The sequence below is a fragment of the Callospermophilus lateralis genome, chromosome 12 (genome assembly GCF_048772815.1).
Source record: "Callospermophilus lateralis isolate mCalLat2 chromosome 12, mCalLat2.hap1, whole genome shotgun sequence".
NCBI lineage: Eukaryota > Metazoa > Chordata > Mammalia > Rodentia > Sciuridae > Callospermophilus > Callospermophilus lateralis.
In genome coordinates this window covers 86,303,971-86,448,149 of record NC_135316.1, presented here as the reverse complement: position 1 = coordinate 86,448,149, position 144,179 = coordinate 86,303,971, and the positions used below count along the sequence as shown (strand labels likewise).

At 39.0% G+C, this 144,179-nt stretch overlaps 1 protein-coding gene across 3 annotated transcripts; it reads right to left on the bottom strand.

Annotated features, from left to right (window-relative positions):
• Positions 1–54,898: 54,898 nt before the first annotated feature.
• Katnal1 (katanin catalytic subunit A1 like 1) lies at positions 54,899–137,279 on the bottom strand. Of its 3 annotated transcripts, XM_076872358.1 has the most exons (12): positions 136,866–137,015; positions 136,151–136,184; positions 121,237–121,412; positions 119,382–119,542; positions 101,099–101,264; positions 92,570–92,697; positions 91,848–91,953; positions 79,209–79,367; positions 78,140–78,266; positions 75,788–75,922; positions 60,987–61,113; positions 54,899–59,721 (listed from the first exon to the last, which is right to left on the bottom strand). In XM_076872358.1, exons 3-12 carry the CDS (start codon positions 121,396–121,398, stop codon positions 59,523–59,525), a joined length of 1,470 nt encoding a protein of 489 aa, XP_076728473.1. In that variant the 5' UTR covers positions 121,399–121,412; positions 136,151–136,184; positions 136,866–137,015; the 3' UTR covers positions 54,899–59,522. The 3 variants fall into 3 exon arrangements, with proteins under 3 accessions (XP_076728473.1, XP_076728471.1, XP_076728470.1); XM_076872356.1 differs by lacking the exons at positions 136,151–136,184; positions 136,866–137,015 and adding an exon at positions 137,234–137,279; XM_076872355.1 differs by lacking the exon at positions 136,151–136,184 and having other exon boundaries at positions 136,866–137,094.
• Positions 137,280–144,179: the final 6,900 nt, after the last annotated feature.

Sequence of the window (144,179 nt, the reverse complement as noted above, 5' to 3'; positions counted from 1 at the left end):
ACCATCTCACCTCCGAGTATTCCCGCATTAAAACACGAGCTTCCGAGGGAGACCTCGAATTCAAACCACGACTCCACCGCTAAAACAATCACAGGTAGCCCGCCATACCCACCACAGGGGCCTAACTGCCACCCACTTCTGTCTGCCATAGGGGATGCTCCAGTCTGTCCTGGAGACTCAGTGTCAACCCCACACACAGTACAGCAGTCCCTTCCCGTCTGAGGTCTCACTTCCTGCCATTTCAGTTACCCACAGTTAACAGCAGCCCCAGGACAGCAGAGTGGGACAGAGAGAGAGAGAGGAGGGGACCGCACTCACGTAACTGTTATTACAGTGTATTCATATATATTGTTCTGTTTTGTTGCTGTCGTCGTTAATCTCTTACTGAGCCTAATTTATAAATTACACTTTGACACAGGTATATAATACAGGAAAATATATATACATAGTCTACCTATGGCTCAGCACCATCCAGCTTCAGGCCCACTGGGGTCTCGGTGCCTATGGTCTGTGGGTCAGGAGGCCCCTGTACTATCTTTACAGAGGAAGGTGTCAGGAACTCAGGGTTTGTGGCTCTGCCATCTCCTCCATGCGTGGTGACCTTCTGTGTGTATGTTGCCCTTGCTGGGCCGGAAATCTTTCCTGTCTCCAACAAGAAAGTTAGATTAGAAAGGCCCCCTTTCAACCTCTTTTTTAAATAAAGTATTCTTTTAAGATGAAAGAAAAATTAACTCAAATACGAAACAACGAAACATGGTGTGGAGCCTCCATGTGGGAAATACCTGCTTGAAAGGCCACTGCAGAAGTAGGCTGGGCAGGGCGAGTCTGCCCACTTACTGGCCCCCAACCATCCTCACCCCTTAACTCCAAAAATTCCCAGGGCCCCAAGGAGCCCTGATGAAGTGCTTCTGAGGAGCATCCCACCTAGCTGAGGGGCTTCCCTGAGCAACTTTTTCCAGGCTCCAGGATTTCACTGACTCCCTGGAGGGAGACTGGGAAACCAGCAGGAGGCCTGGATTAGAGTGAGACTCTGTGCACGGTCCCCAGGGGTGTGGAGGAGCCACCTTCCCCTTCCATCTTCCATACGGGTCTATCAGGAGGCTGAGGATTTCAGTCCCATGTCGGGGCAAATGGCACTCAGCACCAACAGTTGTCTTCACGTTGACACTTGGGTCCCAATCAAATAGGGTGGTGCCTTGCCCCTGCAGGCGCCATGGACTCTCCACGGCTTAAGTTCAGGAACGGTCTGCCTTCACGCAGGGCCTGGTAGATGAGTGTTTCCTCTGGCAAGCCTTAAGCCAGGCAGATGTGACGCACAGAGTCTCCGCCTCCAGCCTGTCACAACACAACATTCACAAATAAGACCATCTCAGAGAGGGGAAGCAGTCTGTGCAGTCAGACAGAGATGCAGGTCAAAACCCCTAGCCCAATTTTTCATCTGTGAAGTGAGGAAAATCATACTATTGACACCCTAGGGTTATTGTCTGGTGGAAATGATCAGGTGCAGCTTTCGGCTCCCATGTGCCCTGTGCTGTGGAGACCACATTTAGCCCCAGCACGCAGGCCTGTTTCTAAGCAGCTGCTGTCCTAGGGACACATCACACGCACAGAGACGCAGAAAACTCTGCCACATCACCGGGGCCCTCTGTGGCCTGGATTTTATACCTACGGTCTGTCTGGTTTGAATACTAGCTATTCTGATGAAAAATGACAGAGATAATCTGAGGTTCCAGATGACCTTATCTGCCTGCCTCTGGGGGGTTTACTTTTGCTTTTGGCAGGCACTTAGGCCAAGGGGAGATTATCTTTTTTGAAGGGGAGGGTGCTGGCAAACTCAGGGCCTTAAGCATGCTAAGCAAGTGCTCTGTCACTAAGCTGTACCCCCAGCCCCGGAGATTAACTTAATCCAGGCTGGATGAGCTGATTCAAAACTGCTTTCAGTCTTTGCGAAGGCCAGGCCATACCTGGGTCACCTTTGTGCCTGAGGACAACTGCTGGGCTATACCTGAAGTCCTGGAGGGCTTACCTGGACGCTGCTCCTTGCAGGCCCTAAACAGAAATATGGGTTTTAACGGCCCCGGAGACTTCTGGAAACCCCACCCGGCATCTCAGCCTGTCCACGTGCACTTTGACATTGGCAAATTTCTCAGTGTGGAGAGTGAAAGTGTCAGGCTCACATCTCTAATTTCCTTCTCCTATTGATTTTGGCTCAAGTCCTGGCTGCCTTGGTAGCTCTCTGATACCTCAACGAAGTTTTTAAAATACTCTTGTCCAGTTTCTCTAGTTGTTCTCAAGGTGAGATTTAGTCTGAGAAACCCATCGTTGTCCACCGTCTTGGAAGTGTGAGTCTATTTGATTTTAATGCTTATTTAGGTATGATTTAAAATTTACTTTGTTTTTCTGGTTTTTTCTTTAAATTTTTATTATTAGTTGTTCAAAAAATTACGAAGCTCTCGACATATTATATTTCATACATTTGATTCAAGTGGGTTATGAACTCCCATTTTTACCCCATATACAGATTGCAGAATCACATCGGTTACACATCCACTTTTTTACATACTGCCATACTAGTGTCTGTTGTGTTCTGATATCTTAGTCTATTTGAGCCACTGTAGCAAATATAACATAAAGTAGGTAGCTTATAAACAATAAATACTTGTTTTCTTGCAGTTCTGGAGGATGAATAGTCCAGTATCAACACACCAGTAGATTCCGTGTCTGGAGAGGGCCTGTTCCTGTGTGTGCTCACATGGTGGAAGGGACTAGCTAGCTCTCCAGGGCCTCCCTTTTTAAACCAGGGCCTGTTTCAGGATTATTTGTACCAACAGCACCAGAGGACACCAGCCCCATGCAGGTGGCAGTCCAGGGGGTCAGTCTTGTCCACACATTGTCCACACACAGGCAGACAGAGGTCTTATTCTGAGGTCCCCTTGGGGACCTGGGCACCTTTGAGAGCCCGAGCTGGAGTCAGAACTAATGTTGGAGCTGGAGCCAAAGCTGCAGTCTGGGTCTTGGCTTGGCATTGACCTTGGCCTGGCCTTGGCCTCTGGACAGCAAGGTCTGAGATACTTGGCAATGAGGGCCCAAGCTTGTGTCCCAAGGTTGGAGTGGGCAAGGTCAGCAGGCTGATTGAGCTTGCAGCTGACATACTTTGGTGCCAGGGGCTTAACCTCCTAGGGCTTTAGGAGGCCTTAATAGTCCCAGCACTTGCCCTCACAGTCATGGCATTGGTGGTCGGCCTCTTCCACAGGCCCTTGTGCTTCTTGGTGAAATGCACGTTCCTCAGGAACCTGGGGTCTTTGTGACAAGAGTTTCTTGAAGCCATTTGCCACTTTTGAGTGTGTAGTGTGGTTCTTGGACTTGACCAAGTCTACATGGCAACCTGGGGCTCCCCCAGGGTCCCTTCTACAGGGATAGTAACCCCATTCACAGGCCTCTGCTGCAATGACCCATCACCTCCCAAGGGACCTTCAGCCAAATACCTTCTCCTTGAGTGTAGGGCATGACTTGCTGCCCGCCTCCCGGTCTTGGGGCCGCACATGTGGCTGGGATGGCGCCTGGCGATCAGCCAGGAGGCAGTGCTGTGGGTGGTGACGGAGGAGGCGGACCACTTCCAGGATAGGTCCAGGACTCTTCCGCCCCCGTGGACAGCTCGTGCCTTCCCTTACAGACCGTGGGATGGGTGTACACGTGAACTCGCTCCACCCCCTGACCTTTATCCTGAGTGGCTCCTGTGCATGATATTAGCTGTGTGTACTTCCTCAATAAACGAGACCTGCTTTGACTCGTCTCCCTGGTGCGTCTGATTGTCCTCCAGCGAGGGAGGGCTGGGTGCGGGCGGCCAGTCGACCTTCACCTTTCTTGGCTTGTCCTGGTCAGGGCCAGGAGGAGACGGGGGCTAAAAACCCCACACTTGAGGGTTAGGATTTCAACATCTGCGGGAGCAGGCACAAACATTCAGGCCTCAGGATTGTGCCCCATTAACTGAAAGAAGGTTTCACTGGTTGGTTGGGGAGAGTGAACGTCCAGGGGGCCCGTGCTAGTCTAGGGACACATTCTCAGGACAGAGAATGTAAGGAGGGTCTCCTGCACAGATGGAGGTGGCACATGGTCAAAAACCTAGGGGCAAGGTCAAAGAGGGCACTTTGTCCACAGGTTTCCTTAATGCAGAAGATAGTTTTTGGCAGGAAGTCCATACGCTAATTAGATAAGTCACTTTCCCTCCAAATAATTCAGTTGGGACGTGAGGTAAGAGAGCCATCTCCTGGTAGGAAATGTGGCAGTGTGCTGGAGGCTCTCATGATGGGTGTAGTCCTGTAGCTTGGCGGGGAGTTTGGGATTTACGAAGGTGAAGACTCCTGGCCCTGTCTTCACCCACCTCAGTGGCTGTTCCTCCCAACTGGTGGGTAAGTTCCTCCCAACTTACCCACCAGGTCTCTGAGGTTTTCTACCATTGTGGAATCTGAGAAGTTGTCCCATCATCAAATATGTCAAAAAGCGCTCAAACTTCAGTTCCACTGATACATTTTTATAGATTTAAAAACGGTGAGGTCCCTGGAGACAGGCAGACTCTCCTAAGCTCATAGAAATGGTTCATGGTGAAAGGAGAAGTGCTTCGGACCCCAGGCAACGCTCTGTCCACCAGTTCACACGGTAGCTCTAGAGGCTCTTTATTTTGGAAGCATGCCTCTTCTAAAGAGCACTTTTAAAGTGCTTTTAGTGGACCTGGGAGCGTTTCTCACAAATTCCTCCCCCAAAGGGTGGGAAGGGGGCATGGCCACTGTCGTTTTCCCACAGGAAGCCAAAGGCAGCCGCGCCACAGACTCGAGGGTGGTTCTGGTCCCCCACTCACTGCGGCGTTGACTAGTCACACCCCCTTGCTGGTCTCATTCTCCTTCTCTGTAAAACGAGAAAACCAGACAGCTGAAGAGCTTCACGTCTTGCGCGAGGTCCTTGGGGGAAAAACTCCCTGACGTGGCCCGAGTCACCCTGACAGCGTCTCATGATTCTTCTTTCTTTTGGGAAACCAGCAATGTCAGTAAACCAACATCACCGGTCCTTTCCGAGAGATGAGCTACATCTCTGCATCGAAGGAGGAGAAATGTGACATTGATGAATTTCCCACTTAAAGGCCTCTTACCCCCACTTTAGGAATTATTCGTGTTGCTTCTCTTGACAGCGTCTATCAGCAACTTGGAGAGAAACTCATTCCTTTGACTAAGATAAAGTCATGATGAGGTGACTTTACTAGGGACCTACAATTTCTTCCCTGGGTAAAAGGTCTCAGCACAGATGCATGTCCCTCCTCTCTCTCTCTCTCTCTCTCTCTCTCTCTCTCTCTCTGAAACAGGTCTGACTTTCTTGCAAAGATGGGGCTGAGACATTCCAGCAAATCTGACATGTCCGCCCTTATCACTAAGGAGTCAGCCCCAGCAGGCCCGGGACTGCTCAGATCATCAATGGGCTCCACTATGCCAACATGATCCGGATGATATTTGGCATCACGTTTAGTAGGGGAGAAAACGGAAGATGAAACCCATTAGCTGATCTCTCTTTGTATCCTCTCATTCCTGTCTCCTTGAAATAATGAACCAATGTACCATCCAGTCCAGGAAGATGAATTCGTGCATGCCTGTCAGACTCTAAAACACACCGGGCTGGGTTGACTGACTGGGATGGATGATGGATGTGGCACCAAACCAGGAAAGAACAGAAGCAACCGCTCCCAGAATAGAGGTGTGTGTGAAGAACTGCGAAGAACGCCCTCTGCCTAGGCAAGAGGTTGTCGGCGTGGGACTGATAAACCAGGGCCTTGCAGTTGTGGGTGACCAGCCCTCTGCTGCCTCTCTCTGCATCAAAGGTCACAATTTCCCTGAGTGCAAAGGCTGAGGAGACAGCGGGTGTTTGGAGCCAGGCCCTGCTTCAGATCCTGACTCTCTCACTAACACTGCCGTGTCTCTGACCTCAGCTCTCTGACCTGTAAAAGAGGAAGCACAATGCCTTCTTATCAATGTAAACAGAAAATGAAATCACCGGTGAGCATCAAAGACTCAGTGCAGGTAGCCTGAGGCCATTGTCCACTCTAGGACAGCACCTCTCACGGGGCACATCCCTGAACCCACCGTGGGGCTCTGGGCACCAAAGGCACTCACCTGCTGTCTTTTGCTATGGTTGTCCCCCTCTTATCTAGTTTCAGTTTCTATGATCTCCGTGGCCTGTGATCAACTGTGGTCCTAAAATACTGATACTTGTCTTGACTCTTTCAAGAGCAATTATTTTCCTGTAACTTTACTACAGAGTATCATTATAATCATTCTATTTTGGTATTAGTTATTGTTAATCGTCACTATGCCTGACTTATAAATTAAACTTTGTCATAGATAGGTACATAAAAGAAAAAAGAAAGCATATACAGATGGTCCCGACTTCCAATGGTTCAACTTAACCGTTCCTCAACTCTGTGATGGTACAATTCACTTTTCATACAGTGTTCACGGAGTTACATGATATACTCATACATCATTATGAAATACACTTTGTACTCGATGATGTGTTGTTAGCTTTTTTGCCACCGTGACTGAAAGACCGGACAAGAACAATTTTAGAGGAGGAAAAGTTCATTTGGGGCTCAAGGTTTCAGAGGTCTCAGTCCAAAGATGGCTGGTTCCATTGCTCTGGGCCCAAGGTGAAGCAGAGAACATCATGGTAGAAGAGGAAAGTGGCTCAGAACCTGGTAAACAGGAAGCAGAGAGAGAGAGAGAGAGAGAGAGAGAGAGAGAGAGAGAGAGCGCTCCCCTCACCTCAGATAAAATATAAACCACCAGGGCATTCCCACAGTGAGCCACCTCTCCAGCCACACCCTACCTGCCTACAGTTGCCACCCCGTGGATCCCTATCAGTGGATCAATGCACTGATTCGGTTGAGGCTCTCACAACTCCATCATTTCACCCCAAGCTTTCTTGTATTATCTCACACATGAACTTCCGGGGGACACCTCATATCTAAACCATAACAGATGATCTTTTGTCCAGCTGTCGGCTGATGTCAAGGGTTCTGAGCAAGCTTATGGCAAGCCAATCTAAGTTAAGATGTTTGGTAGGTCAGGTGGACCACCTGCATTTTCCACTTACAGTATTTTCATTTTTGATGGGTTTATCAGGACCTAACCCCCTCTAAGTCAAGGAACATGTCTACGGAGTCTGTTACTTCACAGTTTCAGACACAGCACTCACTGGGAGTTTAGAACATATCCCCAACAGACAAAGGGGAAATATAGTAGTTGAAATTTTTATTGAGTTTTTAATACTGAATAGGACTCAAAAGAGTGGAGACACAATTTTTCCTTGACTTAGAAAGACCAGAGGGCAGGATTCGCACCGGAGGTCGGAAGGCCTGAGGTCCTGTCCAGTCACAAAGTGTGCAATTTTATGTAGTCATAGTAAGAGCCCCTTAACACAGAGAAGCCCCCACCAGTCACTTTACCCAAGAAACTGACGTCTGTGGGCAAAAAAAACTAAAGAAGGAGTCGCGAAGAACCAAACCACCCACCCCATCCAGGCATCAGTGAGCAAGGGCACTGAGGTCAAAACCACAAGCACGCACAGCTTGCAATCCCTCCTTAAGCCGGGCAAGAGAGCCACAGGAGAGATTGAAACAGCGCTTGCTGCCAGGTGTGGTGGCGTGAGCCTGTAATCCCAGGGATGCGGAGGCTGAGGCAGAAGACTGCAAGTTGGAGGACAGCCGGGACAATATAGTGAGACTCCATCTTAAAGTAAAAAATAAAAAGGACTTGGGTTGTAGCTCAGTGGTAGAGGGCCCCTGCAGACAAGACAAAGTACTAGGGAAAGGAGAAAAAAAAAAACAGAGCTTACTAGCTTACTATTATTCCTCCATTCTGATTCTAACACTCTGTGCGCTGGTGGTTTTTACATCATAGTCCAAGGTAAGGGCGGCTAAGAGGATAATACCCCATAATTTGTCTCCCACTGCTGTCAGGACTTAAGCTTGACAAACCCCCTGGGTGCCTGCTCCTGAGCCACAGAGACAGCTGCTGGTATGACTTGATCTGAGAAAAACCCATAGGCTGGCCTTCCCTTCCCCCAAGTATCTCCTTTCATGGTTGTGTCAAGCACAGTCCTGGCGTTAGTCAGCTTTCCATCACTGTAACAAAACACCAGAAATAATCAAAATAAAGAAAAAAGGTTTATTTACATTTATAATTTTGGAGATTACAGCTCATGATCAAGTTACTTTGGGCCTGTGGTGAGGCAGCTCATTATGGTGGGAGCCCATGGGAAAGCAAAACTGCTCACCTAATGACCTGGAAGCAAGAGAAAAGGCTGAGATCCCACAATCCCCTTTGAGGACACACCCCCACAAGACCCCACCTCTCAAAGATTCCACTGCCTCTCCATAGCCCCACCCTGGGGACCAAGACTTAAATACATGGACAAACTATAACAGTCCCTAAGAGACCAATATCAAAATGTATCTAGATCTCCAGAGAAGAATGTCAGTCCACACTCACATATTACCACCTTTGTGCTACCAGCCCCCTAAATTAGAAAAAAGCTCTAACAGGGAAATAGGTCAAAGACACTATTTGATGGAGGTAGGAGAGTCAAGTAAAGATGCTAGAACATGGGCCATTTCCTGGAATCACCAGGTCTGGGTGAGCTGCTAGGTAAAGCCCTGGTCCCCTGAGTCAGGCCGTCCTGGCTTCTCTGCATGCCTCCCAGAGAAAGTTACTTCTGTAAGCAGAGACATGGAAAATGCAGATATTTCCTATCTTTCAGTGTCAGAATGATCTAAGGAGATCCTTAGGGAAAGTACTAGAACAGTGCCTAGCAAATAATACATACTCAATAAGTCTTGCCTTCTTTTCTCTGAAAGCAGAACAATGGAGGCTCCTTTTTCTTGTAGTCTGGTGAGGGCCTTTTGTTGTCATGATTGGTGGAAGGCACCATATGGTGAGAGAGAGCAAGAGATCAAATCTGCAGCCTCAAGTCCTACAGTCAGCATCAATCTGCTCTCATGGGTTGGGCCTCACGACCTAACCACCTCCCATTAGGCCCCACCTCCCAACACTACTGCACTGGGGGTAAGTTTTCAACACAGGCTTTCGGGGGGACAGAGTCAAACCATAGCGGTGAGGACAGAATTACACGGAAGAAGAATGGAAAGTGTGTCACAGAGGGAACTGCGGGGTGGCATGTGGTCAGTGCAGGCAGAGGTCCTGACTGGCACATGCCCTCGAGGACTTAGACCTGGAGGGATCCAGTTGCTGAGGCAAACTATGAATCAACTCAGGATGAGCGGGATGTGGAGGGAGTCTGCTAAAAGACAGAGAATGGCTCTGAGGCTGGAAGGGGCCAGGAGACCTCCCTGGGATCTGATTGAAGGTCTGCATGTCTGAGGAACGAACACATCAATGCAATGTGCACGGTGTCCAGGGGAGGCCGGGAAAAGGCAGAATCAGCAAGACAGTGGTGCTGACTACAAAGGCCGTGGTCCCCACGGAAGGGTGCCTGCTACTCAGTGGACACTGGGATGATCCAGGGGGTTAGGGGACAAAATGGAACTTCTATTTCTATCTTGCTTATCCTTCAAAATTCTATAAATAGGGATGTTTTACAATGTGCAACACCTATGAGTCCACTAGAATACAGTTCATAGTAAGCAAGCAGACTGACTGGGTGTTTATGCTCAACACGTTTGATAAAATTGATCTGGAGATTGTGAGCTGAATTGTGTCCTCTGAAAATTAATACATTAGAGGCCTAAACCAGGGCTGGGGATGTGGCTCACGCGGCAGCGCGCTCGCCTGGCATGCGTGCGGCCCGGGTTCTATCCTCAGCACCACATACAAACAAAAGATGTGGTGTCCGCCGAGAACTAAAATATAAATATGAAAAAATTCTCTCTCTCTCTCTCTCCCCCTCTCTCTCTCTCTCTCTCTCCCACTCTCTCTAAAAAAAAAAAAATTTAAATAAATAAATAAATAAATAAAGGCCTAAACCCCCAGTTCCTCAGAATGGGATTGTGTTTGAAGATAAAGCTTTCTTCTTGTTTTTTTAATTTCATTTTGAGAAAAGGTCTCACGAAGTTGACCAGGCTGGCTGCGAATTTTCTATCTTCCTGCCTCAGCCTCCCCAGTAGCCTGGCTCTGAGACAGGGTCTTTAAAGTGATTGTTAACATTAAATGAGGTCATCGGATGGGCCTTAATCCAATATGACTAGTACCCTTACAAGAAGAGGAGATTGGTCACATACACACATTGAGGGACATTCCCAAGAGGACACTGGAGAAGACAGTCACCTACAGGCAAAGAGGTCTCAGAAGGAACCCGCCCTGCTGGCACCTTGGTATCAGGCTGTCAGCCCTCCAGATCCATGAGAAAATTAACTTCTGTAGCTTGACCCCGCCCCCCAGACTGTGGCACTTTGTTTTAGCAGCCTGATCCAACCAATGTAGGGACTCCCGCTTCAACCCTGAGGGAGGAGAATAGGTCTGAATCAAATCTTCTCTCCTTACAGAGCCCAAGGGGATCTCAGGCTCCTAGGCTCACCCGTCCACCGGCCTCATGGTGGAGTTCTTCATAAACCACAGGAACTGTGTCAGGCAGTGACCACCCCGCATGGTCCCAACTGCCCCCTGCACAGCCTTCTTGCCCTCTCCTACCTCCCTCTCTTCACACTCGCCTGTAGAGCTACCTGCTCTAGACCCTACAAGGAGTGAACCAAATGTGGGTCAATGACTTGCTCCAAGAAAGTCGGCGATTGTGTTAGTCAGCCTTCTGTTACTATAACAAATACCTGAGATAATCCGTAAGAGAAAAGGTTTCTTTGGGCTCACAGTTTAAGAGGCTTCAGTCCGTGATCAGTTGCTTTGTGTCTCTGACAGCGGCACAACATGGCGGGAAAGCATATGGGAGCAGAAATGCTCCCCTCGTGGCTAGGAAGCAATAGTGAGAGAGGAAGAAAGAACTGAGACTCCCTATCGCCTTCAGGAACACGGCCCCAAAGGCCCGAGGCCCCCCACTTAGCTACCAGCTCTTGAAGGCTCTGCTACCTCCCCAAAGCACTCCCCTGAGGACAAAGCCTTTAACATCTGGGCCTCTGGGGAACACTCCAGATTCTAATGTAGCAGTGACTCAGTTAAGAGCGGTGTCAAAATCCATCCTAACTATTCAGTCTAGAACCTTAGTGAGCATGAGCTCCCGGTGTCTGCAAAATGAACTGAGTGATATTTGTTACCGGCTCCTCCCCTTCTGGACAGTGTCTGCTGGAGTTGAGATTTAAGGGCAATTGCTTTCACCTGAAAGGAAGCTGGAGTTAATACAGCGTGCCCCCATAGCCCAAATTTTATAATTACCTGCTTGTTGCACAATCAAGAACTCTCAAGGGGTACAAAATATGTGCTCTAAATCAGAGCCAAGTTTTGAAAAATAAGCCATCTATAAAGGGAGTTCTAAGCCTTGCCATCCTATGCAAACCTGTCTCTCTGAGTGTAACTGGTCACGTGCATCCACACAGTATTTCTTTAGTAGCTGACACACACGGAATTAAAAATTGGGGGGCAAAAAAGAAAAAAAAAATTGATTCCAATTGGGACTGATGTAAAAAAAATGCACGAACCCAGAAAATAAGAGGTGATATTGATCTGGGGGTAGAGGCAACAGACACTACTGTGAAGAGCATTTATGGGTTGGGCTTAGGTAGAGCCTTCATCAAAACATTGAAGTTCTGGGGCCTCAGTTTCCCCATCAATAAAATGGAATTAAAACCGCTTCCTCACCTGGTCCCTGTGAAGACGTAGGGGGAAATATCTTCAAGTGTTGTGATTGGTCTGTAGGTAAAGCTCAGGAGTAGTGGAGACTTCCAAGGTTGCTTGCCATGGACGCATGTGCATTTCATCTATTTCATCAACGTCGGCGACACAGTGAGCTTCGGTCTTATAATGAAAGGAGACGGTAGCAGCTGGTTTTTCAGATACGGGAACGGTGGTTTCTTTTCCCATCACAACACTATGGCTTGGTGGGAAGAATGAATGGAGAAGATCTCAGCAAATAATGACCCAAATGTCCGAATAAAATCTGTGAAAACAATTGATTTTCTTCCTGAGCACTGGAAGCGGTGCGGCCAGTTGGGCAATACAGGGAGGAACAGCAAGTTTTCTGCTCCATTTCTAGAACAACAACAGAAACACAGTGTTGGGAAAACAACTGCCAAGTGGAAACCTTCCACAGATCGCAGCAAGAAGACGCTTCAGAGCAAAGTGCCGTGGGATGGCCCATAGTATGTGGCAACCGACTGAAAAGGTGCTTCCCGTGTGGCCAGCAGCGACCAGTCACTGGGAAGAGGGGAGGAACAAAGGGCTCTCACTGAGTCCAGAGTGCTGACCGGTGCAGCTTCCTCAGCAAACTGGCAAAGCCCCTGGACAGGGAGGATGGGGAGGAGCAGGGAATCCAGGGGACGAGAGCCCTCCCTTGGGGACTGCGCCCACTGTCACCCTAAGAGTGCCAAGTGATGAATGGCCGTTTATCCTGGGCCAGGAGGACTTGATGAGTCTGCCCACTCCTCCCACCTTGGTTCAGCCAACATGCAGCAAAATCTCATTTGTCTAACATCCTTGGGCAAGACCTGGTCCGCGAGATTTTTCATTTCACCAAAAAGTAGGGCTGATCTATTTGAATCGCAAACATTGGTTTATTTTAAAGTCCAACTCTTTTTTTTTTTTTTTTTTTTTAAAGAGATCTTTTTAAAAAATCGATGTCAGAATTCTCTGCCCTGCAGGGAGCGCCCAGCCCGGAGCCTGCACACCGTGGGTGCTCAGCGGCGCCCTCTGCTGGTCTTTTCTGGGTCCTCTCCTGTCACTCACGTGCCCAGGCCTTCCTTGGCACACACAGCTCCCCTTTATCAGCTGCACCAAGGTACTGAACCCAGACTGCACCCTCCCAGACTCGGTGCCTGCCCTCAGTCCCCGGCCGCCTCCTCCCACTCCTCCCCTTCCTTCCAGTCCGTTCTGTGACCTTGGCCTTCAACATGTATACTGAATCTCATCACCTTCACCCCCTCTGTCACCACCACCTGGGGCCAAACCACCACCCGCTCATTCCTGGGTTAGGAAGGCTTCCTACCTTCCTACCTCCTGGTTCTGGCCTTGTCTCCCTATTCTCAACAGATACATCAGAGCAATCCTGTCATTCAAGTTACTCCTCAGCATAGAGGTCTTTTCAGTGACCTGTAAGGCCCAGGTGAACTGGGTCCCCATCACTTCTGATCTCCTCTTCTCATACTACTAAGCTTCCCTCCCTACCCTCACCCCTTGGTGTTCCTGCCGCAGTGCCTTTGCACTTGAAGTTTCCTCTGCCTGCAATGCTCTTCACCTGCATAGGCATTTAAGTGCTTCCTCAGCTTCAGGCCCTGACTCAGCATCACTCTCTAGGGAGGGCCTTACCTGGACACTTGACTTGAACATCACCCCAGCCACCAACCCTTCTGATACCCTCTTTCTCTCCTTGCTCTATTTTAGCTTTTCTAACTAAATACAGTGTGCTCATATATCTTTATTGTTTGTCGTTACCAACTACAGTGTAAATTCCCTGAGAACATGGATTTTTATCTATTTTATTCATTACAACTATCTCTCTAGCCCTTAGAACAGTGCCTGGCACACCAATGGTCATCAACCAGTATTTGTTGAGTGAAGGATTTTTTTTTTTTTTTTTTTTTTTTTTTTTTGCTGTAGTCACTAACCCTTCTTCTAGAAATATACACTAGTGATTTGGAACATGGATCTTAAAGTTAGTCTAATGAAAATTGAAAAAACTTTTTTTAGCCCCATTTTAGCTATGGGACATTGGGGGGAAATATTAAACTTCTCTAAATATAGTTTTTTTTGTTTTGTTTTGTTTTGTTTTGTTTTTTGGAGGGTGAATACTGGGGATTGAACTCAGGGGCACTCAACAACTAAGCCACATTCCCAGCTACATTTTGTATTTTATTTAGGGACAGGGTTTCACTGAGTTGCTTAGTGCCTTGCTCTTTGCTAAGGCTGACTTTGAACTCTTGATTCTCCTGACTCAGTCTCCAGAGCCACTGGGATTTCAGGCATGCACCACCGGACCCGGCTCTAAATGTAGTTTTATCATCTTTAAAATAGGTACCATAATATACAAGTTTTCATTGTCATATATAAAGCACTGAACCTGGCAATCTGCAGTCATTCAACACACACGAGTTGTTTTTAGGGTCAGCCCCATAGCCCCAGCTCACTGCTTAATGATCTGTTGCCTGTTGACCACAAAACTCCCAACCTATCTCCCTAATTCTAGTTTTCCCAAACCCCAGGGTCTTCTAGACAGTAGGGCCATAGTGATCCTCCAAACATAAATATGATGGATAACATATAATCCAAGTTGGTCAATAACTGCTGAGTCAATTAACACTTATAATCTGAAAATTCTTTCCTCAAAAAAAAAAAAAAAAGGCAACAAGAAAACACATCCAAAAAAAAATGTCAACATCAACTTTTTAAGAACTCTGGAAATTAATCAAAGGCTAATTGACTAATTAGGATGATTTTTTTTTTCAGTAAAAATGGCCAGGTCTTGGTATGAACAGAAGAGTGTCTTAACTTGTTCTTTTCCTGTGTCTCTGTCTCCAGCACTGGTTTCCTTGAGAACTAACCACCACAGTGAAAGATAGCAAACCAGCACCCATAAAAGGGAGAAAAATGGGGTTAGGGCTACTTGAAAGCTTGATTCTCAGAAAATTCCCACTGTTTGACCTCTCTTGTGCTTCCTTAATTGGCCTCATTTGCAAAGCTGCATTTGTTTGACTCACTTGCCCAGGGAAAAAGGTTTTTCTCCAGGAATGTTTCTTGAAAAGAAGGAAGGCAACTGTTTAACTCTCTGACTGGGTGTTTGGTGGCTGCCTGAAGCAGTGGATAATAGTTGAGGCAAACAATTCCCTAAGCAAAAAGCTTAAGTGGAAAATCTGAAGAATTAATGATCTGTTGCCTGTTGACCACAAAACTCTCAACCTATCTCCCTAATTCTAGTTTCCCAAACCCCAGGGTCTTCTAGACTGTAGGGCCATAGTGATCCTCCAAAACATCTCTGTAGGGTCTTTGACTTACTCCTGGGCATCTAGAAGGCAGTGCGCACACAGGGTCATGCACATGCTCAGAAAAGACTTAAGAAGGCCCTAAGCTCTCACCTCTGCTGACCTTAAAGCTCTGCACACACAAGCAGTGAAAAACTAAGGCAGGATATTCAAGTTGAAAAAATGTTCTGATATACACACAGAGTCCCTTGTCAAAGACTAGGAGAATTTTTGGTTGTGGGCATCAAGAAAACCTCTCTGTTTATTAACTGGCCACTAGGCTAACTGAGCAGAGTTTAATAGTTAAATGTGACCAAGACTATAGGCTTTACTTAATTAATTCAGAAAAATCACTAAATGAAACAATAACAGCAACAATAACAAACCTCAGAGACAGGGCAGAATCTGATTTCCAGAGTTTTCAATAAAATACTGTTTTCAATAAAAAATTAAGAGACATTCAAAGAAAAAAAAATTAAAGAAAGAATGGTTTGAACACCAGAATAAAGGGGAAAAAATGGTGAATAGAAACTTTGCCTGAAAAAGCCCAGACATTAGACTTATTAGGCAAAGTCTTTAAATCCTACAATTATTTCAAGTTTGGTAAAGATAGGAAGAAAATCATCTCTAAAAAACTAAAGAAAAGCAAGAGAATGATGTCTCACCAAATAGAGAATATCAATAAAGAGATAGATATTTCTGGGAGGGAGAACCAAACAGAAATTCTGGAGTTGAAAAATGTAATGACTGAAATGAAAATTACACTAGAGAGGCTCAACAGATTTGAACAGGCAGGAAAAAGAATGAATGAACTTGAAGACTGGCCAATTAGGATTACTCAGTCAGAGAAACCAAAAGAAGGAAAGAGAGAAAAGTGAACAAAGCCCCAGAGATCTGTGGGGCCCAATCATGTGTCTCAATATATATTTAATAAAAATCACAAAATGAAAGGAGATAGAAGCCAGATCCTCCTCACATTAGATGAAAAACATTAATCTCTACATTCAAGAATGTCAAGAGACTCCAGGTAGCATGAACTCAAAGAGATCCATGATGGGTACTCTTTCACCACTGTGACTAAAAGACCCAGCCAGAACAACTGTAGAGGAGGAAAAGTTTGAGGGCTCATGGTTTCAGAATTCTTAGTCCATAGAAGGCTAGCCTCATTCCTCAGGGCTCAAGGTAAGCCTGGACATCATGTGAAAGAGTGTGGCAGAGGGAAGCAGTTCACATGATGGTCAGGAAGCAGAGAGAGATCTCCATTTGCCAGATACAAATATATACCCCAAAGCCCCATCCCCAATGAGCCACCTCCTCCACCTACTCCCAACCTGCCTTCAGTTACCGCTCATTAATTCCATCAGGTGATGTAATTCATTGATTCGATTAAGGCTCTTGTGACCCAATGATTTTTTTCTCTAACCTTCTAGCGTTGTCTCACATGTGAACTTTTGGGAGACACCACATCCAAGGTATAACAGATACATCATGATTAAATCACCAAAAAACAAAAACAGAATCTTAAAATCTTTGAGAGAAAAGTGACTGAGGTGGTTGATTTTATACATCAATTTGACTAGGTCAAGGGATATCCAGATAGCCAGTAAAGTATTATTTCTGCATATGTCTGTGAGGTTGCTTCTAAGAAGATCACCATTTAAGTCAGTGGACTAAGTAAAGACGATCCACCGTCACCAATGTAGGTGAGCATTATCCAACCTACTGAAGGCCCAGTTAGAAAAAGGTAGAAAAGATGGGAATCCACTTCCTCTTCTGGAGCTGAGACACACATCCTCTCGTGCCCTTAGACATCAGAACTCCAGATTCTTGGACCATCAGACTCTGGAATTTGCACCAACGAAGCCCCAGTTTCTCGGGTTTTTGGTCTTAGACTAAGAGTTGTATTATCTGATCCCTGGGTTTATAGCATTTAGCCTCAAACTAAATTATGCCATTGGCCTTTCTGGTTCTCCAGATTGCATCGTCTTTTGTGGAATTTCTTTCTTTCTTTTTTTAATATCTTTTTTTTAATCATTATCTTTTAGTTGTAGTTTGTCACATTTTGTTTATTTTTATTTTATGTGGTGCTAGGATCAAACCCAGGGCTTCGCATGTGCTAGGCAAGCGCTGTACTGCTGAGTCACAACCCCAGCCCCCCTTTTGTGGAATTTCTCAGCTTCTACAATCATGTGAGCTAATTCCTATACATACATATATAAATTGTTGAATATATATAAATATCACATTCCCATTATATATATGTATTTTTATATATATATATAAATTATAAAACACTTTGAGACAAATGGAAATGAAAACACAACATCATAAAAACCTAAGAATGCAGCTAAAGCCGTACTTACAGGAAAATTAGTAGCTATAAAAACATATTATTTAAAAAGAAAGAATAATCAATAACCCAACATTCTACCTTAAGATACTAGAAAAAGAAGAGCAAAATAAACCCATCAAACAGAAGAAGGAACTAATACAGATTGGAGAAAATAAGATTGAGAATAGGAAAACAATAGAGAAAACACAATAAAACCAATAGATCAACAAAATTGCAAAGCATTTCATCAGACTGACCAAGGGTGTCGGGGGAAGACTCAAATTTCTAAAATCAGATCTGAAAAGCAGCATTAGTACTAATCTTTCAGAAGTAAAAAGTTATAAGAAAATCTTATAAACAATTATATACCAAATAAATTCAGATATACTAGGTGAAATGGAAAAAAAAAGTTGTAGAAACACATAAACTAGGGAAATGGACCCAATGCATATATAATCTGAGTAGGCCTGTAATAAATAGAGATGCTGAATTTAGTAATTAAAAAACCCTCAAAGTAAAATCCCCTGACTGCATAGCTTAACTGATGAATTGTACGAAACATTAATGAATATCCACCCCTCAAGGACTCTTATAAAAAATAAAAGAGGAAGGAACTCATTCCATCTCGGAGCTGCGTGACCAAATGCCCTTGGTTAGGGCACTAAGGCCTTTCCTAACCGGGTCCCTGCACACCCCACCCTCCTGCAGTCCTGAACGTATGGCGCACCCCGTCCTGGGAACTCACCACCCTCTTCTCACCTCCTGGCCTTCCTATCAGCCCTGCTGCCACGGCCCTTCACTTCCTTGTCTCTTGACGAACTCCTACTCATCTTTCCAGTTTTAACTTAGGCAGCCCATCCTCAGAAAAATTTCCCAGACCTCTCCTGCCTCAGGTGTCTTTCCCGAGGGCACCTGGAGCGTCACATGCCCATGTGCCTGTACCACTTCCAACTCTGAGAGGAAAACAAATGCTCATTTATTGTCTGTCTCTCTTTCCTGCCCTGGAAGCCAGGGACTGGGATTCCAGAAGCTTGGGTGAGGCCTGTTATTAGCAGGGACCCATCAACTTTGGCTGAGCAGGTGACTTCAGAATAAGGTGAGGCATTCCCCAACGACCTCTATTTGCTGAGCTAATTTTGACCACCCCAGTCCCAGTGAGGACTCTCCCTTCGTAGAGATGGTATTGCTAACAGAATTAATCTTTCCCAAGATGAGAAAATAAAAAGAGCCTTTCCATTTCAGATCTGCTCACAGAGTACAGTGGACGGAGCTGGCCCACTTCTGGTTGTGTAACCAACTGCGTGCCATGTGTCCCTTTGAGTCCTCTCGTCACCTCAGGGATGCATTTTGTCACTCACAGCCTTGTCTAAGGCCACATATCGATGCTGGAGATGCCAGGAGACAGTGGGCACAGCCCTGTCCCTATGCAAAGCCAACATCTAGTGAGAAGAGATAACGTATTGGGGGAATAGAGGGGTAAGGCCACCTCTACAAAACCTGGGATTAGGTGAAGGGGGCGAGGCCTGCAGGCGCTGTTGGGGGTGCAGCATGGTGTCAAGGTGGCCAAGGAGCTCACTGGAGGGACATAGGAAAAGGAGGGAGAGTTCTCCTTGCAGGAGGAGCTGGAGAAGTCTCGAGGTGAAGATGAACAGAGTGTGTTGGAGAATGGTGGGGAGGGAGTGGGCGAGGCATGAAGACCTTGGGGGTGGTTGAAAACCACACCAATGACTGTTTTCCTGTAGTCACTTGCAAGTGTTAGGTATTTTTGATCCAGGGAGAAAGTAATGTGCCTGTCAAGTGGTCTTGGATGAAAATTCACCAGGCAGGGGTACCCAGGGTGCGGAGAGCTGGAGAAAGGGGCCCAGTGGGTAGATACCAGGCATCTTAGCCCTCACAGGAGGATGCCGTTTGCCTTGGTCCATTTTCTGTTGCTAACACGGCAACACCACAGTCTGGGTAAGTTATTCCGACTCACCATCTGGGCCAAGGTCAAGGGGCCGTGTCTGCCAATGGCCTTCTTTCTGGCAGAGTCCAAAGGTGGTGCGGGGCAGCATTTAGGAAGCGTGCACGTGTATGTACAGTGGTCCTTCTGTCTCTTCTTACAAAGCCACCGGTACACAATCACGTGGGCCCCCAGTCTGTTGGCTCTGACTCACCCTAGTCACCTCTCAAAGGCCTCACCTTAAACACCATAGTTGGACTACTCTCTCAAAACCTTCGGTACCCATTAAATCTCAACACATGCACACTTGGGGGACACACTCAAAACATAGCCACACTGTACCCCCATGTTCCTACAGCCAGGAACCAGCAGGGAAGCTGAGACGGAAGCCCGGGGAGTCTGACCCCAGCAACCTCCCTCTTTACCATCACGTAAATCCGCATGAGGACCACCTGGACATGCCTCAAAACACTACCCATAAGGGTCACTGTGTACCATGTGCTGGGTCAGTCACTGAGTCACTTATGAACACGAAAAGGTGGGACTGGTCTCCTGCCCTTTTGGACACCCCACGGTTGCTTACAGTCTTTGGCCACATTGGATCTATGCACATGCTCATTGATTTGAAAAGTTCTTTGGCTCCTGGAAAAAAATCACTTGAGCAAGGTCGTGGAACCCACAGGCCCTCCGGTGCCTTTGGAGACAGCCTGATGACTGCATTACCTTTGTTCCTTTCTCACCAGTAGTGACTTCATGGGCTTGTCTAATGCCACAGTGGCAGGTGGGGCCCTAGTGACTATTTTACATTATTGTTCAATAACTCTTGCAAGCGCAAGTATATGTATAAATGTTTCCCTGTAATTATATAGGGATTTAAAAAAAAAGTTTCTAAAGATTTGTGCCTAGTAACTAAGAAGCAGTGTTAGAGGCCACGACACTGTGTAACCTTCAGGTGGCATTCTGACCGACTTTGAAATAAACAGACTCAAAACAGTGTTTCACAAGAGGAAACAATTCCATTAAATTCTAAGTTTTAAGAGCTTTTAACTTTGTCTTTTTTCCTCTCGTAACTAATAGTGTAGTTTGAGCATGAAAATAAACCCGGGGAGGAAAAAGAGCGTCTTTTGTTTGTTAATGTTTTTTCCTTTTATTCACTGTTGTGAAATGTAATTTTTTAATGAACGATATTTAATATTCTGTGCTGACCTCCCTAAAGGCTCTGTTGAGCATGACAAATTTGTGGATGGTTACTTCTTGGTTCTCATGGAGAAGATAAAACATGACTATATTAAATTTTGTATTTTGATCACATTTTTCTACATGAGGGCTTTCATTTTTTTCCAGGGTTGTCGTTGACAAATAGGACTCCCTCATCTTCCAGACAGATGCCACCTTTTCTCTTGAGGATGTCACGGAGGCTGGCCACAGTCTGGCTTCTCAGGGGGCACTCCAGTACTAGAGCTTGGACAAGCAGACCCATGAAGTGCTGGCTTCTGACTCAGGGGACCACAGGACAGTCAAAGTTGAGTGTCCTTCACAGTTCAGAGAGACAGGGGTCGCTGCTGGAGAGTCTTCATGCCTCTTAGAACAAACCTCTCAGGCTGCGGCCAGGGTTGCAGATTCACTTCCTGTCCCAGCAACACGCTGGCTCGCTGTGGAAAGTTTGGGCTGTGCACCAGCCTGCCCTTTCATCTTCAAAGCTTGAAAGCTCTTGGATCTAAGAAGGAAATAGCTTATTTGGGTTGAAAAAGACAATTAGGTTTTTGGATGGCTAAACACAGGGTTCCCAAAAAATTAAAACCAAACAACTTCTAGCCTCATAAGAAACCCACATGTTTGTAAGTCTGCTCTTAACTCATTAATGCCACCTAAAAACCAGGCTTCCTCTGTTGGAAACTGCAACGAGGTGTGAAATGGACCGTGTGAGAGAAAATACAAGCCTGACAAGTAGAATCTGGGCTCCTAGAGCCTTTTAAGCAGTTTGGGTCAAAAGTTTAGGAAAACAGTTTGGAATAGGATTGTGGACGATAAGATGGTGAAGAATTGCTGTGAAGCTGTCTTAGATGTCTACACACACACACACACACACACACACACACACACCACACCTCTCAGTGTTTACAGAGGTCACTTGCCCACTGAGCCAACAAGCATCTCACTAACCACTGTGGCCTCCCAGGCTGATAGATTACACTTGGCACAGTGACCCCAAACCTTTTCTTGGGGCTGGGGCTCTAGCTCAGTGGTAGAACACTTGCCTAGCATGCACAGGCCCTGGGTTGGATCCTCAGCTAAAAACAAACAAATGAAAAAAAAAAACTATTTTATTATGAAATGATTCAATGACTAGCTTCATGACACTGATAAAGGTTTCCAACCCTTGGGAGCCTGTTTCTTATTCTAGGAGGTAGGTTGGGTGCAGGGGTGTTGAGGAGTAGCAGCAGCACCTGGAGCACAGTCATAATGACTTTGGTTCCTTATGATCAGGGTTTGAAAATAAGGAATTTGAAAAAATGAAGGTCAGTGGTCCTTTAGAAAAGAATGTCCCAAGGATAAAATAGATTTTATTTAAAAATATTACTCCCATTATCCTTTTCTTTTAGATTTGCTTTAAGACTATGGCTATAATGTGTCTTTGTATCAAAAATCAACATAGATAGCTATTTTATTTAATTCTTAATAATGTGTTAAAACCAGGTGCAATGGTGTGTGCTGTGATCCCAGCTACTCAGGAGGCTGGCACAGGAGCATTGCTGGAGCCCAGGAGTCTTAGGCCAGCCTGGGCATCAGAGCGAAAGTAGTCTCAAAAAGAAAAAAAAAAATGTATTATAATTCCATGGTTTTTTAAAAAAAAAAATGATACTTTTGACAAGAGTTTGTAATAGAAGCCAGAGTATGGAATTTTTTCTAGAGGACCGTTAATGTGATAAAAGCCACCTACTTCCACAAAAGGACATAGAAAAAGAAAAAAAAAGTTTAAAAGATTTAATATACAGATTGTATACTATATATGTATGCAGTGTGTGTGTATATGTGTGTGTGTATGTGTGTGTGTGTATATATATGTATATATAATCCCCTTTCAGAAGTTTGAAACAATGCCAACTACAAAGTAACAAATTTGGAGAGAAAGTTGTGTCCAAAATCCTAAGCCAATACTAGGTTTTATGAGTGAACGCAAAATTTGGCTGAGTTAAGAGAAAATCAGAAACAGACAAGGTGAAAAGCTTTTATTTTATTTAATAAGGGGAGGTCCATCGTTTATGAATTTGAAAGAAAACAATCACGTATGAGTCTTCACGTAATAGAAATCTGATACCATCATTTCTTGCATGGATGCTTTTTCAAGGTCAAGGATTCGATGGATTTGTAGATCTCGGGTGGTGGGATTTTCGTGGACAGTTAACACAATGCCGCCTGGTGCAGGACTTTGTGAAGGTCAGAGGATGTGATGTGTCAGCTGTCACGGTCAAGGATCGCCCGGCTGAGCTCACTGGCTTTGGTTCGCGGGTCCCCCCTTGGTGTCTGGCTTTGTGACGTCCTCCACGCCTCTCCCTGTGAACTTCTGCTGCCATCCTTCTCGACAGGCTCCAGTGGAGCTTTCTGAAGGGTGTGCACACCAGCCTTCTCTCCTTTTTTGTTTGGTACTAATGTGGCCCAAATGGAAAGACGTTTCCATGGGTGTCCACATGTTTTCTGGGTTCTACATTCAGAAGTGGTGTTTAATTAGGGACAGAGCCTTCTCTCATAATCCTTTGAACGCATTCCCTTTTGTGATTAACAAACAGATCTCACTCCACTCGTGGGGGAATGCATGAGAGATGAATACCACCCATCTCCTGCTCCGTCAGTCAGAAGAAGCTATAGAGCTTCATACTCTGGGGTTTTTTTATTAACCATTATTTTATTAAGAAAATAATAGGTCATTTTTTTTAATTCTGCAAAAATAAATGGCTTTATAAATTGCATATTCTTCCTTAAGGCATGCCTCCTTCAGACTCTGATGTTGGGGAGGGGCACACACCCTCACCTCCAGGGACCACTTATGAGGGACGGAAGGTTGGCAGGCCCTGCGGTTCTTTCTGAAAAATCATTTTCCTCATTTCACATTTTTATTCATTCCACATGGGATGTAGAAAAGTAGGATGACAGGAGTTGGAAATGCCTGACCTACAGGTATTCAGGGCAACAGGTTAAAAGGAAGGTCCAAACTTTGCTGACTCTAACAGTAGGAGGCTAAAGTGTCCATTTCCTATGAGACTAGAGAATCAGTAATATACTCTTGGCTGGATGAAATATGATTTCATCTCCACTGATGGTGAATTAGAGAAGAAAATAAAGCAGGGTCAGACTTTTCTTAGAAATCGTTTCTTGGATTTATCCCAATGTGGAGGTGCATAGTTGGAACCCCAGGGTTCCACGCTATAGTGAAGAAAGTAGATCTCCACAAGTTTTAACATAATTTCTCTAGAATGCTGGATTTTGGATTTTTGGGGTTTTTGTTTGCTTCTTGGTTTGTTGAGATGGAGTGTCACTATGCTGCCCAGGTGGCCTGGAACTCCTATGCTCAAGGGATCCTCCTGCCTCTGGAGTAGCTGGGGCTACAGGCAGTGCCACCCGCAAGTGGCTTTCCAACACTGTGTTTTATATGGCCACATTCTGTGTCTGCCAAGCTGAGCTAGTCATCAAATACACCTCCAGAAAGTTAACCTATTGACTGGAATCAACCACAACCCACCTGGGTGCTGAAGAGAGTTGCCCAGACCAATAGTGTTTGGCAAAGTGGATACTGCATGCGGATACTGAGCTGCGCTTTCCCATCATAACTGGGTACCAGGCTTGGTTGTTACATAAGAATGTCACTGGCACAGGGAGAGGAAGACCATGTCATCAAAAGTCACTTCCTGCACTGGAAGGGATGCCTCTCTGAAGATGACATCACTTTCTATGATGGTATGAAATCAGATGTTTATAAAGATAGGACTATCACATCAGCCCGTGGGGTGCTGTGGAGTTGAAATTTCCCTCCTTTGGGAGCCCGTTTTTATCTTTTTGTGCAGGAAGGTGGCTCTTTTATAAACTCTCAAGAGGCACTTTACACGACCTATATAGGTTGTTTTGGAATGAGCTGCTATTAAGGGAATTGAAGGTCAGTGGTGGTTTAATAAGTGCAAAGATTGTAATATTGCAAAAGTTTCTTAAGTGAATCTGAGTGAAGCAGTAGTTCATTTTAGAAGACTTGTACCTAGAGCACCTGTTTTTCATGTAATATATCAAATCAGGAGGCTTGTGCCTGTGGCTTGTGGAGAGAGAGCTATCACTGTGGACAAGAGCATGGACTTTCCCCCAAAATCAGTTCTGGAGAAACTGCAAAAGTGCGAGGCAAGCCCATGTGCATCTGAAGACAGAATTCACACCAGTGAGAAAATACTAGAGAAACCGCGGTGGTTGCAGGTGTCGGGGACGAGGGGGTCTGAGGCATGATAGGGATGGTGCTGGGCACTGAGCCAGTGGAAGCTGTGGAGGCCTCCAGCTTGGCACTCACCGTCCCTCTCACTGCCCTGAGACTGTTGGGACCTGCCATCTGCCACAGAACTAGGTGGCAACCTCCAGGTCTTGGGAATGTCAATGCCTGCTGGACAGAGATGCTGATGACAGTGGGCCTGCCCCCCAGGACTGGAGTCATGCACCCTGGGCACCTCCCTCCTCCCAATGCTGCCTCCCACCTCAAGGAGTATAGCAGGGCCCTTAGTGATGGGGAGGCAGCAAAGAGGGTCACAGTGGCTCCTGGGACTCCATACTCCAGGGCTCACTCCTGTCCCTCTGCTGAAGTCCCCAGGAGGGACACACACTAGGGCCTCATATTAGGTTCCTGCTGATACACATTACCAAACGGGGGAACTGACATGTTCCCGGAAATGAGCTACTAAAACAAATACCCGCACCTCTGGGGAATACAACCATGGTAAAGGAAACATCAAACCAAACAGCCCACACCCTCCGCTCTGGTCTGTATATTTGTGTCTCCCCCAAATTCAGACATAGAATCTTTTTTTTTTAAACACTGGTTTTTTATTTTTTGTCTGGAATAATAGATATTGTTCTAGTCAATGCTTGTCTATCTGTCTCTATATTTATCTTCTTATCCTCGAATCTTTCTGATAATTTTATGGGGTATATTTTTCTTTTTTATGTTATCATTATTTTTTATTTGCAAAATAAAAAGTGTTAACAATCAGGTAAATATATTACTGTGTACATATGATAAATGAGAAAAGGAACAATTGCAGCAAAAGCATTCCAACACTCTTCTCTCTGAGCCTGACAGCAGGAGTATTCAACTTGTTTTCCAGAAATATTCCATCATCAAACCTATCATTTACCCAATTCTTCCCTGACCTTCATGTCAGGTGTTTATATATATATATATATAATATCAATAATCAATTTAAATATAAATGAATTAGATATTGTAATTAAAAGGTATAAATATTCAACAGACATGAAATCTTAACCCCCAAGGTGATGGAATTAGGAGTGGGAGCCTTTGTAGGTAATTAGGTCAGAAGGGTGGGGCCCTTGTGAATTGGATCAGTGCCCTAATAGTCCCAAGTGAACTCCCTTACCTCCTCTGCTAGGTGGAAACACAGCCAGAAGTTTCCATCTATGAACAGGAAGTGGGCCCTTACCAGATGTCAAATCTGCCTTCACCTTGGACTTCCCAGCCTTTAGAACTGTGAGCAACACGTTCTGTTGTTTATAAGCCCCTAAGTCTAAGTTATTTTGCTATAGCAGTCTGAACAGTCTAAGGAACCTCAGGAAAGAGAAAGGTAGGAATTGATGGGCCAAGAAGAATCAAATTGGCGTAATAAATAAGCTCAGAGATGAAAGAATAGAAGTAACACAGAACAGGAACCCAGTTATCTAAAAGGAAGCAAGTAGCAGCTCAGCCATCCAAGGGGGATGGAAAGAGGGTGATTCCCAAATTCCTATGGAATTCTCAGTACAGCAGTTGGAACTCCAGCCCCTTTTCCTACCTTCCCAGTGTGAGCAAAAGGAGGATGGAGGCCAAAATGGATTTCCCCTTCTTTGTTGCTTTAAGGACGTCCTTTGCAAGCCCCAGTGCTCTAACCTAGTTGCTTTTTTCCACGCGGGTTTTTAGGGATGGCCATGCACTGTGTGCAGCACGGAGAGCAAAGACAGGCCCCTGTACTGTGCACAGTTTATTTCTAAAACATGAATTTTGCCGACAAACCTCCATCATCTACGGGATGGAGTCCAGAATGAGAGATAAGGCTCTGCACATCCGGGGCCCAAGCTGCCTTCCCTCCCTCATCTCCTGCTAGTCTTCTCCAAACACCTCATAATCAAACCGCACAAAAATTCAAATTCCAGGCTGGCAAGAGCACTGAGCCCATAGATCTGTGGGAGCTGCCCAGACTCTTCGTAGAGAACTGGGAGGCGCTGCTGTCGCTGATTGGCTCATCCTCCTGGGCTCTGGAGATGGGAGATGGTTTGACGGGTTGTGAGTTAATGAGCCGCTACTAGATGTTCCCCAGATGCCGTATGAGTTTTCCTAACTTTATGCCTTTGAAAGCGCTGTTGCAACCGACTGGAAGATTGCTTCCCGCTCTGTCCACCAGCTTAATTCCTACCCAACTTTCAGGATTCAACATAATCAGATCTTTCCAGGAAGTATCTCTTATCCCTTTCCAACCCTGACCTTTGCCAGTCCCAAGGGTGGCCTCCTTTTTAAGACGTGATTCGAGGCACTTATCACATGGTGGTGGTGACACTTGTTTATGGGCCCATCTCTCCTACTGCAGGGTCCTGAAGGGCAGAGACCGGTTTTCCCCTTCTTTGCATCCCCTCTGGGACGATCAATGACAGGCATATAGATAGCATTTAATAAATGCTTAATTAATTAACTAAATATAAATGTCTGGCTACCTGATTAATTACAACAGTTAATTATACACTGCTGGAGGACCTGTCCCGAAGGTTCTTTGGGAGTCCCACCTTGAGGGAGGGTAAGATTAGTTCAGTCTGGCCCATCCTAGGGGCAGGTCCCTGCGACCTAATTGCAGTCCCTGGTCATGCCTCTCTCCAGAGTACCCGTCTGTTCTCCAGCCCATGGCTGCTCCTGAAGGATCCTCCAGGGTCCTCTGCACACAGGGTGTCTGCCTAGCAATGCTAGTTCATCTCCTTCTGGGCCCAAAAGATGAGGAAATAGCCAGGGAGTCTTCTTGCTCTTTGGCAGGCAAAATTGTTCTCTGACCCGACAGAGTCAGACTTGAGTACAGAGCGGTGTGTACTTTAGGTTTGGAACATCCTCAAGAGTTAGCCCCGGGGTCCCTGGGGACTCCCTGCCCACTCAGCTGTCATTGCACCATTTCCTCTGCATGTGGCCCCCAGTGCTTCTGCATCTCAGCTCCAGGTGTTTCCCCCACCTGCATTCCTACACATGTGCACGTGCACACGCACACACACACACACACACACAGAGTCAACTGGCAGACACCTGCCTAATTTTAAAATTCCACCCAGGCATCACCTTTCTGAGGAAGCCTCCTTTGATGCCCCATCCCCTGCCACTCCCAGGCCCCAGGAAGCACAGCTGCCAGTTCTAGCACCCACCATCGTGATGATCCCAGGACAGAGAATCAGGTCCTTCTGCCAGTCCCGGCCAAAGCCTGAGCCTGCAGTACAGAAGGCTGTGGCACCATGGGGTGAGGAAGAGGGCTGTGCGGTCCTGCTAAGCCAGGATGGTCAAAGGCCACTGTGGCAGGGAGCCCAGGAGGGCAGCCAGGTACGGCAACCATGGGTGGCAGGGTCCTCCAGGTAACGTGGCCACCTGCTCTGGCTTTCAGGCCTCCCCAGCAGTTCACCTGTTCTCAGTGGTGACACGAGATGACCTCTTGCTTCCCTCTTCTGCTAGAGAAAGAAAACTAACTAGAAGCACAAGAACGTCGCTAAATGAATTAAAACGGCCTTCACCGCAAGGAACACAGACATCTTGCCAGAGAGCAGAGGCCACCTGCGGCTAAGAAAACGCTATGATCACTCAACCCTGAGCCGAGGAACCCATTGCTGTGATAAGGGGCGGCCTGCAGAAGACAGACTGCCGTTCAGAAGAGCTTCAGAGCTAAGATCCCCAACTTGGTTGACAAAGGAGATTGAGAATTCGAGGAAATGGCATCCACTTTTTGAAGGCATTTCTTCCATTAAAAGTGACTCTTCAGGAGTCATCTGCTTTAGGACCTAATACTCAGCTCAATCTCAGGGAGATAGATTGCTTCTCAAAAATTACAGAAATGTATCCAAAATTCCCTCTGCTTCCATCGAAGCTGATTTTATTTTAGACTTCCTGTTTGGCTGGATGGCCATGGCATACCAAGCATGACAAGGCATGGCAGCAGTCCTAAAGTTACAGACATGGGCTTTTAAAAGCCGGCTTACCTCTTAATGATTAACTTGGCAAAATAGTAGACACACAGCTCTTGCCGTGTGCTGGGCTCTGTTCTAAGTGCTCGATACAGATTGACTCACCTAATCTTCTCCACAACCCTGTAAGGGAGCTACGATGATGATCTGGATTTCATAAAACAGGAAACTGAGGCAGAAAGACTCACTAACTCACCCTGGATCACACAGCAAGAGAGAGTGGCCAGGAGGCTGGGCCGCAGCTGGGCTCCAGTGCCACCTTTAGGCACCCTGTGATCCCAGCTCTTAGCAATACAGGCCACATGGTAAAGTATGCAGGGCAGAAAAGAGGGTGGTCCCTATCATGGATTCTTAGGATGAATATTCATGGGTGAGGATAAGTAAGGGGAGGGAATGAAGAGAAGATAAAAGGGCTCATCCAAGGGAGGCTCTGGGCAAAGAGGCTATTGCCAGGATAGGCAGTGACCCAGAGCAGCTCACGGGATCCGTGCAGACGGGCCAAGAGAATGTTAAAAGGTACCGAAGACAAGGGAAAACACATGTGAATATTGAGCTGAGGAGCAGGGCTTTGAAGTTCCCAAGCCAATGTGGACCAAGAGGCAGATGTGGGGCTGGGGATGTGGCTCAAGCGGTAGCGCGCTCACCTGGCATGCATGCGGCCCGGGTTCGATCCTCAGCACCACATACATACAAAGATGTTGTGACCGCCAAATACTAAAAAATAATGAATGTTAAAAAATTCTCTCTCTCTCTCTCTCTCTCTCTCTCTCTCTCTCTCCCCCCCCCCTTAAAAAAATTATAAAAAAAAAAAAGAGGTAGATGCGGATGAGGACCAAGAGAACAATGAAGCAAGGCTCCGTGTGTTAGTCAGCTTTCCATTACTGTAACAAATCCCTGAGATAAACCAACTTAAAAATAGAAAAGGATCACAGTTTCAGAGGCTTTAGTCCATGAGGTCTTGGCCCTTGCCTTGGGCCCTGTACCAAGACAAAAAAACTGTAGCAGGCTCAAAGAGAGAAAGAAATGAGGGGCAGGTCTTCTCCTTTCAAGGGCATGCTCCCCTAACCACCTGACTTTCTCTCACTGGGCCCCACCTCCCAGTGGCACCATGGACAAGGGAGCAAGCCTTCAGCACATGGGCCTTTAGGGGGACACTTAGTCAAACCAAAGCACCCCATTTGGAAAGGCCGGGGTTGGCCAGCTGTGGCCTCCTGGTGTATAGTTGATGCAGCTGCCTGAGGCCATGGGCTGAGATGGGCCAGGAGGAGGAGGGTCGGGGCTAGAGCGAGCTGTCGGGGTAAAATGACTGTAGAAGTTTGAAGTCTGGGCCTCTGAGCACAGATGGCACCATTGAAAGATGAACCAGGATGGATTCCTTAGGAGGATGTGGTCAGGAGATGTTTAGGGAGGACCTCTGCACTTTGCTGGGCTGGGAGGTCATTATTCAGCATCAGTCCAGCTTGCTTGGGCCTCAGCTCCAAGCTGGCGCCACTGCGAGTACCAGGATCACAAGGCAAACTTGATGCGATGTCACACCACATCCTGTCAATTTGGGGCACTGAGCAAATACAAAACTATCAAATGAGACCACAGAAGTCATTAGCAATGTACCAGATGATCTCATGATGTCACTGTGAGGTATCCCAAGTAAACAATTTCCTTTCTGACCTCCAAGTGTCATGATCATACAAACTGGAAAGCTTTCCATGTCTTCCCGGCCAGCCCCTCTCGGATTTACATCCGCTCATCAGAAGGACTCCTCGCTGCATTCCCCCCATCACTTGATCAATGGTTCACGGTTGACCCCGTGTGTCTTCAAGTTGGGATTATTTATGGATATGGGTTTCTTGGGTAGGGTCACTGAGGGGCCTAATCTGCATATGGCTCTCAGGAGAGCTGGGCAGTTATTTGCATAATAGCCTCTAGGTTTCTTAGGAGGGCCTATTAAAAAAAAAAAAAAAAAAAAAAAGACTGTGGGAAGCTTAGGGGCAGATTCTGCACTATAGGGCACAGATACCAAAGGGAAAGCCTCTAGCCAAACCCTAAAGAAGCAGCATGATGGGAAAACTGGTCCCTGCCACAAGCATCAAGAGTGAGCCGGTCAACACCTGCTCTGCCTCCAAGGGCACCTCAGCTGTCAGCCTACTGTGCTGCCAGGAATAGCCAACGGCCTCCTCACTCCAGGGAGAAGGGGTGCGTGTCTGTGAGCCAGACCACAACTGCAATCTGCCTCCATTACATTTAGTTAAAAGCATTTCCTGAGCATCTCCTGGGACAGATGGGGCGAGAGAACTCGGCCAACAGGTGGGGTCCCTGCCCTCGAAGGTTCTGAAAGTCTGAGGAGGGAGGGAGACTTGTGCCATCACACAGAGCAGCGGTTTCTTGTTACCTCCTAGTTTAAGGCTCAAGCCTTCTAACGTTATAAAATGCCCCTCTTGTTTCTAGGAAATTTCTTTGCTGGAAGTCTACTTTATCTGATATTAATCTAGCCATTCCTGCCTTTTTAAAAGCCTGTGTTTCCATGGTGTAAAAGAGACAGTTTCCTTTAGCCATTCTGAAAAGATAGGTTTGCTAAAGATAAATTCTTAGTTTTTCTTTTTCTGATAATATCTTTATTTCCCCATCATTCTTCCTCTTCTTCTTCTTTTAAACAGCGTCTCCTTGGGTTGTTGAGGGTGGCCTCAAAACTTTCAATCCTTCTGCCTCAGCCTCCCAAGTCACTGTAAGTACAGGCATGTACCAACACACCTAGCTCTCCTTCGTTCTTGAAAGGTATTTGCATGGGATACCGAATTTGTGGTTGGCAGTTCTTTTTTTTCCAATACTTGAAAAAGGTGCACCAGCTTCTCCTGGCCTCATGGCTTCAGATGGAAAGAGAATTGGAGTTCCCTTGTAAGTAAGTAATGAATTGTGTCTTTCTAGCCACCTTAAAAAACAACAACAACAAAAAAAGAATTTTTTGTTTTGTTTTACTTTCTTTTTGTTTTCTGGTCTTTAACTTTTAAAAGTTTAATGATAATGTGCCTGGGCATGAGTTGCACGCCACTTGGGGGCATCCCATTTGGTTTTCATTCAGCTTCTTGAATCTATAAATTTATGGCTGAACCCCATAGATACCTTCTCAGCAAATGTAGGGCATCCACTCACACTGCCCCGTGGTCTCCAAGGGCAAGCGTGAGCTTAATTTCCCCTTGGGACCCAGTGACCCCAGGAGCAAGGAAGAGAGGAGGGCTAAGCTCACACTGTGCTGCAGGCTTGGGGCAGAAGCTCAGCTCCTTGCAGGGCCCTGCTGACACTAGGGAAGGGGAGAGTAATGGAAGTGCCAATCAGCCTGCCTCCCACCTCCCACAGCTTTGATGCTGGGTAAGTTCAAGGCTGGATTAGCCACTGGACTCCAGGATCATGAGCCTGGCAGGGAGATCAGAGCACTGCCTGCTCCCACAGGAAAGAGCAGAGGAGGAAGATCAACGCCACACTCAGCCCAGACCCAGCACCTGGTACAAGATTGAGAGGCCCCGCCCACCTCTGCTGAGCCCCAGGAGAACTGGGAAGCTGGAGCCCACCCTCTCAGCCAAAGCGGATGGTGGGTCAGCTCCCTGTTCAACCCTGCGGAAATTCCAGGGGGTGTGGTTTTTCCATATTTCTTTAGGGGGAGAAGTGTCACCAAGAAGCTTTTCTGTGGCACCCCTGTAGGTCACCCTTCACGTGTTAGCAGCAGGGAGCCAGTTTTCTTGGAGACTTTTGTTGGCAGGTCTGGTTGGAGCTCTGTCTGGAATATACAGGAGGCAATAGGAAACCTGGAGAGCCACCCCTCTCTTGTTCCTTTGGTCCTGGGGACCCCAGGAGGCCGCAGTCTCCTCCAACTTTCTTCTGTCTTCTGTGCTTGTTCCTTGTGTCAGGTCAGTGGTAGAAGCGAGGAGCCACCAGGAATGTGGCTACTTCATCGAGGTTGGAACCAAAAGTTTGATTATACCTGGTACTTTTAGGAGAGGTCAGAGATGACCCCTTTGGAGCTACAAGGCTGTCACCACCGAGAGGGGTGGAGAAGTGGCTGAGAGGAACAGCCAGGGCGCTGGCCAAAAGGCTGCTGTGACATGGGAGAAAAAGTTTTTTATTGCTTTCAACATCATGCCTTTTCCAGGAATTAAAATGAAGTAACAATCCAGGAACCTTGCACACTGAGCTGGTTTCAAAACATGAAGTACAAACTTCATAGCGCACAGCCCACTTTCCCGTGTCACGCAGATGCATTTGGTTATGATTATTTATCACCCCGTAGGCCGGCCGCCCAGGGTACTTGTGCAAAACACCCTCAGCACCCCAGTAAGCCAACATGTCTAGATGGCGGGTTCTAACATTTCTTAACTGCAGCTTCTTACGACATTACCTTCAAAGCCCTTGATGAAGCATGACACTCACAGGCACCAGGGCTGCACTCAAGCGTGCGGTGGAGCAGCGTGCGTGGGTAATTCAAATGGGCGTTCCGGGAAATGCGGAGTGAAGAAACCAAACCAAGAAGATGCCCATTGAAAAGGAGGACTTTGATATGCTGCAAGGAATGGTAACTTTTGTCCCCCAATTCCTGACATCTCTTTTAACACAAAGTTTCTAAACATCTGTTTCTGAGGCAGAGCAGGGCATCTCCAAGCAGCCATAGCTTTTTGCTGGTGTCGCAGCACAGCGACTGTAGGCTGTCTGCGTCCCCCCACCCTTTCTTTCTTTTTAAAAATCCTACCAGAAAAATCTCTCTCCTTTTAAACTAGTTCAAAGCAGAGCATTTAATGGCCATTTATAGGGAGGGCGAATTTGCGAGGCCACTTTTACAAATAGTGTCAGGAGACGAGTCATGGTCAAGGCTGGGATTCAGCTTTCAGCAGGTGATCAATGGGCTGCCTTAAGAACAAGCGGATGAGTGGGGACCACCCAGTCCTACATCAGTCTCATCAGACGTGCATTGCGAATGTGGGTGTCAGGTACCCCTCTTCTGGGCACCACTTTGAAGCACGAATCACTGTTCTGGCCCTTTGTTTGGTTGAATGCCTTCTGGAACTGTGTTTCCAATCTCTGTGACAGAGATTTACGTCGCTTCGGTGGCTGTGGATTAGACCGGGGATGAGGGCGTGTGGGCTGTGGGTTCCTGGGTGGTAGCAGGGAGGTCAAGGAAGAATTTTTTTTTCCTGATGAAATATATGAGGTGCCATATGGTAGAGCAACCTGAGAATGCCAGGTGTGCCTGCCTCAGAATCTAATGTGCTGTTGCCATGGAGACTGGCGCTCCCTCGCCAACGCGGGGCCTCTATTTCCCCCCTCTGAGGAGCTTACTTGTCTAATAGGAGCAGGTGCTTTGACATACAAAAGAATTAAGCCTCAGAAGGCAAGCCTTCAGCAATTTCCCATTTCTTTTTCCTTGGTTCTTCCTAGAGAGTTTTTGCCCTCTCCGCTTGCAGCTCTTATTTGAGCCACCGCCTTGCAGGAGTCATAATAATAGTGACATTTATTAAGACTGTAGTTTGTGTTCTATATACGCCATATCTACTCTCTGGAGTAACTTGTTTGTCCACATTTATGAGAAAACCAAGGCTTCGAGAAAATGAGATTCTTCCGGACGCTATAAATCTCTGTCCCAGTCAGGATCTGAACCCAGATGTGTCTGACTTCAACCTGTGCACTTAACTTCCCGCCAAAGGGGGATGCATTGCTGTGACTACAGTATGTCTTCACAAAGGATCACCAAACTTTTTTTGGTTCTGTTTGGGCTTTTCTGTTCAAATCCACACCATAGTCAGAGATGAGAACACGTTAAAAACTGAAGAGCTGAAGAAAGAAAAAGGATGGGAAGTGCCTGCAGCCTGTGGAGTAGCCAAATGGTGCCTTATTAATAGGACATGCCACACCACATTGAGAATGAATGGCTAGGATTTATGGAGCAGCTCTATGTGTCATTCATTCTTTCAACAAATATGTGCTGAGACCTAGACCCACTTATTGCCAAGCATTGTTCTAAATCCTGCGGACACAGCCGCTAATAAATAGTCAACAAAATCCCTGCCTATGGGGACTCTGTGCCACTGGGGGTACTGCAGCCCTGGGACCTCAGAAAAAGCAGCCAAGCGCGGTCGCCACCCTGGAGAGGTGTAGAGGAGGAGCTGAGGCAGGGTGTGCACCCCTGTGTGCCCTGGGATAAGAGCTGGACCAGAAGGAGGGACAGAGAGCTGTGAATGGTGGGCTGCTTGTGGGCGCCGGGGTTCCGGGCTTCTTCTCACTCACCTTTGGAGTACCCTGGCGTCCTCAGGAGTCTCTGGAGGCTGACCTGTCTACACTTACTCTGGAACCCTCACGGCTAACTTCCAGGAAGCTGGAATCTCTCTAGGGGAATATTGGAGCAGGCTTTTGTCATGTGATCTCTCTGCCTCGTGCACGAGGCAACTCATACACACTGTCCTCTACATCTCTCCCTCACCTCACTTTCTTTCTTCACATTTCATTTTGCTCATTTCAGCTCTCCCTCCTATCCCTACTGAGCCTTTTTAAAGTTGGTTTAAAAGTCTTAAACAATCTGTCCTTCCCAGGTTTGGGTCCTCTGTAAATTTGACATCTTCATCTTCGCCTTGGATTACAACACCTTGAGAACAGGATCAAGCTTGAGACCCTAGAGCATGTATACAGAGCCTTGTTTGGAATCCAGACTAGCCACTAATCCACACCCTTTGGCGCAGTCGCTCAGCCAGCCAAGAATACAGGTCCCCGTCCTCCAGGTTGCATTTCTCTACCTTGTGCACAAGGACATCGTTAGAGATGTCACCAACATCTTGGTAAGGATCCTATGTCCACTGTCAAGGACACACACACACAATCCTGGTACAAAGCCAGGGAGACTACATTGCTTTCAAATCTAAAATATGAAGTGACACCACCACTTCTCAGGTTCTGCCATGCTGGCCCACTGAGGCCTGTTGCTCACAGTTGGTTTTTGTTGCCTGGTGCCAAATCGTCCAACATGAGTGAAATGTAACCAGACAGTGGTCCCTCTTTGTTTCGTTCATTTGTGAGCAAACAGGCATGGATTGGGGCATTACATAAACAGACTTCAGTGGCAGCATTAAATAAAATTTAAGACTATGCGAACACAATACAGTTGAACAATATGCATGGTCATGATTGTGCTGATTGATAGTTAAATGGGAATGATAAGACACTCACCATAAAGCTGGAAATGATTTCCTTAAATAGTCAAAAATCCTTGGAGTACACATTGGGTAAGAGACATTCTAAAAGAAAAAAGAAAGCTGGGCACAGTGGCACATGCCTGTAATCCCAGCGGCTCAGGAGGCTGAGACAGGAGGATCTCAGTTCAAAGCCAGCCTCAGCAATGGCGAGGCACTAAGCAACTCAGTGAGACCCTAATCTTTAGGTAAAATACAAAATAGGGATCAGTGGTCTAGTGCCCCCAAGTTCAATCCCCAGTACCAAAAAGGAAGGAAGGAAGGAAGGAAGGAAGGAAGGAAGGAAGGAAGGAAGGAAGGAGGGAAGGAAGGAAGGAAGGAAAAAGGGATATGGGAGATGGAATTAGGGGCATCTGTAAGATCGGGGTTAGGGGTGACTTCCACCCTTTCTAAGCACTTCCAAGGACTGTAACTTATCTTTGTTCAAGTGTTTCCAATCTCTGGAGATGGCTGAACATGCTAGAAATTTGGGCAGAGGGGATAGACTCTAAGAATTCTTGTTCAATCTTCTGGAATAAAAGACACCCTGGGAGGCAGATTCTGGTGCTGAGAAACTCCCATGGAAGGTAAGTGCCTCCATCACGAAGGCAAGCGACAAGAGGAAAGCAGACTTCCTATGCGACAGTCACGGCCGGGGGTGTTGATTCAGATCCCCTGGGAAGCTTTTCAAAAATTCAGACAGTCTTAAATCTACCAAATCAGATCTCAAGGAAGGGGGTTTAGGCATGTGTCTTTTAAAAGCTCCCCAAGTGCTTCTGATAATCACCCTTGTTGAGAATCATCATGTGTACGGACTTGTACCCATTATGTGTGCACCCAGAGGTAATTAGAAATTGCAGCCAAGGAGAGGAAGAGAAGAGGGAGAAGAGGAAAAAAAGAAGGGATATGGGAGATGGAATAGGGGCATCTGTAAGATCGGGGTTAGGGGTGACTTCCACTTTTCTAAGCCAAGCAGTTCCAAGGACTGTAACGTATCTTCATTCAAGCATTTCCAGTCTCTGGAGATGCACGAAGTGCTGGAACTTCAACATGCATAACAGGATCTAATCGGATTGCTTGCCTAACACCCTTCACCAGGGGCCAGGGGCAGAGGTGTTCTGACCAACATGCAGACGGGGACATGATTTTGACATGGCATGAGTATGCTTGGAGTTGTTACAACATGAGGCTTTGGAAAACCTAGGAGCACTGGGGCCTTGGTCACAGGGAGACATTTTAGGAGGTGGAAGGAAGTAGAAAACCAGAAAGAGGGCTTTTCAACTGGTCGAACTAATTTTGCTTTAAAACTCCAGATGCCGAGGACATTTCCAATGAACTCAAATAACCGAGCCACCACAAAGCCTTGTAGATTCAAACAGCAACTCTTTATTCCCGAACTCTCACCGACACTCTGCACGCACGTTCTGGGAAAATGCACTCCCTCCACCGGGCTCTGCGTACCAATTCTCTCAGAACCCCACGAGAACTCCACGGGAACTCAAGGAGCGGGCACCTGAGGCAGCAGGATATGCCCTAATCCCAGCAGGATCCGCCCTAAACCTGGAGCTGCCCTATTCCAGCAGGATCCGCCCTAAACCTGGAGCTGCCCTATTCCAGCAGGATCCGCCCTAAACCTGGAGACACCCTATTCCAGCAGGATCCACCCTAAACCCAGAGCCACCCTAATCCCTGAGCAGGGTCACCTTTCAACCCAAAAATGCCATGCATCATTCCTACTTGGCTATGGCTCTCAGCATCTCCCCCTTTCTGTTTAAATAAACAAGAAGTAATGTGGCTTAGGGACCGTGCCTGTTAGGTTGTCTAATTCAACATATGGTCCTTACCCGTCATCAGATGAGCTGACCTCTAGGCGTCAGCCTCCTGTCTTAGGTTGGTACCACTGCAATTGGATCATACCCGTCACTGACTACCGGTCCAGCATACAGCCATACTTGTGGACAGGCCTATGCACCAGTGGGGGGGGGTGAGGCTCTTTGCCTCACCTCTGTTGGCCCCCAAATTTGGCCTTGGTGCCAGTGGGGGGGTGAGGTTCTTTGCCTCACCTCTGTTGGCCCCCAAATTTTAGACCATCACTGGCAGAAGGGAGAAGGATACAGAAATGCCATGACACCAAGACAATTGACGGCTAATTGGAAAAATTGTATCACTGGTGACACCATCAGCAAAGATAGGCCAGCATTATCACAATTCGCTGCACCAACAGATAGTTCACAATGTATACAAGCGATACATAGTCCAGGCAAGTTCTGCAAGCAGTTCAAAGCAGAGGAATCCATCAATATGTCCATTTCCTCCCAAAGAAAATCGACTCCTTGATTGAGCATTACTTGTTGAGTTATTATTCATTGATGCATCAGTTTATACAGTTTACTGTGATAGCTATCATAGAAGCTGTAGTTTGGTTTTATCTTTGTCTTCACTGGCACTGGGATGAAGACAGGAATTCTGGCAACAATGCTAAAAAGAAATTATGTAACATCCCAACAGGTACTAAGAAAACAATTTTCTGAACAATTTACATTATCCTGAACAGAATTATTAAATATAATGAAAAGGAAAGGTGAAAGTAATCAAACAGATCTGTTAACCTCCTTATTTGTACACATCCTCAACAGCTGTTTACCCAATTTAAATTAAACCATTAAAATCATGTGAATAAAAAAAAAATTCGGATCCATTTTTTCACGAGCGCTCCTCATATATGATATACGGACATACACACACACAGACATACAACACAAAACACAAGTGTGCACACAAACGTACAACACATAAGACAATAATAAAGGCCTTGTAGCTTTACACAGGTGAAATCTCCATTGCAATGTTTAAAAACTCCATAGTCAAAAAATAAGAACTGATCAGAAAAACATTAACCTAGGTCTGTATGAGCTCAAAAAATAAAATAGAACTTTATGATGTGGAAAAAGGCAATAATAAAATAGATATTGAAAAAAGCATCCTGGTTAATCACTGTCGCAGATGTAAGAATAGCCAAGCTGGAGCTCTGGATATCAGCTGTTATGGATTTGAGTCAAATCATCTTCTTTTTGCTCTATAGAATTCGTTTTAGTCAGTATGGAGATACCTGGGAAAGCTGGGAATGGATCCACCATTTGACCCAGCTATCGCCCTCCTCGGACTATTCCCTGAGGATCTTAAAAGAGCGTACTATAGGGATACTGCCACATCAATGATCATAGCGGCACAATTCACAATAGCTAGACTGTGGAACCAGCCTAGATGCCCTTCAATAGATGACTGGATAAAAAAAAATGTGGCATCTATACACAATGGAGTACTACGCAGCACTAAAAAATGATAAAATCATAGAATTTGCAGGGAAATGGATGGCATTAGAGCAGATTATGCTAAGCGAAGCTAGCCAATTCTTAAAAAACAAATGCCAAATGTCTTCTTTGATATAAAGAGAGCAACTAAGAACAGAACAGGGAGGAAGAGCATGAGGAAAAGATTAACATTAAACAAAGACGATTGGGGGGAGAGAAAGGGAGAGAGAAGGGAAAACATATGGAAATGGTAGGAGACCCTCAATGTTACACAAAATTACATAGAAGAGGTTGTGAGGGGAAAGGGGGGGAAACAAGGGAGAGAATTGAACAACAGCACATGAGGTAGAGAGCGAAGATGGGAGGGGAGGGGAGGGGGGATAGTAGGGGATAGGAAAGGTAGCAGAATACAACAGTCACTAATATGCCATTATGTAAAAAGGTGAGTGTGTAACCGATGTGATTCTACAATATGTATTTGGGGTAAAAATGGGAGTTCATAACCCAATTGAGTCAAATGTATGAAAGATGATATATCATGAGCTTTGCAATGTTTTGAACAACCAATAAAAATAAAAATAAATAAATTAATTAAAAATTTCAGAGTCACATGTAAATGTGATGTGGAAATAAGAAGGTAAGATTAAAAAAAAAAACAGAATTCGCTTTAGTTAGTCTCTCTGGAATCCAAATCGGCTGCTGTTCTCCCTGTGGAAACACACAAACAGAACCCCGATTCCAGACAATCACTGGGTCAGGACCTTTCCATTATTCTGTTAGAATATCTTTCCAAAGTACCTTAGGCTTATGTACATTTTTTGGACACATATGCCTTTCCGCAGCACTAAGCCCTGATGAATCCAAATTTTAAAAGTTTAGAGTAAAAAGCGTTATTTTAAGTTTATCTTTGGAGGATATATACCCCTTTCCAATTCCCTCTTTTTGCTTTAATAAGTACATTTTAATAGTTTGATGAGGTCTTTCAACTATGCCTTGTCCCTGTGGATTGTATGGGATTCCTGTTAAGTAAAACATTAACTGATTTTTCTTCAGGGATGATGTTCCAAAATATCCTATATGCATCCTTTGGAAATTTAAAGATCCTTTTAAATTCAAGTCTTCCAAAAGCATTTTGCCTTAGTTTTTAGAATTACTTTAGTCCTTTTAATTTTTTGATGTGGTTTTAAACCAATTTCCTTCTAGTTTAACATTTTCTAAATTGGCTCTTGTCTATAAATTTTAACACCCTCATCTGAGACTTCTAATTTCTGCACCACCAGAAATTAAAGTTGATGGGCTTTGTGAAAAAATTACTAATAATTTCCTTGTTCTTCTATTTTATCCAATACTCGACTTCAAACTTCTCTTCTACCTTTTTCTATCTTGAATGTCTGTATCTAATAGTTGTCTTAGCTTCTTGCATTTTCTATCTGAAATACCTTTACTTGACATTTTCAACCATTTTCTAGTTTTCTTCTAAGGTTTGTACATTCACCCTTATTTGCTTTTTATTTTCCCCTCTTAGTTTTGTTTTGTTTTTTTGCTTCCTATTTTGTGGGTTTAAAATTCTTATCTTCCTACATCTTTTCTATCTTCCTACATCTTTTCTTTTTTTTACCTTTTTGTACTTCTGTCTTTAAAGTTTTTCACTTCAAATTTTAATCTTCTTTATCCAAATATTTTTATATCTTTTATCCTATTATCTTCCCATTTTCATGGTTTTTTTTTTTTAAGTAATGTTTTAAGAATAGCTAGGCTTTGAATGATGCAATCTTTCCTCCGACATGAAGGCATTTTAACCACCTTTAATTTAACCTTTTAAAGCCTTTGCAACTTAGACATTTTACAACTTTTTACTTTACCACACAAAGATTATCTCATCTAGAAACATTTCTTTTTCTTTTAACCTTCCATATTAAAATATATTTCCACATCTTGAATCTTTTAATATCTCTTTTCTAGCCGTTAACCCTTTTTATAAATTCACATTCTGAAACAACTCTTACAAAATTTCTGATTTAGACAAATTATTCCACTTTAATAAGATGAAAGACTTTCATGTTTTTTATGGTACTATAATACTGTAATTGAAACTTCTTATACTCTTTGTATATAAATTACACCTGATAGAATCTTAACTCTTAGTAACCTTGTTTCAGCAAAGACACAGACACAAAGCAATATTAAACATGTTTCCATTCACCAATTTATGAAAACATACATAATGTTTAAATACATTACCTTATGTAACCTAATAAGTAAAGAGTACTTGATTTTATATTTAGTGGTTGATATTTTAACACTTTAGCTTTGTAAATTAATCAGATGTCTGTAAAAACCAAGATCTTAGACAAGTGTAGTAAACAGAACTAGCCATCTCTTTCTTGTTGAAGAAAAATCTTTCTACAGGATACCATGATGGTCCCATTGATATACTTAACAACTTCTCTTTAAAAAGCCATGGGCTACATTTTTGTATTGTACCAACATATGCCCTAATTGTTCTTGGTCTTACTGGGGTGCCTCCCTCTAACAATTTCTGTTCCTCAGGGGCGAACAACTTCAAACTTTGAGCCAACCATTTTCCCCAGGTTGCCTGAGAATGTTCTAGGGACAGGCAACTTGAAATAAAAACAAAATAAATCAAAACAATAACACATTGTTTTTTGAAATGGTCACCCATTTTTTTTTTTTTTTTTTTTTGCTCTCCTTCAGGGGCGAGCAATTTCACTTACCTCCAAGCTTCAGACGTTCCCCGTATGGGCCGCCAAATGCCGCAGTCTGGCTGGGCACAAAATAACCAAGCCACCACAAAGCCTTGTAGATTCAAACAGCAACTCTTTATTCCCGAACTCTCACCGACACTCTACCCACACTACCTGGGAAATAATACATCCCTCCACCGGGCTCTGTGTACCAATTCTCTCAGAACCCTGCGAGAACTCCACGGGAACTCAAGGAGTGGGCGTCTGAGGCAGCAGGATATGCCCTAATCCCAGCAGGATCCACCCTAAACCTGGAGCCGCCCTATTCCAGCAGGATCCACCCTAATCCCTGAGCAGGGTCACCTTTCAACCCAAAAATGCCATGCATCATTCATACTTGGCTGTGGCTCTCAGCAGGTGTTCTTTTCCTTTTTCTCTCCCATTTCACTGCCACAAGCTCAAGGTGAAACAGTGTGCATCCAGGGTGGGGGCACTCTTCCCAACCTGTAGATGCTACCCATGTGAATCACTTAACCTCAACCACGTGGGCAACTCTCCAAGAAATCCTCTACCTTGGGGATCTATGTTATCTAAGAAGCTGAAATTGCAGACACATATTAAATTATGTCAGTCTCAGATGTCACAGACCTTCAAATGTGAAGTATGATGTTAAGATCCATGCAGTCCCTCATCAAGGTGTGCTTGCCCATGAGCTGCTCTCGGAGAAAGGGATTATGGCTCCAAGTTAGAGGCTTTATGGAGCACGTGAAAATCACCTTTTTATCTGGAAGCTTCTCATGCAACATTTTTCTCCCCCATCACCATCCCCTTCCAGAGCAGCAGTAGCAGCTTCTACTTTTCTTCTTTCTGGTGTCTCCTGGCCTCAGTGCTCTACTTGTGCACCCTTCCAGTATCTTCCATCTACTTTATCTCTGATCACTGACCTCAGGATTTGAAATCTGAAGAGCAGATGCCAGGAACGTCAATGACTGAATGAAGGTTATCTGTATCTCATGCAGGTGATGCTGGGCTTGGTTATTTTATTTTTTTATCAGCTGAGCACCATGAAAATATAAAGCACCCACAGAATACCCACTGAATAGCTCTCACCCATGTTAATTTCTCCAGTCTTAAGAATCATCCATCCACTATTCCCCCACACAAAGGTTGAAAGGAAACATACTGGATACTACATGCAGGTTATATTTGAAATCAAACCAGCACATGGTGCAGAGGGTTTGTAAAACAGAGATGCAATTTGCCTTGGCAGGAACTGTGACTTATTAGAGGATGAAATAACTCCTGGTGTTGTGTTGATACTACATAATAAATTTAAATGAGTTTCCTCTAACATGAATGTGCTGGGGGAAAAAAATTGATCAAACACTGAGCTGGTTTTCATTCTCAAACTGACCAGAACTCAGGTTCTGTTTTATGTCTCTGTCTCCCAGAGGGGTATGATTTCAGGAACAACAAAGCATTTTCTTTCATAATTAACAAAGGAGCAATTCTTTTCCAACCATTTCCCCAAATTGATGTGAAGAAAGTGCTAGAATGAAATCATGCCGTATGATCTTAGGCCAATCACCTCACTGGACCTCGGTTCCCCTGCGAGAAACATAAGAGCACAAGATAAGATCTCCAAATGTCCACCCAGCCCTACAGCTTTCTGACTTTCCAATCCTAAAACTTCCAGAAAGGAAAACATAAATATTAAAACACAAAGTTGCACTGAATAGCGCAGCCGGCCAGGGCACTGAGGGGGGCGCATGGCTGTGTCGGAAGGTGGACCCTTCTTATGGTGGAGCACTAGGGTGACCAGTTATTCAGCCTCCTTTTCTGGAAGAGGACAGTACCATCCGATGTCCTGAGCAGAGAGTGACATTTCCTGGTTCTAATGACAATGAATTTTGGCCGTGGGACATGAGTGGAAGTGATACCTACCATATCTGAAAGCAGTTTTGAGAGGCTCTGAATGTTTCTGAGTCCTCTTGCTCTTTTCCCTAGGCTGTGAGAACATGGACGTCCTGAAGGCATCACAATTGTCACCAAATGAGATAGATAATGCATAGAGCAGGATTGTGGCCCAAGCAGAGCAGCAGGTGACACACAGACATGTGAACAAGAAGTATAACTTTGTTATTGCAAGTCACCTGGAGCTTGGGGTCATTTCCTTACCCGAGTCCTGCCTTGAGAAGGTGGGCTCCACATACGTGACAAATGCTCAAAGCATGAGAGGTGTAGCTTGACTAATAATACATGCCCTCAGAATGTAAGATCCTGGCAGCAGAAGCCTTGTAATTCTACTAGTTCTGTGGACACCAGAGATGCAAAACCATTCAAGTGTGCAACATAGCTGCCTGCTACAGGAATAATCCTCAATCACTGCTACCTCCAATGGGTGAAGAGGACCTTAGACTTATTCCCCGCCGCCCCCTCCCCAGTCCCAGGCCACACTAACTCTTGAATTCTTTTAAGTCTACAGACTTTGACCTTATCCCTGGAGCCAAGTCACATGACCTTACAAAATCACCAGGAAGTCTTCTCCAATGGGCCAGATTGTGCCCTTTGTTGTTGCTCATCTAAATAAAAATATTTTAAAACTTCTCATAGAATAAATGGACTCTCTAGCTTAGTCTAAGAAATACTAAATTCAATGATCCATAGGTCCCTCCCAGCTCTGGAAGAGATGAATCGTAAAGCATTATCTAATCTAGACATAACTTTCCTCACCATTTCACAGGTGCATACCATATCTATTAGTGGCACACATCAACTTGATGCAGCAAATTAGGGCAGAGGGAAAAAAAAGCAGCACATGAATTTTCCAAATGAATTGACAAGACCATTTAAGATAAATGTGGCTGTAGGCGAAACCACCCTCACTTATCAGTCTTCGTTTGGTGGGCAATGTGTATGTTTCTTTAAGAGAGAAAAAGAAAACCTAGAGAACTAATTAGATGTACAATCTGTGAACAAAGTCAAAATCAAGAGCTCAATTCTATTTTTTTTCATTCTCATAGAGTCTGAGGGCAATAGCCCAAAGAAATTACTATTAAGTGTGAGTAGTGCAAAATAGATTGTGCGAATTTCAATCTGAAATGTGTGAATTTGACATACAACTGTAAATTAGGAAGCGCCTTTTGATTTTCAAAGTAAGTTTGATTCGTAAGAGGAGAAGATTCTATGATATGGGTTAACAGACTGCATGTGGACCTGGGAAAAGGGAGGGGAATTTTGTAGCAATGAAAAAATACCATGAAGGTGGCGTGGCGTCCTCAGTCACAGCACTTGTTAGACCCCTGAGAGCAGGGCTGTGGCAGTGGGTGCACCACACAGGGACTGTGGTGGCAGGGCAGCCACTTTCCCTCTTGAGAAAGCAGGCTAAGTAGCTCCTCGGCAACTCCATGGGTCCACACAGGAAGGTTCCTTTAAGCGACACAAAAATGAAAGGCAATGAAGTTTTGTATCTATTGGGCCTTGTTCACAGACAAGGCGTTGACTTTTGCTCTGGGCTTTTTCCCTAGGAGTGGCTTCAAACCTGAGTTCTGCCGGCATGGCAGGAAAGTATCTGCTCAGTGTTCTTTGGGTTCATGCTCACAGGGACATGCTGAAGAAAAGAGACCTTCATGTATGATTGTAGATCCTCCTGGTCCCTATGGGACTTGAACACCTGAAAAATCCTGTGGAGGTGGCCATGAAGAGAGGGTGCTCCAATCCTTGCCCAGCATGACATCTAGCAAAGTAACAGCTCTGCAAGGGACTCACTCAAGGGAGAGGCAAATACAGCTCTAATACAAGGGCCTATGCCTACACTGGTGTCCCCTTCCATGCCACCTGTAAATATCTTGGCTTCAAGAACCCTGTGCCCTCACGTCCTGCTAAGGCTTCTGGTCCTTCTCTTCTGGACCACCTCTTGTGGTCCCCGTGATGGTCTCATGGCTTTCTTCACCAGGACTGAGCTCCCTGAGGCCAGGGGTTGTGCTTCAACTCTGCTACACGTTCAATAGGTTGAACGACTCACCATCTAGTAATGACCTACATAAAAAAAATTATAAGATTCAAATTTGGATGATGGAAAGATGTCCTGGCGAGACCCTCCAGACTCTGTGTCACGCCCTCTGGATCACACAGAAACTCTTATGGGAGACTTTAAAACTCTCCTGACATCAAGTAATGCTTTTTCTCTCTTGTGCAAAGTCAATGCACTGTGACTCTAGCCTGTGATTTTTAAGCGAGGTACACAGACATCTGTGAGATTCCCTAAAATATATCTGCAACAAGGACGACGATGTGTAATTTCTGTAAATTCCCTAAAATGCCTCCTTACTGAGAAATTGTTTGCTTTTTAGTTTCTATTGAAAATAGGGAGAAATGTGATTCTCACTGTGCTACATGAAGCAAGAGGGTTCTAATTGGGCACTACCATCAACCTTCGGCTTTCGGTTCAGGAAAGGTACTAATGCAGGTGAGAACCCTTATTAAAAGAAGCCTCTTCCTCCTGCCTCCCCCACCTTTGCTGGGAAAGGAACCTTCTAGCTTTCATAAAAACTCGGCCAAACACTGCTGGGTGCACAAGTCTGCCACCACTAGTAAGCCACGCCAGTTGGTGGGGTCCAGAACCTTTTGGACAACTGAAGAGTCCCACTTTTGGCAAAAGGCTGAAAGCAGTGTGGACATAGCCTAGAGGTAGCTCAGAAGGTATTTAGAATGACAGGGAGTGAACCCTCTGGTCTACTCCTGGTGTCCTAAGAGTTCTGTGACTGTAATAAAAGTTATCTGGTACAATCTGGCCCCTCACTTTGGCAGATGCCAAAACAGTCATTAGTCAAAAGGGTTCATTACAGTCAAGCTGATCCTAGATGCTGTAACTGGCCAGGGTGAGTGGTGTTATTCACGACAATGTCCACTTGCTTTAGAGGGAGTGACAACTGCTAACCAGGGACATGCTAGTAAATGAGCTCTCCAGAAGGGCTGGAGGATGGGAAAGCTCTGACCTGCAGTGCTTGCTGGTTTCCATGGTGTAAATGTCCTCCCCATGGCTAATTTCAAGTTCTCAGAAGTCCAAAGGCTGGAAACACTCCTTCCTATCCAGCAGGATCTCAGAAAGCTACACCTAGGGCCACCCCTGCAGCTAACACTGAGCTGAGGGTTTATTAGGGTGTCAGAAACTGAAAGGTCTTTAATCTTCTCCAGAGTGCTATGAGAAAGACATTGTCATTGTCATTGTCTCTGTGGGTTAACACGGGCACAGAAAGGACAAGTAACCTGTTCAAAATCCCACAGCTTGGAAGTGGTAGAGCTGGGGCTAAAATCCAGGTTTCTGACTCCAAAAGATTTTTTCCCCATATCTTGTGGTGCTGGGGATGGAACCCAGGACCTCACACATACTAGGTGAGCATTCACCATGGAGCCACACCTCAACCCCAGAGCGGGAGTTTTCACAACCTGTGATCTGAAGGATGTTTCATTATAAACAGGTGTCTAGTTAAAAATCAGGAATGATGCTGTGGCTGGAAGCACAGCCAAGTAAGACCAAAAGTTTGTGACTCTGTCAACCTTCACATGGTTCATATGATATCAAGGGTTATTTTAAGATTGAGAAGTGAAAATTCAATAGGAATTCAACTTGTCCTATCCAAGGACTATCATGTCTAGACAGAGCTGTCGGAAAACCAGTCAGTGGGATGAGCAGCTGGAATACATCGGCATATAAAGGTCAGAGAGGAAGGCAGGAAGAGGGCAAATATCCAGTGCTTCACACTGGGAACCTGAGAACGATGTTCAAGCAATAAATATACTCGTAATAACCCATCAGGAAGAGCATGGTGAAGAACAGGCCCCTGGGTGCCCAGAAGACCAGGTGCAGGTGGCCACTTCCAGTCTAAAATGGGTCACCAAGGAATCAGCACAGAGGCACTAGGAAGGCCAGGGCTCTCAGTCCAGGAGGGAGTGTTTTAAATTACAAGGTGTCAGTGATAATGAAATCAATTTCCTGCATCAGGTCAGCAATTTCACAAAACGAAATTGTTTGGAAAATGTCAAATGCATTGCACATGATAAGGGCATATTTTTTTTAAAAACCAAACTCTAGTTGTACCTATATTTACATGCACTCACATACATACCATGTAAAATGAACTGCTTACTCTCAGTTTACAAATTTCTTAGTATGAGAAAATAACTACTGGTTGAAAGAAATCTGTTATGTGGAGAGAACTAATATTGAGAAATGTTTCCACTGTTACATGATTTTGCTGCCAAAAACAGTCTCGTATTAAAAACTCTAATATGTGCAACTTAAACTTGAAACAATTCTTTTTGTTTAAAAATCTTCCAAAGGAAGAAGTTCAGTGGGTTTTGAAATATTAAAATAAAATTCAACCTTCCAATTAATTCTCAAGAACTAACTAACATCAAGGAAAATGCAAATTTAACAAAGTTTACTAAAAACTTCTGCATAATTAGTGGGCATGATTAAAAATGAAATTCATTAAAAAGTTGATCTCACAGAAGTAAAGAATAAAACAGTGGTCACCAGAGCCCAGGAAAGATGTGGGACAGGGAGGAATGGAGAGAGGATGGTTAAGGACACTAGGGTGGAGCTGGATGGGAGGAAACTTCTAACCTTCTACAGCAAGAAGGGTAACTCTGGTTGACAACAGCTAACTGAATATTTCAAAATAACTACTAGAGAGGATTTTCAATGTTCCAACACAAAGAAATGATTAAACGACATTAAAATCATGACTTATAGTTTCAGCCTACGATTTGTTCTTCTACTCGGACTTACACACTTTTGTCAAGTAACTTTCTCAGCTATAATGGTCACTGAAATTAAGCAGTGAAATTAATTAGATCACTGTCCTTGTTATCCCAAGGTAAAAAATAATAATGAAGGGTATTTAATCCAATGACCCTCAATACAAATATTATTCATAGTTTTAGAAAGGATTGTATAACAATAAAATTACTTTCTAATGTTTTCTAACCTTCAAAATTTCTATATCTCATATTTCTATAAATTACATGGAAGTACTGTCAATTCCAAATATTCTGTAAACTATCAACATAGTTAGTAATAGCATACAGCTCACAAACTTTTTATTCCTGGAGCAGCATTGCAAAGCTTGGTGAACACTGTCCCATGTTAGTGACAGGGACTGGCACAATCCTTCCCCAAGGCCAAATGAAAGGGTATCAAAAGCCATGTCTGATTCTTAGGCCAAGAGCTCTTGGGAGAAAGGAATAAAGGCAGGCACTGGATTGATTTCTGCAAGTACTGCTTTTTAAAATTTTAGTAATTTTGCATTTCTTTTGCCAGGTAAACAATAATCCTATGGAAAAATGCAAAGTAGAAGTCTCTCCTAATGCAAGATGTTCTGCATTTTGGTTTGAACAAGAAGATGTTAAGTGTCAATCCTTAAGAGAAATTTACCTATCAGTAAAGCTTCTCCTTTAATGGTCATTTATGTCATGAACTAATAAAACATATGTAAGAAATTGGTTCACTTTGAAAAGTTCAGAAAAATGAAAAATGAAATAATTTCCATTAAAAGACAGACTAATGGTTATTTCTCTTGATTAGCAACTTTGCAATTGCCCATGGAGAACTAAAGAAAATGGCGTCTCTCTCTTGGTATATTTCTGAATGCAGTTTCTAGGTGCCTTAGGCATAAGCCTTTCTTTTGCTGCTATGTTTCTGCAAATCTTTTCCAGAGTCCTCATGATTTATGACATTTTGTCCAATTAGTTGTCAGCATGTTTCCTTTTACCTTCCCTGCAGTGACCTTACTTTTTCTAAGACAATTTCATACCATTAACCTGTTAATTAAGCTATACAAAAAAGCAGTTTTCAAAACCTACTGCTAGGCAACAGAAACCTGTTGAACGAAATCTTAGGTGAAAAAAATATTCTAAAAAGAGATGAGATCGTCATAATACATGTTTATTCAATCCAGAATACAGAGGTGCCTTGTTAAAATTTTAAGAACAGGTTAAACATCCCTCATAAAACCCAAAACCTTTTGAGCACCAATCAAATGCTCAAAGTCTCAGATTTTGAAGCATTTGGAATTTTCAAAGTGGGGGCACTCTCAACTGGTAAAGTCTATGCAAATATTCCAAAACCCAAAAAAAACCCTCCAAAATCTTAGTCCTAAGCATTTCAGGTAAAAGATACTCATAGCCTATACAAAAAGCAAAAAGTTAGCCTGCACAAGTTTAAAGGAGTATATTCTAATGTCACTGTGAATGTGTGTGAATATATACATAAATCCAGCATACATGACAGACCCCCAATGACTAGTTGGTTCAGTTTGCTGTTAGACTGATTCACTTCTGCTATGGATTTGGGAAGACAGTGTCAACATGCTGTGTTTTCAAGAGAACATGGAGCTTATAAGTCTTTTGCTGATACTAGCTTTGAAGAGTAACAAATAAAGCAAGTTCTCACAGCAAAAACAAAATAATTTATTATCCTGAATTCAGGGCCTAGATTTTGAAACATGGTCACTGTGTTATAAACCGAACTAAAATATTTTATCCACATTTATTTATCTTGAGGGAAAAAAATGTTTTGATTGGGGAAAACGCTTTTAAAGGCTGTCAGAATGCATGAGAAGGGTTCCTAAAACTTCTTGGAAACCAAACTGTTCTTAAAAAACAACTTTGATGAGTTAAGTGCAAATGAATCAGAAACATATGGATTAAATTTCCCTTAAAATACGCAAGGGTTTAAAAATTAGAGGAAATGTGTTTGGTAAAGTATGTTTGAGAAATGTTACAAAATATATTTCAAAATGCTAGAAAAATAGCTCGAGGTATTTTATAAACCCCAAATGAAGTGCAAGTCATCCATCCCTAATTGCATAATAAGTATTAACGCTATAGTTAAAGATTTATGTTATGGAATACAGCATTCACACTCTGATTAGTTATTTGTTTAAACAATTATTTAAGATGTGCTAATTGGAAGACATTTCGGGCATTCAGTACTAAACTCGGCTTTCCAGGAGAGCTTTGGTAGTGCCTTGCAAGTGATGACAACCGTACATCCAGCAAGGGACCCAGGAGCTGTCACCCAGTTAGTGGAGCAGTGTCATCCTTCAGAACAACAAAAGTAACAGTTATAGCTTTATGTCTCTTAACTTGGTAGCCTAAATAGAATTCATGGAAACTCTCAGAACAATGAGGTAAAGGTATGCTTTGCCCTGAGAAACAACAGGCATATATCTATGCTCTGATACAGCAAATGGCACAATATCCCCCAAATTCATTTAAATCCCATTACACAAATCCCATGGTTAACATAAAAACTATCAAAAGGACACATCATGGGAGTCCATCTACAAAACTCCTGTTTAAAAATAGTATTAAAGGGAAGAAAAAGAGTGGTTAAGAACCTCAGAAAACTGAGTGAATGCAACATGTTTATTTTAAGAACTAAGAGCTTTTTGTACATGTTTAACTTGTGGAGAGTAATCTTGAAATATGGCAAAGGAAAAGGCTCTAAACCAAACTAAGCTAGGCTCAACACTTCCTCCACTTCTTAGGAGAGCAAGTCACTCTTCAAGCCTTGATTTCCTCTTCTGCAGAAAAAGAATAATAGTAAATACATCCCTGGGGTTAAAGTATAAATTTAATGAAACAATAAAAGTATTTAGCATATACCAGATGTTACATTAGTTCCAATCCTTTGATGCAGCATCTTGTGGTTCTTGACTATCATCAACTGGGCTGAACAGTCTCAGTACGGGTTGAGGATCCCTAATCTGAAAACATAAAACCTAAAATGCTCCAAAATCTGAGCACTGACATGAGAGAAACTCCACACCTGACCTCACGTGACAGGTCAGTCAAAATCAGGTGCACTGAAGGTATTATACTAAAATTACCTTCAGGCTATGTGTATAAGACATCAAACAAGTGAATTTCATGTTTATTCCTGGGTTCCACCCCCAAGATATTTCATCATGTATTCAAAAACATTTCAAATTTTTTAAAAAATCCACAATCCTAAATGTTTCTGGCTCCAGGCATTATGAATAAGAGATGTTCAACCTGTGCCATGCTGTACAGTCTTAAAGTAATTTAATATTTTGCCATCTTGACTTCCTTTCTTTAAGCCTTGTCAGAAGTATTCTTCAAGATCAGAAATAGATATAAGTCCTGCTTGCATGAGTCAGAATGTGAACTGGAGCACATATTTTAAAATCTCCATGGTGTAGCTCTTTACCTAAAAAATGAGGGGACTGCACTATATCGTATGTTCCTGGATTCAGCTCTAAGCACTACAAGATGGTGGTGAACCTCTCAAAACTTACATGGCAGATTGTAAGAAACTAATAGGAAAAGTTAAGGAAGAGTTGGCCATAAAGCCCTCCTGATCATAAAGAGAGGAGAGGAGTAACCTTGCCACATGTGCCATCCCTTTGATCCCCTTTCCTGCCTGTTCAGAGTGCAGGAGGAGGAACGGCATGACGAAAGAGCCAGAGGAATCCCAAGTGGGCCAGGGCCAGGTGCAGCTGGTTGTGGAAATATCTAGTCAGGGGAGGGAAGGTAGCACCTTGGCACCAGCCTTCAGGATGAGTGTGAGATGATGGAGCCAGCCAGGGATGTCACGGGCCCGCCTACCATTCTCTGGTCCATTAGGAAGTAGCTGATGCTGAGAAGGGAAGGTGCTAGGCAATGCTCATATTTTTGCTCAAGGTTTCAGCTGAATTCCTGGCTTCTCAGGGCACCTCCCCAACCCCCATGCTCTGCCACCTTGGCCAGTAACCACGTCCCATTCCCAGGCAGCACTGGGGAAAACAGAAAGGAATGAAGGGAGAGTGGGGAGGCTCCACTCACAAGTGTCTCCTATTTTTGTTCCACTTACCTAATTCTTTTCCTTTGTACCCTTCAAGAGATCTAAATTTCATCCATGGTCATGGGAGGAAAAAAGGAGAAGTGAGGGGCATGGAACTGTGTCTAGCTGCAAATACTACCTAACTGTATAGTCATGTGATTATGCTTTTCTGACTTCACACTTGATCCATCTGGAACACTTCTAAGGACCAAAGATAAAAAGGTCACAAATAGCCCAGAGAAATGACACAAAGCACGAACACTCAAAGAACAGAACCGCTCGCCACTCCTCACCCACCACCTGCTGACTAATTTACCAGGATTCTACCCAGCCTGGCAACTGTTTCACAGTCTCCTTCCAATTGGAAAGAAACTGGAGAGGAAGACAGGCTGTCACCCTGATGTGGACCAGTAGAAATGTTATAAAAGAAAACACTGAAACCCAGTGAGAGGCAAAAAATGTCCCTCCACTGGTATTGAGAGCAGCACAGAACACGTGATTGATGCTCTGATAACAAAGAAAAGGTAAAATCACATGCTTTAGTTTATGACTCAGGCTGTATCTATTTTAGCAAGGTATCAATCACAACTAATTAAAACACTGATAAGCCTTAAGAGATAATCAACATCATCTATCATTAGGCAAGTGCAAATCTAAACAACAATGAGATACTATTGCATACCTATTAAAATGGCAAAATCCAAAACATCAATGACATCAAATGCTGGTGAGGATGTGGAGTAACAGGAACTCTCATTCATTGTTGCTGAGAATGCAAAATGGTACAGCCACTTTGAAAGATAGTTAGGTAGTTTTTATAAAAGTAAAAATACTCTTACCATATGTTCCAGGAATCACACTTGGAGATATTTACTCAAATGAGTTGAAAACTTATGCGCACACAAAAAATCTGCACAAGAATGTTTAAACCAACTTTATTCAGAGTTGCTAGAACTATAAACGAAGGTGAATGGATAAACAAACTGTGGCACATCTATACAATGGAATATTATTCAGTGTTAAAAAGAAATGAGCTATCAAGCTATAAAGAGATATAGAGGAATCTTAAATGCATATTTGCTTTATGCGTAACTCACAGCAAGTAGTCTGAAAAGACTGTATACTATATGATTCCAGCTACATGACACTCTGGAAAAGGGAAAACTACAGAGAAATAAAAAGATCAGTGGTTGCCAGGGTTTGGGAAGGGAAGAAAAATGAAGAGAAGGAAAAAAAACTAGCCTATATGATACTGCAATGGTGGATAAATGACATTTTGTTTTTTGTCAAAATCCATAACACTGTATGATACAGGGAACTCTATAGTAAACTATGGACTTGAACAATAACAACAGTGACAGAAGTCATAAAATAAGATTCAGTCATCTGGAAAATCCACCATATGGAACATGCTTTTTGCAATGGTGCTACACAAATAAGACAAGTGTATTTATTAAAACAGAATCAACTGAAAAACCACGATTCTTACCTGTACCAACCTTGAAATTATAATACACTGCAAGTACAAAATGTCAAGTTAACAATATGTTATTTTATGAGGAACAAAAATCTGGGAAAAGTCCTGTCTTACTAGTGAGGGTTTGTTGTTCCCACTGGTGGCAAGAAGTATCCCAGTGACTGAACATAAAAAACAAAACACAAACAACCAACACTCTAGAAATTTATTACTGGATTACAACCTACACACAAACCCACCTAAGCTCAAGACTAGCAAAGTAGCAGCACAAAATGAGAAGAAAAACACGTTTAATAAATGCAATTTAGAAAACGCTTTTTCTTTAAACTAGGTTCAAATACTGGGAGACAAACACTGGAACAAAAATCTTGACAAGACACTTACAAACCACCATAACACACAGCGAGCCCCCGGACAGCGCCCATACAGCGTCCACTGCAGCTTCTCCTGACGAATGTACATTTGTCCACTTTTGTGTTTTTCAAAAAGAGTATTTAGGTTCTTAGAGACTAGACACATGAACGTTAGTTCCAAAATTTTTAATGTCCCTGTTTACAAAGCTATGAGAAACTAGGACGTACACTGTGTATGAACCTTCTAAGAATGACATACATCCAAATAATGAAGTGGCCATGACAACAGGGGAAGAGCAGACAATCCACAGAGGCCTACTTGGGAACACATGGCTTTGCAAGAGAAAGACAGACAAGACAGCTTTTAAGAAAATTTTGTGTTTAAATGAAAAAGTTAATAAGAAGAGGACAAGGGAAGAGAGTACTTAAAGAAACAAATCTGCATAGATGAAGAATTGAACTGGATTCATATCTAAAACTAACAAGCATGGTGACCTGAGGTAGACTCTGGGAATAACACATGCAAAGACTCAGGTTTCTCCAGGGCAATATTTACTCATTTCAGAGAATGTGAAGTAAAAGTGCATTTTATAGTTTTGAACATATCAAATGAAAGCCCTTTGATAAGAGGGAGACTTTGCTATACTAATTCCCTATTTGTTGTGCCAAGTATATAAAAGCTACACACTACTTGTGATAAAACAATATATCCAGGTTTTATTTTATTTTCTCAATAAATGAGAAAAGTAAACAAAAAGAATTCTATATTACTTTAACATTTTCCCTGTTTTATTAACAAGCCATCTAAAATTTAGAAATATCAAAGCTAGAGTTCAGAGCCCAAAACCTAATAAAAATTCAAATTATTGTCAATCACATGAACGTGTATAAACATATCTATTATTACACAGATTTGATTTTTTAAATACTCACAGTTTCCACATTCAGAAACAACATTTAAATGTCCAAAATTATTTAATAAATAAGTGTGAAAAAACTAGTTTAAAAGCATAAATAAGTAAACTTAACAATAATTACAACAGAGTTTTTAGCTCTTTATGCAAATACTATTAGTGGAAATGAGAGCATAACATTTTTTATCGCTTTAACATGTTCTCCCAACCATAGTTCCTGCTTTTTTCTGTGTTACAGATGCTTAATTTCACATAAATATTATGTGCATCACAAATTAAGTGGTATGTAAAAAATACACAGAACAAAAAAAGTTAGAATAGTATGATTTTTTTTTCCTCATACAAGTTCAGTGACTTTTTCTTGGAAAAAGCCAGCATATACCCTTAATTGATTCCTAACATATAGGATATCCTCTAAGGTGATTTATTATTAATAAGATAAAAGGAAAAGTAGAAATTAACTATGATGCAAAAAAAAGACTCAAGAACTTATTAGACAATACTGAAGGAGTCAAAGACACCCATACATGAAATACCTGCCTAGTCCTTTATGTTACCTCAAGCTGTGTCAATGACACAGTTACTGTTTTAATGTTTTGTGATTCTCATCTCAGACTCCTCAGTATACACAGAAACTTACTTCCAAGAAAGGAAGCCAAATGAACTCATGCTCTCTAAATTAGAGTATCTTTCATTTCTTGTCCAATAGTTGGGCTGCACAGAGCAAAGTGAAAGAATGATAAATATATTGTCAATTTGGCCTGTATATACACATTTTTCCTTGATATAGCTGTATGGCTGTTCATATTAGATTCATCAGTGCTTGCCTACTTTCTGAATCGAGACTTCAGCCAATTTTTTGAAATATTTGCAAGTTGAAAATCATATCACAAAAACCACAATCTCAGGAGCTCAAATGAAGCCCTAGCTACACAGCCGGCCTGCAGGGTGATTCCATCCACAGTGTCCTGGTATTTTGGGAGATAGCAGTCAGAGCCTAGATTGTGTCTGGAGAGGCTGTGATACTATTGTCCGCTATCTACTTGGGTGACTAAGAGGATACAACTGCCACTGAAGAGCAATTTGTCTGGTATATTTGATCAACATTAATTCCCTTTAAAATCAAAGGAATTATGGGAGCAAAATGATTATAGTAAACATGTAACGTGTACCCATTTACCATAATTACACATGTAATTATAGTATAGAAAATGATAAAACTGAGATTACAATCATCAAATCTTTAATAGGTTTATATTGTTGAAACAAATGGATATCAGTTCTAATTGTAAAACTGATTAAACAGCAAAAAAAGAGGGCGGGGGAACTTTTTATATTATTTTCTCAAATATAGATTGTTGAGGTAAACTCTTATTTCAGCAGAAAGCGGAAGCTACACAGAGTAATTAGAGAAAGCAACAAGTCAGAACTTCACTGTCTGTTCCCACTTTGCAAGTCAGAGCTCCCACCAATTGCCCTATATACAGTAAGCAAGCAAGCAAACCACGTCTGCCCATGAAGGGACCATCTGATTATATATCTGCAAAGCAGAATTATGCCCAGTGCATTCCTAACATCATTGTGCCACAGAACCCTGAACACTCACGTTTCCAGAGAAATTAAAGGAACTAAAATTTCTACTTCTGATAATGCATCTGCTTTTACAACATAGAAAAGCAAACCAAAGCAATTCTTTCTCATTCCAGGGAAGGCAACACACTGTCTTGCAATAAAGGCAGTGTACACTAAAAAATGGACAGAACACATGTGGGACTCTTTGTGATCTTTTAAGGGGCTTAAGATATACAAAGCCTTCACCATCCACTGACAGAGCAAAACGAGAAACAAGGGAAACAAGCACAGATGACTCAATTAAGTCAAGATAAGCTTCTGGGAAGTTTTGAGTCCCAAATACTGCTTAACTGATAATAAAAGAAACACAATTGCTATGTCATTATCCTTAAAGAATTAAAACAATTAAATGCACGCTGAGGTAAGTAACACAAAACCTAGAAAAGGTCTACAAATCAATTAAAATGTGACAGAGAAGTTTTTTTAATTACATAACTATGTTTTAACAATTGTCCCTAAAAATTTAGGGGAAAAAATACACTACTGAATGGCAATAGTCCACAAGATAATTTTGGTGGGATTATTTCTTTATTTTGAAAGTTTACAACTGGAGCCAGGTGCAGCAGGACATACCTCTAGTCCCACATTCTTGGGAGGCTGAGGTGGGAGGCTCAGTTGACCCCAGAGATTTGAGACCATTCTGGGCAACACAGGGAAAGCCCATCTCAAAAATAAATAAATAAATAAATAAAATAAAAGTGAATAAATAAAAGGAAACTTCATTTCAGTTTTTCAAGATGAATTAATCCAATTATAATAAAATCATGATGCCTTATGATTTAGAGTCTTATCTGTGTCTCTGAGAAAAAAGGGAAATTTATTGCATCAGATAAATACTGAAGTTTAAAAGGAGACTTAAGTTATCTGAAAAGAACATGAGGCATTTAGAGTTCTTAATGGGAAAAAGTTAAATCTTTTAAGCAAGACACTAAGAGTTTCCCCTGTGTCTACAAGCCATATAATATATGTTTTAAATCAGTAGGTGCTATTCAAAATCAAGAATTTAGTATGTCATCAAATACCAATTTTAAAAAGCCTGATCACTAAAACAGATTGTCTAATGATTCAAATAGAATAAATGTAATTAACTATAAGACCTAACCCCTCAGAATACTCTACTTGTGATTAGATATGTGTCATTTGCCTTTCCTGGCTCTGATCTACCATCTAATTCCTGCTGGACTGAATGAGCAGACAGATTTCTAACCTGATCTTACTTTGTGTACCAGTTCTTAATCTAGACAAGGAAGAATTTCAAACTTTTCAAATAAACATCATTCATTACATATGATGGTGTTGTTAAACAAGCTGTGTGGAAAACTACAAACATTTTATTTTGCATTAGCCATGTAGACTGGGTTTGTTTAAAATGTCAAAGTATTTTCTTAAATACTAAAATTGAATTCAACAAAAATCAAATTGTGTTGGAGCTGAGAAAAATATTAGCTGTAACTGGTTCAACATGTTGAAAGAAAAGCAAAAACAAACTCAGAAGTCTAGAATGAAGAAGCACTCCTAAAGTAATCATAACATCCTTCCCACTTTTCCAATATGAAATATAAGAGATATTAGCAAAAAATGCTATGGACCAGAGAAACCATCTGGCAAAACAATTAAAACCCAGAGCACAGGTTATTTCTCGATAGTGCTCAAAAAGAATAATCAAACAGCTAATAAAGGAAACAATGGGGAAGGAAGGAGTGAAAATTATAACTGTTATACTCTAACAGTTAAGTAGGAACTGAAATCTAAAGATTGAAACTAGCAAATTCCTTATTTCCTCCAAAACTTACTATCATTTTTCTTATAAAAATGAATTTGCAAACCCAGTTTTGTTGTTAAAAGCCAATATATATAGCTCCCTCATAGTCATAGAGCAATAAATTGAAAAACAAAAAGAGAGACAAATGCAAGTAAGGAACATCCTTCTAAATCTTTTGTAAACAAGTTTCTAAAACAGTACACTGCTACTTTCTTTGGCCTCCCTGATATACTGGTTTGGGTGCAGAATATCAATGCATGAGTACGTGGAATACCAGCACAAGGCCAGGCAAGGGAGACAATCAGATTCTCTATTCAAGTTTTTCTTAGTTCAAAACCACATTTAGTACTTTGTGGTTTTAGTTTTCTTTTTTGCCTCTAAGTGAGAACTTCTCAAATGAAAAATTCCAAACCTGTCTTGAAAAACTGCAGGAATTTCTTCACATTTTATAAATAAATACACTGAAAATGAAAGAGCTGACAAAAACTCAAGCAGATCCAAATTCAACCATCCATTTCTCATACTTCTCCAAATCTGCAGCAGAGACAGACTTAGCAATTTTCTTAAGAGCCAACTCAAAGTCTCCTTTGGTAACAGGCATCTGAAGTTCCTCCTTAGAAAGTGCACGGATCTCCTCTGGACTTAAGCCATTGATACGCCGCCTCATGGCCATTAAAGAAGCATCCCTAAAAACATACCAAAATCAGTCAGCAGTAATTTTTGTGTTTTGGACACTTCAAATTGTTACAAAGTTGTGGGAAAACATTTAAAAGATTATTTTATATGTTTTTATGATGCTACTTAGAACTTTCTGCTTCAGAGACATCCTGCGGTTTCAGAAGAGATTAAAAGAGTATACAAAAGTCTTAAAGCATAAAATGTATAGTTAATGAACCACAGAAGTCTAGATTGAGCTCAGATAATATTGAATTCTGCACTTCAAAAATAGCCAAGAAGTTTAGGAAACTGGAGCCAAATTTTGAAATACTAAATTGCACACTTGGAAATGAACATATGGACAATATTAATTTAAGCCATATATATACTAGTTTGTCTATAGCCTAGTTAGAAGGGGTAAAATGAGAAACCCCTCTTTCTGGAATATGAATATGTAACAATATGAATGTATATACTGAGTGGATACAATTTTCTACAAGGGAGTATTTGTGGGCAACTAACAGTATCAACTCTGGCATCTCCTAATCCTATTTGCAGTTCTATTTGACCAATTACAAAGAAATACAAAGTTTGGAAGAAATAGATAATTCACAGTCACCTAAAAGGAAGGCCAAGCCAATCAAAACTTCAAACATTACTACACTGACAATAAAAAATTATTGTGAGCTTACTATATGTCACTAAACTTAGATGCACACAGGAAAAACACTAGCAGAAAAAAAAAACACAGATGTTCAGACTTAATCTACTTTGAAGTCAGTGTAAGTACAGTTAAATAAGAGCTGAAATTAAAAAAAATGAGTGATGTGATTGTCTACAAATTATTTTGCTGCTAAACTGAAAGAAAAATTTTAAAAATGGGCTAATATTTGTTCTACAACTTAAATTGATCAACTTTTTTGTTCATCACATGTGGCCTAATAATATCAACCATAACTAAATGATATTACATTATACTAATTGGGCTAGGCTCCAACATAGAGCTAAATTGACTGTGGGTTGTTGAAGTCATTATTATCAAGTTGAATATACAATTAAAAAAAAAAAAATCAAAGGACCAAAACCATAAGTGACCACATTGTTATGTAATCATTAACCTAACAATAACCAATAAAGCTATACAGAATTTTTTCCCACAAATAAGAAAAATCTTCAAAGAAATGGGTAATTGCTTTTAAATTAATGTCTAACTACATTGACTTTAAGACAAGTTCTCCTGAAAAATCTGTAACTAATGTCTAGGATCACAGATCATTTAAAAAAATATATATACCTGCAAACATTAGTTATATCAGCACCAGAATAGCCCTCAATCTTCTCTGCTATATCTTCCAGTTGAATATCAGGATCTAACTCAACTTCACGAAGATTGATCTTCAGAAGCTCAGCTCTTCCTTTGGCTGGAAAAACATTTTTAGTTGTTAGAGATGTTTTAATTTACAAATCATTTTCCCAACAAATTAAATATTAGTTTAGAAAAAGAAAAAACAAAAGCAAAGCAGAGTCAAGAACTGTGAGCCCACCAGTGTCACCAATTCACTGTATAACTCAGGCAATCAGTCACCTGTGCACATTTGCTGCAATAACTACAAACTGAAACATAATTCCGTTTTCCTTATCGACTATGAGGATACCTGCTATGAGAACAAAGGATCTGAGATCTTCTATGACAACATAAACATCAATGTATTTCAGCACTAGCAACGCTTCCAATAAAATATATTTGGCCTACATTTAAAAAACTAGACTGTATGTAGTATAAATCCTATAAATTATTCTGTTCACCTTTTAGTATGATACAGGAAAAAAATTCCAGAACTTTCATCAGTAGTTTTATTTAAAAAAAAAAAAAACACTAGAAATAAGCAATTTCCATGAAAAGCTCACTATTACATTTTTTTACATGATGAGACAGCCCAGAGACATTTGATATTCCTGTGCAACTTAAATGTGTATTGAGTCAACTCAAACAAAAATTTTTTTTCAGTGCTGAAGGTCGAAAACAGGAACTTGTGCTTGCCGAGCAGATGATAACTCCCCAACCCCTAGATGACTTTTAAATAACCAATCATGTTTGCTATATCACTATGGCTTTTAGAGGCACATTTGCTTAATACAGTATTATTCATAATGAACTTATCTGGCTCTATGTTATTTCCTAAGTTAATAAATAAAATTTAATTTTCTTGAACTTTTATTTTGAAAAGATTCTAAACTACTACCTTTCATCAGGATTTGCTATTGTTAACATTAACTGCCCACCTCTCCCCAACCCTTTTGAACTAAGAACTGACTATAGTATGATTATACTTCACCTTAAATTCTTTAGCATGTATCTCCAAAGAACAAAGGTATACATATAATTATCACCCTCATTAGGAAATTTAACACTGGTATATTACTAACATCCAAAACACAATTCAAAGTAAAATATTACCATTTGCCCCAGGCTTTTGTAATATTCACAAACTATCATATATTATATTCAGTTACCATGTCTCATTAGTCCTCTTTCATGTAAACAGTTCCCCCATGTTTATTTTTTGTTTATTTTGTCTTTCATGACATTGACAATTCTTCAACTGATCTTACGGAATCAAAGCATTTCAATAAAGATCCTAAAAGGTCTGTTTGTGGAACCAAACAGGCAAATACTAAAATGTTTATAGAATTGGAAAGAACCAACAACTAACTATCAGAACACTCTGGAAGAGAAATAGCAAGATAGGAAGAATTGCTCTATCAATTTATAAGATGTACTGCAAAGCAACAGGATTCAAATCAGTGTAACATTCTTTATAAAAAAATTTTTTCAGTTTTAGGTGGACACAGTATCTTTATTTTATTTTTATGTGGTGCTGAGTATCAAACCCAGTGCCTCATGCATGCTAGGTGAGCACTCTACCACTAAGCCACAACCTCAGCCCAGTATAACATTCTTCAGAGATAGACAAAATAATCAATGATATAGAATTGGAAGACTAGAAACAGATCAGAGCTCATACTGTGGACAGAGGTTGTTCAGGCAGCAGTGGTAGGAGTGGCTTTTCAACTAACAATGCTACAACAACTATCTACAGGAAAATATGAAGATTGTATTATACCTCATACTGTACACAAAAATTAGTGCTGATACATTACTTCTAAATATACAACAGGAAATGATCAGAATTTTAGAAGATAATTCTGGAAAAATATCTTAATATTCTTAATGTTTTCAAGATACACATTCAAAAACAGAATAGAAAGGAAAAGACTAATAAACTGGCCACATTTAAATTATTTCTATTCCTCAAAAGACAGTATTAAATATAGTGAAGACAGACAGCCTAGAGTGTATTTATGACATATATAAATAACAAGGGACTTATATCCAGAGTGTTTTAAAAAACTTCTACAAATCAATAAGAAAGAGTCACTCTACCCAATAGAAATATAAGTAGAAGATCTGAATAGATATCTCACAAAATCCAAGCAGACATATTATATAAAGAGAGAGATGGCCAAATTGTTAAGTAATTAAGGCAATGCAACTTAAAATACAATGAGATAACATTGCACTCCAACTGACTGACTGGTAAAATTTAAAAGCAAGGCAATTTATCAGGTGTTGGAAAAATATGAAACAACAGGAACTCTCCTACACTCCTGGTAAGAGTGTAAAGTGGAACCACCACATTGGAAAACATATTGGATTTATCCACTAAAGCTGCAGTTGGCAATATGACCTAGCAATTTACTACTAAGCCATAACCCTCCATCCTGGCCTGAAGAAACTCAGGCGTTTCTATACATGTAAAAGAAAGTTCATATTAGATCGTTCATAATAATCTATAATGGAAAACAATCACAGCATGGAGCAAATAACATAATTAAGAAATTGTGGTATAATCACAACATGGATATTAAGGGCTGAATTCTGTCTCCTTCAAATTCATAAGTTGAAGTTCTAACCTTAGTTCTTCAGAACATCACTATATTTGACGAAGGGGCCATTAAAGGGCTATGAAGGTTATGTGGGCCCATGACTGGTGTCTTCATGAGAAGAGATTAGGACACAGACACACTTGATAGAAGACGACAGGAAAACATCTAAGGAAGGTGGCAATCTGACAGGTGAGGAGAGAGGCCTCAGAATGGAACCAGCTCTACTGACACCTTGATCTTGAACTTCTCAGGCTCCAAAAGTACGTACCAACTGCTACAAAGGTGCTGTGTTCCTGAGGCCCACATAAGAATTCATAATTTTAAACAAAAAAGTGTCACTATTTAGTGTTCCACATGTAGCAAGTGAACAGTGGTGAACGAATATTATTTAATTTCTTAGTTCCAATATTCAAATACCATTGCATTTGGAAATTACTCTGTTTGAACCTAAGAACCTAATCACCAAGTATAATATAATGTATTCTTACACGTAAATGAAGTTCCAGAAAGCCGATTTCAAAAGAACTTTGGAACATAAACCCACACCTGAGAGACGACCTGGTAATTCTGAAGCATGGTAGGAAGCATCCTCCTTTACTCTAGAATTGTGACTTTGGGGCAATTAACTTTTAATAGCAGCTGTATCAGTGATTTGTTAGAAGATTCTAAGATTTAGCAGCTCTGTAAAACTGAATGATATTTAATAACCTTGTAATAAGATTTAACAAGGGATTAATGTGTTAATAATAGTGTAAATGGCAGAATACAACTGACTCTAGGATTGCTGTATGTGTACACATGGATGTATAACCATTGTGATCCTGCAATCTGTACACGTGGAAAAATGAGAATTTATACCCTATTTGAATCAAATGTATGATATGTCAAGACCACTGTATTGTCTTGAGCAACTAATAAAAAAAAGTTTTCTCTTTTTTCACTTGAAAAAAAAAAGAATTGCCAATGCTATGTAACAAGGTCAATGCACATTCTAAATTCTAACAAACGGATTAGAAGCACCACACACAATTCCTTATATCCACAGTTCCTCTTGAGCACAACAGGCAATTCGGTGAAGGGGAGAGAGTGTGTTCTAGGGCCAGACTGGCTCACACTCCTGTTCTGCTGCCTCAGGTAAGAAACTTAACCTGAGTACCTTAGCTTCCTTATCTGTACAATAAAGATCAGAACAGAATCTGCCTCATCACACTTTCATGAGGGTTAGATGAGTTAATACATTTTTTGTAAAGCCTGGACCACAGTCAGCACTCAATAAATGCTCACTCCCCTACCCCTGCTGCCACCACCAGTCAATCAACAACCAGGACTACAAGGAGACTGCAAAAACCCAGAACCCCTTCTATGGAAACCAACACTAATGAAACACACGAGGAAGAGAAAGGAAGTTCACAAGGAAGACAATCCAAGGTGATAAGGGCTGCTTGAGTAGGTATGTCTTAATGTTGGTTTTGAAAACTAGTACCAAGTAGAAGGGAAGAAAGAACAGCCCAGGAAATAGGAGCACCATAAATGACGACACAGAAGAAGAAAGATGTATGCTCCAGAATGGATAAAAAGGTAAGTGGAAAATGAACAATAGAATACTGAGATACCTGAAGAAACACAGGACACATAGGGGTGAACCTACAGTAAAAATAAGTAAATAAATAAAATTACTCTTGACCTGATATGACAGGAAGCTAGAATCACTCAGAATCTAAATACTATAATACCTTAGTAGTTTAGGGGGTTGGTTAATCTAAAAGCAAAATGTAATTAAATGAATATGCATAAAACGTATGGTAGAAAGTGACAAGAGACTTATGGTAAGGACATCAGAGTTCCACCCACGCCCCTCATTCTGCCTTCTGTCGAGGATGACAGAATGTATTTACCAAGGTGGCTGCAAAGGATATCAGGCTGGCTTCACTTCTACAACGTAGCCTTACCACTTAGTCCCCACCCAAAGGTTACCTGGTTCCCTCCCCTTGAATCCTGCCGGGCTTCTTCCCACAATATTTCAGAAGTGATACTGCATAGCCTCTAAGGCTAGGTCATAAATGCAATGTAGCTTCCAACTTATCTCAAAGAACAGCCCCCTTTGGAGTCCTGAATCATCAGGGATGGAATCCGACTACCCGCTGATCACAGGGAAGGGCCTAGGCAACATGGGGGTTAAGTGCTCCAGAAAGACAGCCCCATGAGGCCCCAGAACAGGTGAATGAAGCCACAGCCAAGGGATCCCAGGTCTCAGCTGTGATGCAAGGCAGCATGGGACTCAGCCAGCCCCGCTGTGCCCCACTCCACATGAGCACAACACAGTATTGTCTTGAATCACTAAGTGTTGGATTGGTTTATTAAAGAGCAAGAGAAACTGATACACCGATACTTTCCTTACCACCTCAGTGTCATTCTCTACTCTAAAAATACTGTGCAGAGCTCCCACATCCCACACGCTATTGCCTTCATGGCAGCGAGGCTCAGTCCGTGCCTGCCTTCGAAGGCCAGTGTTGGTTCTCTAACAGGGACTACACAACATTCATATTTCCACAGTACCTAGAACAAATGTCTTGCAGATAGTGAATAAACACCTGTTGATGGATTAACACAGATTAAAGAAAAATTTAGAAGGGGCGGAGTTCTAATGATGATAATTGCTTGGGAGCCTTTAGGAGAAAGCGTGTTCCACAGTCATCAGGCAGACAAGCTTCAGACCTACAATGAGCCAAGTGATTAGCTATAATGGGTATCACTGTTTCATAGGGGAGGGGACCCCTTGTCAACCAAATTTATTTTCTTCTATATTTCCAAGGGAAACTGAGTTCCCACATTTATACCATAAAGTATGTCTTTCCTCCCAAACTTAAGCTTGCCTCAGAAATTCAGAAAAGTACTGTCATCAACTATTTTTCTAATTACATTTTTTCTCTTTACTATATCAAGCTAAAGTTCAAAGTACAAAAGCTTGAATGATACAATAGTTCAGGTAATAAAACTTTTCTCCCCCCACGGGTTATTAGTATTTTATTAGTGATCACTATATAATGGCAGTAAAATTAAAACTCATTTCATATACACCAGATACCATGCATACATTTTGTTTAGAAAACAAGGAAGATGCACAAAGGGAAAAGAGGAGAAAGAGAAGAAACATAAAATCAGAAATGAGAACAAACCACTCAAATTTCAAAATTCATGTGACTAATGTAACAGAGAAGCACATTAAGCAGTTACTTCTAGGAGATACAATATCCTGGGGCATCTTGGTTTCTAAACCTAATCATTTCTGTTACTGCTTTAAATAGGCATATTATTCTACGAGCTAAATCAGTAAATTAAGAACTATTTCAAGAAATAGAAAAGTTTTCTTTTTAAGTAATAAGGATATTAGGGGCTGGGGATACAGCTCAGGTGGTAGAGTGCTTGCATGCCCAAGGCCCTGGGTTCAATCCCCAGCACCGAAAAAGAAAAGATATGTAAAAAATCATAAGACAAAATATGGGAGCTAAAAATCTACTAACTATGTTATACGGCCTTGATGTCTGTCAACAAATATGTTATAAAAATTAAGTTTCAAAATTCATAAGTGAGCCAGGCACAGAGGAGCATGCCTAAAATCCCAGCAGCTCATGAGGCTGATGCAGAAGGATCACAAGTTCAAAGCCAGCCTCAGCTTCAGCAATTTAGTAAGGCCCTAAGAACTTAATAAGACCCTGTCTCAAAAAAAAAAAAAAAAGGGTGGAGAAGAGGGGAGGGAGGCTGGCGATATGGCTCAGTATGCGGCCCTGGGTTCAATCCCTGGTATTAAAAAAAAAATCTTAAGTGAGGCGTCTGTTTTCAGTCATGAATACCTGTACTAGACTTGCCCTCCTATGATAAACAATTACAAAATGAGGAGAAATATAAGAGGCAACATTTTCATGTATTAGCCAACAGATGGCAGAGAATTTTAAGATAAGACTTTTTGCAGCTCTGTCTGTAATCTGAGTATCTACCAGAATACCAGAACACCCTTTAAATGAAAACAATATAACCCAGACCCCCTATAACATAGAGGACACAATAAAAATTACTGGACCCATTAAGGAGCTAAGAAATGGGATGAGGATAAAGCTCATTTGGCAGAGTGCTTGCCTTACATGCATGGGCCCTAGGTTCAATCCCTAGCACCACCACCAAAAAGAAGGAAGCTAAAAAATATAGCCCATAATCAAAAAAATTAAAAAACAGACAAGAGAAACAGATAATCTAAAAGCTACTTAGCTGACAAAAAGTATAAATCAGTTAATATTAGGTTAATTATCTATGTCTAAATAACCAATTTACTGTCCTTACAGTTTCTATGAATCAAGAATTTGGATACAGCTTAGCTAGGTTTTAACTTGGGGTCTGTTGATGGCTTATTTTATGTCAGCATGGCTGGACCATGGTACCCAAATATTCTGCCAAACTTTATTCTGGATATTTTGGTGAAGATGTTTTAGACAAGATTAACATTTAAATTAGTGGGCTCTGAGTAAGGGAGACTATCTATCCTCCATAATGTTAGTAGCCTCAACCAGTCAGCTGAATGTCCCTACAGAATAAAACACTGACTTTCCCTTAGGAAGCAGGGATTCGGTCAAGAGCTGGCCTTCAGGCTTGAACCGCAACATCAGTTTTTCCTGATCTGCCAGCCCACTCTGCAGATTTTAGACTTATCAGCCTCTGTAATTGTGGGAACCAATTCCCTAAAACTAATCACCCCACCCCCCAATACACACCACTGTCCCACTGGTTTTGTTTCTCTATAGAATTTTTACAAAGGGTGCCTCATGAGTTTGTGGTCAATTTACAAATCAAGACTACAATCACCTAAAGGTAGCTCACCCACATCACTGGCAAGATGCTGCCAGTTGTTGATGGAAGACTTCAATTCCCATGGGAGCTTCTCCACGGGCTGCTTAAAAATGTCCTCATGGCATGGCAGCTAGATCCCCCAATAATTCAAGAGAGGGAGAGCCATGCAGAAACTATTCTTTTTAGATCTAGCTTCAGAAGTCACTTAGCAACACTTCCACCTTATTCTATTCCTTTGAAATAGATCATTAAGTCCAATCCATATTCAAAGAGAGGGGAATTAAGCCCCACTTTTTGAAGGGAATATGTCAAAGAATTAAAGGAAAAGAAACAAAAATAAATGAGCCAATGCTGACAAATCCCAGCTAAAAATTAACTTAATAGACTAAATTTGCAAAATAGAATATCTACAATAAAATATTCCCTAGGCGGAATAAAAACAGACAGGAAATGGCAGAAAAATAGGTCAGCAAATACAAAGACAGATGAACAGAAATTATTCAATTTGAAGAATAAAAAGAAAAAAGATTAGAAAAAATTTTAACACAGCTCTAGTGACCTGTGCAAGAATATCAAAATGTCCAACATGAACATGCAGGATAATAAAAAGAAAACTCCAGACACATATCAGAGTCAACCTGCTGAAACATGAAGATAAACAGACTATCTTAAAAACAACCAGAGAAGATAACATCTAAATACCATCTAAAATACCAACCCATTTTCTATAAATATACACTATCACATGCCATCATTTCTTGAATAATAATTTCAAGGGAAATGAAAACAAATGCCCAAACACCGGACAATGAATGCTCATAGCAGCTTCATTCCCAACAGCCCCGAACTAGAAACAATTCAAAATATCCATTCATAAATGTCATGGTTTGGATATGAGGTGTCCCTCAAAAGCCCCTGTGTTAACGCAGGAATGTTTGAGGTGAAAGTGTCGGCACTACGACAGCAGTAACCCAATCAGTTCATCCTGATTTGAATGAACTAACTAGACAATAACTATAGGCAGGTGGGGTATGGCTAGAGGAGATGGGTCACTGGGAGTGTGCTCTAGAAGGGTTCATCTTCACTGAGCCACCTTCTCTGTTTCTGCTTCCTGGCTGCCATGCCTGGACTAGCACTCTCCACCACATCCTTCTGCCATGATGTTCTGCTTCACCTTGGACCCTGAGCAATGAACCCAGCTGACCATAGCCTAAACCTCTAAACCATGAGCCAAGAGAAACTTTTCCTCCTTAATCTTGTCAGGTATTTTGAACACAAACACACACCAAAAAAAAAAAAAAAAAAAAAATGTGGTCTATCAATATAAAAACACTACTTACCAAGAAAAAATAACAGACAATACGGATAAAACTCAAAATAATTATGCTGGGTGAAAATAATGAGCCACAAAATTATACAAACTAGTGGTTGCCTGGGGTGGAAGATATTGGGGAAAGAGGGAAGGATGGATGGCAAGGGGCAACAAAATCTTTTCAAGGTGAAAGGTATGTTCCACAACTTCATTGTGGTATGGTACCATGACAGTACACAACTATTAAACTCAATGACTTTTAAATAGATGAAGTTTGTTCCTGTTTGTGGAACAGAAAGCTCCGGATGCTGTTCCCAACCAACAATGAGAAGAAGAACAAGACTCAGCAACAATAAATGGTTCAGAGGCTTATATGAGAACTCCAAAAGCCAACCAAGAAGTCACAACATCTCAGGTAAGCTCAAAGCCTATGACTAAGAACGTCACTGAAATGGGTGAGAAAGGCTGCTTCATTTCAACTGACTCAGCTCTTCCCTGAGCCAACACAGCTCCCTGTAGTTAGGAAGAAAATCCCAACTTGCAGTTTCCAGAGTTGGAAGGGAAAGAAAAGGGTAGAACATACACCCAACATTTCAGCTTTCCAGGGTGCTGCCCAAAGACTTGGTTTTTGCTTCATCAGACTTGAAGTATAGAGAAGAAATAAACACACCTTGGATGCCTGAGAAAAGTTTATGATACCATAGACCAAAGTCAGCACAGCTTCATGACTGGGAGTCATGAAGGAGAAAGTATTCAGCTTATGGCTACTCCCTTGGGAGAGAAAGAGCAGAGTGAGGTGTACATTCCGGCTGTTGAAGGGGCTTTCCAGAGACTGGTTTCTATCTCACTTGGTTTGGGGCACTGATGGAACTGGCAGACCTTAGAGGCCGGTGGGGCCATGAAAAACAGGTGTCTTGTTGCAACATTAGAGAGCCTACAATACCACAGACAGACACCAGAGGGAGCAAGAGAACAAAACTACCTGAAAAATCAGTAAACCTCTCTCATTGGGAAATTACACACAAAAATCCAGAGAGGAAGCATCCCTACAAAAGGGTCTGAGAGGGCTCCAGAATCAGAGGTAGGCTGACTGGTGAATCTCTTCCCCTGTTAAGTTATTCCACAAATACTAGAAGAGATGGCTATTCTCTCAAATGCACAAATCATGACAAAAAATAAAAAGGCATATGAAGAAACAGAGAATGTGGCCCAATCAAAGGAAAACAGTATCAATGAACCAACTCTTAGGTAATTCATAGATTTTTTTTTTTTTAAGAATTCAAAATAATAATCTTAAAAGAAACTTGGTGTTAAACAAAAATATGGATGAACAACTAAATGAATCAGAAAAATGATGCAAGAACTAAATAAGAATTCAACAAAAAGAAATTTTAAAAAGAACCAAACATTAATTCTAGAACTGAAGAATATAATAACTGAATTGAAAAACTCATTAGAGGGAATCAACAGCAGATTTGATCAAGAAGAATCAGTGAACTCAAAACTGGTGGCTGGAAATTACTGAGTCAAGAGAAAAATTAGAAAAGAATGAAGAAAAGTAAAAAAGCCTAAGGAACTTATGGAACAATATGATAGACAAATATGAATATTATGAGAATTCCAGAAGGATACAAAGTGAGAAAGGGGCAGAGTGCTTATTTGAAGAAACAATGGCCCTACACTTACCAAATATGAAAAAAAAAAAAAATGCCAAATTCAAGAAGCTCAAAAGGATTTCAAGGAGAATGAACCAGAAGTTCACATTCAAATATATTGTATCAACCATCAAAAGTCAAAGGAAAAGCCTTAAAAGTGTTTTTTTCACCTATAAGTTCCCATATGATTATCAGCAGATTTTGCAACAGAAACAGAGTAGAAATGCATGGCATATATTCAAAATATTGGCGGAGGACTTCCAACCAAAAAGATGGTACTAGGCAAAACTGCTCTTCCAAGAGAAACAGACTCTCCCAGATACCAAAAGCTAAGGAGTTCATCACTAGTATGCCTGCCTTCCAGAAATACACTACAGGGAGTCCTTCAAGTTGACACAAAAATATGGTAGGCAGCAACAACAACAAACAAAAAAGGTGGGTAGGGGAGAAAACAAAGCTCTCTGGTAGAGATAAATATAGAGACAGGCAGAATCCTGTAATACTATAATGGTGGTATATGAACCACTTTTATTTTAGGTATAGAATTTAAAAGATAAAAGCATAAAATAAATATATAAAACTATGCAAGCCAGACTTGGTGGCACGCATCTATAATCCCAGTGATTTGGGAGGCTGAAGCAGAAAGTTCCCAAGTTTGAGGCCAGTCTCAGCAACTTAGCAAGACCCTCAGCAACTTAGAGAGACACTGTATCAAATTAAAAAATAAAAGGACCAGGGATAATAATAGCTCAGTGGTAAAGCATCCCTGGTTCAATCCCCAATACCAAAAACAAACAAAAAAACCCAAAATTGTGCATATCGTAATTGTTAAAACAACTACTAAAAAAATTAGATAGAGCTAAAAATCCAAAAATGATGGATAGCAAGAATGACAGACTAGAGATATGTTACCAATATTAAGAATGAAAACTGAGCCATTACCACAGATGCTACAGATTAAAAAAGGAAAGTGAAGTGTGTGGATTTGTATTATGCCAGCTCCAGAAAGCCGGCATTTCATTTCCCACAATTCTCCTCACTGCATATTTCCGAGTTAGCTGTAGTCCATGCAAGTCAAAGGCAGAAACGAACCAACTCTCACAGTTGATACACATTGTCAAATAGGTATTGGTTTCCCCTTGTTAGTGGGGCACCTCTTTTAGCTGCTGCTGTATTTCTTCCTTCAGCTTTTCTGACTCAACAAGCTAGGTATACATTTACCCAGCTTCTTTTATAGGAAACTCTATCAAAGTCGGAAATCTTAGGGAAAAAAGAGAGCCCAGTATGGGTTCTGATCTACCCGCCTGGGCTCCTATTCATCCCCACAGATTATAGTTTGTCATCACTTCAACCACTTCATATTCTTCTTCTGTTCCTGAGTGCCTCCACCTACTGACACTAAGTTGCAGACAAGAAATCAACAGCTTCACCTAAACTGTTCAGCCAGCATCCACATATATATTAGTTAAAATCCAAATAAATTTGGCAACTTAGAGGAAATTTATCAGTTCTTTGAAAGACACAAGTTACCAAAACCTACTCAAGAAATAGTTAACTTGAAGATAGCCCTATATTTATTTATCCATTAAATATATTCAGAAAAAGACCCATACATAGTAAAATAATTTTCAAAAAAAATGCTGAAATAATTTAATGAAAAAAGAAAAGTCCTTTCAACAAGTGGTGCTAGAATAATTGTATAGACTATGAAAAAATAAACCCAACTCCACCATCTAACCATCCCTCGAGCTCATATACACACAATTAAATCAAGAGAGTTCACATATCTAAATATAGTTTTTAAAAGGAAATCCAGGAAACTCTACAGCTTTAGGGTAAGCAAAAATTACTTAAGACATGAAAAGCACTATCCATAGAAGAAAAGTTTGACAACAGGACTTCATCAAAATTAAATTTTTTCTGCTCATCAAAATATACCATAAAAAAATACAGCATAAAGATAAGTGAAAAGCAAACTACAAAACAGAAAATATCCACAAGACTGTTGAAGAACCTTACATAAAGCATTAATAAAACAACAAATAACTCAATTAAAAACGGAAAAGCTGGGCATGGTGCCTAATTCCTATAATCCTAGCTCCCTGGGAAGCCAAGGTAGGATGATCACGAATTTGAGACCAGCCTGCTGAGCAACTTAGTAAGACCCTGTCTTTAAAAAAAAAAAAAAAAAAAAAAAAAAAAACACCTGGAGGGAAATACCACATAAAAAATATAGCAATATAACAATTAGAAATACAAACTGAAGCCATAAAGAGAGAGCATTTCAGACTGATAAGAATGAATAAGATTAAAATTTACTCATAATACTAAATGTTGGCAAGGACATGAAAGTATTGGAATTCTCATTCACTGACAGTTGAGAGTATATAATGGTATAATCACTCTGGAAAACAAGTGGGGTATTTCTTACAAAAAGACCTTAAAAGAAGGTACTATAGGGATACTGCTACATTGATGTTCATAGCAGCACAATTCACAATAGCTAGACTGTGGAAGCAACCTAGATGCCCTTCAATGGATGAATGGATAAAAAAAAAATGTGGCATTTATACACAATGGAGTATTACTCAGCACTAAAAAATGACAAAATCATGGCATTTGCAGGGAAATGGATGGCACTAGAGCAGATTATGCTAAGTGAAGCTAGTCAATCCCTAAAAAACAAATGCAAATGTCTTCTTTGATATAAGGAGAGCAACTAAGAACAGAGTAGGGAGGAAGAGCATGAGAAGAAGATTAACATTAAACAGGGACGAAGAGGTGGGAGGGAAAGGGAGAGAGAAGGGAAATTGCATGGAAATGGAAAGAGACCCTCATCACTATACAAAAATACATATAAGAGGAAGTGAGGGGGAAGGGAAAAAAAAAACAAGGGAGAGAAATGAATTACAGTTGATAGGGTAGAAAGAGAAGATGGGGGGGAGGGGGGATAGTAGAGGATAGGAAAGGCAGCAGAATACAACATACACTAGTATGGCAGTATGTAAAAACGTGGATGTGTAACCGATGTGATTCTGCAATTTGTATACGGGGTAAAAATGGGAGTTCATAACCCACTTGAATCAAATGTATGAAATATGATATGTCAAGAGTTTTGTAATGTTTTGAACAACTAATAAAAAAAACAAAGTTAAGCATATACCTACTATATGATCCATATTCTAATTTATAATATATTAATATATTCTAATTATATTAAATTAAAAATATTCATCCATAAAAAGATTTGTACAAAAAGGTTTATAGCTTGGCTCACAATAGCCAGAAACTAGCAGTGATTGAAATGCCTATCAAAAGAAGAATAAATTATGGTATCATCATTTCAAGAATAAGCTTCTGAAAACTTATAATCATATAAATCATCTCAAAATTTTTTCATTGAATGAAAGTAGTCAGAAAGCAAGACTACATGTTGTTACAAGTCCATTTATATAAAGTTTAACAAAGGCAAAACTAATCTGTGGTGATAAAAATCAGGTAAAGTGAACGTTATATAGTTTGGATCTGGAATGTCAAAGGGTTCATGTGTTGAAGTCTTGGTCCCCAGATGGTGACACTATAAGGAAGTGGCAGAATCTGCATAAGGTAGGTCCTAGTCAGAAGAAGTACATAAAGAGGTATGTACCCTGGAAGGGCATATCCTGTCCCCAGCCCCTTCCATCTTTCCTTCCCAGCCACCATGAGCTGAATAGCTTCATACCACCTCATGCTCCCTGCCATAATGTTCTGCCTTACCTCAGGCGTAAAAGCATGGAGCCAGATAACCATGAACTGAAACTTCTGAATGTGAAATAAATCTTTCCTCCTTTAGGTTGCTTATGTAAGGTCATAACTTTGTCACAGTTATGAAAAACTAACACAATGTCACATTTATCAAAATTTACTGAATTATTCACTTAAGACATGTACATTTTACTACATGCAAATTTTATCCCAAAATAGAAAGAAAAAAATCACTTATGAAAATTTGAACATCCATTAAAATGAAATTATGTTTTTCAAAGCAGCATATCTTTAAAAAGACCCCAAGAGAATGTCATTTTTAATCACTTAAAGTTTGAAGACTCTTCAAGTTCAAAGTAAAAACTTAATTGCTACCAAATTTATTAACAAAAATACTGTTCTGACTGTAAGAATTTCTCTAAAAATAAGGTACTTCAATAGAGTACTGTGTGGCCTCTGTTTCCATCTACTACAAATTGGTTTTGTGATGCTACAAACTTATTTAAGCAGAATGACAATGGAATAAAGAGATAAAGAGAAAAAGATAACCAGAAATGACAGAAGAATTCAAGGTACAATAGAAGGAAGGTATCATACCTGTTGGGAGAGGTATATATATCCTTTTCTCTAATCTTCTTCGCAAAGCTTCATCAATGTCCCATGGGAAATTGGTAGCAGCCAATACCATAACCATTTTGGAAGGATCATCATTTTCTAAAGCTCCTCCAACTCCTAGACACATTAAGAGAGGAAAGGCTGTCACTGTTTTTATTACAGCCCTTTATTATTTTATTCAACTAACATTTCTATCATAGTGCTTGTGGCAGAACTGGTGACAAAATGAGACACAACAACAGATAACTACAAAACAAGGAAGTAAAAAAATTCACAAAATCTTGTTCAGGGTTCTAATGCAGTAAGAAAAACTAAATTTTCTAAGAAAACAAGTATATTTCTTCTGAAAAGACATCAGATACTAGTCTATTTCTTTTTCTTTCTCTAGGTATATCCCCATACTTTTTCTCTTTTGAGACAGGGTCTTGAACTAGATTCAAATTTGCAACACTCCTGCCTTGTCTCCCAAGTCGCTGGGATCACAGGCATTAACCACTATACCTGGCTTCATTCTTTCTTTTTTTTAAACCACAAATTTCCTCAAAAATTATTTTAATTCTGAATCTAATTTAAATACTGTTTACTTTTATAACCAAATCAACTACAAGTATGTACAAAGAGTCTGCCTTTTCAGAGTTAAAATTTAAGAAATATAAATAAAATTTCAGGTCAAAGTAGAGTAGAGAAAGGGGAATGGGGGAAGGGAGGAGGGAAAGGAAAGAAGTACTGGGGACTGAAGTGAAGGGAATTATATTCCATGCACGTTTGATTATGTCAAAATAAACCCCAATATTATGAATAACTATAAGGCACTGAAAAGAACATTAAAAGATTTTAGATCACATAACAGAAATTCTGAAAATAATGGGTGAATTATACAGAGTGCTTGCCTAGCACATGTGAGGCACTGGGTTCAAACCTCAGCACCACATAAAAATAAATACATTAAAGTAAACATAATGTGTCCATCTATAACTAAAAATATTCTTTAAAAAAAAAAACCTCACAAACTTTACTGATACGATTTTCTAGAGCTACCAAGTTTAATATGCATTTTCATAATAAATTAATACTAAAATTCCTATTTCAGTCCTATCCCAAAGAATCAAGCTGTCCAACTAATAATCAACCACAGTCACAAACACGTCTCAATGAAATTTTGCTGATTAAATGTGTATTCAGTTTTTTTTTTCCAATTTTGAACAACTAATACTCTCCCCTACACCCTTCCTGTAAAACATAATACAGCTGCTCCTTTCTCACATACTTAAGCAAAAGTTAAAATGGCAAACTGAGGAAAAGACATTACATATAACACACCATAAATATTAAGTATTCATGGTCAGTGGGTAACTATTTTGAAACAAATAAAACTCTGAATATTTTTTAATAGCTTTTAATCTTTTCTCATGGTGCATACCACACACTATCAGAGGAAGCAGCACCTCTAAGCACATAACTCTTTGGGGTGGCTACCCAATGCCTTTTTTTCTTTGTCTGGACAACCCTAACCAATGCTTCAAAGCCCAACTCATCTATCCCCTTCATGACTCCCTTAGTCTGGGTGGTGAGACTCCTACTGTGTTTTCACTGCACCCAGAGCTTACTTCTACCACAGAACATATCAGCATGTATTACAAATTTTCTCATTGGTTGCTTCCTGGCTAAAAGTGGCTCTCAAAATTTTCAGTCTCAGAACCCTTTTACAATCTTAAAAATTCTTGGGAGTGCCAAAGAGCTTTTGTATGTGTGGAGTATATCTACTGATAGTCACCATTTATAAATTAAATTTACAAAATATGATTATTTTAAAATAATAATATATCCATGAATAGTTAACATAAAGGACATATTTTGTGAAAATAAGTTTAGTAAAAAGAGACTTTTTAAAACATTTTAATGTCTGACTCAACAGAGAACAGCTGGATTTTCACATCTGCTTCTGGTTTCTACCTTTTCTGCTACTCCTCCTAGGTCTCATAGTCTCTGAAAAACTCCACCCTACCCTTGTGAGAGAATGAGAGTAAAAAGGCAAAGTCTTGATATTACTATTAAAATAGTTTAGGCCTTGCAAAGCCTTTCAAGGGGTCTCAAGGACCCCTGGAACTTTAGGTCACACCTCTAGAGCCTCTGCTGTCACAGAGATTCCTTGAAGGCCTCGGTGGTCCTGTACTAATTCACAAACAGACGAACAAGAGGGTGGGTACATAAGTGGTTAAAAATAAATTCAGACTTCCTTTTCCTCCATTCTCTGAAAACATCCAAAGTATGATTTTATGCAAAGCTAAAAACGTAAAGACACCAGTTTTGAAACCATAATTAAATATTCATTACCATCCATCTGAATGAGGAGCTCAGACTTGACTCTGCGACTTGCCTCATGCTCATCAGAAGTTCCTCTTCGGCTACAGATAGAGTCTATTTCATCAATGAAGATTGTGGTAGGGGCATAAAACCTAGCCTTTGTAAAAACATTTTAAAGAAATTATTCATCTATCTCATAAAATAATTTGAATATTTTTAAAATATCATTTTTTCCTTGTAAAATAAAGCAAATGAAACTTGAAAACCTAACTTTCAACTTCAATGCCACCACAATCTGGTTATTAACAGAAGTAAAAATTTCTGAAACTGAAAAAGTTATATGGTTGGTAAAGTTGGATGATAGAATAGTATGGTGAATCCCCATGTAGCCTTTTTTTTTTTTTTTTTTTTTTTTTTTGGGTGATGCTGGGGATTGCACCTAGGACCTTGTGCATGCAAAGCAAGCACTCTACCAACAAAGCTATATCCCCAGCCCCTCACCATACTATTCTACTTTTGTGTTTGGTAATATCCCTAATGAAAAAAGTTTGAAAGATAAATCAACTTCTATCCTCAAACATGCATTCTTTTTGTGTGTATGTGTGGTGATGGAGATTGAACCCAGGGCTTTGTGCATGCAAAACAAGCACTCTACCAACTGAGCTATATCCCCAGCCCACATGCATTCTTAATTATTACAAAGCCTTTCTGAAAAAGGAACAAGTTTTAATGCTATGTCAGTTTCTGATGAAGTGATCTGTGCTATGTATTTAAATACATATAAAAATATTCTTCTGCTCCACTAATCTTCTAGATATCCAGAAACACTATCCAGTCGATCTATATACAGCCAGAATCTCTTCTACTCTCACTGAGCAAGACACCAGAGGGCTCTCTTCAGAGAGAAAGACACACTGAAGAACATCAACTACCTCACAAAACCCACTGCCCCATTGCTCAAGGCGGGTATATGTCCAGAACTATTGAAATATAACCACAAGCCGTTTTTGAAAAGATTCCTAGGGGAATGGACCTAGAATGTGGGGCCACCATACGCCCACACAAATAGTACTTTAAATCTGAATACACCATCACTCACCATTTCAAACAACAGACGGACTAACTTCTCAGATTCACCTCTGTATTTAGATGTCAGTGTAGAAGAAGAAACATTAAAAAATGTTGTGCCACATTCAGTGGCAACAGCTTTTGCCAGCATAGTCTTACCAGTGCCCGGGGGTCCAACCATCAGCACACCCTGAAATTTCAAAAGATGAATTAAATGATTTTTCAGATTAAAATACTTTTTTTTTTTATATATAAATTATCATGTTGAAGTACATAAACACAGCTGTCACAGTAAGGTCACAGTACATTTGGCAGGAGTTATCATTTTATAGATAGAAAAAAAGTGAAGAGTGATTGAAATAAGTTTCTATACTGTGGGGAGAAAAAGCCAGTAGAAAAGAAGATATAGGAAACAGGTGACAATTACAGGAGTAAGTTCCTGAGGAGATCAAATAATAATAACCATGTAAAAATTCACTGATCTTCAAGACATCAGAGGGTTTTCTTATGGCATTTTCATTATTCACTGATTTGTTTTTGTAGAATATTTGATGTATTTGTTTTCAAATGTAAGCAGCAGTTCAAGTTTAGTTTTTAGTATGTATTTAGTGGCTCTTTTATGATTAATACTATTTTATTTATACTACATTAAGCTGACACAATTCTAGTTAATTTGATTATGTTGGAATGTCCAGTGGATTTCACTGCTACCTTATTACCTCAAATGCATCTTAATTTTTTTGACTAAAAGGTATATATTATAGATGAATGTGGAAGGTAGGATTGGTCCCTTACTGAGGGCAAGGAATGTTGGGTTCAACATGTCACAGAAAATGTCTTTTTTATTTTGAGGAAAACTGCTCTCAGTCTGTGAAGTTTGGCCCAACTCTGCATAGGTGGTGTCAGAAATCGCCAATAAGCCTTCAGTTGAGCCTGGAATCTGGGAGTCATACAACTCATCCCTCTCCCTTTCCCTATATCACACTTTTTCTCAACACCTCTTACAAATCCAGGCCAAACAGTCAGTGCCGTGGCTCTGAATACTGTGACAGCCTCTTCAATATATTCCTTACCTCTCTTCAGCTATGTCCACCTCCAACCAATCAATCCTTCTGCTACTGGAAGAGCATCTTTCTATGTTTGCAAGTCATCTCCAGATAAAGATCTTCGATGACTCAGTATCTTTAGCATGACACATAGGGCTCTTCAAGAAAGGCAGCTACCTCCAGCTACTCAGCAGTCTTTTGTTACATGACCCATAGAAACACTCTATGCTTCAGCCATATGATTCCCCAAACACACTACAACCTCCTACACCTTTCATGTTTGGATAGACAACCATTCTGCCTTAGGGACTTTTCTCGTCACATTTGTGTACTAAACTCTGGTGTCTTTCAAGTCTCAGCTCAGAGGCACCTGCTCTGGAAACCATCCTGATATTCTCCATCACAGATCTAGTTACTCCTCTCTGCTGCCACAGCAGCATGTTTACTACCACACTGTCCTGTGGAACAAATACTGCACGCAATACACTGCATCTGTAATAATAAATATTTATCTGCACGAAGACCATGATTTCCTGTGGGTTGTTATTTAATCATTTTGGTCCTCTGCACTTAGCCTATCACTTGACACGTGGTAACTAATAAATATGTATTTCCCCAAGGTACATTTACTGAATCCTTACGAAGTGTTAGGCCCTGAGGATACATGGTTGACCTAGTCAGAAATCACACATAAATCTTTAAGAAAATTTTAAATTTAATGGGGAACAGAGATAAATAAATTACAGCGCAGTTTAGAAAGTGCTAAGGTAGGCCTGGTAGATGAATAGAGTATCAACATAAGAGTGACTCAGGCATACGTATATATTTGAGCCACTGAGAAATACAGCAGTCTACCTTCTGGACAAGCCCTTGTCTTCTTAGTATAATTTTAAGTGTTGCCTTGGAAAAAAAAGTGACATAATTTGGACTTAAAATTTATAAGGAAGGTCTATTATTTTTTTAGAGAAAATTTTATCCTAGAGATATTCCTTTTTGAATGGCACTGAATATTCTTGTCCTTCACCTCTCTCAATAGCTTCATCCCCTTGGGAGTCTGAGGCAAGAGGATCAGAAGTTCAAAGCCAGCCTCAGCAATTCAGCAAGCCCCAAGCAACTTAGTGAGACCCTGTGTCAAATTAAAAAATAAAAAAGGGCTAGGTTCAATCCCAATACCAAAACAAACAAATTTCAGCCCTGCATATCCAACACTAATGGTGTATTTCCACATGAATATTATACTAAATTCTCAAGCTCAAAAGGAATTCATTATCTCTTTCCCCAGAAGCACCTCAGCTCTTGTTAAGGTTTCAACATCAACAATAATAAACCCATGTCCTAAGTTCTACATTTATGTCACCTCACTCTTTACCCAGAGGCAAAGTCTTGATATTATCTTTGCCCTGTCTCCTTCTTCACATATATATTACATCTGAAAGCTTATCATTCTCCTCCATTAAATACAACTAGCATCTGTCACTTCTATTTTCATAATCATCATCTTAAGAGGCCCTTTGAGTTTTAAGCCTAAACTCCTGATAACCACTTCTGAACCCTCTCGTTGCCTCTTGTCTTTTGCTACTCCTGGGAAGCAGACTGTTCTTCCCAAACCCTCCCCATGTAACTATGCTACCCTCCCTGCCCTAAGAGTTCTCCCCAATGCCTATAAGAAAAGGCTTAAACTCCCACAATTAATCTGGTTTCAACCTATCTTCCCATTTGAATCCTCCACTAATTCTCTATTTAACTTTTACATAGTTCTAACTACTATCAGTATTCTAAGGCCTCTAACTCATTTAATCCTTAAAATATCCAGCAAGGGGCTGGGGATTTGGCTTAAGCAGTAGCGCGCTCGCCTAGCATGTGCAGAGCGCTGGGTTCGATCCTCAGCACCACATAAAATAAAGACATTGTGTCCACCAAAAACTAAAAAATAAATATTAAAAAACTCACTCTCTCTCTCTCTCTCTAAAAAAAAAAAAAATCCAGTAAGATGTCTTTTATTGGGATTCTATAGACAAGGAAACGAGGCATGAAGAAATTCAGTAAATGCTTAAGGTAACAAAACAACAAAGTAGAAAGGGGCCGGAATTTGCACGGAGACAGTCTGGATCCAGGGTCTGTGCCCTTGATCAATACAGGTATACTCTGGAGACATTCAGGCTTCCATTGTAGACAACTGCCATAAAACCAATGTTGAAACAAGCAAGTCACACAGAGCTTTTGGTGTCCCAGTGCGTACACAAGGTATGCTTACATTATATTGTAGTTGTAAGTGTACACTAGCACTATGTTTAAAAAATGTACATACCTTAAATAAAAATACTTTGTTAAAAAAAATGCTAATGATCATTTGACATGTTAGGAAAATGGACCCATTAAACTTGCTTGACAGAGGGTTGCCTCAAATCTTCAATTTATTTTAAGAAATGCAATATCTGCAAAGCACAATAAATCAAAGTGTAATAAAGTAAGCCATGTCTGTACCTTGTTGCTACCTCTCTTATAAAACTCCAACGTATCTATTTCCCAAACATATTTATATTTTCTCACCTACCTTCTGCTGCTTACATCCTATTCCCCCGAAGTTCCAATATCAAATGAAATGTCTGCCCCAACATAATAAAATTCTCGCAGTCCTCCAAATCCCACCGCCTCAGGCATGAAGCCTCTCTAATCATGGCGTGTCTGCTCTCTGCTGAGCTTTGAGAGCACATGTGGCCGGCAGCACCCATCAGACTCCTCCATCGTCTTTAACTGAAAGCCTCCTGCATCTGCCTAACGCTCCATCCAGGATGTCTCACAGACCAGGCACCATGTCTTGAAAATCCCATCTGTGTTCCAAGTTCTCAACCAAGATCCTTATATATAACAGAGCTAGATAAGTATCTGATGGCTAAATAAAGAAATGACTTCACACCTGATATGGGAAAAAGTATGCTGGGGAGGGAGAGGTGTAATAAGCTGATAGATGTAATAAGCTCAGACACACTGAATTTTAAATTTTCTAAAAGAACGATCATGGCTATCACAACCTATCTGGACCTTAATTTTCTAGTGTCAAATTTCAGGGATTTGATAGAATGATCTCAAATGCTCATTTCAATTCTAAAATTCTAGAACTTAGATTTTAAAAACTTTTATAAATTTGATGCATTTTGTGGTCTCTACTTTCACATCTTCTAAAATCTATTTACTGTCCCATTTTTTAAACTTTTATTTAATTTTTAGGGGTAACAAATTTCGAAACAACGCAAAAATCTCTTAAAAATGTCTAATATAACTTTTAAAAGTCAAAGTTCCATATCCTAGAATTTTATTTTTCTAATACAGACAAGAATTCATTAGTCAGGAATAAGATTCATTGCAAATCAATGTTTACACTATTTTCTTAATCCACTGGACAATAAATACTACAAAAGCACATCAAGGAAAAATAAAATACGATTTGACTTTATCAGTTTTAACAGTGAAATAAACAGCTTAAAAGTTAATAGCTAAAGCTGGGCACGGTGGTACACACCTGTAATCCCAGCAGCTTGGGAGGCTGAGACAGGAGGATTACAAGTTCAAAGCCAGCATCAGCAATATCGAAACCCTAAGCAAGTCAGTGAGACCCTGTCTCTAAAACACAAAATAGGGTTGGGGTGTGGCTCAGTGGTCAAGTACCCCTGAGTTCAAGCCCCAGTACAAAAAAAGAAAACGGCTAAAGACCTCTATTAAGAAAAAAAAATTTATGAAAGTCAAAGTATGTTAAACTTTAGAAGGTTAAAAAAATGGTTGCAAATTACACTCACCTTTGGTCAGATACTTTTGCCCCTTGTCCCACATATCACTGTGACCCCAGCCTGCAAACTTTATCCTCTTAGGGATGTAACCTAAATGTCAGTTTGTAGGCCCTCCTTTGGGGAAGCTACCCAGAAGTAAAATGGATCTCATGTCAAAATATAGATCCTCTACTGCAAAACTCCTCTCCATTGATGTTTTGACATAATAAAAATGATAGTTTTATTAAATAATAAAATGTCCATTTTCTTTACTTCAATTTTATTAACCTCTATGATTCTAGATAAATGGAATTGCTGCGCCCCTCCCCTGACTCAGGCAATGGCAAGGCCCTACTGAGGTGGATGGCGCAAGGCGTCCATCCTCTGGAGGAGCGCAGTATGTTTCTGGGAATGGGCTGATTTGTTTTTGTATTCCTTTAATAAGTATAGTTGTGACTTCTCGTATGACCATTGAGTATGAAGGAAAAAACTTTCCCAATAATGCAACTACTTCTAAAGAATAGATCTGTTTGCTCTAAATGCAATGATTCAGCTGTGGAGAGTAAATTGTTAATGTCTAATGAAAAACTCCCTGTATTCCTGTCAAGGAAGTTTTTGAGAAATTAAATTAAAATCTAGAGAAGAAAAATTAATGTTAAGAAGACAGATTAGTGCTTAGTACTGGGCAACTTGTTCTTGTTCCTGTGCACAATGGTTTGTGCTCTTACTCTTGTTTGATTAAAACTAATAACAAGTCAACCACTTGCCATAACCATGGCACCGGTTCCAGTCAGTAAGTCAAGAAAGAATAGTCAAGGTAAAGGCCAATAGTTTGGGACATTTGTAATTATTATTAAAAGTTAACTAAGCAGAAACAGCTCAAAGCAAAACACGAACTAAAAGTACAAATGTTTGCTTATGCATAAGCCAAGATACATTCTTCTATTCTGATTGTAGCTAGGTAATATTTTGTTTCTTTGAATAATGATTCCTGTTTTGTAACCACAAAGTACTGTGAGCCTGCCAAAATGAAAAGTATATATGATCAAGTTCACAAGTAAAGATTGGGATCAACACCTGCACTTTGGTGTCTGTGTTGTTTCTCCACCCCTCTTTCGCCGACTCCTCACCATCCGTTCGTCTCCTGAGACCCCCTGTTGGAGCTGGTCTCCGACATGGAATAGTAAATCCTCTAATATTTTTGTATAGTTAAGCAATTTGAAAAAAAAAAAAATACCTATAATGTTGCCCTATCATGAAAATCACAGGGTAGATCAAAGAGAGAGGGTGACATATGAAAGAAGCTGGAAACTTCAACTGGCAGACCACAAATTCAGAAGGAATTAAGGATTGACCTCACAACCACCAGAAGCCATATATAGCATCACTATTTGGCTAACCCAAACATCTGTGCTTGTTTTTAATGTTGTTTTGTTTTACTGTGATTCAAATATATAAACTGATGATAAAACTGGTCCTAAAAAAAGAAACTATGTCTAGAAAACAATAAATTTTAAGCTTTCTAAAATGACACAAGATATTGGCTATGTAACTCAATCATTTGTTTTCAGTTTTACAAATACCATAGCTAAAATTAGATTCTCAACCAATCAGATTATGTATTACTTTAAGACACATACAAACTTTATTGTAGCAAATGTGTGCTTTTAAAGTATAACATCAGTCCTCAGTCATTATATTAAAATATAAGAGCATAAACATACAATACACTGTAAATACCTACTTAAAACCTTTTGTCTTTTAAATATTTCTAAAAGCTATAGTAAAGAGGAAGTTTTTGGTAATATGTTCCCAAGATAAAATCAGAAATAATCTATAGCAGGATGTTAACAAGACAGCCAAATAGAGTTACCTGTCACTCATCAACTGTATTTCAATTGGAGTGACAAGGGAGCACACTGCAGCGCAGCCACAAAAGTGGCAATATCCTCACACGGAGCATGCAGACCCCAAGACAGCACTGCCTCTCCTCACCATCTCCCCTGGCCAAATGGCCTGGAGCAAAGGCAGACCCCTCTTTAGTAAAAAAAAAAAAGGTAAGCTAGAGACTGGCAACGGTTCTCCTGGCCACTGCAGATGACTATGCAGAATAATCCTGCAGCCCCAACAGGCCCTAAAATCTAAAGAATTGCTATGAGTTCAGGTGGCTGAGAATAAACCCACATTGTACATTCCCATCTCTGTGACCTGAGCTGCTCTAGCTGGTTTCCATCTTCAAACTGGATCCACTGCTGGAGCTCATCCTGCTCTGGGGGTAGCAGCCACCGTGTATCTTCAGTGTTGATATTCCACTGTCATTCACCACGATGCTCACACAAGTGACCAAAGACCATGACCTCAGATGCTTAACCATAGGCTGAGCAGAAAGGCTCATAACATGGCTTCCAAAACTATAAGTTGTTCCCATCCCCTGGAGAACAGTGGACTTGCACAGAGGGGAAACCCTCATATAGCTGGGGGCCCAATACACCCTCAAATCCTGCCTCACAGTCAGCTAGGCACTGGCCCCACCCCTCCAGAGAACCCACCACACAGCCACCACCTCTGGGCACCCATGAACATCCAACAGCAAAACCACACACACCACCAGAGTCACAAACACAACCTCGGCCACTGACACAACCACTGACATCACTGATGAGGATTGCAGCTAAAGAAACTGCACAGAAATGACACTCAGAATCAGTGTGTCCACTCAGAATCAGCAGACACACCACACCCAACCAGCACCTTTTCACCCACCACGGCGCTCTCCCCCATAGGGAAGGTCAGGTAAACATCCCATAAAATTGGAAAGGGCAACTTTCCAATGCTCATACATCAATGTAGAAAAGAAAAACAAAAACAAAACTACACACACAAAAAAAAAAAAAAAAAGTAAAGAAAAATGACACCCCCAAAGAAGTACAATAGTTCCCCAGTACTGGAATCAAGGAAAAGGAAACTTGTGAAATGTTTCAAAAGGAAATCAAAATAATAATCTTTAAAAAGTTCATTGAGAAATAAGGGAATACAGACAAACAAGTCAGTCATGATCTGAATAAGAAATTCAACAAAAATATAACATGAGAAGAATCAAACAAAAACCCTGCAACTGAAGAAATCAAGAATGAAATGAAACAACTGAGACCCAATTGACTAGATCAAGCAGAAGAATTTCTTAACTTGAAGACAGATCTTTTAGATTAACCCACTCAGAATGTAACAACAACAATTTTAAAAAAGAATAAAAAGAGCAAAGAAAGCTTATGCAAAATTGGGACATTCCCAATAAGCAATCAAATATTGAACTATCGGGTTTCCAGAAGGAAAAGAGATGAAGAAAGCTACAGAAACATATCAAACAAAATAATCATCGAACACTGCCCAAGTCTTGGGGGAGATACTGACATCAAACCCATAAAGCTCATAGACTTACCTGGAAGAGGTTCTCTCCAAGGCACATTAAAACCAAGTGCAGAAGTCAAGACAGAGTTCTAATAGTAACAAAAGAAAAAGTGTGATGTGCTAGGAAATCTACAACACTGGACTAACAGCAGTTTCCCAGCAGAAACCTGCAAGCCAGCAGAGTGCTAAAGAAAAACAGCTACCAGTCAAGAATAATATACCCAGCAAAGCTACTCTTTAGAAATCATGGAGAAGTAAAGCTTTTTCTCAAAAAAAAAAAAAAAAAAAAAGCTGGATTGGTTTTATAAGAAATGCTTAAGGGAGTCCTACGTTTGGAAGCAAAAGGGTGATAATTACCATCATGAAAACACATGAAAGCAGAAGACTTTCATAAATACATACACAAAGGAGAAACAGAAAATAGTGAAATCTTATTACTACAGAAAAGTATCAAATCACAAAGGTCAATAAGAGAGGAAGAAACAAAGGATATACAAACAGAAAAAAATTAACAAAATGACAAGAGTAGATCACTACCTATTAACAGTAACTCTGAATGCAAATGAATTAAATTTTCCAGTTAAAAGATATAGATACGAGCTGGCGCTGGGGCTCAGCAGTAGAGCACTTGTCTCACTATGTGAGGCCCTGGGTTCTATCCTCAGCACCACATAAATAAAATAAAGGTATTGTGTCCAGCTAGAACTCAAAAAAAAAAAAAAAAAATTTAAAAAACAGATATAGACAGACTAGGTTTTAAAAAAAAAAAAAGCAAAACACAACTATATGTTGCCTATAAACAACTTGCTTCACTGATAAAGACACCCAGATACCAAAAGTGAAAGAGATGGAAAAATATATTATATGCACCTGAAAACCAAAAGCAAGCTAGTAGCTACTCATTCCAGATAAAACAAACTCTACATCAAAAATCATAAAAAGGGCAGGGGCTGTGGCTCAGTGGTAGAGCGTTCACCTAGCATGTGTGAGGCCCTGGGTTCGATCCTCAGCACCACATTAAAATACATAAATAAAATACAGGTATTGTGTCCAACTACAACTAAAAAAAAAAAAAAAATACCACAAAAAATCATAAAAAGACAATTGCAGAAGCTTGAATAACGTACAGTAAAAGAGGAGGGAAGGATAAGATAACACAAAGAACCAATCAAATACAAATTAATAGACAAGCAAAAGGAAGTCTAGTAGAGAAAGGAGAATGGGAGGATCATGCACTGAAAGTGATCTCCATGATGGACAAGTTTGTCAGAATGAACCCAATACTATGTACATCTACAAAGTTCCAATTTTTAAAAAAATGACCTTAAAAACAGTGAAAGAAAAAAATACATAAAAAAGTGGCAGAGAACACAGTGGTAAGAGGATTTTATATACTCACATAGATATACATAAATTCAAGGAGACAGATACACATAAATAAATAAACAAATAAATATTATGTATATCCACATCCCAACAGAGGATCACTGAAATATAAAAAGCAAATATTACTAAATCTAAAAGGAAATACAAATACAAACAGAAAAAAATTACATAAATGACCAGAGTAGATCACTACCTGTCAACAGTAACCTTGACAGGTTAACCTTCACTACACATACAATAGTTGGGTACTGCATCACCTATATGGATAGATCAATCATCCAGACAGAAAATAAGCAAAGAAACCTAAGTTAAACTATACTATAGACCACATGGAACCAATTTACAGAATATTTCACCTAATGTTTTTCTCATCAGAACATGAAAAAATTTCCGAAATAAACTTTGTTACAAAACAAGTCTCAACAATTTTTTAATAATCAAAATCATTATTATGTATCATTTCTGACCATATAAAATGGAATAAAATTAGAAGTCAACAAAAGGACCTGTGGGAATTGTACAAATACATGGGAATTAAATAACATGTTACTGAATAACCTGAAGAATTAAAACAGAAATTTTAAAATGTCTTAAGACAAATGAAAAAAGAAGCATAATACACCAAAACCTATGGGAAACAGCAAAAGAAATACTATGAGTGAAATTGAGCAATACATGTCTTCAATACATGTCTTCTTCAAAAAAGGAAAAAGATCTCAAATAAACCATTTAATAGTGCAACTCAAAGAACTGAAACAGCAAGAACAAACCATACTCATAACTAATAGAAGGAAGAAAGGAAGTGAAGAGAGAAAAGAAGGAAGGGAGGGGGTGGAGGGGAAGGAGAGGGGGAGGAAGGAGGGAGGGAAGAGAAAAAAAGAAAAAAGAAACAATAAATTGAGACTAAAATAATACAAAAGATCAACAAAAGAAAATTTTGGGTTTTTAAAAAGATAAACAAAATTGACAAACCTTTAACTAGACTAAGAAGAAAGAGGAGCGGGGAGGATAGGGAGGAAGAAGAGTCAAGTAAATACATAAAATCAGAAATGAAAAAGGATTTATTAAACTGATACCACAGAAATACAAAGATTATTCCAGACTATTACGTACAACTTCATAACAACAAATTGGAAATCCTAGAAGAAATGTGTAACTTCCCAGACACACATAACCTACCAAGACTGCATCATGAAGAAACAGATACCTAAACAAACCAATAATGAGGAATGAGTGGCAAATAAGTATATGGGAAAATGCTCGACATCACCGATCACCAGGGAAATTCAAGTCAAAAACCACAATAAGATGTCACCTTACCCCTATGGCTACTACCAAAAGATAAAAAATAATAAGTGCTGGTAAGGATACGAACAAAAGAGAACTCTCAAACACTGTTGGTGGGAACATAAATCATACAGCAATTATGAAAAACAGTATGAAGGTTCCTCAAAAAAATTAGAAATAGAACTACCATATAATCTTACAATCCCAGTACTGAGTGTACATATCCAAAGGAAATAAAATCAGTATGTCAAAGACATATCTGCACTCCCATTTCATTGTTTATTGTAGCACTATTCACAAGAGCCAAGATATGAAATAGCCTAGACTTTCATCCATGAATGAATGAATACAATGTTATATGTCTGTCGTGGAATAGTATTCACCTATGAAAAATGAAACCTTGTGATGTGTGGCAACAGGAATAATCTTTGAGGACATCTTAGTGTTAAGTAAAGTAAGTGAGGCATAAAAGGACAAACACTACACTTTCTCATTTATATGTGGAACCTAAAAAAAAAATGGTCTCAATATTAGAGGATGGGAAGGGCATGGGAAAGAAGGGGATGGGAAGAAGGTGGTCAACAAGTAGCCGGATAGGAGGAATAACCTGTAATGTTCTACAGCAAATAGGGTAACTATGGCTGACAACAATTAATTGTATGTTAGCTAAAGAGGATTCTGAATGTTCCAACATAAAGAAATGACAAATATTTGAGATAATGGATATGCCAATTACTCTGATTTTATCATTATACACTGTATATTGTTTGAAATATCACACTGTATTGCATAAATACACACTATTTGTCAATCAAAATAAAGTATGTATTAGAAATAAAAGTGATCTATAATAAATATAGTCTTTAAAAGCTTTCAAGTTATGAGAGGCAGTCTAAGCATTATGAGTGTTTCAGACTATTCAGGTAAATTCACAATGTGTCCTCCTCTTTCTGGCACATGAATAAAGAGGATGAAGCATTCAATAAACAAACAGACCTTTCTAGCTAAGCCAGAAGAGCACAGTAAGAGCAGGCTTTCATTACATTCTACTAATCAAAATAAATGGAAGACTCTGCCTATGGCTAAGTTAAAAAAAAATATATATATATATATGGCTGGGGTTGTGGCTCAACAGTAGAGCGCTCGCCTAGCATGTGCGAGGCCCTGGGTTCGATCCTCAGCACCTCATAAAAATAAAATAAAGAGGTTTAAAATAAAAATGTTCCAAGCAGGAAGGTAGTTTCCAGAGAGCTTGGGAGAGTTTCTAATATGTAGAATGACACTGTGAACTTAAGGGACTTGGGCCTGGGTAGGCTTTAACTCTATGGTAGCAGGTAAACGAGAAAGAAACAAACTTTCTGATTTTGTCTGAGAATTATACTGAGCCTCGATTAAATGAAAATCAGAAAAACTAATGATTAGTGAGAAACACAACAACTTAAAGGTATTCATTTGATCAAACACTTATTCTGTAAGACTATGTGATATTGCTGTTTAATTTATTTTTTATATACAGAAATAACATCTTGGAAATTCTTAAAATTGGCCTCTAGCTCAGACCTGAGGTGGGAAAAAAAAAAAGACAATAGCTTCAACCCTCCAAGCCCATGTTTGGCACACAGCCACAGCACCTAATTCAAACCCATGTGTTCTGGATGTCCACAGACCTCCCCTGACATTCACAAACCATGTGAGACACATAAACATCTCCAGCAATGCTGCCTTTCATTACCATGCAAGCAACATGCTTATGCCAAAACTACTTTAATAAATCCTCACCTTCCACGGCCTTCTAATTCCTTTGAAAAAATCAGGCATCCACATTGGAAGAACAACAGCTTCTCTTAGCAATTTCTTTGCTTCTTCCAGATCTGCTATATCATCCCTATATAAGAACAACAAAGTTTTATGATGTTTTTATCCAGGATGCTATGATTTATGGTTGAAACTAATTCTTTTATATTTTTTACTTATGAAATTATTTTAATATTAAGAACATTGTTCTAATTCTTACTGCATAAAATGATCAGTGAAAACACTACAGTTATTAAGACATGTTATTTAATTAATGAACTTTGTCAGTGAAATCAACATCAAATTAATGTGAAATATCCTTGGTTTTATACATACACACACACACACACACACACACACACACACACACAAAACCACTGAGCCACAACACCAGCCCTTTTTTATATTTTATTTAGAGACAGGGTCTCACTGAGTTGCTTAGGGCCTCACTAAGTGGCTGAGGCTGGCTTTGAACTCACAATCCTCCTGTCTCAGGCCCCCCTAACCACTGAGATTACAGATGTGCACAAACACATCCGGTTCCTTGGTTATATTCTGACAGAAGGTTCCCATCAATTCTATGTACTCATATTATCAATGAAGACATAATCAATAGATTAATGGATAAAAAGAAAAGGCTCAACACCAAGTCAATCTATGATCTGTTTTCTCCTCTACTTTAATTCAAGAATTTAAAAGACTCTAACCAATGAATGCTGGGATTCCTGGATACAATGTCTCTCTCAAGGGCTTCCACCAGATCCTTATCATATCCAGCACCATCAAATTTTGGAATTTCACCATCACTTGCACCATCTTGCATATTTTTTCTTCCCTGGGGACAGGTATAAAAAAGTTCTGATCAATAACAGGATCATTTTTAATTAACATCATTAAGTTTTCAAAATGTTATAATCACTTTTTTTTTTTTTAAGTGTGAATTGAACCAGGGGCACTCTACCACTGAGCTAAACCCTCAGCTCTATTTTTTGAGACAGGTTCTCACTAAGTTGCCCAGACTGTCCTCAAATTTGCGATCCTCCTGTCTCAGCCTCCCGTGTCACTGAGATAAGTCATGTGCCAACATATCCAGCTATAATCATCTTTAAAATATCTTCCTACAATTTAAAATTGTGTTTTCTGATTGTTCAAGTGCCTTTCTTCCCTACGTATCAGAATTAGATTAACTGGTCAAATTTATTATAAATATCTTCAAACCTACATTCTTAGGGGGATAATTGCAGATAAAGCGAAAATGTTCCTTGCTAGATCCAAACAGACTAGAAAAAGTCTCTCTGAACTGGTAACTGGAGAGGATTTCCACCACTGCTACAGAATAATTAGAATATTAATACATGACAAAACAGAAAATTAATTCACTCAGACTACTATGTAGCAGAAAATCCCATATACATTATTAAATGTAGCAACCTGCAGGGTAGACATTATTTTTCCTTCTTTTTATAGATAAGTAATTTAAGTTTACTAGTAAACATGAAGGTAGAGATTTATTTTTTAAGGTGGAGATTTATTCCAGTCTGTCTGCCTCCCTAAACCCATACCATTGCATCAGATCATCTCATGTCTAAGATGAATTAAAGAGGGCAGAACTATTAGATTCTCCAAAGAATCTGAGAAAGAGGCTGCAGACGAGGAAATAGTCAGGACTGGGCAACTGCACCTTACTGAGCCTTTTCCTTTAACCATAAGTAACCCCTCATGATTCAGGGTTTCTTCCAGTGGGTTTTTGAGGCCCATCATAAAGTCACTGTAACGACAATGATAAAATGACCACTTCAAATCATATTTCTAAGATCATTAAAGCAATATGCTTTTACCCCAAATTCTTCATTTAATGACATGGTGACTTTATTTTAAAAGTATATGCTAGGGTTTCTAGTTACGGAATATTGCCAAAATTCACTCAGCTTTGAAGACACTTACATAAAACATTAATTTGCCAGAGATAGTTCGACTAGGGAACTACTTTGACAGGCAGAGCCAAATACCATGCCCATAGCTTTGAACAGCCCCAAGTTACCACCTAATATAAAAATGAAGGGTGGAAATGGTTAAAGTGAGTCAACCTCCTGAAAAAAGATAACAGAACAGGGTGACCTTCTCTGATCCTATTTCTTCTGAGATAAACAAAAGGAACAATAAGTGCTGAGACTAAATAGCTCCCTTTTGTAGATCCTCCTGTTATTTTAGCCAAAGGTAAAGACCAAACAATATTCTAGTGAGCTGACCCCCAAATAAATAATATATCCAGGCAATATGGCAGCAGTATTAAATTAAATTTTCAAGAAAGAGCCTCACATTTCAATGACATATCAATACTGACACTATCCAAAGAAGGAAATTGCTGGCACAATGGCATACGCCTATAATCCCAGAGGCTCTGGAGGCTGAGGTAAGAGGATCGGAAGTTCATAGTCAGCCTCAGCAATTTAGGAAGGCACTAAGCAACTCGGTGAGACCCTGTCTCTAAATAAAATACAAAATAGGGCTGGGGATGTGGCTCAATGGTTGAATGCCCCTGAGTTCAATCCCTGGTACCCCCCAAAAAGAGAAGTAAATTTCTGGTACCTCTACCAAACAAACATAAGTTCAGCAGAGTCACATTTTACATTACGAACAGGCCAATGCTACAAAGTTATTTAAACAAATCAATGGAACACTCTACGATTATTTTTAAATTATTCTAGAAATAAAATAACTAAGGAATACAAGAGAAACTTATACAACTATAGCTTAACAAGCCTTCACAGGGTATTGTTGCTAGTCTTGCTTTGCATCTTAAAAAATACCGACAAACAAATTATAGCCAGGGAAGGATGTCCAGGGTGACAAAGGTTTAAAAAATATGCCACAAGGAAAAGATAAGAACATTGGGGACATCTAAGCTGCAGAAGAAAATGCTAATCCAGCAAGGCAACCAACTACAACTACCCTGCTCCATCTTACTCCAAAGAAAAGAATCAGGACCCATATCAAGTAACAAAAGAAGCAGATTTCAGATCAACAAAAGAAAGAATTTTTCTAACAATGGTCCTGTCCAACAAAGGAGTCAAATCTCTTGTTAGGCAGTGAGCTGCCTGACATGATTACTGGCTAATCAGTAATAAAAACCACTGGCCTGAAGTCATGAGGATGTCTAAGCTGAATAAGAGCTGACCTTTGATTCTTTCTGTAAAGCCACAGTCTCTCCTTGCCCAGTGTTGCCTGGACTCACTGGCCCAAGGCAAGTGCAAGATTCCTTGCACATCTCATTATTTCTTTTTTTAAAAAAGTAACTTGGTAAGGGAGAGAGAAGGGAAATTGCATGGAAATGGAAGGAGACCCTCACTGTTATACAGAATTACATATAAGAGGAAGTGAGGGGAAAGGAAAAAAAAAAAACAAGGGAGAGAAATGAATTACAGTAGATGGGGTAGAGAGACAAGATGGGAGGGGAGGGGAGGAGAGGGGAGGGGGGATAGTAGAGGATAGGAAAGGTAGCAGAATACAACAGTCACTAGTATGGCAGTATGTAAAAATGTGGATGTGTAACTGACGTGATTCTGCACTCTGTATACGGGGTAAAAATGGGAATTCATAACCCACTTGAATCTAATGTATGAAATATGATATGTCAAGAGTTTTGTAATGTTTTGAACAACAAACAAAAAAAAGAAATAAAAAAAAGTAACTTTGTGTTCTCTTTCATATCTGTTTAGCATGTCAGACTGATAGCTTAAAGTCATACACTACTTACTGGGTAGCAGGCACTATTGTAACTTCTTGACATATATTAACTCACTTGTTCTTCCTAAAAGTCCCATGGGATAGATACTTTTATTATTTTTACTTTACAGATGAGAAAACTGAGGAACAGAGAGGATAAGTAAATGGTCCAAAGACACACAGCTAGAACCTAGGTGATTAAGCTCCAGAATCGGTGAATTTTGTTCACTCTGGCATACTGCAGCACACACCTGGGCTACTCCTACCCTGATGTGAGCAGCAAACCCAGGAAAAGTTGGACAAGGTCGCTAAACTGCATTCTCCCCTAAGATTATTTTGCAAAGTAAAATAGGTTGATATATCAAAACAGTGCTTTATAATTTTGGTGTCATGTACTGCACTGGAAAACTAATACAAAACACATTTAGGTTGAAATAATAGATCCAGAGGATTCTACATACTTACCAATATATCTGTTTTTTTTTTCAACAATATTTAAGAGTACTTACTATGTGCCAGATACAGGGAATATAACAATGAACAAATACATAGAAACCCTGCCATCATGAAGCACACATGCAAGTTAGAGGACACAGTATGTAAAAGAGAAAAATACGTAATAAAACATTTAGGGGCAGAATTAGCAAGTATAAATGCCTCAAGGTGGAAGTAGGCTTGGCCAGTTCCAAGAACAAGAAGGAAATTAACAAAAAGGAGAAAGAGGAGAAGGAAAGTGGGTCAGAGGTAATGGATGCCGTCCATGTAGGGCCTTATAGCCCATTATATAGACTTCGGCTTTTAGTCTAAGACAGAAAATCAATGGAAGTTTTTGTAACAAAGAGGAACATAATCTGACCTCTGTTTAAAAGGAATTCCCTGGCTGCTATATTATAAATAGACCAGAGTAGGGGGTTGTCTTGTGCTCTATTCTACCATTTCTGTAGTACACTGACAAGCTAGCATGAGTGAACCATCCTAAAAAAGGAGAAAACATTTAAATATGGTTACTAAGAGCCACATTTAATCTTACTATATATGAAATACCACACTGAAACAGAGCTCATGAACTCCTAGTATAATAGCCCTGAACAGTGGGATTCAATGGGTAAGTGGGATTGAAAGTGGGAGTCAATGAGCAAGGTTTGAACACAGCAAAACCATTCAGTCTATGAAAATATGTTGAGTAGTCTTTTGAACGAGGGGTTAAAAGATTTGAATATGAACCTTCCTGCGACCCAGGAGCTCATCCCCACTCAAAGACTAAGCTGATGGAAAAGAAAACCAAGTGTGGGTTTTTGTAAAAAAGCACCAACTTCCACAAATAAGGTTGGAATTACAGATCATAAGTTCAATCAAAGGGTTTAGATTTAAAGGAAAAAAAAAACTAGCTGGGCACAGCAGCACACACCTGTAGTCTCAGAGGCTTGGGAGGCTGAGGAAGGAGGACTGCAAGTTCAAAGCCAGCCTCATCAAAAGCAAGGAGCTAAGCAACTCAGTGAGACCCTGTCTCTAAATAAAACACAAAACAGGGCTGGGGATGTGGCTCAGTGGTCGAGTGCCCCTGAATTCAGTCCCTGGTACAAAAAACAAACAAACAAAAAAACTACTTTATTATAACATAATAATGTTTTTAAAACCAGCTCTATAAATTAGCTGCCATAATATTAAAAAAAAAATTTGTGCTGTGATTTACTATCCAAAGGCCAGAATGTTTCTTAGGACCAAGTCACTGGAAATACAAATGGTTAATAAGCATACGAAAGGGTTTTCAATCTCATAAGTTATAAGGCAAATGCGCGATACACAGTAAACATGCTGGTAAAATCACAGGTAATACGATTACACCTAAAAAAGACTGGCAACATTAAATGCTAGCAAGCATGTGTAGCATCATTCTCCACAGGTAAGAATGGAAACGAGATCACTACTTTGCCAAAATACTTGGTATTACATACTAAAGTTTAATTCATAGAAATCCTATAACCCAACAATTCCACTCCTAGAGATATACTCTCCAGAAACACACACACACACACACACACACACACACACACATACATACACGCACCTCAAAGGAGATGAATATAATGATCTCAGGTAGCATTATTCATAACAGTTCCAAACTAAAGGCAATTCAAATATCCATTGACAAGAAATAGATTTAATTGGGCTGGGGCTGGGGCTCAACGGTAGGGCACTCGCCTAGCACATGAAGGCCCTGGGTTCGATCCTCAGCACCACATAAAAATAAATAAATAAAATAAAGGTACTGTGTCCAAGTACAACTAAAAAAGGAAATAAGATTTAATTACACATATACTGTATGACAATGAAAATAAACTAGTGTATTTGCAACAGCATGGAAGACACAAATATATTTAGCAAAAAAAAAAAAAAGCCAGATGCAAAAGAATGTTTAACTGTACATAAAGTTTCAAATGAGGCACAGATAATCTATAGCACTAGAAAGCAGAAGAGTGGTTGCCTCTGGGAAAGAAGAAAATGGAAGAAATTAGAAGAGATCATGAACATAACTTCTGAGGGACCAAATGTTCTACTTCTTGACCCTGAGGGTTACATCTATTATAGGACAGTTACAAGTTACAATGCTATGCTGGAACTGTTTCTTTTTGACTTGTGAGAGTCAATAATTAAATTTTCAGGAATTTTGTGAGCCAGCTATGAAACACTGCCATTAGTAAAAAGTAAATTACACAAATTTAGAATGTATTATGTTTTTAGATAAAATAGTACTCAAAATTCCTTTCTTCTAATGACCTTAGCGTTATCTATTCTCTGGAGGTTACTCAAACCTACAATGTCTTACGGTGGAAACACTATATGGTAGAAGGCTATCTATTCTCACCTAGAATCATTTCAGTGTCATCATATGGAAATCTGTCACAGTGGACATATGCTACAAAAAGAGCTGATTTGTTCTGTTGATTGTCTAGACTTTTAGAGGTGAAGAGAAAATTTTTAATAATGCAATTAAACTTAAAAGTGTGTCATTTCAATTGTTGTTATATTATAAATAGCACACAAAAAAATTCTTCCATATGTGTAAATTATCCAAATTATCAAAGCTGCTCAAGTCACTGATGAATAAGTGAATTCCAGCATATTTTTATTGTTTAATTACCATCTTACTAATAAAAACACATTATCCACCAACATTCATTTCAGCAGTACATTTCCCCATCAAATGCAAATGCAGGTCAGGTACAGATATGAAAATTGGGCCAAATCAGCAAAAGCATTCTGTGAGAGTCCACTGGCTCTATGAAATTTACAATAAAAATAATATAAGGTAGAATACTGTTTATAAATTATGTGCTACACAACTGATTTATAACAAACTCGCGTGTGAATGTGTACTTGTGTACGAGAGTCCTCAAGGACAAGTAAATTTGCTACTACACTAAAAATTCAAATACACAAAGAACCTTGGGCAAGATATGTAATTTCTCTTATCCTCACTTTTTTATATCAATAAAGTGAGTTGTGAGAGTACAGCAGCAGCTTTCAAAATTCTGACCATGACTTAACACAATAAATGCACTTTTTAGATCATAAGTGAGAATACAAAAATATGTTGATACAACTAAATTTTTATATATTTACATAACTAAATTTTTTCTCATACTATCTTTATTATGGGCAATAAACTGAATTTTCTAGTTTATTTATTTATTTACTTATTTATGCATGCTGATTTTAAAATGAAGCTGGCCAAGGTGGGGTATAGGGACAGAGACTATAAAGGATGCTTCCAATATTCACTTTCAAATTACCTCTCAATGGAATAGGATATTTATCAGTTTTACCTAACAGCTTCAAACCCTATCATAGAATTCAGTTAGTTTCAGGAACTGCAGTATTCTAATGAATAATTGAGGGTTATGATAATCAGAACCAAACAAATACACCTTTCAAATTCTAAGGAAGTTTCCCTGAGTTTGTTTAGTTCCTTTTATTTTTCGTGACTCAGAAAATCCTTTATTTCTGAACAAGTAGAAGGCTTCTCTCTCTCTCTCTTTTTTTTTTTTTTTAATAAATGGCTTACTTTACAGTGACATTCTGAGTACCTAAATGTCAATAAAAAAAGCTAATATTTAGAAAATTATTTGAAAACATCATAAATGAAAGACTATCTTATAACCTCCAGACAAAAAGGTATTAGATATTCAAATGCTGCTTGGTTGTTTTGTTCTCGGCTTCAGCATCATTAACACATTTAAAAAATCAACATTTATTCTAGATTATTTTTTTCAAATCTAATTCAGATTTTAACAATCTAGTTTGGTATGTAAGAATACTACATAATATGGGAGGTGGGGAATACAAAGATATGTGACTTTACAAATTCCATTCTTCTAGGCTTCCTTTTTCACTCCTGGCAAGTTACTTTAGCGCTATATACCAAAGTTTTCTCATCTGTAAAATAGCAATAATAAGACACCTACTTCTTGAAACTGTTGCATGAATTATTATGTAATCACTCTGAATGGTGCCTAGCAATAGAAGCATCCAATAAACCATGGTCACAGTTCTTCTCTTATACTACATGAAATTAAAGACAAAGTTCATTATCTTGTTTTAAAAGTTTACCTAAAAGCTAATATCAGAGTGAGGGTTGGACTTCAATCCCTACTTTTATTCTCTAAAATGCAAACTAAGGTTAGCTGAACAAAAATGAGAAACAAAGAAAGAAACAAAGATGATACTCAACATACATATTTTCAAGATCCATTTGTATGGCTTTTAATAATGGGGGGAAACCAGCTCAATTTCTTAGCAGGAAATAATTTATTGGTATCATCATTAATTCCAAAAAGGACCTGAGATGGATTCACCTACTGTTTATGAAAATTTATTTCAATAAATCACAAACAGCCAAAAAATATAATCCATTTTCAGTATCTTCATAAGGTAGAGAGGTACAATATGTCTTTGACTCTCTCTTGAGTAGAGATACCCAGAAAACACCAGTTTTATTCTGTCAGTCTCAATATTCCTAATGCCTAGGAAGCTGGTCTATTTTGACTCCAATGGAAGTTTTCTCATTAAAGAAAACAAGTCTTATTGCACTTTACAATTTCGGCTAAATAATTTTTTTTTTTATTTTTAGCAGTAGTAAATCATATCCCTCATCTCATTCTGTGAATCTACTTTCTTATAAATCTTTCTCCTACAACTATGTTTTCATTTATTATTCATTTTCATTCCAAATATTTGTTAAAATACTGTTTTTAAAGTGTCCAAAGGATTTGAAATACTGCTACAAAGTATCTGTTTTACTAAATACTTGTATGGTGTCCATGTTTGCTCTCTGAGGTCTTTTACACTGCAGCATGGCCTTCAAAATATAAAGATCACTCAGGTTTTGAATCAGACTCTTCTTTTAACTCTTTCACATTAAAACCATGGACCCTGAAAAGCCAATAAAAACCGTAATACCACCAAAGTCATGGGTTTCAAGTGAGTGAATTACAAAGAGACAGTCTTGCCTTGTCATCTCTCCCTCTTGCTCTACAATCCTTGTCCCTACTTGTAGGTTTCTCACTCTTTGATATGGGATGTGCTCGGCCTACAGGTCCCCGGGCTCCTACTCCTGCCATTTCTTTCCTCAGAGGTCTTACTTCTCGATTGGGACGCCTGATTTGAGGTGGAGCTCTGACAAAAAAAAATAAAAGTAAAAAATAAAAATTAATCAAGGACAAAAGTATTTTAATACTACCTTAGTAAATAAAACTGTTAAATCAAGAAAGCCCAAAATCTCGTATTTCCAACTCATGACCATGACTACTAGGCTGATTTTCAATTTTTATTTTTTAAAGCACATTGTTTGATAGAATTATTACATACATATAAATGATACATAAGGTAGCACTTTGCCAAAAGTAGCTATTAATCACCAATAGAGGGCAACACAGACTACCCCCTGTAATAAATAATAGCATAATGGAAGACCAATTACTTTACTCATTGCTATCCTAAACCAATAATAGGTAACTTTTTAAAAAGCATTAAAAAGCTATTCTTTAAGAGTTCAAAATAACTATTTGCATAGTTTACAAATTTTTTTTTAACAACCAAGATGTTTTTCTCTGCTTCTGTACTGAAAAATTCAACATTTCACTCATCAAATTACAAATGACAGGACTTAACAATGAAATTTTCTTATAAACAAAGTAATCTCTTTGTAAAAATATTATTCATGCTTTAAAGTGTCCAAAATCACAGGATCATTTAAGTTATACTGCCTCCAAATGTGATTAAGAATCATGATAAACACATGTGTGTGCACACAGAATAGCATATTTTGTTTCTTGCAATGTGAAACTTGTCTCCTTTACACGTAAAGATCTGAGGTTTCTCAGCCAGTATTTAGTAATCTCTGTATCTTGGGTGAGGGACCTTTATCATTTTGTGTCTAATCTTAGTTCTTCTCCTTGACTAGTCTCTTCAGTATTCCTTCCTTGTTTCTCTTGATGGCTGTGCTCATGTAGCACTTCAGATCCCTTCTAGGTGTTGCTTATTCGTTCCTGTACCATACCTATTATTCCTTTCTCACCCTCATGCTTTTAATTCACCTAACTCATCAGTGAGTTTAATTCCTAGTGTCAATAAAACTGACGTAGTAAATAACTGTACAAATCCAACAAGATAGAAAAATGGATGAAAAGTTGTAAAGGTGGTAAACTTAGTGCAAAACACTTTGGTGCAAAAAAGTTAAAAAAGGGCCAATGTGTTGCCAGTCTAAATATAATATATTCAGACTGTTGGAATTATACTACAACCTAAAACTGCAAAGATAAAAATGGATGGTGAAATTATAGATACAATTAGGTTACCATAACGTGACATCTTACTCCCTGGGGTTCAGTCCAGTTAAATATTTATTGAATGCCTATTAGGTAGAAAATAGCCTATAAGAAATGAAAATAAATAAGCAATCTTGTAAAAAAAAAAAAATCACTGGAAAGGAACTAGAAAATAATGCATATTAAAATGGATATAAGGCACTTTGAAACTTAAAGTATTATTACATCATTGGTTCTTAGGACATTATTAAAAGTCTTTTCAGCATTCTGTCAATAAAATAAAAATGCAATTAGACTGATAAAGAATTCAAGACTAATAATGATAAACTGCTCTATTTCCAGTACTTCAATGCAACCACTGGGGCTTTTTTTTTTTTTTTTTTTTTTGGTTGTTTGTTTTTAACCTACTTTTTTTTCTATTGTGAAGAGGTAGAAAGTAGGAGTACAACTTTGCTTTTATTTATATATGTGTGTGCATAACATCTTTCCTGAATCATATTCATGAGTACAACCAAAGTCAGTATTATGAGACCAACAATCTCAACCAACCAGGACACATGTCAAGTTTGCCCTTTTGTTAGCAGCTATGCCTACTATTTAAACATCTGTCACTGTCTGTGGTCCTGCTTTGTAGACTCAACAGCCAGCCAGCCAAAAGCCTCTCTGCTCACCAACAGCAAGGCCAGCCCTTACAGCCACACAGCACAATGCTCTGCAGCTGCTGGGTCTGCCTGTTAGGCCTCACTGCTTAGGGTCAATCTTGAGACAGTCCTTCCACCTTAGCTTATGCTTTCCCCCCTGCAACTTGTTATTTAATAGTCATGTAGGAGCTCTACCACAGACCATTCTGTGTACACATCTTGCTCAGGAAGGCTATGTAGCAGAATTATTTCAAATTATTTCAAATTATTTCAGAGCTGGCACATAGGCTGCCAAGTATTTGCTGTTGCTGACCTTGTCCTGCCACTCAATATTCTGATAGGCTCATAAATGGTCTGAATGAATCTGCTCAAGTAGCCAGATGTTCCATTTGTGTCAAGTCCCATGTCTCACAGGAAGTGTGCCTGTGCTTTGGAAGTCTTCAGTTCCATTTCATTGCAGTTTGATATTACATTTGTAACAGACTCTGACAACTTCCCAAAGGACATCCTTGATTCTGTTCTGTACTTCTTTGTCCATTAGCGCATCACTGCACAATGTCATGCTTCACTTTAAGGACTCAGTGACAGCTTCCAGGCTGTGTAAACAATAAAACTCTCAAGGCTTCTTTTGCTAAGTATCTCTTTAGAAAGACACTTTATTAGGGTTACACAGCATCACTGACCTCTGTCCTAATGGTAAAAAGACTGACACTATACTAGCCTACAACATTTCAAATACAGAGAATAACTGATCTAATAACTATTTAGATCTACTGATGAAGACAAAAATGTCCACTCTGTGGTCACTCCTCCTACTTGTGATCTCCCTATAGGAATAAGAAATACACCATATTCTCTCTTGTGCGCATGTGCCTGATTTCCTCTGAAATACAGTATTTCATTTTTCTCATCAATGTCATACATGTTTTTATCAATATTGCTTGTAATAAACACCTGAAAATAATCCAAATATCCATTATCAGAATAGGTAAATTACATATTCATAATAGGTCACACTAGACAAGTGAACATAATTATAGCTACTCAAATAATGACAGATGAATCTCACAACCATAATGTTGAGTGAAAAAACAAGTTCAAAGCACACAGACAATAAGAGTCCAAGCAAAATAAGTTATGGCTTGATGATACCAACATATGTAGTCAAAATATAAAGTGAGATTAAGGGAAAGATAAGACTCTAAATTCAGAACAGTAGTTGATATCCCTCTCTGAAATAGAGGGAAGGCAACAGATGTGGAGAAGCACACATGACTTCAAAGGTCATACCGTAAAGTTCTTTACCTTAAATTTAATGGTAGGTACATCATAATGTATTACCTTGTGATTCTTTATATCTTACATAATTGTGATTTTTCTACTCAGAAGTTAATAAAATATTAAATATGAATTATAACACTAGTTAAATATTTGAGTACCTAAGGAATGAAACTGTAGGGTTGCTATAAGTTTTAGCATACACAGGCAAATAAGGGCTCAGATTATACATCTAAAAAACTAAACCTCCTGGATCTGAACCTGGCAAATCTCCATAAAATATCAGGCAACAGAAATAGGATTGTCCGTTTGGTAGATATTCCATGAAGTCTAAGGAAGAGAGACCTCTTCCAAGGGGCCTTGCATCCCATACCATGCTAAGAAACAGGGTCTGCTCTACTATTACAACTTTCTCCAAGGCACAAAGGTTCCTTCCTTCTTAGAGCTACTGAGCATTCCACTTACCCTTTCTGTTTGGTGATGATTTTAAACTCCTTGGTTACATCTATTTGTCCATCATTGTTAGAATACTGGCATTTGAGTAAATAATTTGGAACAGGAGGATTTTTGTCCAGGAATTTTAATTCACATTACTTAAAGCTAACTTTTAGAAAAGAAAGACAATCTTTCTTTGCTATTACGTTAATCTATGTAACTTTGGAATTAAATAAAAAGGAAAACACAACTCTTCCCATAGGTAATACAAAGATAAGAAACATAAATTTGAAGTACTTCATACAGACATTTTCACTAAAGGATTCAGAGTCAAAACATGAGACTTCTGAATATAAGATAAATTACTTAATGAAAAACAAGCAAAGAGAAAAAAGTTTAAACCTGTGATCTGAAATTAATCAGTGATTATTATAAACTCAGATATCTATTCATCAGATATATAACTTGTTTTTTCAAATTAGAAAATATTTATTGTGTATCTAATAATACAGAAACTATGCTAGATGTTATGATTGTCCTAAAATACTGCAAACATACAATGAAACAGAATGCTAACCTGAAATCAGCAGATTTAGAATCCTAAAACCTGAGTACCTTTTTACTCCCAGGTCTACTAATTACTAAATATATGTATGTGCATATCAATATCTACAAGGTTCACATTCTTCCTCTGTAAATGGGATGATGATAATAATATATTATAAACTTTTTAACTTTACTTTTCATTTGAGTACAACCTACATATAGTAAAATGAACAACTATTAAGAATACAACTCAAAAAGTTGTACATATAACTACCAATTGGTCAAAAACAACAAGCATTTCCTAGTATTCCAGAAAGCTCTCTTAAGGCTTTCTCTTAGTCAGTATAAGCCCCTATAAATGCAACTACTATTCTGACTTCAACATTATAGATTAATTTTGCCTATTCTTCAGTTTCATATAAATGGAATCCTACAGTACATTTTCTGTGTCTGCTTACTTTCTTTCAGCATTACCTGAAAATTCCATCCATGTTGTTGCATTCATTGCTGTGTAGTATTCTACCACATAAATCTACTAGTTTATCTATTCCATTGAGGATTTTTTTTTCAGTTATAATTAAGGCTGCTATGAATATGAGCATTGTGTCCATATAATGCAGACTTAATTCTTCGAGGTATACACTAAGCAGTGAAGCTGCTGAGTCATAAGTATATTAAAGATTAGTTTTATTAAGTAGAGTCTTCCAAAGTGGTAACACTGCCAGTTTTCCCATTTTAGTCATTTGGGTGGGGATGTAGTGGCATCTCATCGTGAGCTGCCTTTCTGAAAGGACTACGGATATTAAGCATCTTTTCATCTGCTTTCAGCCTTGTATATATATTTTTTATTTTGTAAAATGGCTGTTCCAGTCTTTTGTCCATGCTTTCAAAATCATATTCTTTTTTTACTAATTTACCGATTATTGTTAAGACAATCATTTGTGTATTACAATTACCTTCCTCAGTATGTGGTTCACCTTTTGACACGTTTTCATGGTATCTTTCAATAATTACTTAAGTCTACCTTATCAATATTTTATCTTAATTCTTTTAATAAATCTTTGCCTACCCCAAAATTATGATGATACCCTCCCATGTTTTATTCTAGGACTTTATTGTATTATTTCCTATATTTTAAGTACTGATCTTTTTATCAAGTTAATGTTTCTTATAAGGTGTAAGATGGGGGAGGCTGTAGGAAGATTTTCCCCAAAAATGGGTATTTTAATTAACCCAGAAGCATTCACTGACAAAACCCACCTTTCCCTACTGAACTGCAGTGGTGCCTTCTTTGCAAATCAAGTGACTTCACCAAATTCAATCTTTAGTGATAAATCCTGGTTCTAAAAAGCATTTAAGAAATGTTTAACTGTTTGCTATCGGAAAATTAAAAAAATATCATGCTGAAGTCTGTTTAGAACATTATTTATTAATTCTTTCAACAAATATCTGAACTCTTGCCAAATGCAAAGCACCCTGCTACACTACATAAAAGACTGCATTAGGTTAACTCTTCCCTCATCATCTCAAGCAAATCAATCATATTCAGGAATATAATAAGTACTACAATTCATATTATACATATAGAGCACAATTTTTCATATCTCTGGTTGTACACAAAGTAGATGCTGTCACATATAACAAATTAGAATAAAAAATAATTTTAAAAAATCATCATACTATAGTGATCATTCATAGCAACTCAATTCACAATAGTTGAGCTATGGAACCAACCTGGGTGCCCTTCAATAGATGAGTGGATAAAGAAAGTGGTACATACATGCACACAATGGAATATTACTCAGCCATAAAAAGAATGAAATTATGGCATTTGCAAGTAAATGGATGACACTAGAAGCTATCATGCTAAGTGAAATAAACCAATCTCAAAAAAACAAAGGCTGAATGTTCTCTCAGATATGGGGATGCTGACTCACAATAGGTAGAGGTGGGGAGTGGGATGGGGAGTGGAGGTTCACTGGATTGGACAGAGGGGAACAGGGGAAGGGAGCGGGGATGGCAATGGGAAAGACAGTAGAATGAATCAGACATAGTCTTCTTGTGCTGATACATGAATACACAACCAGTGTAACTCCACATCACATACACCCACAGAATGGGAAGTTATATTTCATATATGTATGATATGTCAAAATATATTCTGTCATATATAACTAAAAAAATAATAATAAAAAAGACTTTAAAAAAAGAAATATATTAAGTACTGTAGGCAATGCTCTTTTTAGTTTTTTATATCTTCCGTAAGCGTATATTTTGTGCTAATGATACTCATTAGAGGCTTACTTTGATTTAAGATATTCAACTTATTAAAGTTAAAAATACAAAAATTCAGTTTTTCCTTAAATCTTTTGATTGAACTACAAATTTTTTTCCTATATACAAGACAAAAAGACCTTAGAAGTCACTTTTAATAGATTTTGAATATCTGATCCAATTTACAAACCTAGTCAACAAAATGCCACCAAAATTTTTTACTTACCTACATTCGTAAATTTATTTCCTCTTTAGTTCTTTCACTCTTTATTTAATGAAGAATAATTTACATATAAATATATTTATTCATCTTTTGATAAATTAAATTTATAAATAATCTTTAATTTTTCCTAAAGTTCTAAGAAGGTCCTTTGCATAAATTTTTATGTAAAAAAAAATCACAAATCAAAAATCATTACATACTATATTTAATGTGGAATTGCATACATAGACTCTTATTAACCATATTCTTAAGTATTTTAGGTATGTAAAAATAATAAACATGGGACTATGCACATCTCTCTTGATAGAAAAACATTATTACAACTAATCTTACTAGTCTTGATTCTTAGTCTATTCTTATTTTAAATCTTCTTGGAGTTAAGAGATATTTACCAACTTCAGAAAATACTCATTATGGAAGTTAACCAGGGTACAATTAAACAGAAATTGCAGCAGGTATGAGAATGGGAGGTGCAGGCATAAACCTCACACCAAATATTATATGATCCCATTTAAAATGATGGGGGTTGCCCTCTCCCCAATTCTTTAATCAGAGGGTGGAATTTTGCTACTGCCACGCAGGTTAACTACTTGCTTGCATCTTCTTGCTTCTCTTTTGCTCTAAAGATAGGCCTTTATCTTTTCCATTTAATCCTAAAGAACAATGAACTTGGAAAAGCTAAGATTAATTTATTTTTGCCTAACTAGGTCTTAAAATTAGATAGACAATAATATTCTTTCAGATTATTAAGACTACACAAACTTTACAAATAATATCAATTGAATTTGCCTATCTCACAGGTCTTTGTCCAGCTTCTAGTCAACTTCTGAGGTTATTCTACTAATTTGTAAAACAAGGGGATACCACATCATCTCAGCAAATTTGAGATAAGTTAGCAAAATATCTACTTATTTTAGAATTACACTGGATATCCTTTTTCTGTCCACAAACAAATCCTACAACTAAACAAAGCCTTGCTAAAGAGCTTTCCATTATACCAAAAATCATTTAAAAAAAATAAAAATAAACTATAGACTAAGACTCTCAAGAATTTATGACAAGGGCTGGGACTCAGTGGCAGAACACTTGCCTAGCATGAGTGAGGCATTGGGTTCAATCCTTAGCACCACATAAAGATAAACAAATAAAATAAAGGCATTCTATCTATCTACAACTACAAAAAAAGAAATTTAAAAAAAAATTTATGATGGAACTACAAAAATAACTTATAGTGAGCCAGGCGCACACCTATAATCCCAGCTCAGGTGGCTGAGGTAAGCAGGAGGGTTGTGAGTTCAAAGCCAGCCTCAGCAAAAGCAAGGCACTAAGCAATGCAGTGAGATCCTATCTCTAAATAAAATACAAAACAGGGCAGGGGTTCTGGCTCAGTGGTCAAGTGCCCCTGAGTTCAATCCCCAGTACCCAAAGAAAACAACAACCCTTATAATGACAATAAAAATAAGCTGAAAAATCTGCCCACAATAAAATGTACAGAAATGGTGGATAAAATGTATTGTTTTATGTGCAAAGCTGATCTTACCAGAAGGCAAGAGATCAAACAAAAAAGAAAGAGAAAACTGTGAGATGATGACACAGCAGTCCTTTAGGGGAGTGGGACCTGGGCTTAAGTTTTAATGACAGAAAAGTGAGACCTAAGACAGGGCCTTCAGCCCATGCAAATCACAGAAATTGAACTAAAACTACAACATAAAGTCAGGACCCTCCAAGGGCAATAACCACAATGAAAGGGTAGAATTTAAAACACAGAAAAAGTAAGAATTCTGTCTGGGTCTATGTTTTCTAATATAGAGTAAAGCAACATCTCGCCTAGAAATATTAGCCAAGGGCCTGTCTGCATCTAATTTGGGGTTCAACTTTATACCACTTAAGCAAAGTAGTTTACCTAAAAGTGATCTTGAGCAGGTGATGTCTTTAAGGCACCTGGCTGAAACAAATATACCTTTTCAGGAGTGATGCCTCCAAACCAACCACACAGTTGGGAAAACTAATTAAAACCTTGCTGAAGGGCTGGGGGTGTGGCTCAAGCTGTAGTGCGCTCGCCTGGCATGCCTGTGGCCCGGGTTGGATCCTCAGCACCACATACAAACAAAGATGTTGTGTCCGCCAAATACTAAAAAATAAATATTAAAAAATTCTCTCTCTCTCCCCCCCCTTAAAAAAAAAACTTGCTGAAGAGACATTTCCCAATTTTAACACAAACAAGAGTCATCAGAAATAATAAAAAGCAAAATAAAACTGCCAACTGTCAGTTATAGACAACAAAATAAGTATGTTTAAAATGATGAAAAGCATTAAAAAGGAATTTTAAACAAAGAAAATAGAAATCTTAAGTAGCATAAATAAAAATAAATCCATAGAAAGATAATTTGCAGTGAAACTGCTTAGTGCCAGAAAATAGTCTTAAAAACAATGAAAAAGAAAAATTAGACATGAGCAAAAATCAACTATATTGATAATATAAGCCAGAAGACTAAATAATACTACTACTAATATTACCTTCAAAACAAATAACTACCAACCTAGTTACCTATACTGAAAGTGCATTTAAGAGTGACAATATTAACTATTTTGAAAATAAAATAGTTTACATTTATAGAGACCGTTGCTATAAGAACTACTAAATATACTTCAGCAAAGATGAAACTGAATCCAGAAAAAGTAAAGTGCAAGGAATGGAAAACAAAACAATTGGTAAAAATGGATAAATCTAAATAAGCATTTTATTCACTCGTTCTTTCAACAAATAGTTACTGAATGCCTACACTGTGCCAGACACTGTTCTTGATGCTGGGGATAGAGCAGTGGGCAAATCTAAGGCCCCAACTTTTTATGTCTTACAATCAATAAACACATACAATTTACTATCAGATAGCAGTAAGTGCTATGCAGAAATATAATGCAGAATAAGGAACAGAGCAGTGACGAGTGAAAGGGTAAATATTTTAAACAGAGTGGTCAAGATAAGACTCTGGGTGAAATGTGAACAATCGCATGGGATGGGCGCGTGTAATGAAACCTGCAAACCTTTCCTGACACATCCTATGTGCCAGGCTGTTCCTTTATACTTCACTTGCATTAAATCATTTAATTCTCACATTAGCCCTGTGAGGTAACTGTCATAACTGATCCCAATTGACAGAGCAGGAAAATGAGGAAGAGGCTGAAAGGCTCATCCTCACGGACACTAAGTGGCAGAGCTAGAGTGACAACCCTTGTAGCTGGTTAATTATCAGGCTCTGTGCAAAGGAAACAGCTTTCCTAGAACATGAGCTCCTGCAGGCAAAGCCCTTCCTCCCACCTCTCTCTATATCCATGATGCCCCCACGTAAGAAATGCCAGGGTTAGGCTGAACTGGACACAGAAAGAATGAAAAAAGGAGGAATTACAGAGGTCACATTCAGAAAAGGGGAAAGCAAATAATGTAATGCCACAGAAACCAAGAAGGAGAAGAAATGGTAAACACTAAATGTTACAAAGGTGAAAAGGAGTTAAGTTCTAAGAAAAGGCATTCCATTACTGAATTAGGAAGTTATTCAGTATCTTCAAGAGTCAGTCCCTGTGCTGCAATAACTGAAGATCCACGATTTCTAGTAACTAAGGGGGAAAGGAAATAGATGTAGACTCTACAGTGTATAGCAATTTGCCAAAGGAACAAAAGGGGAAATGACAGTGGCTAAAGTGCAGCAAGGCAAAGATTTTTCCAAGAACAATGTAAAAATAATGTGTTATGGCTTCATTCTGACTTACCACTATCTTGTTCCCACTCCTTAGTTTATCTCTAATGATTACAATTTCTATCTTTCAGTTGCCTTTTCTGTAACATAAAAAAAAGATAGAAATACCAAGTTTTTAGGTACTCGTTGTAATAAATACTTAGAATTCCAAAACATAAATTTCAAATGAGTGACTACTGAGTTCTATACCATAAGAAAAATGCTCCCTAGAGTGTACTTACATAAAAGAAATACTCTAAAAATAAAATAAAAAGGCCAAATTGAATGTCCTCCCACCCTAGGACACTTCCAATTACAATTCAGACCCTGTTCCCTCTGTGCTCACCCTCAGATGGTCTTGTTTGCTTTTGCCTTCCTCAGTGAAATGATCACAAAAGAACTTGCACAAGCTGTCACCTCCATATCTGCCCACAACTCTGCACCAACTGCCTGCCCTGCTGTGACTGAGCCAGCTGCTCTCGCGCTCCCTCTACATGTGCACTAGATCCACCTCGTCTACTCAAAGACTGCTTCTGAAGTTGTACATTTTGCCCACGTATCATTTATTTTCCCCTCTGTACCACAGCATATAAAAATTCTGTTATTCCCCTCCTCTCTAAATAATAAAACTTGACTCCTATCTTTCCCCAACCACCACTCAATTTCTTTCTCTCTTCAGCAAGACTCACTAAAAGAATTTGTCTTCAGTTCCTCTCTTCCCACTCTCTAGACACCTCCGTTATTTTCTACCACTCTACCAAACTATGCTCTGAAGATGATCACCAGTGAGCTCCTGCTGCTAAATCCCATCCAATCTCTGTCCTTATCCTCTTTGACTTACATGCAGCATTTGATAAAGTAACCTGAGACTTTAAACATTTAGTTTCTTCTTCTAAAATATACGGTGTTAACAATATTGCCTATTGTACAGGATGGTTGTGAAAATTAAATAAGAAATAAGCCATGAAAGAGTTTATTAGCAGAATAAGAACAATTAATGTTAATTATTATTCTGGTTAGACAACCCTGTTACCTATATTCTACTCAAGTTAAAAACAGAGTCCATCCCATAATTTAGAATCAGAATTTTAGAAAATAATATGACTCCAGAATGTTAAGAAAATTACTATAACTTCAACCTACGAACAGTATTAGACAAATAACCTAATCCATCACATAAAGATTGACATTAGGGCTGGGGATGTGGCTCAGCGGTAGAGCACTTGCCTAGCGTGTGCAAAACCCTGGGTTCGATCCTCAGCACCACATAAAAATAAAGGTATTGTGTCCAACTACAACTAAAAAAAAAAAGATTGACCTTAAAATTTCTACCTCAGCCTTAGTTGCTGTTGATTCCTAAATACTACTAATTCCAATCTCTCTCAAAGTCTGGTTCTCATTTCTAATTCCTATTCAACAGCTTGGTCTAAATTTAATTATCTGTTCCAATTTTTCTCCACTTCGCTATATCTTATTAATGTTCAAATCCAGTCCATTCTACCTCAGCAATGGCTCTCACAGCCATCTACAAGATGAAATGCTAAAAAGGGCAGAAACCATGTCTTTCTTGCTCCCACTATATGTGGACAGGATCTCCTGGCACAGTACTTATAAGACATCAAGCTTTCTAAGATGCTTATTTTCTCTTATCAGTTTCTCAAGGTCAAGGGCTATAGGCTTTTTATTTGCTGCACCTTCAGGGCCAAAGACAATGTCTAGCATATGATGATATTTATGAAATACATGTTGGATAGGTCAATGATACAGTTGTTTTCTTCCTAAGACTTCAAAAGAGTTTTACAAAGCAATCTCATTATGATATACACTTTACAAAGGGAAAAGCACTTCATAGAAAAGTGAACTTGCAGGATGCCTCCAATAATTAAATTGATACAAAGACTTGCTCTCCAATCTTCTAATCCCAGGAAAATAACTAAGTCTGAACCTAGGTAAAATACTTGTACAGATGAGATGGTAGTTTGCTCTCTACCAGTACCTGACTTTGGGCTTAACTGATCTTTTCACTGCAGACTGGGTTTTTAAATGCCACAAGTTACTTAATCTATTCGGGTACCCAAAGAAACATAAGACAACAACTTTAATACCAAGTCAGTAAGAACTTCTTCTTTGCTGAAATTCTCTAGAATAACACAGATTTGTTTAAAAAAAAAAAAAAAAAGAAAAGAAAGAAAACAAATCAATCTTCTCATATGTATGTACACAGAAACATATCATACTATAACTTCCCTGGGACTGATGATACAACATCAGAAGGTCTACTTGACTTTTAGTCAACTGATACAAAATAAGCCAAATGATTAATTTCAGCTTGTACACTATTCTCACTCCCACCTCTCCCAAAAATATATACTTTTTTAAAAAAATTACCACATGGAAAAGTAAATTGTAACAGCCCTTATGGAGAATTCTATGAGGGCTCCTCAAAACATTAAAAATAAAACTACCATTGGGGCTGGGGATGCGGCTCAAGCGGTAGCGCTCTCGCCTGGCATGCATGCAGCCCAGGTTCGATCCTCAGCATCACATATAAACAAAGATGTTGTGTCCGCCAAAAACTAAAAAATAAATATTAAAATTCTCTCTCATCTCTCTCTCTCTTAAATAAATAAAACTACCATATAGCAATCCCACTTCTGAATATACATTCAAAGAAACAATCTAAATATCTGTCAACAGGTGAATGAAATAGCATTGAGTTTTTAAAAATAAGGAAATCCTGATATTTGCAATAACATGGATGAATCTGGAGGACATGCTAAGGAAAAACTAAATAAGCTACAGAAAGACAAATCCTGCTTGATTACTTATATATGGACTCTAAAATAGTCAAAACTCATAGAAACAGTAGAATGGTGGTTACCAGAAGCTGAAGGGGAAAGGGAAATTTTGTGAGGCTATAACAGAATACCTGAGTTTGGATAATTCATAAAGAACAGATTTATTTCTTATAGTTCTAAAAGCTGGGAAGTCTAAGATTAAGGGGCTCACATGTGACAAGGGCCTCCCTGCTTCATCATTTCATGGATGGAAGGTAAAAGGGCAAGACAGCACTAGAGAGCAAGAGGGGCCTTCTATAACAAGCCCATTCCCAGGATAACAATATTTATTAGGCAAGTCCTCATGGCCTAATCACATCTTAAAGGTCCCATTTCTCAATGTTGTGGCACTGGGGATCAAGTTTCCAACACATGAGCTTTGAGGGCACATTCAAACTACAGCAAGAACGATGTTGGTCAAGAAGTGCAAAGTTTCAGTTGTACAAGGTAAGTTCTAGAGATCTAACACACAGCAAAGTAACTATCATTAACAATACTGTATCATATATTTGGAATTTACTAAGCTTGTAGATTTTAAGTGTTCTCACCACAAAAAGAAAAAGGTGATAAATATGCTAACTAGCTTAATTGTGGTGACTATTTCACAAAGTATACGTATATCAAATCATTAAGTTTTACATCTTAACTATATACAATTTTTATTGTCAATTATATTTCAATAAAGCTGGAAAAAAGAATTACCTACCACATTTATTTTTATTTTTATACTGAACAAAGGTAATTAATTGAATATATGCTATTTCAAATACTATTCTAAAAAAGAAAAGTCATGGCCTCATGTTTTAGATCTCATTAGGACAGATCATCTCATTAAAGAGAACGTACTTAACAAACCTACATGCAAAATATCATGAAAATCATTTCATTAATACAATAAACTCTTTAACTTAGGACATTAAGAACGATCTGGAGGCCTCCTCTCTTTTGGAGTTTAATTCTGATACTGCTATTACTTCCTTTCATGAACCTACTTTTTACAGTTCCATTTCTTCAAATTTAAGGCAATGAATCTATTTTAAAAGATTGCTTTGATTTATCCAAGCAGCTGCTGGTGATTTAAAACACGATCATGATTAAATTCAGCAGACCCATGACACAGACACACAATGCAGCAAAACCACTTGTGAAAAACCGTAGTATAATATCACCCTGGTATGCAGCCACAAGGAAGGAGAAATTTTGTTAGAGGTCAATGAACTAAAAAGGATGGAACCAAAAACAGGGCTACCACATTATTGGTTAAAGCCAAACACATAAGCTGCATACCTGAAATGCTTTGTGTAAAATTAAGGTGAAAGTAAATGATATTTTCCTATTCTCACAGTTACCAGGGCGAGGGAGTTTTAAACTTCATAGAGTGGATACCAAGTTAAGATCTGGGTTCAAATCCTAACTCTACCAATTTCTTGTTCAGATGACTTTGGAAAAATAATAAACTTGATAAGCTTCAATTTTCTCAGCTGAAACTTGGGTTCACAATAATAAATTACCAATGATAATACAGGTTCACAAAATAACAATATTTACTTTATGGGATTGCTGGAAGTTTAAATAAAATAATGCTTATAAAACATACAGTACATGATCTATAACTATAAACTATCCTTTCCTGAAAATGATCACCAACTTCATGAGGCTTGTACATTAAAAAATATCCTCTGGGAGGGAAAGGGAGAGAGAAGGGAAATTGCATGTAAATGGAAGGAGACCCTCAGGGGTATACAAAATTACATACAAGAGGAAGTGAGGGGAAAGGAGGAAAAATATAAGGGGGAGAAATGAATTACAGTAGAGGGGGTAGAGAGAGTAGAGGGGAGGGGAGGGGGGAGGGGGGATAGTAGAGGATAGGAAAGGCAGCAGAATACAACAGACACCAGAATGGCAATATGTAAATCAATGGTTGTGCAACTGATGTGATTCTGCAATCTGTATATGGGGTAAAAATGGGAGCTCATATCCCACTTGAATCAAAGTGTGAAATATGATATATCAAGAACTATGTAATGTTTTGAACAACCTACAATAAAAATTAATTTAAAAAAAAAATATCCTCTCTGCCAGAATTATTCAAAGTGTTTCAGAAAATTAAGGATTTATGTAAAATTTGCAGGAAGAAAATAAAATTACTTGAGGAATTTTATGAATGAGGCTGTCGTTTTTTTGTTGTTCTCTTGTTATTTATCTGAAAAAAAATTATAGTTCTTTATTTCAGAATTGATCATTAATTTTATTTAACATTACATGCTAATTACTGTCTTAAACATTACAGTATTTTATTTAATTCCATGAGATGGATATCCTCATTTTACACACAATGAAAATTTAGAGAAGGTAAATATCTAAGGTTATAAAGCAAGGAGGTGTCAGAAGTAGAACTCAAACTTGGATCACACGGACTTATGTGTCTTTTCCCTCTTTCCCATAATTCACTCTCCCCAGGTAAAAAAATTTATTACATATGTCTTACCTGACCTGAAGAAGAACAAAGTTTGTAAAAGGAGAGAAATATTATACAATTCTAACCTCCCATAACTTTAAACCTTAAACTTAAATTTTAATATTTGCTTATTTTATCAGCCCTTGTACACATTCTAAGCCACAAACCAGCATATTTTTTTGTTAACATTTGCTTTACATTTATGTCACTATAACATTGTTGATGACAGACTTGTTGCTTTGCTATGTAAAGATTTTATTCATTAAGTTCGAAAATATTATTATTACTCAAAGTATTATTCAAAGTATTAAACATAATCCAACTCTAGTAAAACTTCCTAGAGTTGACAGATGTTTTCTTATTGTCACTGATATATGTAAAAATCGGATCCCCCCCACAGCCCAGGTAACACAGTCTTAGATTTGCTTTTTTGATCCACAGAGGAAAAACATACATGCACATAAGCTTTTTAAAATTTGGAGAAAGGAGATTTGAAGAAATACATTCTGATCCATTCATCTTTCCTCGTGAAAAAGGATTAAGGCTGGGGCTCAGTGGCAGAACACTTGCCTCAAACGAACGAGACACTGGGTTTGATTCTCAGTACCACATAAAAATAAACACATAAAATAAAGGCATGCTGTCCATCTACAACTACAAAAAAAAAAAGGATTAAAAACCAAGTACAAAAATAAATCAGATCTGAGTATGGGCAGGGAAGGAAGGACAAAAGAACAGGATGCAACCATCCCAGTGTTGCTCTAATGAGGAGTTTCTGGGTTAGTATTCATCAATGGGAAACGTTATCCGTAAATTTTATTCCGTTTAAGCCATGAATATCAGAGTTTTTATCTGTTGGCACTGTTTCTTTAAATGAATCATGGTGCTCTAGCAATTCAGAACATGTATTCTTTTTTTTTTTTTTTTTTTTGAAGAGAGAGAATTTTTAATATTTATTTTTTAGTTTTGGGCAGACAAAACATCTTTGTTTGTATGTGGTGCTGAGGATCGAACCCGGGTCGCACGCATGCCCCGCAAGCGTGCTACTGCTAGAGCCACATCCCCAGCCCAGAACATGTATTCCTATATTTAGATTTATCGTCAGCTTTTAGTTTTAAACTAGAAATCAATTTCAGAATTAACGACTTCTAAGGGGAAAAAAGTTATTTTATTATACACATATACAGAAATTGTTTCAAGTTCTGAAAGATCACAATGCCATTATTTTTTTTTCCAGTATTCACTTTGGAACTTCCAAGGTAACAATTCTCTAACCCCTGAGACAGTTTTTGACTTTTGAGGGATCAGAATCCCCATAATGCAAAACACCTGATGATTACAATGGAGGAAAAAAATCTACACTTGTCCTTAAAAAGTAATCTTCTTCTAGTGGTTTTACCATGGGAGTCACAAAATTATCTGTAACTCAGTGGAAAAAATCCTGAAAAAAATAAATTAACTACTTTTCACAGTCCCTTTGAATGTTTTTAGAAAACTTCCAGAGATCAATGAAACAGATCATCATAGCTACTGACCAAAGGAAAATTTATTTTCTATGTAGCAACACTCTGGCCACAATACCACTTCACAATAAAGCCCACAGAAAGTCAAAAGGCATAAACTAAGATTCTGGTCTAACCTAACATACAAGTCAGGGTATCTCAGGCCTCAATTTCCTCAATTGTAAAATTAAGGGAGTTATTCATTCAACCTTGGTTGAATTCCTACCATATGCCAAATCCTATGTTAGTAACAGAAATTTGTTACTTGGCTTTTGTTTTATGTAAATAAAACCATGATCATTGCCTTTGCAAAGCTCCTTAATCATGTGAAGAGGAAAATAAATGCAACATGATAACTACTCTGAACAAACTTTTATGCTATGCAGACTAAAAGGATTGCAGAGGAAAGCAGTCAGTTGAGCAGAGACTTGAAGAATAAATATGAATTGCTGAGTTAGAGATGGGGATTATGGATATTCCTTAAAGAACGAACACACTGGGTCTAGACAAGAAAACAAAGAGTAAGAAAGAGACTTATATAGATCATGCACAGACTGGTTTTCAGAGAAAACTGGTAGGAGATAAGCGCTTTATACAACACATTGAGAAATTTGATAGTAAAAGTCCTTCTACTCTAAGAACCTGGAAATTGTGGGCCCAACAAGATGAATTCAATTCTCCACCATTTCATTTGAAGTAGTGAGTCTCTTTAAGCAACAACAAACAAAAAAAACTATCCAAGTTTCTAAATTTTGATGCTAATATTATGCAACCTAAAAAAACCTCTTTTAACTGACAAATTTTAGGACACCTGTTATTACTACCATTTTAGTAAAGTATTCCAAAAGCAAAATATATAACAAGGGATTTGTGCTTTTTATCAAATACAAACTTTAAAACAATAAGGTGTAAAAATTATAAGCAAATATTAAATTTATATTCCTCTAAAAATGCTCTCTCATACTTTGTTCAAGTAAAGCTTCACTATGAATATCAATTATATAAAAGTTCCTTAAGAGATATGAAGTCTAAATTTACCTGTGTTCTGCAGGAACAGGAGGCGGCCAAACAGCAGGATCTCTAAATGGTTCATCTTGACAAGACACAGGGAAATCTGGGGGCCTGTCAATTTTAAAACTTTCTAAAGTGCTGACAATACTTTTAACTTGTTCATATTCTTCCAACAATTCCTGCCGGACCTTAAAATAAAATTAAAAAAAAAAAAAAAGAAAGAAAGAAAGCCTTTATGCTAGAAAACTATCTAAAGTTTATATAGATTGTAAATAATTAATTGCAAGTTTTTAAAATGTCATTCAAGGTATGCAAAAATGAATCACTAGAAAATATCACAACAACTACTTTAAACAAACAAAAAAAAAACTATTCAGAGTAATATACAGAGAAAGGCAGAGATTGATTTGAAAAAAGACAAAGTTACATACCTTTTCATATGGAAAGTAATTATTTATTTACCATAATGAAACTTTCTTTGTACTAGACTATGATGATCATTAATACAATTTAAAACAAGCAATGTAAATTAGTCACAAGTTAACCATTCCCCAAAATCTGTTATGCTAATCCTTTTAGTATATTTGTAAACAGAATCCAAAAACTTGTCAGCCAAAATTTTCAGAATTTCCTGAGCCCAATATCAGTATGATATGCCTGCCATGAGTTTCTGAAAGTGTGAAGCACTGTAATATTATAAATTACTCAAATCTGATTCTTTCAGCCTAAATTCTTTCGTTTATTTTAACTCAAGATTCCCCCTACATTTAAAAAACGTAACTGAGCACCTATTGTGGAAATTATTGTTTTCAAAATCTGAACCCACTTTGATTTTCAAAATAAACAGTTAAAGATTAAAAATTATTATAAATTCATCTTAACAATTCTACTGTTTTTAACCAGAAAGCACATGTTACTGTAAAGCATAACATAAGACATTTTCCTTTGTCTTTAGCTTGAACAACATAATGAAAAGACTATATAAAGAAGTTACAGAACCAAAGAAAAATCTAATCTAGGTGAAATTCAACTGCTAACATATGCAATTACATAATATGCTATGCTAAGAGAAATGAGCCTTCAGAACCTAATGGAAAGAAACAACAGAAACATCTGAACAGAAATGGCCACTAACACACACAAACCATTCTGCCTGGGGTAGTACAAAGAACAGAACTAAAATTTTCAGCCAAAGTTAAAGCAACCATGGTGTTCTCATTCAACATAATCCAGTAACACTTAAGTTTACCCTCGAAATTTCCCCTCAAAATTTAGCAGAACACTAATTTTTGACTAGTGGGAAAAAAACACATCAGACATACTTGAAAGGCATTAGCACATGAAATGGAAACTTCAAAGAAAGCTTGACTTTGTACTTTTAATTTTAAAAGGATTTTAAGTCTTAACAATAATTGGAAAACTTATAATTCAAGTTTTTATTATATAATCAAGTTGTATAGTCAAGAGACTGCAAATATATTAATGTTTTTATTAGATTACTGATTCATTTGGATTTTTAAGAAGCCTTTCAAGAAAAAAAAAAAAAGTTTAACAAACTATGTCAAAACTACTTGTAAAAATGAAAACAGAAAGGGCAAGTAGAAATACATTACTTCAAAAATGTGTAGTCAGGCAACACTCATGAAAATTGAAAAAGTTAAAAACAGATTGAAGTTAAATATCTTCAAAATATACCTCATAAAATACATCATCAAAAACAGATAAACTATTAACTAGATAAGACATCAGAAAGAGTACTTTGAAATGTATTCAGACAAATAAGAACTACTTACAAAATCTCAAACTAATTTTCCAACTCTCATCTCTCAAATATAATAAACCACTGCACCATAATTCATCAAATGCCTTAACGGAATCTTACCTGATGCCATTTGCCTTTGATGGCTGGGTCTCTGACTGACTGGCAATGTCTCTGAATCTGTTGTATCACCCCCTGGTAATACACCATTGATGAGTCGTAATTTCCAAGAAGTGCATATTCTCTTCCTTTCTTTGCATTGTCACAAATCTCAGCCAAATTCATCTTATTTCAGAGACCTAAACGTAAAATGTGATGACTTTTTAAATGTTTTTAGCACTGACTTTAAAATGTTTTTTAAGGAAATGGGAAGACACTGGGAAGTAATATTGACCAAAGTATATTTTGTACATGTGAATATATAACAAGAAATCCCAATACTATATGTTACTATAATGCTCCAATAAAAAATTTCAAAAGAAAATTTTTTATTTTATCATTCTTTAAAATATCTGCTTGAAACTACCTTGAAAGTCAAAATAGTTATCTTTCATTCTTTGAGGTTACCTGAAATCATCTTATAATACTGAACAAAATTTCCAATTTGGGAAGTACAAAGGAGATAACAAAGAACACCCAAGGAAACAGGAGGGAAAGAACTTGCACAGCTCTACACTATCGAATTATCTGAAGGCACATGAATTGGACACTAGTTTTCCTTGCTCGTTTATAATCATCATAAACTACAATAATAGTAAAAATGACTTTGCTTTGCTTTATTCAATTTGTTCTTTACAACATAGAAATAAACATATGAATGTCACATACATATATGAATATGTTACAGTTTCCACTGATGTCAGTTAAAACTACAGAAAATTGGTTTCCACTGAGACTTTTTGGACTCAAGAGGCAGTATGTCATACATACAGAACACATCTGAAAAACAATCTATGCTATCATGCATTTAATTAGCCCATACAACTTAAATCTAAACAAAAAACAATTGAATTAAACTGTGAACCCTTTCTGCATCTCAACTTGTAATCTCTTATAATCTTGTATTTCTCTATAGCTTTTGGCGGTCCAAATGACCATCATTAATCTTTCTTTTCTATAAGATGGTAGGAAGAATACCTTCTAAATCTCTGGTTTCCACCAAAGCTCTTGAGCCCAGTAATTCTGGCTTTTCTCCAGGCTTCCCAAAAGACTCCTAGAATCATCTATGGCTTCTATGAAAAAATACTTTCTTCCCCAATACCACAAGAATAGAAGTCCAAAGACACAGAAGATGATATCCTGGGCAAGAATCCAAATTGCACTTCTCTTATTTCCTGGAACAGTAAACCAATGAGTCTACCCAGTAGAGAACATCAAAATGTTTCTCTATGGCCGACTTTGGTTTGGGTAACTTGACTTCTCCTGACTCTGAATATTTTATGTATTCTTAAGGGGCTCAAAAAATTCTTCTGCAAAATTAACCATAACAAGTTCTAAGTGTTTCAATTGACCAGTACATTCTTAAAAGCAGTTACTTGCTTTCTGTATTTTAAAATACTATTTGCCCCTTATTCAAGTATAAGTTCCTTGAAGGCAGCATTATTTTACTTGGGAATTATACTTGAGTAAACAACACACTACTTTTATGCAGTAGGAAATTTCAATGTTCCAGTGGATTTAGCCACAGAACACAAGACAATCATGGAAAACCTCTTGTCCAACTTTAGAACATTAACACAAAACACTGAGGTTTCATTATAGTGGCTAAACTGCAATTAATCAGTTCAGTGGAAACAAAGCAGCACCATATATTATTTTCTTCTAAAGTCACTGGGAGACAAAATTAATTAGCATTATTTCTGCTAATAAGTGCAAGTATACAACCATATAGGATTAAAAAAAAATCTTGATGTAAAGAAAGGGTGAGCAAATATTTTCTATAAAGGTCTAGACTGTAAATATTCAAGGTTTTGAGGACTCACAAGCAAAACAGAAGACATTATGTAAGTACTTAAATAAGAAGACAAAAATTGCCATATTTTCAAGGATGAAATTTGAAATATTATAATACTAATAACAAAGCACAACTTTATGTAGGTCAGGTCTCCTAATAAGAAGCATAGAACTCTTTCTAGGGTTAATAATTCACTTAGAATTCAAAGTTAGTGTTTCCTAGCATTGAAATCACTCACAAATACTCCTGTGTTATTAGTGCTGATCTTTAATAAGATTTTACATATTTCAACTTGGAAAATATCGTTTTTCAAAAAGTACTACTTATGCACTGCCACATATTGATATCAAATCACAAGCATATGATTTCCATTCAGCATGTTTATTGTTTGGAAGGCATTTAAAGAATTTATTTTTCTCTTGGTATTTACCTTTTAGCATATCAGTACACTGCAAATTAAGCACTTCCAATAAAGGTTAAGCAGAAAAGTACCTCTACTGTACACCCAAATGAATTTTGTAATAAGGAAATTTCCTTGCAATTCCATCAGAGTCTGAAAAATTCAGCTAAAACTAGCTTGAGCTCTGGTAAACATATCTACAATAACGCTGGGTGGGAATGGAGACCTCGCTTCTTAGTTTTAAATTTTGACAGCATGGAAAGATACACAAAACAGCTTGATATTACTTGTAATTCAAACATTAGTTAGCATTGAAATAACTTTACTATGGTATTAACTTCAATAAGCACTGTTCTGTCTTGTAATTTTAGGTTGAATTCATTAAGAAACACTATCAAGTCCACAGCAAACACTGATTTCTAAAGCCATTCAGTGTTCCATTATAGTAATTGACAGCAGTTCCTCTCATTCAGAAAAAAAATTTAATCTCAGCCCTAAGCTTAAAAGTTCACAATAAACCTTATTGTTAAGCCACCAAAATGCTGGAGGTAAGTGAGAATACTCCGTTTCTAACAAAAATTCATGGAACTGACAATTAAGACAGACCACAAGAGTAAATGCTAAAACTGGTCGTTTATCATACAGAGACTCAAATATTCTCTACAAAATACCTAAGAAATACACAAAAAATAACCATAAACTTTAAATATCTTACATTTCAGCAGTTCATAAAATTTTCCACCTGAGCTTATTTCTGTTCCACCCAAATTTTTACCACCATCAGTTCTAACATATCTTAGCAGATTCCACTTGAGGTAAAATGGAATTAGTGTTTTAACCTTTTGAAAATATTCTTGTCTGTAAGACATTTTTCCACCACACATCCATTAAGACTTCAAACTCAGCATTGACTTCTTAAATAAACAACAACTGAGCAGTACTGGTAACATCTACCAACTCATCAAGAGCCAAGGAAAACCACTCAAAATCATTTGCCTTGTTTTTTAATTGATTAATGATGTCCCCAACTCTTCCAGCAACTGTTCATGCCAAAAGGCTAATAGTTTTAAACAAGTTTATTTTCTCCAGACACAATTCTGTGCCTGCTGCAATCCAACATAATCTAGTTAATCCATCATTGGTAAATGACTTCCTTACTTAACAAATGAGCCACTTGGAAATTCACTCTGGGTGCTGCCCCCTCATTTTCATTTTTAAATTTTGTGATGAAATTCTATTGGAATAAGATATTCCTTTTTAAGTTTCTACATTTCCTAACCAATACTTTTTCTCATGAGTTGAGACTACTATGACGAGTGCTTCATCTAGTAATGTCAGTCTATGCTGTATTTCTTTAGCATAGCTACAGCATCACTGCGTAATAACAATCTTTGTCAGCTAATTCAATAATCCACACTCCACTGTGTCTTAAAAGCATAACATTCCAAGTTTATTTTTTCATCACTTCTTGTTTTGACATTATAGGTGTATATACTGATAAAACGTAAGAGCATAAAGTGCGTACAGTATGGCACTTGAAACACTGATTACAGTGCACCAAAAAGTAGTGAAAGCACTGAGAATGTCACATCTCTGACACAATTACTCAACTATACCACTCCAGTACAAACGCAGCCACAGACAATACATAAGCAACTCAATATGACTGCATTATGATAAAACTTTACTTAATAGACATTGAACTCTGAATTCATTTAATTTCTACATCACAAAATATCCTTTTTGATTTTTTAAACCATTTTTAAAAATGCAAAAACCATTCCTAGTTCATGGGCCATTCAAACAGCATGCTGGGTTTGGCCCATGGACTCAGTTTGCTAATTATTATCTATAGTTTCTATATTTATAATCTCATGTGGGAAGGAAATTAAACCTAAGAGAAGAAATCAATGAAATAAAAACAGAAAAACAATAGAAAACACTAATGTGATTAAAAGTAAGTTTTTCAGAAAGATCAGTAAAATGAAAAGCCTCTAATAAGGCTGGCCAGGAAATAGGAAAAAAAAAAAAAACACTACCAATATCAGATGAAAGAAGGTTATCACTATAATTAGAGATACTAAAAAGCAAAAGATAGCTTAATGAAACACAAATTCTTTGATAGTCAAAACATACCAACATACCAAAACTTACTTGAAAGGAGTTAACTTATATAAATCTACTTGTCTTATATCAATGAATAAATTGAATTTGTAATTTAATTCCTCCTCCCCCAAAAAGATATTCCAGATGCAAATAGCTCTACTAGTGAATTCTACAAAGTACTTAAGGAAAAAAATAAACAAATTATAAACAAACACTCCCAGAAAATAACACTTTTGACTCATGAGAAATGTGTGGTGGGTAGGTTGGAACTCAGGGACACTACACCACTCCAGCCCTTTTTATTTTTTCTTTTGAGAATTGGTTTCACTAAGTTGCCCAGGCTGGCCTCAAACTTGTGATCCTCCTGCCTCAGCCTCCAGAGTAGCTAGAACTGCAGTCATGTACCACTGCACCAGTCCTAACATGTCTTCAAACCAGCATTATCCTGACACCAAAATCAAAAACATTATAAGAAAACTGCAAACCAATATCCTCATAAACATAGACACAAAGAATCTTTAAATTTTAATCAATCCAGTAATATATAAAAAGGATAATGACCCAATGGGATTTATTCTAAAATTTCAAGATGGCTTATATTTTAATATCAGTCAAATAATATTATGAAAACATAAACAAAACATTACATGATCATTAGCAGATGCAGAATTTGATAAAACTCAACACAATTCATAAACATGCTTATTAGCAAACTAAGAATATAAGAGAATGTCCTCAACCTAGTAAAAGACATCTATGAAATACAGCTAGCCTTGTATTTATTGTGAAAGACTAAATGCTGTCAACCTAAGATCAAGAAGAAAGCCAGAATCCTTGCTTTCACTCTTCTATGCAACATCAGAACCAGAGGTTTTAACCAATGTAATAGATAATAATAAATAAATAAAAATCATACAGATCAGAAAAGAAGTAAAATCACTTTTATTCACAGACAACATGATTGCTAGTGGAGAAAATCCTAAGGCATATAAAAATAATTCTAGTAAATGAATTGACCTTGAAAATTCAAGGTCAATGTTCAGGCAACTGTATTTGTATCTACTAACAAAAACTGCAAACCAGAATCAAAACAGTGAAAACACTCCAAAGTACTAAATACTCAGAGATGAGTTTAGCAAAATATGTGTAAGATCTGTAAAATAAAAATTACCAAAAACCAAGAGAAATTAAAGATAGCCTAAATTAATGGATGTGTGTGTACAAGTTGCTACGAATTGAAACACTCAAACGGGTAAAATGACAATTACCCTGAAAGAACCCATAAAAATCGATGCAATCCCAATCCAAATTCCTCAGCAGTCTTTTTCATTTAAAAAAAAAAAAAAGCTGATTCTAAAATTTACATGAAAATAAAAATAACAAAAAAAAATAACATACAGTAGGCAAAACAGTTTTGAAAAACAAGAGTAATGTAGGAGGACTTATACCATCTGATTTCAAAGTATGCCATAAACTACCGTAGTCAAGACAGTGAGTGACTGACATAAACACACAGATCAATGAAACAAATTAGATTCTATATACTTCCAACCTAATTAATTTTTGATAAAGATGTCAAAGTGATTCAATGAAGGGAGGACAATTTTTTCCATCAAAAAGGTGCTTAAACAACTGGATTTCCAGATTTAAAAAAAAAAAAAAAAAAGTATGAACCTCAACCTTCACTTCACATCATTTACAAAAATGAACTAAAAATTGATTATTGACCTAAATGTAAAGAGTCAAAATTATAAAACTTCTAGTTACAGAGAAGAAAGGAAAAGAAATTTGGGGGGGGGGGGGGCAGATCTTATGGAAATCAAAGGGAGATAACTAGAGGAAAGAGACCAAGGGGTGGGAGGAAGTGCTGGGGAGTGATACTGGCCAAATGACATGGGTATATTGTGTACTGTATGTACAAATACCAACAAATCCCATCAGTATGTACAACTATAACAAACCAACAAAAATTGTGAGGGGGAAAACTATAAAGCTTCCAGAAGTCCACCTACCTCCTAGGTTTTTGCTTTGCATGTTTTTTGTTTTTTGGTTTTGCCCCATGTCTCCAAGCCCCAATTCCTACAGGAAACAGGGCCAGGTTAACATCCAAATATGCAGTAGGCTGAATTACAGGAAAGGAACCCTAAGTTTACAAAACCTGAATCTATTATAGAGAACAGTATGCATGTCTACCCTTTATACCAAAGGGAGATACTGTATCTTCCAAGGCTGAAAGCAAATCTGAGCTTTGCTCTGAGGACAGTCACTTTATCCAACCTATAAAGCTACTGGACTGGCACCTCCCTTCATTCTGGAAAGCCCCTCTGCCACTTCCATTTTTCCTTTTTTATCTATCATGTCTTTCTTTTGCTTGTTTTTTTTCCTTACTTTTATGAAGCACATTTCTACAAATGGGAGATAAAGTTTTTTTTGACTGTGTGAAAATTAACTGATCCCAGTATTCATTATAAACTCCTACAAGGTATACTGTAATTTTGCTTTTAACCATACTTTTGAAATTTAGAATTTAAAAAAAAAAAAACTCCTTTAATATAAATTAGAAGAGTTTCTAGGGCTTTTTACAGGTTAAATTAAATCTAAGGAAGACATGTTTTAGCAATCTCTAATATTTGACAACACTTCTTATTTTGAGTTTACCATGTATTCAAATCATGAATTCCACATCTTACAATATCTACTGTTGACATGATCCAGTAATGTTGCCCTATATGGAAGGATCCAAGTACTACTTTTAAGGAGAGTTCTATTTCAGATTGAAAAGAGCTTAGTTCAAGTTCATATTCAGACCAAGAAGAAGGCACACTGCTTTATTTGGTCCCAGAAAATTAATTATGTGTCACTCTTTCATGACACAGATATAAACATAACACACAAAGTCATGGTTTCAACCTCTCTCTTCAGCTCCATCTCCAACCACTCCCTTCTCTTTGTGAACTACCATCCTCCACAAGGTGCACACACAAGCTTTCTCTCCACACATATTTGAATTAGTTCCTTACAAGACCCACATAACTAAAAAATTAAAAGGTGGCTTGTATCCAGAACATAAGCCCACTTGGGATGTCATTAATTTAATTCTTATTTAATTAAATAATAATATTTTCAATTCTTTTGTTTCCACAGTAATGGTTTTTAATAGGAAAGAAAACATCTTTTCCAACTAATTTTATGAGAGCAAGATCTAACTCAGTTATAATACATAGGAGGCAAAGAAAAAAATTCTGCTTTAAATTATTTTCATTCTCACACATATTTTTCTCAGATTGCTCCTTTTCCTTTTATGAACTATAAACACCTGAAAGTAGATGCTTATTTTAGAAACAATGAAACAGTCTCAACTATAGTAATGTGAAGTAAATAACACTAGTTATTAAGTGTATCAAAAAAATCAAGTTTGATTTTCAGCATTTTATACAATACTGAATTCCACTAATGTGTCTAGGTTTCACATATTTAAAATAAAATGTTTCCCCAAATCACCAAAGTCCAATTTATTTCATGCAAAGTCCAATTTATTTTATGCAATTAAGAAAACACATAACCACAACTTCTCAAATTAATGCATCTTGAAGTTACATTTCAGTAGCAATAAACTAACATACTATGTGAGTACTTATTTTAAATACTTAACTTTGAAAATCCCAATACCTCCCCCTTCTTTATGTTGGGTAATACTCTCAAGGACCATAGCTTGGCCTGAATATAGCTTAATCACAAACCCAGAGATAAGAAAAGAATGCCGATAGTAATGAAGCCTTTTCATTTATTCCCTTACCTGAACTCACAGCTTAAATACTTCACAAACAGAAACAGCTGGCCATGGAACAAAAAAATCTAGAGCTAAAATATTTCTCAGAAGTAACCACAGTAATTTCTGCCCATGTACTAAATTCATTGGCATCTTTAACACATTACAAAAGGTAGAAAATGTGTTTCCTCTGACACTGTGACTCAAGATCACAACTTAAGGCCTGGGGTTGTGACTCAGTGGTAGAATGTTCACCTAGCATGAGGCATGGGTTCGATCTTCAGTACCACATAAGAATAAAATAAAGATTGTGTCTACCTAAAGCTATAAAATAAATATTTTTTAAAAAAGATCTCAACTGTAAATTTTATCTTAAATGCATAAACAACTTTCAAATATGAAAATTATAGTAACAGTTACTGTATACTTGCTCCACAGCAGGCAATGATAAAAATGGCTTTCTAGCCATGATCTCATTTAACCCTCACTACACTATAAAACAAAAACAGTTACCCTTCCATTTAATAAAGGAGGCAGCTGAGACTCATAGATCCTAAATTTGAATCAGGATGTGACTAAGTGAGAGCCTTCCTTGCTCTTTATACTCTACTACCTCAAGTTCCTCTAAAATATATCAGTTCCTTTAAAGTTATACAGCTAGGAAAAAATAAAGGGCTTATTAGTAGAGATTTTAGAAATAAGCTATGTTTCCTATATAATTAAAAGTTATTTCCTTCTTAACTTAGTGTTTTGAATGATATAAAACTTTTAAAACCATCTGCTTCATATTACTTTATCCCATAGTTTTTAAGCAATCAATATATTGTCATATTTATTTGCTCATCCATTCATCATTCAATCTATACCACTGAGTAAGCACCTAAGTCATTATGCAATTACCTACGTATCTGTAAGAAACTATGTAAGGACATGTGGAGTTTACTAACATAATTCCTGACTTCAAAAAATATATAATAATACTGTATTAGTCAGCTTTTCATAACTGTCACAAATATCTGAGAAAAACAACTTAAAGGAGGAATGTTTTCCTTGGCTCAGTCAGTCTATGGTCAGCTGGTTTCAAGGAAGGAACATCACTGTGGAAGGACATGAGGAGGAAAACTGCTCACCTCATGGCAAGTGGAAACAGAGAGAGACAAGAAGGGGCGGGCCCCAACAAGAAACACCAGGGTATGCTCCTAGTGGCCGTCCTCCAAACTTGCCCAATCACCTGTGTTTTCATAACCATCCACTACTCCATTCAGCTATCAATGGATTAATCCACTGATGAGATCAGAATTCTCATGATCCAATCATCTTCCAAAGCCCATCTCTGTACACTGCTACACTGGGGACCACACTTTCAACACATGAGCCTTTGGGAGACATTCCAGGCCTAAACCATAATAAATACAAAGGAAATATTATAATAACAACTATATTCATTATCAGAAAATATGTGTCAAATACTGTTTTCATCTATATTCTCCCTGAGGTAGGAAAGAAAATAAAACAGAACTTACTGATTCCCTTTCTCATTCATTTCCTCTTCCTAACATCCTAGTCATCAAGAAAAATAGAAAGAATAGGAAAACATGGGACAGAAAAAAATACTGAAATATAAAGACACTCATGGGAACAGAGGGATAAATAAGAATAAAGAAACATACTGAAATACAGCAAATGAAGTTATATTATTTGTCCCTACTGAAAACTGTGAAAAGAAATAAAATATATTAAGTGATGAAAGCTATGAAAGAAATAAAATAAACTGTTTTGGGGAGACTATCTCCTTTAAAAACACAAGCATACACCACAACTAAATTATTTATTGAGCATTGACTAGACCAAGGATCCTTTGAGAAAAGAGTCAAAGCTTATTTGTGTATTGCCAGAGGTTGGTACCATGTTCAATATACAGACAAGTGTTTCTTAAAATGCAAGGCATATTTACTTGACAAATGTCCATAAAATTACATTAAGAATTCTAAAATACCTTGGAACATAAATACAACTAGTGTTTAGTAACCAAGCATAAAATTATAAAACACAAAAACAATACCTAGATAGAATTAAAACTATAAAGTTTTAAAATTAAAAACTAAAAATAGCTTCATACCAAAAAAATACTTATAAAGAATGAAAATTTCAAACTAAAGCCCATTTTTCAATAGGCTTTTTAATAGGAGCTTTAATGATTACTAATGGACAGAAACAAAGCTAGAAAGGACTTCAAAGGTCATTTGTTCCCCTTCCCTACCTTCAATTAGCACCACCATCAAACCAGTCCTAGCAAAAGAAACATACTTTTTTTTACCCCACCTTGGAAAAGGACTCCATTTTTAACTACTCTCACAATGCCTTGAATTTATTTGGCAAATGTATATTACAGTTAGTGAAAGGAAAGTGAGGAACCAGAGACAGAGACCAGGCAGAGAGTTTATTTGTCAAGATGACAAATAAAGGCCATCTCTCCAAAAACAGACAGAGGCAAAACAAGCTTGGGGTTCAGGACTCTTAAGGGGCAGGAGAAGGAATTAGAGCCAGGCGGGTCTTAATGCAGTTAAGGGTGGAGTTGGTATGAGGGAGTGGTGAGCCTTTCTCAGGAATGCCCTTGGGCAGGAAATAGAATTTTTTCTTAAAATGGTGGCTGTCACTTAAGATGGCCATCCAGATGCTAAGCAAGGACCTTACAATTAGTTTATTAGGCATTCTATCGCATACATTCCCTAGTTCTACCATTTGTAAGTATAGCTAACACTGGAGAGAAAAATGTTTAATATTGCTGAGTGGATTAAAATATGCACATTTTTATTCGCAAACTGATGCTCAAATATCACTGAAATTAGAATATACCTCAGACTAGAAATGAGTTATAGCCAGAGAATCAAAGAATTTTAGAGCTATTGAGATTTCATACCATCCAGTAGAACTTCCTGTTTTTTCGAAGACAAAAATACATTACTATTAAGGTTATAAAATAACACAGCATTTAAGGAAGCTTCATTTTGGGGAGGAAAAAAAAAGTTAAACTATAAAATCAAATCATTATTTTATAATGTAACTACTAGTGGATATACCTGCTTAACATAAAATGTAAAATCATAGAACATGCCCTTTTTCTCAGACAGAACAAAGTTGCTACACTGTTAGTGATGGGAGGAAAGATGGGGAAGAGAAAGATGTTGTTATGGAGTAGCTTATGGTTTATCTCCATTAAACTGTTTAATCTTTCCAAAAAAAAAAAAAAAGTATTAACAACCTTTATGAGATAAAAAGAACAGGTTTGAAAAGTTGTCAATAATCACACAGAAAATGAGCTATAGTTCTAGAATTAGTCAACAAAACTGTTTAACATCTTCCACTGCCTCACATTCAGTAAATAATACTTAGGGAAACATTCTTCATATAAAAAACATAATTGTAAATATTGAGAAAATAAAGTATTGAACAAAAGGTAAATAAGAACATTTCTAACTTTACTGTTAAATTTATGAAAAACAGACAATAATTATTAGCTAAATGGACAAATCTTTCTTTTTTTTGGGGGGGGGGGGGGCGGGCGGTGAGGGGACCGAGGATTGAACTGAGAGGTGCTTTGCCATTGAGCTATATCCCATCTTTTTTATATTTTGAGACAGGGTCTCGATAAGTTACTTGCTCAGGGCCTTTCTAAATTGCTGAGAGTAGCCTCAAACTTGTGGTACTCCTTCCTTAAGCTACTGCATTGCTGAGATTATGCCACCATGCCTAGCATACAATTTACAGTGGTTAAAAAATGATCCAAATGCCAGTTCTTTGCCTGGATTCTCTTCTCTCCAGCTACACATTAGGTTACTAGTTTCCCCAATATTTTAAGCTTTTCACTAGTAAAACAAACAAAATTTAAGGAGAAAAATCATAGGACAGCATGTTTTACAGTCATCATACACTACCAATTTCTAGCTTCAGCTCAGGGAAACAATTCTTGCTTGTACTAACTCAATTCATCTTCCACAGTGGCTATTCCAAATCTCCATTGTTCTCCTGAAACCTTAATCTCTTCCCACATCAGCTGACCTTTATTGCTATCCACCTCTTAGAGACCATAGCTTTCAACTTTCGTCTACCATCCAATGTACAAATACAAAATCCATTCTCACTTTACCTTTCTCAGTGCAGCTCCTTTTATCAACTCTAGCACACTGCCAAGGAATACAGCTCGCACTTAAATGATAATTGTTAAAGGTAATGAATTAATCCAAGACCAATTCACACTGCTCATGCCATCTCTCCCTAAATTGTCAGGGACCTCTACCAGCTCTTTCCTCCTCCTTCATCTTCAAACATTTCCTCTTTTTGGCTCTTTCCCTTGTTAGCTTATAAATCCTCCCCGCCACCAAGAAAAAAAAAAAAAAAAACAAGCCCAGGAAACATTTTTAGCTACTATCTCCTTCTCCTCATAGCCAAGTGACTGGAAATTTTGTATTAAGGAAGAACTGTCACATTGGATAAAGATATAAGACTTAAAAAAAAAAAAAATCTTGAACTTTTTTTAATATTTATTTTTTAGTTGTAGTTGGACACAATACCTTTATTTTATTTATTTTTATGTGGTGCTGAGGATCAAACCCAGGGCCTCGCATGTGCCTAGGCAAGCACTCTACCACTAAGCCACAACTCCAGCCAGAATCTTGAACTTTTAAAGAGACATATTTAAATATTATGCATAAAAAGAAAAGCTGAGGGCTGGGATTGTGGCTCAGTGGTAGGTGCGGGTTTGATTCTTAGCACCGCATGTAAATAAACAAAATAAAGTCCATTGACACCTTAAAAATTTTTTTTAAAAAAAGATAAACTTGAGTTTAACTTCAAAATAACCCAGTTGGGGGGAAGGCTTACAGATGAAATAAAACAGGCCAAGCCAGGTTTAACATTTTTAAAGAAGAAATGCTTACTGATCTTCACAACTTTTTAAATGATTTCTATCCAGTAATTCTCTTGGACACTTCCCAGTGCTTATGGGCTCTCTGCACCACTCTGCTTCCTCCCTTCCTTCCTCCCCTTGGTTGTTTGTTGAGCTTTCTACCAGTTCCTCCTCTCCTGCCTCCTAACTTCTTCAGTCCCATCTGCGCACTCTTCTCCACTTCTTCTCCAACATGACCCCCTCCTCCAAACACACACAGACCCCCACTTTAAATGATGTGCTTTCAAAGAGTTCCATATTCAAACTTCTTGCTTTTTTTCATTTCTTCTCATTCCTTCTCAGTGAGCTGATCATTCTCTTCTGCAATACTTGAATGACTTTATCTGTATGTAAACCTCCATATCCAGCACTGATCTCTCTCAACTCCTGACCCAAAAGCATCTCCACCCAACTGTCTCACAGGAACCTGAGCAAACATTCAAAACTGAACTTATTTTTATCTTTCATCTCAACAAAAACCTGTTCCTCCTCATTTCAATCAAAAGTTTCAGTATTCTCAGTCACCCTAGCCAGAAACCCAGGCATCGTATGTCTTAGGGTTCCAAATCATTCTAGCTCCCAACATTCAAAGCCTTAAGTCATATCAAATTTACTTCTTATATTTTATTTCTCAAAGTCATCTTTCTGTAACTCCAACTGCTTAGTTCAGGCTCTTTTCGTTTCTCTACTGGACCTTTTTAATTTTCTACAATTGGTTTCCCTACCACCACTCTAACCTTTCCTCTAAGTCCATTCTCCACACTGCAGCAGAAGTTATTTTTCTAATTCAAACCCAATAAACTGCTACTTTGCTGGAAATTCTTCAATGGTTGCCCCATGTTAAGAAAAGTTCTAAACTCTGATCATGGTACCAGGAACTTTAAGATCTGACTTCCCCAATACACTGCAAGGATTCTAGGATCCAGTCATATAGAATTATTGAAGGCTCCCCAAATACAAAATGCTCACTCCTAAATCTATCCTTTGTTCATATTATGCCATTTGCTTAAAATGGCATTCCTCATCCTCTCTCTCCAATGAAACTTATCCAACTTTCTTAACACAAGACAAGTCACTTAATGCCAAAGACCTCCCCTGACCTCATTAGACAGAGTCATGATCTTTCTACTAATTAGGGGAGAGAATGCCATCAGTGGTTGAGATTATGACTTATATCATGAGTTAGACCCACCTGGGCTCACTTTACCAAATAAGACTTTAGGCAAAATCTCTAAGCCCATTTCCTCATCTCTAAATAACAGTAGTTAACTACTTCACTCATTTGTTATGAGGAATAAATAAGGACTACCTGCAAATAACCCTGCACAGAGCTTCTCACACAGGCTCAGTTTAACAAAAGTTAATGTTGTATGATTATTCCCACTGAATTTATTAGTGATAAATTAATAGCAACTTGCATCTACCACACTACAGAGACTACATAAGTGTCCATGCCTGACACTGGCAATCTACTATTTATCTCTTCATTCTCACCACTTGACATAATATATGGCAAATAGGTTACTGACAAACTGAGTGAACAAAACAAAATACTTCAAATCCCTATACCATGTAAGGTCCTTTTTTCCCCTAGTGGTCTTATGAAACCTACTTCTGCCTCCAAGTACATAAAATTTCTCCTTTAAGTAAATTTATAGAGGTTCAGCATTTTAATTGAGAGAAAAAAAAATTGTAGTGTTCCTAATCTTATGTTTCTTGAAACTTAAAAAAAAAATACACACAAAAATAAACTCACAATACTAACAACAATTTCCCAATTCACTCCATAAAATACCAATATCCACCTTTTGAAATTTTTTAAAACAGTCAAGGTAGGTTTTTTAAATCTGTCAGCTTCCTTACCACCAGTCCTTGAGTCTTGTAACTAAGATGTATTCTGCAGCATTAAAAAAAAAAAAAAAAAAAAAAAAGGCATTCATCATTTTAAAAACATGCTCCTTAGGAATTCTGAAAAACACTGCAACAGTCAAAGAAAACAATTACTACTCCCCCCTACTTTGAAAGGAAAAAAAAAAAAGGCAGTGCTTTAAACGTTACTAGTAACTAGTTACCAGTAACTAGTCTTCAAAATATGTGTAGGCAGGGTTCAAACTAGTGGGGAAGGGGGCCGGGGAGGACTCATTTCACAACCTTGAACCTCTACAGATAAAATGCAGAATTGCAAAACGGTAAAACACCAGATACTCCATATGACAGCAATGTTGTCTTTTATCCACGTTCACACTCATCATTTAAACATAATTGCCCTTTGAGAAATAGAGGGGTTTAAAATAAGTATGGTTAAATACCTACAAATAAACGTAACTGGGAAAGGAGAAAAGTCTGTTAAATTTCGGTCTCTCTGGTCTCACGCCAAATTCGTGCCATACATACGGTTCAGAACCGAGAGACAGCAACCTGGGAGGGTCAGAGGCTCGGGAGGCGCGGAAGGCCCGAGACCCTGCAGCTGGGGCGGCTGCTCCTCCCGGAGCCTAAGCAGGGCGGTGGCCCGATGGGGTGGGGCTGGGCGCTGCAGCCCCGGCGGGCCAAACCACAGGGCGGGAAGCCCACGTCTCACCTCCACTTCCCTCTCCCAGCGCATAGAGCCCAGTTCCGCGACCACCCAAGAGCCCCCTCAAGACAAAGAGACACAGATTCGCCCTGTCCAGGTCCGCACAAAGTTAATCTGTCTTCCCTAGCGGTCGGGGCCGCCGGGCTTTGTAGTTCGCCGGGCCAAGTCGCCCCTCCACCGCCTTGAGCCCGGCGAGCCACCGAACTACAATCCCCACGATGCCCTGCGAGTCCCCGCGCTCGCGCTCCGCTCCCCTCCCCACGCGGCGGCCCGCGCCCCAGGCACCCCGCCGCGCACTACCCCGGGAGATAGGGCTGGGCTGTCAACTCGGGCGTCCCACCACCTGCTCTCCTGCTCTCTCGCGGATTCATTACCTAGGTGCTGCAAGCCGTAGGCCGTGGGTGATGTGGTCCAGGTGGGGTGGGGGTGGGGCGCAGGCCGCCGCCGCAGAATCCGTTAGTTCGCGACGTGCGTGAAAAGGCGGCGGCGGCGTACGGTTGCCATGACAGTCGCGCGGGGTGGGGGGTGGGGGGGCGGCTCTGAGTTAGCTCTGGGAGGAGCCTGGACAGCCCGCCCAGAGGCGGGGGAAAGGCGGCGCGAGCGCGCACCCTGGGAGAACCAGGAGACCGTGACGTTGGAGAAGACGGCTGGCTGAGCTGGGCGGGCGGTGACTGAGGAGCTTGTGCCCGGGCCTCGGCGCGCTCCAGCTAGCTGCCTTCGGGGAGGAGCCTGTGGCGTCAGAGGACCTAGCGTCCCCACGGGCGCCGCGCTCGGCTCAACTCTAGTTAAAAGGCCGCTGGTCCAGTTCCATCCCTCGCAGACCCTGCGCCCTTGGGATGTGTGGAACCTCAGCCTGTTCTGTTGGCGCTTTGCATCAGTCAAATCGAATTTGCAGTCTTTCCCACATCCCCTTTCTGCCATTCTCCAGGGAGTAGGGTAGAAAGCAATCATTGGGGATGATGGAACGCATACTTGGCCTTGGTTCAGGTTTTAGCACTTGCAGATGGCATTGCTCTCTACTGACTTGGGAGCTATGATATACATTAGGCAATCGTTTGTGGACTCTGCGGGATCGTCAGTGTAGTATAATCTGAGGTTAAGAGCGTAGGCATCTAAAATTGATTCTTGGTTCCCTTGCTGCCGCTCAGGGGCACTTCACTCACCTGACCTAAACTTCTTGGGTGCAAAATGGAAATACCTGCCTTACAGTTCATGTGAGAAAGAAACGCATTATTGCTGATGAAGCAGTATAAAGCAAAGCCTGGCGTCCAACAGTTGCTATCAAATATTAGTAATTTAATTCATCGTGGTAAAAGTCAGATTGGTTGGTTGGCTGGCTGCGGCAGGAGGGGTTTAGCTGGGGAGGGAATTTGCCTTAGTAATGATAAAACTCTGTATCAGGATGAGGTTGTAGCTCAGTTGGTAGAGTGCTTGCCCGGTATGCCCAAATCCCTGGTCTACATCCTTGATAGCACCAAAATAAAAAGGAAAGAAATGGAAAAGAAGCTCTATATCTTACTAAGGGTTTGGGTTGTAGAATTATCTGGTTGTAGAATTATCTGTTGTCGGAATTTGGAATGGCACCTCAAGATTTGTATAGTTTTGCTGTATGCAAATTTACCTCAAAAGGAACATAAACATTTATTGTTAGAGCTCTAAAAAATAAATAGAGATATTCTAGGCCCAATATGCAGATTTTATAGAAGAGGAAAGTGAAGCCTAGAGATTTCATAGGAAAAATGGAGAGGGGTGGAGAGTGAATTGTGGCCTTGTCATTTTCTGATAATAAATGTCTTTTAAATTATAGTCAAAAATAGCAAGCTACTGTGTTGTTAGTTAGGGTCACTCTGTCCCAGAGATTCTGTTGAAATTGACTCATCTCTGTGGAGAGACCAATGTCCTCTTTATGATTGAACGTTATGATTGCACACTCCCTAGGGCCATACAATCTCAAGGTCATTTCTGACTTGAGTTCTTGCTGTCTCTGAACACTTAGACTCTTTCACATGTCACCTGCAACTCTTTTCTCTCTATTTCTGCTGTCACATAATGTGGAAATCAACCCCTTCTCTTTTAGTTGTTTCAATAGCACGCTCTTCCGAAGATTTGGAGCAGCTGAGGGGTTTTAAATGAAGGACACAGAAAAACTAAAATTATAATTCCCTTTTCTTAAGAGTCCTTCACTTCCCCGAGGCATTTTTATCCACCAACTCTATGTCTTCCGTATAAGCTGCAACTTCCCACTGTTCATAATCTTTCTGTTCCCATCTCCCCTCATCTTTCACAGTACTTTTAGTTTCTCCATCTCCTAATTGATGCCTTCAAAATTACCTATAATTACTAAAATATTTGCCAGTTTTTTCCTATGCAAAGAAAGCATCTTCTCCATGAAAAACTCTGGTGCCAGCTATTAAAATATTAATTCATCACAGCATATATCTCCATATTCTATTTGATTCAGTCCACAAGGTAGTTAATAAATATTAAACAGTATAAAGCAAAGCCTGGCGTCCATGTGTGACCTGTCCAGGATATTTTCATAAGTTCAGTTATGAAAAAACATTTTATTATGCCCATAAAGGTGGTTTACTCTATTTAGTGTAAGTAAGAAAGCAGGTGATAATAATTGGAATCCATTATCTAGGAGAAAGAAACCAAATTCTAGGTAATTATAGCTTATATTTTGCAGAATAAATGACAAAATTTAAGTCGTGAAGTCCAGAACAAAATCTGAGCATTAAGCCATGATGATATCCTGAAAGACTCGACACCTGGACTTCTCACCTATAGCACTTTGATCACAACTCTGCATACGTAATGAGCATATAAATAGATTCTCCTTTACTCCTGGATAAGATGATACTGATCTGCTACCAGCTGAACACATGTTCTTGTAGTAGGGATGATAGGTTCACCTGATCCATCTCTCCCTCATCTGGTTTCCCTTGTGACCAGTCACTTGTCTCTGCAAAGCAGCTGGCCAGAGTTGTAGGGCTGTCTGCAGCCATGAAGAAGTCTCCAAAGGTAAGGTCCCAATGCATAACCCTCCTTCGTTTTTGATGCCAGAATTCCAGAGAATCAGTTTGGCAGGACAAGCCACTTGAGAATAGATGACAGCAAAGAAAGCAAACAGCTGCTCTATAGTGAGCTGGAGGTGGCAGTCACGCAAGGGAAGGCCATGAGCCACTGAAGCACAGCTATAAAACTCCTCACAGGCCAGGAACAGCTGCAAAAGAATAAGGATCAACAAGAAACTATTATTTTTCACTGGACACTTTGGACCCATTCAAGTGATAGTTTAATGCACTGAACAAACCTAAATAAATGAAGCCGAAAGTAGCAAGAGATTAATACACACAGGCCATGTGGTCAAAAGCCCCACTCTCATTAAAGAGACAGTGCTTCTGGTCCAAGGTCAGATGTTTTTCCTGGGTTCTCAGCGTTGGCCTCTGTAGCAATTGATGTTTTGATCATTCTTCCTGGTGGTCTGTGACCTTGGTTCTCATCAAAGCTTTTCAACCATCCCTCAGTATATTATTTACCAGCTCCCAAGGTTCAATCTCTACACCCTCTGCATTTCCAAGTTCACCTCAGCTCTGGTTGAAGCTCAGATTGCTATTGCTTGTTCTGAGCCCCAAATCTCAGTGCTGCAGCAAGCAGGCTTTGTGCTCCTTTACCTGGTTCTATTGCTTCAGTTGTTCTCTTCCCTTGATAAGCCATTCCTTACCCTATCTAAATTCTACCTGTTCTACAAAAACTAACTCAGGCTTTTACATGAAATCTTTCCAGATTATTTCTGCTCATAATCATATCCCCCTGCTCTGTACTCATAATATTTCCTGTCTGTATCACTCACTTAACAACTGGCCATACTGCCTAGGGCAGCTCATCTAGTTAGTTTTTGTCCTTTTCTCCTCACTATATCTCAAACTCTGCAATGTGCATTTTTGTATCTTTATAATACCATATATAAATAATATATGCATATATAAAATAAGAACACAATAAATATTTTGATAGGTGGTTCCTTAACTTTTATCCTCTAGTACGTCATTCTGGTACTACTGCAGTCTCCCCTTATCTGCAGGAGATATGTTCAAAGATCCCAATGAATGCCTGAAACCACAGATAGGAAAAACTATTATACATAGGGTACTCTGTGTGTGTGTGTGTGTGTGTGTGTGTGTGTGTGTACCTACGATAAAGTTTCATTTGCAAATTAGGCATAGTGTGAAAATAACAACAATAACTAATAATACAATAATTATAATAATGCAGTGTATTAAGAGTTGTTTGAAATTAGAAACTTTGTGGGATTTTCCATTTAATATTTTGGAACCGTGGTTGATCAGGGTAACTGGGACTGGAAAGCAAAACCAGGGATGAGGGGGCACTATTGTATACAGAATATTTGCAAACCCTCAATAAAAATATTCCTGAATCATATGGAGGTGTGGGTCCCTGCAGTTTTGTAGCAGGGTCCCTTGCAAGGAGATTCCCATAAGTCACTGTTGCTCTGGGAGAAGTCAGTGCCAGTGCTCAGCTCCATTGTCCTTGAAGGCCTCCTAAAACAGAGCTTTCTTCACTGGCTCATAGCCCACTAGTAGGTCATGAAATCACTTTGATAGAGCTCTCCCAGCTTTTTAATATTTCAAACGTGATAAGGTAACGCAGGATAAAGTAAAACAGAAAATGCTATGAAAAAAAATCTAGAGTATGCATGTATAGTTATGGTAAAGTATAGTCTGGCAAGCAATGAGCTGTTCTCTGTTAGCTTCAGAACTACCCTCTCCTCTGCTTGATGTTGGTGGGGCTGAAACTGGGCAAACCACACCTCTACTTTGTTATCTGGCCAGGGGAGGCACTGGAGAAAGCACAAGGCAGGGAGGAGCCAGGACAGCTTGCTCTTCCTGTTGCATTTACTGTGCATTGTCCCAGCAATGACCTTTAGTGCCCCCTGCATTGTATCCCTTCTCCCTTTGTCCCAGAGTTAATGGCTCAGTCTGGGAGTGTCCCTTTTCAAGGGTCCGAGTTCCAGCTCTATGGAGCCTCTCCTCCATGCTTCTGGCTTCTGGTAACTCTAACCTCCTCTCCTCTCCGATTCCCAACCCTAGAGGATGTAGCTCTTCTTGCAGTTATTATTCTGTGCCTTAAAAATGTTCCCAAACATCTGTTTAATCAATGTCTCACACTAAATTCTCTATGTTGAAATACTTCAGATTCTTCTTTCCTAATACACATTGTGAAGTAAAATACGTTTCCTACTGTGAATTCAGTCCAAAAGGCTTAAGAAACCCTGCCATAGAGGAATAGAAACCTCTTTAATAGACACCCTAGTGTCCAAGGGCCAGATCTAACCTATAGCGTCACTCTGAATTCCAGTCTCATGAAGAGCAGAGACCCAGTTCCATTACAGCAGATGCCACTGTGGAACTCTAGGCCCAGTGTGGCCTGCAGGGACCACTGCCATTTCTTGCAGGTAATATGAGGAAATAATAGACAAGAGAAAGCTATGCAGAAACTTATACCTCATTCCTACATTTCTGCCTTACCCAGTCCAAATGAGACTTTTGCTCTATTTTGCTCCCAAACGTACTATATTTAGGCTTCCATCTCCCATTAGAAGCCAGCCTCACTTTAATCACATATTCCTAATGAAAAGAACTGCTCCACATTAAGAATTCAAAATATTTCTCATATATGCCAAAATAAGCCAAAAAATAAAAACTCTCCTGGCAATAGTCTAAGGATTCTCCTTGCCTGTGATTTTGCATTTCTTTATGCTAGTTTAAAACTATGAACAGAAAACCCAGGACTTGAGGCTACTAAGTGGATGGTAACATTCTCTGGAGTATTGTGGGCACATAACTCAATGCATAAAAATACAGTCAGCTGTGAGAGCTGGAGTAAAGGTATTTCCATTGAGCACTGCTAAAAGTCATTGGTATACTCTGCTAGAAACCAACAGACTAGCAACTCTTCTTTCACCTAACCATTTAGGTCCTTCATTTAGTAGAGGAACCCATAACTAAATGTGAATTACTCAGGCAAATGTTGGCAAGAGTTACTTTGTTTGTGACATGCAGAGTATCTTGCAGTGAACTGAAAAGCATGTCACCTTCTGATTTATCCACTGATGCGTGTTACAGTGTAGGTGGCGTGTCACAGAGGAAAAGCAGCTTGCGATCAGGTTTTCTATTCATAGAAGGCAGCAAGCACTGTGCCAAGCAAACCCAACCACAAAACATTTCAGATCTCAATGGAAGAAAAGAATGGTACAGCTGGGATTCCCCTTCCCCTTCTAGAAGATGCCAGCCATGCCAGGGAGGGCCTCCTATCCCTGTTATTCTGTCTTATTTTTCTTGTGTCCTGCTTCACTTCAGCTAGAGAGAGAATTTAGAGTGGGTTTGGGGGAAAATTCCTTTTCCATTCCTTCTTCTCATTTCTCTTGTACATTTTAGGTCTTCTTTGAGATTTATATGTGTAAACATTATAAAATCATAATTATCAGCTTACATGAGTCTCTCCCAAGTGGTTAACTATTGAATTAAACTGTTTCTCCCATTCTCATTTTCCTTGATGTTCTCTCCTTATGTTCACCAGGCTGTCTTACTCCTGCCTCAAACCTTACCCCAAATTTTACATTTCAAAAAAATTCTCAGCGGCTAAAGAATTCTAGGAATACTTTTGTCCCCTGCAGACAGTTGTTCCCTGTTGTTACTCTCTGAAATTGCACTCCTACAATCCCAGTATGAAGCAGAAAGATCCCAAGTTCAAAGCCAGCCTCAGTAACTTAGTGAAACCATGTCTCAAAATATAAAAAGGACTAGGAGTATAACTCAATGGTAAAGAACCCCTGAGTTCAATCCCTAGTACCTACCCTACACACACACACACACACACACACACACAGTCTATGAAATAAAGTAAGGACAACAATTAAGTTTCAGAAGAAACACTTGTTTCTTCCTTCTTGATCTGTGCCAGGACTTACACTTTCATGACAGATAAGCATTTGAGATTTTTTTATGTACCTTTATTTTATTTATTTATTTTTATGTGGTGCTGAGGCTCGAACCCAGGACCTCACACGTACTAGGCAAGCATTCTACCGCTGAGCCACAACCCCAGCCCCAAACAATTGAGATTTTTAACAATTAAAATATACAAAAAAATATAAAATATAAAACATAGACTGCAGATGTAGCTCCATGGTAGAGGTCTTGCTTAGCATGAGTGAAGTGACGCCCTAGGTTTGCCTCCAAAAGAAAAGAAAACACACAATTTCACAGAGTTGCATAACAAAATCCACCACACTCT

Coding starts and splice junctions, on each gene's coding strand:
- Katnal1 (XM_076872356.1), bottom strand. CDS start 121,398: ATGAATTTGGCTGAGATTTGTGACAATGCAAAGAAAGGAAGAGAATAT. Junction 101,265..119,381: donor CCTGTTCCTGCAGAACACAG/GTAAATTTAGAC, acceptor TTTTTTTGTCAG/AGCTCCACCTCAAATCAGGC. Junction 59,722..60,986: donor GATATAACTAATGTTTGCAG/GTATATATATTT, acceptor GTATGTTTTTAG/GGATGCTTCTTTAATGGCCA.